This window comes from Carassius auratus, unplaced genomic scaffold, assembly GCF_003368295.1.
Source record: "Carassius auratus strain Wakin unplaced genomic scaffold, ASM336829v1 scaf_tig00005501, whole genome shotgun sequence".
Lineage (NCBI taxonomy): Eukaryota > Metazoa > Chordata > Actinopteri > Cypriniformes > Cyprinidae > Carassius > Carassius auratus.
In genome coordinates, this window is record NW_020523671.1 from 1 (window position 1) to 140,303 (window position 140,303).

The window sequence follows — 140,303 nt, forward strand, 5'->3', positions numbered from 1 at the left end:
AAACATCATAAAATTTGCCAAAAGACTGTATAAACAAGTGTCCAATGCAGTGAGGGATTTGTCCCTAGTCAAAAAATCCTAAAGGAATGCTAATGGAATCGATCAAAATCCTACTGTCAGATACTTATTTGATTCCTTTAGGATTGATACTGAATTATGATTGGTTCAGATTCTAATGAGCCTGATAAAATAATATAATTTTCATACATCAATCCAGATAAACTACAGCTATTGTTTCGTGAAATATCCTTCTAGTGGTTTAAATGTAAATGCATATGTACCTGTAAATGTTGGGGTCAGATGCTGTTGAGTGGATAATCTTGGGACCATTGAGTCGACCTCAGTGCCTGATAGCATCATTGTTCTGTCCGTCACTCGCTGCAGCAGATCGGCTGTGCAATGGAGGCCAAACAACAGGACAATAGAGAGTGACATGCTAATAAAACATATACATAAACCTGGGCCTCACATCCACAGCCGTCTGGAAAGAGTCCACAATGAATTTAACACTTCAATACTCTTAATGTATGAATTTTTGCATTAGATAAGAGAGTGGCAAAGTAAGGGCATGCATTTTACAAGGAGACCTCACAGGCACACTTTTCAGGCAAAAAAAACATTGCATGGGTCAAAATTATAAAAAAATTTTATGCCAAAAATCATTAGGATATATTTAAGTAAAGTAATGTTCCATGAAGATATTTTGTAAATTTCCTACCATAAATATATTAAAACATATTTTGATTAATAATATGCATTGCTAAGAATCATTTGACAACTTCAAAGGTGATTTTCTCAGTATTTAGTTTTTTCTGCACCCTCAGATTCCAGATTTTCAAATAGTTGGATCTCGGCCAAATAAACACACATCGATGGAAAGTGCATTTATTCACCTTTCGATGATATATTAATCAATTTCGGTTTTGGGTCCAGGATTCTTAGCAATGCATATATTAATCAAAAAATAAGTTTTAATATATTTACGGTAGGAAATTTACAAAATATCTTCATGGAACATTACTTTACTTAAATATCCTAATGATTTTTGGCATAAAAAAAATGGTATAATTTTTGACCCATGCAATGTTTTTTTGGCTATTGCTAAAAATATACCCAGCAACTGAAGACTGGTTTTGTGGACCAGGGTCACATATGTCCTAAGATTACCATTATATCGTATATCATTTAAGGTGAACTTTAGCTGACTTTTTTTTTTTCTAGATTACACATTCATATTTAATATCTAACATGCAGAGGCCAGTAATACAGACAGATGTAGGTCACGTGAGCGTTTGGCTTCATTCTGTCAGATTACAAATCCATAAACAGCCCTTAAATGAGTTCAAATCCAGTTCAGCTCTGTTTTTCTTTCTAGATCTGTCTCTATATTTTCTCTCTCTGCTTTTGTCATTCATTATTGATGCTTGTTTTTGTGTGAACAGTGTAGAATGAGTTTTCTCCCAGCGAGAACACAGGGTTAAGTGTCTCAAGCCTGTTGGAGTCACAGATGAGACGGTCGTTTTAGCAGAGAGATGTATTAAGAAGAACACACACATTAACAGACAGGTACAGAAACACCACTCGTGGCAGCTGTGCTGGTTTCACAAAGACACAAGCATTGTAGAGGTCAGAGGTCAACCGACTTAGACTCCCACTCTCTCCATGTCCCCAAAATAACCGAAAGAATCTCTCTCCCATGGATGTATGAAGTCAAATCAGCTCAAGTTCACAGGTGTTCAGTCACAGGTGCAGCTCAGCAGTTCACAGAACAACACTTTTGCCATCCTTTTTTCTTCTTTAAAATAAAGGTCATTTGCTTTCAGGGCGGTGAAATGCTTGTTTTCACTCAATCTCCTGTTAATCTTGAGTACCTATAGAGTAGTACTGCATCCTTCATAACTCCAAAAAGTCTTTAGTTTTATTATATTCATAAGAGAAAGATAGTCTGTACCGATTTTTCCTGGAAAAACACGACCGGCTGGAGGCGTGACGTGTGGGCGGAGCTAAAGAATCACGAGCGCCAGTAGGCTTTTTGCGTTGAGAGCGTTTGGAAGCTGTGACATTACCGTGAGGAATAAAACATCTTCCAATACAAACCATGGCTAACAGTCAGATTCAGCCGTTTATTTATGATCCAGAATCAGATCCAGAGGCTGAAACTGAACGAGAGCAGCAGCAGCAACGACTCGCTCCGAGCGGGGCTCGAACCCAGGTCTACGGCATGGGAGGGGACGCACTAACACGGAGGCAGAGATATTTGAAGCAGTTTTACTCACCGCCCGCGGTTCCAACACACGATCGTGACCCTTTTTCGTTGGGATTGCCTCATCCTTAAGAAATAAACGATATGCAAATCCGTCGTCAAACTGGGCTTTGTTTGTAAAACGAGCATCTTCGAAATGCAGGGAACAAACACTTGCACAACTCCGTTGATGCTCTGTAAAAATAAACTCCATCCACTGGTCCCTTAATGCTGTTTTTTTTTTTTTTGGTAATCTGTGCAGGGTTGTCTTGCCCTGGCAACCAAAAACACACTCCTTTTGTGACATTTCGCGACGCTCTCGCTCTGATCAGTGAATGTCTGTTGTGCTCTCAGTGCTCTGCTATACGGGAGCGCGCGCTCTTCCGGCAGACGTGCCCTCAGGATCCATATAAGGAAATTCCGCTCCATCTAACGTCACACAGAGCCATACTCGAAAAAAACTTTCCGAAACTTGTGACAAACCGGAAGGAGTATTTTGGGAACAAAAATACTCCTTCAAACGTACAACTTAATTTTTGAAACTTTGTCCAAGTTTAGCATGGGAATCCAACTCTTTAACAGTGTAAAAAACTCAGTATGCATAAAATAGCATTTCACCCCCCCCTTTAAGGACTTCCACTGATTTTAGGTGTTATTGAAGTTATTTAAGACCACATTTGAAGCCCATCCAGAACTAGAAGAATTAATGGTAAGTTAAAATCATTAACATTAGTTAATACATTGGATACATACTTGGAATCATTTTTTACAACATTTATTAATCTATTCCTATATTGTTAATTATTAATATAATTATATATATATATATATATTATTTACTATAGTTTTAATTTATAAATTCACAGTTCTGCAATTTTGTGTGTTTGTGTATTTATTGTTATTTTTTAAAATATTGATATTTTAATAAAATATTTAGTTTTATTTATTTACAATAATGTTTAAAATAATAATTAAAATAAGGGTCATTTCTAAATAAACTGTTGTTTATTGCTAATTTAATTCACAGTTGTATTATTTTTATTAATCATATATATTATTATTTATATTTTAATAATAAAATATTATTGTTTTATTATAAGTTATCTATTATTATGATTAGTTCTTAATCTAGATGTGTGTTTATTTCTAAATATATTATATTTTATTAATATTATTTTGATATAATGTTTTTAAGGTGATATTTTATACATTTTTATAATAACATTACACTTTTCAATTTATTGTTTATATTGCGTGTGTATATTAAAAATGTATATTTTAATAAAATATTTTCATTTACAGTAATGTTCATTTATAAATATACTGTTGTTCATTGCTAATGCTAATACAGTTCTAGTATTTTTGTTAGTATATTTTAATAATGATATTTTTATTATTAGTTATTAATCTAGAGTTATGTTAATTTATAAATATATATTTTATTAACTTTCTTTTTTTTGTATTATCAGTTCTTTGAACTAGCAGTAACTGGACCTAGATTAAACAGAGTCCAATTCAGAGTGGAAGCATGTAGAATGAAATGAACTTATTTTAAGTAATTTTGGAAGCATATTGACGCCGGCCCCTGACTGAGAACCACTGATCCATCCCGATACAACACAAGAGTCTCTTCTTCTCTAGCTGAAAGTGAAGTTGTGATCATAACTGTGATGGATCTGCCACTAGAGGGATCTGCAGCATCTGAAGAAACAGCACTGCTGACAGTGAAGGATGTAATAATACAAATGAACTGATAAAATACATCACTCTGATTTCAAAGATTTCCAGCCAGTACGCTGAGGCTCCGCACTGCCCTTCATTCATTCAGTGTGTGAGTGTGTGTTTTTGCTTTGCAGTGATGCCAGCTGTGTGTGAGACTCCAGTGTGAAGGGACATGAGCTCTTCAGTTCTTATCAGGCTTTAGTGAAATTCCTCACTCAGCAAATGTGAATGAGACACTCTCAGTGACGCGTCCTCACAGGAATCTCTCACTCACACACACACACACACACACACACTAACCTACATGGACTGAAGTGTGGAAACACATCACTGATGTTTCACTCACCCACAATCTACAAAGAACAGCATTTGTCCACTTAAAGGTCAGTTATTGTTTGCTACGTTACAGAGGTTATTAAACCACAAGCATCAAAATGCATTTTCTACAAGAAAATAAAAACGGAAAGTCATCAAATGTGAAGTTGTCATGGGGGTGTCTAATGTCTAGGTATGTCAAGTTGTGATGTTATACAATTAATGACAGTTTCCATTAACCAGAATTATGTTTTAATATGTTTGTTCTTGCTTTTACAAATTTCTTTGGATTATAGTTTTGTTTGTTGGTTCATTTGTTATTCATATTTGTTTTACTGTTTAAATTTTGCTAAAATGCATTATAATATAAGCCAGACTTTAAATCAACAGGGGGCCCAGCAATTATGGTTTGATCTCGTTTGTAAGATGAAAATATGCATTAAAGAAAAATACAATATTAAGTTTAGAACTTTAACCAAAATCTATTTTAAACATCAGTGTCCCTTCCATATTAAAATGTATTAAGTAAAACTAAAATGTAATAAATGTTATACATTTAATAAATGTATAACATTAAATGGAATTAAGATGAAATAAATTTAAATATTCATATAAGATTACATGCTAACACATTAAAAAAGCTTACAATTAGAAACATTGCCTTATCAACAAATAATAATAATTTTATGGGAAAAAAGTCAAAATTACCAGAACAAAGTAATAGCAATACAAGAAAAGTTAATAATTTAAGACTTTTTACTTTATTCTCAAAGTATTATAACTAGTTTCACAATGCTATGACTTCTGACATTCTCATAATCTATATTATTTTGTATATGGAATTAAAACTAGTAAAAATGGCTAAAACGTATGTTTAATTTTTATAATTAATAAATAATATGACATAAATACACTAACACTTGTCATCAATACTAATAATACAATACTAATTTTAATTTTTATAATAATAATAATTAACATATATTTTTTAAATGTTCTGTTTCTTTATCCAGCAAGGGATTAAAAAAAAGAAAGAAAGAAAAGTTGAGGACCTCTTATCTGACTTTGAAAAACATCTGTATGTCTGTCTGTCTGTCTCGTGAATGAAAAGCGGTTGTTCCGGATCCAGTTGTCACCGCACTCCACTCCAGGTTTCCGCTCCGTCTTTCCTTAAAAGCATTCGGAGTTTAAAGCTGAGAAAAGCACGCCAGTGAGTGGAAGCGGGATCAGAGCGGCAGAGGCGGATCTCAGTGCGGTTCAGCGGGTGTGTGAGTGTGTGTCCGGCCGAACGGAGGATGGAGGACGAGCCGCGAGAGACCCTGGACTGACGGAGGAGGAGGAGGGGGTCTTGCTTTTTACATGGAACCTGTTTGCGTTTTTCTCCAAAGGTGGATATTATACCTAAACACTACATGACAGAATGCCATTTGCCAAGCGGATCGTGGAGCCCCAGTGGCTGTGCAGACGCACGGACGCGGATGATGAGGGTCTCCTGCTCCAGGACCTGTGCGCCTTCAGTAATGTGGCTCTGTCCCGGACCCTGCGCCAGCTGTCGGATCTGGCCAAACACGCCTGCTCGCTCTTCCAGGAGCTGGAGCACGAGCTGCTCGCCACGAACCGGCGCGTCTGTGCGCTCCGGGAGAAGATGAGCAGGATCCAGGAGAGCACCGGCGCGCTCGACCCCAAACAGGAGGCAGTGCGTGAGTACCCCGCTCCTGGAGTGTCTTGTTTCTCAAGGTTTAGTCATGCTCAATGGTGATCGATTGCACTTGCGATCTTTGGGCCACCAGCCCAGATGTTTTACCAATCGGATACCTCACACAAACAGCCCTTAAAAAGTTATGTAATGCAAGTAGTTGTTTACCTTTGCGCGCTCGTCTCCTCCAGCGCGCGCGACTGAGGGTCTAAAGATGGTTAAAGATCTGGACTTGATTCATGGACTATTCACTTGATCAAAAGTCTCAAAACACGCATGCTAAAGGGAGCATGTGGTTATATATGGTTTCTAGGTAGACCATCTTGATCAAGCTGTTTTCTTAGATCCTTGACCAGCAAACAAGTTGCAAAACACAGCTACTGTAGGGCTGTGAGTCACTGCGGAGAATGTGGTGAAAGTTGGTTTATAGTGAAGGACAGCAGAAGGGGTGTGTGCTCTTCACACCAGATGACACTGGAAAACATGATTCTTGTTACAGAGAACATCATTTCCATGTTGCATAAGAACAGATTCTGTCATTCAAAAGTGAAACAAGCATGATGTCTGTGATCCGTGATGACTCGAGGCAGAGCGTGTGTTTCTGTTGGAAGCTGTGCTTAGTTTGGTGTGATATGATGAGATTAGTAAGGTTAGGATGTTTTGTGTATTTGCTGATTTCAAATGGACCTGCAAAAGTGAAAGAGAAAGTCTTTTTGTTTTGTTTTGTTTTGAGAGTGTTTTAAAATCTCTGGCCTTTTGGATTTATTATAATAATAATATTTATTATTAGTATTAATCATGATAGTGTTTTCATAATATTTAATTATAATAATAATTAATTATTATGTTTTAAGTTTTGTGAAATTTTATTTATATGTAATTATTTCTTATTTATTTATAATAAATAACAATTTAAAAATATTACTACTACTACTACTAATAAGTATGCAATATTTATCATTAAAATATAAAACCAAAAATCTGAAATAATAAAATATTAATGAAATAATAGAAATTCTAAAACAATAAAATTAGATACTACTTATAATTATAATAATAATAATCTTATTATTATTATAATTATATTTTTTGTTTCATATTAATTTTAAATATTTTATATGATAATATATATATTTATATTTTGTATTAATTAATTTATATTTTGCTTAAGTATGTTTTTTTATAATAACAGCAGCAGCAATAACAACAATAATAATAGTAAATATTTTGTAAAATATGAAAACCATATTAAACAAAATATATAAGTAAGATAATGCAAAATATAAACCAAAATAAAATTGATGTTTTTTTTTGTTGTTGTGGTCAAAACATCTGGCACTGTAGAAAAGTCCATAATGTTCTCTTGAAGAGACACCTGATTTTTTTAGTTGACAGGATTGAAAGAAATATTTCAGAAGAACTGAAAGATTCTATCAAATTATTGTTGTTATTGTTATTGTATTATCTGTTTATTTATTTAGTGTTCAAGATAAATGTAATGGTAATGGACATTTGTTACGGATGTTCTGTCTCATGCTGTATGAATCTCCTGATCTTCAGGGTCATTTTCGGGGAATGTGGTGTTTATGGAATAACACCCAACCTGGCGTGTCCTTCCAGACCTCCTTCCTTCCCCGTCCCGTCTTTCTTTAGCCACTAATAGTTTGTTTTGCTCTGGGAGGTCTCATTTAAACACTTTCCTCATGAGATCCGTCTCTGTTTTTGACTCATTCAGGGAAGTCTGGCCCAACTGAGACTCTGAGAGGATACTGAGCAAAGTTCACAACACTTCATCTTGTGTAATCCAGCTCCCTTTAGACAATCCATAAGGCTGGAAACTCGTCTCCAGCAGTCTGCTTAAATAACTGAATAAGTGCCTGTTTTCAGCCTCTCGTTCCTGTTTAACCTGTCATTTGGAGGTCAAAGGTCACTAATGCACATCGTCCAGCACTAGTCTGTGGTACCTGCGGGTCATTAGGGGTCAGAAAGATGGATTCTGTCATTAATCAAATAGATTGGGATCTTTTGTTTGTGTCAGTCTGTTTAAACATGACATCATAATTATGGTTAATCATCAAACCAACCCCATAAAGATTTTTGTCTTGAAAGTAAGCTGTCATTTTTGCCAGCAGTTACAACAGACATGAGCAGAGAGGAGACAGAATCGTGCAAAAGTTTTAGTTGCAATGCCATTTCAAAGAATAAAAAATAATAATAATAATAATCCAGACACATTTGTCATGCATTATCAATCAAAAATGTGCAAAATATGCGATTATCAAACTGAAGTGAATAGTATTCAGTAGGTGCACGTTCAGGCAAAATAAAACCAAAATCACAATATGGTTTGGTGTGATTATCAAATCATATTCAAATTTAGTTAAATAAATATATGGCTACGTGTTTCAGAGTAAAACGTGGCACTGAAGAGAAACTTTAAGGACTTGGCTGCAGTTATTCATCAAAGTAAAAGTTGGATGTTTTGGTTTAACGTTTTTTAAAATAAAAAATGAATTAATAAATAAATAAATAAGACATAAATATTAGTATTGTAATTTTAAAGTTGAAATCAAAATAATAATAATCATTAATATTATTAAATACTTTTTTATTTTACTGAGAAATATAACAATAGTATTCTTATTTTGTTTTATTTAGTATTTTTATATTATTATTATTATTATTTTTTTTTTTTTTTATTTTTTTTTTTTTAGCCATAAGTATTGATACATCATCACAACATTTTAGCCAAATTGTGCAGCCCAACAAACCTGCATTTAAAAAAAACTGCACTTTTTTTTTATTATTCTTATTTGATTTCTTTGTACTTGGTGCACCTTCATGTGTATTTTTTATATTGATTTATCATTGCTCATACTCAAGGTTAGAGCTCTGTTTAAATCCTAAGTATTCAGCTTTAGTGTTTAACTTGAGCCTGTAAGCAGCCGCCTAGATCGTCCTAAAAAACCCTAAATCACTCTGACCTTAGCAACGTCCTGTGATCCATCCAAACAGTATAGCATTGTGGCAATGTTTTATGTTGGCAGTCTCAGCTCATATTTTCTTCAGAAAATGTCAAACTGGTTTCTGAGCTAACAGCTGGTATTGTGAGTATGATGTTGGTTTCTCATATCAGAGGAGCTTTTGAAGTCGGTGTTATTGTTGTGGTAATGATATATTGAATAGATTTATGTACACCCTCTCTCCCAGCACCATAATTACCCTCCATCAACCCTTTCATAGTGATTGTCTCTTGTGTGCTTTAACATCAGAGCAGCTAATATGAATCTGAATCAGTGCAAATGTGAGTGAGTGTGGGTGGAGGGGTGGGGCTTTGGAAGGGCTTGTGCTACTATTGAGAATCAGCATGGCCACATTAGGACCTGTTTACGTTGCTTCTGCTGCACATGCCATGCACACGCACACAAACATGTGTGTGTGTGTGTGTGTTCATCTCTGTGATATCAGGCATGATTCTGACACAATTAGGTCAAACACTGTAAACAGTGTATTGCACATTCTCTCTAAGCGCCATTCCTGTTCAACACACTCTTTCTCAGAAACGTAAACATGCTCTCATGGTTTCCGCTTATATTGTCTAAATGCTAATAATGGTCCAGTATTTGTAAGTGGTTAACATGAAACTTATAAATCAGATAAATCAGAGAGCGTTTTAGTTAAGAAAGAAAATTGTGGGTTTCTGGTCAGAGGAAAACGTCTGTCTGAATTCATTTTCTGATTGTCTTTTTAGCTCCTAAAGCCACAGAGCAAGTGATACACAGTTTTTTGGAGGAATGGCTGTAAAAATGTTTGAAGTGTATGTGTGTGTGTGTGTGTGAGAGAGAGAGAGAGAGACAGAGAGAGAGAATGTCTGTTAGCGTAACAGAAAGACGCATGACTGTGAGGCACTGAAGTGTGTCTGGCTCTTTCAGATTATCATTTCCGTAGTAACCAGACAAAAACTCTGAATGTGGCAGCTCATCCATGACTGTTCACTTCTCAGTTCACTAAAACCTCCTCAGGACAGCTAAAACTCCTAATCAGTTTGATTTCAGGGCTAGCTGTTAATAGGGTGCATGTCTTTAACCTTGATGTGCTGTTTGGGGTCTGACAATGGACCTTGCTGAGAGCCTAGCAGTTCTTCATACTCTTATTTGTAGTATATTTTATAAAATTATCACTTATGTTATTTGTAATATATATATATATATATATATATATATATATATATATATATATATATATATATATATATATATATATATATATGTTATAGTATTTTCAGTACTTTATTTCTTTAATAATATTAATAAACAATGTTTTATTATTATTTTTATTATTAATTCAATGCCTTGATGACATCAGCTGAATAGAAATATCAGAGATGTGAAAATGTTTGACAGATTATAACAAACATCGTTTTTTAGATGTTTCATTTTTTATGTTTTATTTTATTGTGACAAACATTTATTTTTATGTAGGCTAAGTAACTTTTAAGTAAGTAAATGTGGTTGGTTTTGATGTCATGTTGACTTGATTGTGAGGGAAGAACTTTTTCATTATTATTATTATTAATATTATTTAATTTAATACAATTAAATATGAATAATGATTAACTATATCATTAAACAGTAGTAGTAGTATTGGTAGTATTTAAGTATATTTTTTCATATACAGCTTAGGAATCTTTGGGACTTAAATCAGAATGGTGGTTTATTTTGATAGGCTACATATGTCAATAATTCAATTTTTCTTTTTCATGCATAGCCTACACATGCTTTAAGATGCGTCCATTTTCGTTGATTAGAGCAAGGGCTGAAAGTAATGTGTTTCCCTCATAGCTAGAGATAAGAGAACATATAAAGAGAGGAAGAAAGTGAGAAGACAGTATTGCATTCTGCTTTAAAAATAGTAAACAGTATGCAGATACAGTATGTAGTTAGTAAGAAGCAGTGCTTTAAGTGGGCCGGTACGCACCAGTAGCTACTCAGTACCACCACTTCCAAATATAGCTCTTGAGCGTACTGCCACCTCTCCATGTGCCCAGAACATGCTTTTAGCATACAGATATGTTCATTTGGACATCTGTTTTAATAGAGGTTTTAATCCTTTGCCTGCGCTGCCGTTTTTCAGAGCACCCATCACAATATACACGCTTCCTAATTCTTCCTAGTTCGGAGTATGGAGCGTGAATCATTTGAAGCAGTTCGGGAGTTCGGAACAGGATCGCAAATCATTTGAGTCAGTTCGGGAGTTCAGAGCGGGTTCGCGAATCATTGAGTCAATTTGGGGATCGCAAATCATTTGAATCAGTTCGGGAGTTCGGAGCGACTTCGCGGATCATTTGACTCAATTCGAGAGTTCGGGTTCGCGAATCATTTGAGTCAGTTCGGGAGTTCATAGCGGGTTCGCGAATCATTTGAGTCAGTTTGGTGATCACGAATCATTTGAATCAGTTCGGGAGTTCGTAGCGGGTTCGCGAATCATTTGAGTCAATTTGGGGATCGCAAATCATTTGAATCAGTTCGGGAGTTCGGAGCGACTTAGCGGATCATTTGACTCAATTCGAGAGTTCGGGTTCGCGAATCATTTGAGTCAGTTCGGGAGTTCATAGCGGGTTCGCGAATTATTTGAGTCAGTTTGGTGATCACGAATCATTTGAATCAGTTCGGGAGTTCAAAGCGGGTTCGCGAATCATTTGAGTCAGTTTGGGGATCGCAAATCATTTGAATCAGTTCGGGAGTTCATAGCGGGTTCGCGAATCATTTGAGTCAGTTTGGGAGTTCGGAGCGTGATTCATTTGAGTCAGTTCGGGAGTTCGGAGCTGGTTCGCGAATCATTTGAGTCAGTTTGGAAGTTTAAATGCAGTAATGCAGTAGCTCTTTCAAAGGGTATTTTTTCAAAATCCTTTTGCACATTTTATTCATGTTCAGTAGTTCTTTCTAGCTCAAGCAAATCCACAAACTAATAAAAGGATTTATTATTAAGGTCGCCTGTTGACTGCTGTATATAAAAGCCCTTCAATATAGCCTAGTTGTTGTTACCTCAGGGGATGAGGGGAGTCATCAAAAAAAAAAAAAAAACAGGAAAGAATTTTTTTTTTTTTTAGTTTTTTTTGTGGCTATAATAGAGTACCGGCACCTCTTTTGGGCCACTTAAAGCACTGGTAAGAAGCATGCTCGTGTTCCATGCTTCCGAATCTATCCCATGTCTGCTGCTACATCTAAGGTGTAGGCCTGGTCTTTGGCTGCAGTCTGGGAACACACGTGGTTGGCCGTGATCCATGTTCCAGTTCTGCCTGTCATGTTTTTCTATTTCTTTCCAGTGGAGTCTTATGGTTTGGTTTGTGAAGTGTGCGAAGTTCTGAGGAAAACCTGTTTTAGGAAAATAGTATTTTACACTACCACACAGTCTCTGAGGACACTGGCTCCGGCTCGAGCGACTGCGCTGTGGACCTTGATCATTTTCTAGGTGTGTTGATCATGGTAGACTGCAGGGCAGGCAGTCATGCCTTATTACTGGACATTGAGCTCTAGATGCTTCCTTACACACCTCCAGATTCTCCCCCGATCACACACACACCCATTGAACTGTTTTTTTGGGGGGCTGAATCACCTGACAGGGAAGGATGTTAACAAAAACCTTGTTCTCCTTCGTTTGCATCATTCTGTTTTCCTCTCTGCCTCATCCAACTGTTATTGGACCTCGACTCTTTTCAGGAGGTGGAGGGCGGGAGGCAGTATTCGCTGCGTTGTCACGCGTCTCTGGGCTAACAAGCTAAACAAGGAACACAGCTAGCAAATTTGTTATGCAACATTTAGAGTAGGCCAGCGGGCTGCAGGCAACTCTCTCTCTCTCTCTACTGCAGAGTCTGCATAGTAACAGCCCAGAGGTGAATCTTGTCTAACCTTCTCGTTGAGGTCTCAGACTGCAGCTGCACTTGCCTGTTTCTCTTCTCCATCTACAGCAGCTTTCTTCTGCACCTCATCTTCTTCGACCTTTAATCCTCATAAAACATGCAAAAGGAAGTTAAAATGGTCAATATTTACTTAACAAACCCGTATGACTTTCTTTACTCTGTGCTACACAATCTGTGAATTTCTGAAGAATGTTCTGGCAGATCTTGTCAGAATGCTATTAAAAGTAGTCTGTATCACTGTTTCACTATATTCCAACTCTTCTGAAACCATTCAATAGCTTTGTATGACAAACAGACCCAAATTTAAGTGAGTATTCAATAATAATAATAAAAAAAGTCAGATTTGGGTTGGATTTGGTTTTAAAAATGTATCAGTACTGGTCAGATCTGAGTGGGTTAGGTCACAGGGTGTTGTACATGGGCTCATTAATGTGCATAAATATTGTCTCAAGGGTATTTCTGTTGAGGTTGTCAAGACCCCACTGAGCATTTGATGGATAGGAATGATTGAGATCTCTTTTTTAAAAGTCAGGGAGTTGAATTGGGATTTCCAAAGGCACAATGAATTGTAATTTGGTAAATGCAACAGTTCAGTCTCAGGTTTTGGTCACATGACAGAGTGTAACTTTGGCAATGTCCTTGCACCATTCCCATAAAAGTCCATTTGCTGCATTCTTCTAGAATTGAGCTCTACTAAAACAGTCCTGCCAACTACGGTTTGACTTTATCCAGAAGATACAATGTTATCTAGCCTCTTACTTTTAAATATCAACTCAGAACTCTAATGCACATTATCTCAGTGTCTCTTTATCTTTCGGTTAAAAGCCTCATGCAGGTCTGAATGACTGTGAGCTGATAAAATACGGTTGTTAATTATAGCTGGATATCAAAGACTCGTCTCTTTTATGAGTATTGAGTATGTGTCTGCAGACAGGTCTGATGTACCGCTGCTGGTTTTTCCGTTCATGTCTCTCAGGCTTCAGGTCAAACCACTGAGTTTAGGGCCCTGGGGCCTCAGGAGACACCTCCAAGGTTCAGCTAAATGCAGGTGTCAAAAAGACACTTCATGTCTGCTTCAGAAAGACAGGTGGAAATGTGTTTGAAAATGATAAGTACGTCTTGTTTTTCCTTAGTTGGTTTAATTGCACTGAAATTAAGTGGTAAAACAATCCAAAGGTACTTTGGTAAGAGGTGAATCATAGACTGGCGGTTATTGGCTTTGTGTTACACACACGCACTATGGGTGAACCCAGAGCCATAGGCGGTCTCCGGTAGGATGGTTTTGGTCTTTTAAGGGAAGCCACTGTCTGTTTGATGTGGTTTCAGTGGGTTGTTCAGTCATATCCAGCATTTTAAAACCAGCTGACTTACAGGAAACACTTTTTACACCTCGGGGAAGCTGAATTAATTTCCAAATCTAAAGTCATGAGAGGTATGACGGGGAAAGAGGTCGAAGGTTAAAGGCTTTGGGAGTGTTTACACTTTGAGAGTCTTTCGAGCTTGAACAAAGTTTGTGTGTGTGGTATTTTAGAACTACTTAGGGTTTGTACTTTAGGAAACTTCCAAAATATTTCATAGGGTTAGGCAATTTTTGGACATTTTTCAGATATTGGACACTATTTGAACTGCAGTATTGTACTGTAGCTTCCCAGCTTCAGTCTTTCCTTGTGGCAAATAATTTCTTTGACCCATTTCAGTCCAGCTTCCGTTTACAACATTGCCCTTGTAAAGGTAGTAAATGATTTATTACTCTCTTGTGACACCGGCGCTCTGTCTTTACTTGCGTTACTTGACCTCAGCTCTGCCTTTGACACCACCTCTCATGATTTGCTTATCTCTCATCTTTCGGCTGTGGGTATATCTGGTACTGCTCTCTCCTGGCTCTCTTCATACCTTTCGATCCCCTACTGCCCCCCGAAACAATGCGTCCTCCTGGCTTCCGTTGTTTGGCCTTTGTTGTTTACTATTTATATTTTACAATTGGGTCAGATACTACAGTGTCATGGCATTAGCTATACGTCAATACCAAATTGACATAATCTTTGTTTGCGTGCAGGATATAAAAGCTTTGTTTAAATCTAATTTTCTGAAACTTAATATGAAGAAAACTGAGATCATCATTATTGGTACCCCCGTCACTTACCACCAAAGTTCCTGCTGACTTTACTTGCAATATCACTGGCCTCCTAATTGCTCATCTAGTATCATTAGAAAGCTAATTGAGTATACAATATATACAATACAGATTTTCCTTTGCAAAAGTTTTCTTTTTCGATAATGGTTAAGCTGTAATTTAATGTAATTTTATAATAAATTAAGTTGTAGTTTTGAGAATGAAGAAGAAAGATGAGTTGTGAAAGTTGGAGTGTGAAGGGGAGTGAGAGCTTTTAAAAGATGAGACGAGATTTTGGAAAAGGCCACAACCTTTTAGGCTAGTCCATGATTTGTTTAGAGTTGATGTTTGGTTAGATATAGACGTATGTCTGTTTAAAGTAGATGTGTTGAGATCTCATTTTTCCCTCGACAGCAGTGAGATTAAATTGAGAGTCCTGTAGTGTTTCAAAAAAGATTGGCTTTTTTTTTTCATGGAAATTGCCCATGAAATCCCATGACAGAAGCTAACAGCTAGAGTTTGTTTTTATATGTGTATGTTTGTCACATAAGTAATCAGGTTGCCCTCACCCATGATCTGTGTTAATACATTTCACACACACACACACACACGTCCACCCTAATCCCATAATCTCTATAAATGCACATCTCAATAAGTAATAAACACTGAGTCCTCCCTCCTGAGCATGAATGCTCTGTTTTAGAGTGAACCTGCGGATGTACACCCTCTTCCTGTGCGATCCGACACTGCAGGGCAGAAACTCAACACCTGTTTGTTGTCGTAAGGGTGTGTTTCTTAATTCATAGGAGGTCACCCAGGTGCCCGTGCAACCCTTGCCTTTCTCTCCTCATACACACATACAGACTGCTGGTGCTAAAATGTTTTAAATGGACAATGCACCAAAATCTATCATTGTTTACTCACCCTCATGTTATTCCAAACCAATATGACTTTCAAAAGCAGATGTTCTGAGTATTCTTTTCTGTAGTCAAGTCAAGTCAAGTAACCTATAATTATATAGCGCTTTGAACAAAACAGATTTTGTCAAAGCAACTGAACAACATTCATTAGGAAAACAGTGTGTCACTAATACAGAATGACAGTAAAATGCAGTTCATCATTAAATACAGTGATGTCATCATCCAGCTCAATTCTTTACAGACAAAGTAATTGTTGACCAGGACTGTCTGGGTCCAAAAAAAATTAAAATAATAATAAGTAAATTTGTAATATTCCATATATATATATAATAAGTAAAACTAATATTCCATATGAAGCCATATCACATCTTTGTGTGAGGAAAATACTTACATTTTCAAGTAGTTGCTAGCATGCTACTGTACAGTTATGTGGTTGCTTGAAAGTTTTTGAGTGATTGTTAACATATCATTGCATACATTGTGCATCTTGTTAAATTGTTAACTTTTCTTTTTTTGAATGTGCATGTCACTGTACAGTTTTCTAAGTGGTCGTTAACATCTTGCATATAGTTAAGCAATTCCTAGGTTGTCTTTAATAGTTGTTAGCATGTTGCTGTACAGTTATACAGTTTGAGTGTCTGTTGATGAGTTGCATGCTAAAGTTAACACAGGTTTATTTTAATCACTTAAATTAAGTATGACAATGTATAATTGTGAGAGACAGTCACCTCTGTAAGTTTTTGTGTGATTGTTAGGTAACATGATCCATGAGCGTTGCAATCATTCCTCAGTATTTGTATGCATATTTGAGATTTCATGCCACACGCAAGTGTGAAATATCTGTTAATTAGAAGTGACGCTCCAGGCTCTGGAATGCCTTTCATTGCTGTCAGGTATTTTTGTCTCTCTGTCTTCTCACTTTGTGTTGTTTCCGTGTGTGTTTTTGTGATGATGACAGCTCATCTCCTGGCAGTTGAGCGCTCCGGGCTTGTTTTACTGTAGAAAGCTGCCTTCTTGGACCGACTGCATGCTGTTGTTCAGGGCTTGATGTCGATGGAGCCCATGTGTAATTTTCCCTCTGAAAAATGACTGTTATGACTTTGGCCTGCATACTCCATCCATGACATCAAAGACATTCCTCCGTCTTACCGTGCTGTTAGATCTGCCCGCCCAACACACACTTACACACACACATGCTCTTCTCTATGATTAGATTGATGAAAATAAGGGGTGCGTTCGCAGACGTGTCATTATGAACACTGCTGCTCATAACTCCAGACCGGGTCGTGTGTCTCTCTGAGACCTCCAGCAAACCTCTAATTACTCTACATGCGTTTAATGTCTTCACAGCAGGACCCTCTCCTCTCCCCTCAATACAGTTTAGTGGGAATTAAGACTTTTAAAGGGGCCATGTTTCTGGAGATCTACCTACCTGCAGAGTTCAGTTCCAACTCTGCTCCACCACACCTGTGTGTAATTACCAAGCATTACTGAAGATCTTAATGAGCTGGTTCAGCTGTTTTTATTTTGCACGAAGGTAGATCTCCAGATACAGCATTGGGCACGGACAATATTAAGTCCAATTAAAATGTAAGTCAAGGGTTCTAATCTTATCTCGCCTCATCTGATGTCGCATTTCATTTGGTTTCATTTCATTTCATCTCATCTAATTTTATCTAACCGCATTCCAATTTATCTTATTGCAGTGATCTCTCTTCTCTTCTCCTCTCATCTCATCTCTTCTCTTCTCTTCTCTTCTCTTCTCTTCTCTTGCATCATATCTTGTTTCATCTTCTTGCGTCTTGTCTTCTCGTTAAAAGTTACATTCCTAACTTGACGTAAATCTCCTTTAGTTCTCACTGCTAGTGTCTCGTGAACGGCCGGACGGTGTCTCATGCTGTAAGCGATCTCTGTGGTTGTTCTCTTAGTGGAGTCTGTCTCTGCTGAGAAATGTCTAAAGCAGATTATTCCCATAAAAGCCCTCAGACTCTCCTGACCTCCACGCACCCCTGGAGCCGGCCCACCTGCCCTCGTCTCTCTTTCTCACCGTCTCTCTCCTTCTCATCTTCAAAGGACCTTCAAACAGCGCCGTGACTCTGGCCCAGTCCAGATGAGAATCGAACGGCTCCTCCCTAAAGTTTGGCTTTGTCCCCCTCTCACAATCCTCCCATAACTGTGAGAGATGTTATGTAGCCTACAAAAACACAGCTAGTCATAACCCTGCCCTGCTCGCTGGTTATAGACAGAAGTGAAGACACTTTAAAAGCTAAAACGCTCCCATAATGCCACAGTAAAACTTTCCATTTTACATTTCCTCAGAATAAGTGCCGGAGAGCCCAGCCAGAGAGGCCTGTCATCAGGAACGAGAGAGCAGGAAAGAGCGTGGGATGGATTTTAGAGCTGCAAGGAATTCCCATTTCCAGAGTACTTGGGTGAGGGCGATCTGCACTGGCAGACAAGTGTGTGTTAGCAGTGCATCTGATAAAACACACACCCACACTTCCAGCCCATAATATCTCTCTGATGTCATCACTTGATAAATGAGATCTTGAACTGTTGACATGGTAACCCTGTGTTTACTGTGTTCCATGACGGTTTGAATCTAAATAACCTGTTCAGTTCTACAGTAGAGGGAAAACCTTACATAAACAACCTAAGCAGGTTTTTAGGTGAATTTTGAGTGTAATATGTCCCCATTATAGGTCTCAAATCCCACTAAACCAAGTGGGCCCTCACTACCTGTAAACCAGCCAACGGTGCCAGTAAGTGGGTCTCTGGAATAAAGCAAACTCCTTTTTTTTTAAAATAAATCTGAGTTAAAAGCTCATCTTCATAAATCATTTTTATGAGCAAACCAGTGCAGAGATCGAAAAACAACACCTTTGGAAGTGAGGAGAAAAGAAAGGGAGGGAAAGAGACTGAAAAGCCTCATGCCTTTATTATATCTTAGCGAAATTTCAAACATGTTTTTACACCCTATAAATGCCGCGATTATATTAGGATTATAGAGGAATACAGAGCCCCTAAAGTGACTTCTTGCGAAAAAAAAAAAAAAATATATATATATATATATATATATATATATATATATATATATATATATATATAAATACTTATTCGGGATGACTATTCTTTTCTTGTTCCTGTTCTCCAGGTAAAATATAAAAAAATTCCATAAAACAAGATAAATTTCTTGAGAAGCAGCCCTGCATAGGATATTAAGACTTCTTATCAGTCTTATTTCATAGATCGTATCTAGAATATACATATATATTGTCTTACTACACTGATAAATAAAGAGAAGAATCTGACCGTGCACTTTTGGTTTGCAAGTCGTTTTTTTTCTATTTTTAATTTTTTTATCTTTCAATATTGAATGCAAACAAAACAAAAAAATAAAGGGGAAAAAAGATCAGAAACATTTTAGACAGAGTACATTTACATCAAGGTCAAATGTTTACTGATTATTTGAAAATGTAAAATTCCTCATAGATTTGTGGTATGCCTCAAACCCCAGCAGATCAGCGACTGGACAGTCTGCGGTCAGTCACGGCTTTGACAGGCAGTGTGAATTTTTGACCGTGGTGTCTCAGACGGCTGGAGACTGAACGCCTGCTCTCAGGAATCAGTTCATATGAATAAACGCTGGCTGCCTGCTAGTCTGAGCCACAATAACATTCCTGTTTTTTCTCTTTCGGTCTTTCCTATGTAGTCTGATTATCTGCAGCGCTGTTTGTTCAGCCTGTTTGATCTGACACGCTTTCTTTCACCTCTTGACCCCGTGTGTTGAGTGAACATGTGTCTGCAATGCCCATTTTTGACCCACGTTCCTGTCTGGGGTGAATTGAACTCTTTTCTGATGGACTCTGGGACTCTGGGCGTTTTGCTCTTGTTGGTTTTGGGTTTGTAGTCGGCCCGAAGGCTAAATGTGTGTCTCAAAAGCTCCTGTGCAGGATGTCTGAGATCCTTCCAGACGATTCCACCACTGTGAGATTCAAACTGCCTTGTTTCCACTCAAACAGATGCCAGACCACACGAGTGGATTCGCCTTTCCATAAACACATATGCACTTAGATTACTTTACCCTGTTACAGTCTCATATGTTACAACAAATATAAAAAAATGAAGCCTCTATTTTAAAGTTATTAAAAAATTTTGTAGTGTGACATTTTCATGACATTTTGAACCAGGTAGCTGGAATAGTCTGCACACTGGAAATATGAAATCAGACAATATATCTTTTATTTTTCTTAACTATTTTTTCAAATATACTATTTTCCATGACACAACTCCTGTAAGATATTAAGATTTATTTGTGCATTCTCAGAAACATTTGCTCTCTCTTTAGCTGTACATTCAGTGCTCCGTTTCTCTTTTTCCAAATCTGTCATTCCAGGGCAACCCCTCATTATAAACCTATTAGCCTCTGTCTGTGTGTCCACTTGTGCCACTTTTGCATTTCAGCAATGTGCGAGTTGAAATCATGCACATGCACCGTTTCAGTTGAATCCTTTGATCCATGCAGTGATATGGTGATATGATTTTTGGATATGAAACTAGAGAACGTTCATGCAATGCTTCTCAGATGCTTATACACATACATATGTAATTATATAGGAACTTCCAGAGATATCCGGGACACACAATAATGTCACGGATCATCCGTGAAAACTAAACTGAGGATTTCAGTCTCTCTCTCTCTCTGTCAGTCTGTCTGGCTCATTCACTTTCACACCCTCCTGGAGCTGTTGGGGAATTTATTCTGTAATGATGGATCGCTCTCACACATAAACATACACACAGTCTTATTTTGTTTCTTGTTGCTTTATTTGTTCTCATGTTGGCCGATGTGATGACGTGCTGTAACTAACCAAAGTTTCCCTCAAGGCCTCTGAGTTTCCCACAACACCCACTGACTGCAAAGTTCATTTCCTCATTGTTTAATCTTCAGTTAAATTTGGAATTGAAGGAACAGATAAACCCCAAAAAAGAATTCTGTCATCAACTTCAGCCACTCGTGTCTTTTCAGAACTTTCTTTTGTAGAACACAAAAAAGAAATCATTTGAAGCATGTTCAAGCTGCTCTTTTTTTGTCTTGTTTTTCAGTGAAATATCTAAACTTCCATGAATCAAGATGCAATTACTTGAGAAGCAAACTTACATAAGATAACATCTCCGGAACAATCTCCTCGGTTCTCTAATCTGACGGTTCTCGGTTCAGTGTACTGCTGATCTGAAAACGGGTTCTTGACTTGAGAACGAGTCAATCTTTTGTTCGTTTTCTGGCTCGGCTCGGTGTTCATCTTCAGTTCTCTCTTCACAGCAGTTCAGTCAGTGTACTGTTTGAGTCAATGAATTACTCCGGGATATTGGTTTGTTTGAACTCAGAGGGAGTGTCAGCCACATTAAAAAAGTTTACAGCTTAAGTCATTTTTCGATAACTGCTTATTGGAGACGCAAAACGTTTCAAATGATTCAGTTCGATTTGGTGAACTGGTTCAATCTGTTCACTAAGAAGATCCGGTTACATCGAGTGATTTGTCCTTGAACTGGACATCACTACACTGCAGTGTTGTGAACACGCTCACAACAGACCCGGAAGAGAAGACAATGCTGAATAAAGTCGTAGTTTTTGCTATTTTTGGACTAAAATGTATTTTCGATGCTTCAACAAATTCTACCTGATGTCACATGGACTACTTTGATGATGTTTTTCTTACCTTTCTGGACATGGACAGTATACCGTACATACATTTTCAATGGAGGGACAGAAATGTCTCGGACTAAATCTAAAATATCTTAAACTGTGTTCCGAAGATAAACGGAGGTCTTACATGTTTGAAACAACATTAATCATTAATTACATAATTTTCATTTTTCATTCAAGTTAATTTCTCTTACCCCAGTGGCAGATGTTTTTCCTCATTTTAAGCACTTTATGTTGATCAGTTTTTCATAAAATAAGTCTAATCTCTCTGATTTCATCACTTGATAAATGAGTTATTGAACTGTTGACATGGTAACCCTGTGTTAACTGTCATAATTTAAGAATGTTTAAATATTTATACTGAAAAAAAAGCCAACATACTAAGGGAGAAACTATTTTAAAACATTATAAAATGGTCATAAATTACTTAAAATGACAATTCATTCTAAATCCTCTGTAGCTATATGATAGCGTTGTGTAAAGTACAGTAAATTATGATTTTTTTTGAGTGAACAAAACTTTATCTCACTATTTCTACAGAACATGATTAACAAAACTGGGGTTTTGGAAATTTATTTCCTTGGAATTCATATGAATTCCACTTAAGGAAGCTTTGCGTTATAAATGCTAGAATATGTATAAATTCGAACTATACATTTTAGCTTTTCTTTAAAAAAATTTGTGTTTGTTGCTGAGTATCCCAGGTCTTGGAAAGCAAACCCTCAGGACTCTGGCAGTATTGAGTCGACTCTTTTTCCACTATTAGGAAAAGATCACAGGAAGAGGAGAAGAGGAGAAGAGGGGAGGGAAAACAAAATGACTCCAGCCACCATGTAGTCCTTTTTATTCCAGACCATTAATACTCTATTAGAGTCATCAAATGTGGTTGTACAGCACCCCAGGGAGTTTGTCCACAAAACATGATGTTAACGGGAATTTTGTTCCTTCTCTTTTTCTCTCTCATTTTCCTGGTTTCTCAAACTTAGGCGCACACAGTTTGGAATGTAACTTGGATATGTTTCTTGAAACCAAAATCTGAGTTCTACATAAAGGACAGTGTGTGTGTGTGTGTGTGTGTGTGTGTGTGTGTGTGTGTGTGTGTGTGTGTGTGTGTGTGTGTGTTAATAGTGAGAGAGGGACAGAAACAGACCACTGTCATAATCCAAGATGAAGGAAGATGCAGAGTTTCGTTTAATTTGATTGGGCAGACATGTGGATTCTATTTTATCTGAGCGGAGGAGGACAGCTGGATATCAGTTTTTAATATATAGAGAATGCTTTGAAATGTGTTAGATCATCCATGTTTATTAATCTAGTTAATTTGCTTTGGTTCCTCTTGTAGGACAGGAGGAAGCTGTTATGGATGGTGTACCTCAAAAAATTTCCCAGAGTCAAAGCTTATATAATCTCTAGCATTTAACAAATTGAACTGCGTGTATCTTAAAGGCTGAAATAATCTCAATTCGCAATGCATAATGCGACTTAAGGTGTCACATTCTCAGGTTTGCTGAACAAAAGTGGGCATTAATGTAAACTATCAGTTTTGTCTTTCAAGTCACCCATTGTCATGATGAAGCAACAGTATAAAGATCTTAAATGCTAAAATATCTGGCTTAAAAGAATAGCTCACCAAAAAAATGAAAATCGGCTGAAAATCGTCAGGATGTACAGGCCAGATGTAGAGGAGCTTTTTCTTCATCGGAACAGATTTAGCATCATTTGCTCACCAATGGATCCTTTGCAGTGAATGGGTGCCATCAGAATGACAGTCCAAACAGCCGGTAAAGACATCACAATAATCCACATGACTCCAGTACATCAGTTAATGTCTTGAGAAGTGAAAAGCTGCATGTTTGTAAAATATAAATCTAACATTAAGATGTTTTTAACTTCAAACCACTGCTTCTGGCTGTAATAAGAGTTCTCTATCTGTAATATTGCTTAGTGAATAAGTCTTGTCTTGTCTCCGGAGAGAAATATTCACAGAAAAGCAACATTAATAGTCAAAAACTGTTCTAAACAAATATGTCAGTGGGTTTTGATATGACAGAACAACAGAGGATGGGTGTAATTTTGGTTTATGGACTCATCTTTGGAAAAGATTCCAAAGCCATTTGAGCATCTTTCTAGATAAAAAATAAAAATAAAAAATCATACCATAAAACTCAATGAGGTCCAATGTCTCTTTTTGTGTTCCACAGAAGAAAGAAAGTCATACAGGTTAGGAACGACGTGAGTAAATAATGACAGCATTCATTTATTGGGTGAACTATCCCGTGCATTAAGTGTGCACAAAATTACATTAAATACTAATTCTTCAAAAGCAGCTCAGAGGCAGAGAAATCTTTAGCTTTTCCCACATTGTTGGAAATGACTTCCCAGAGCCAGTTTGGCATGAGAAACAAGACTTTGGGCTCCACTGAGGATCAGAGCATGTGGTTCTCCCCCCCCCCCCCCTCTCTCTCTCTCTCTCTCTTTCACACACACACACACATGCACAATACAGTTATAAATACATACTGCAAGTCTTGGTTTTGGCTCGGCTGAGCCAGTGTTCATTCTCAGTATATCCTTGCCTATGGATTTACATCTTGTCTGGAGAGCGATTACAAGACTGAATGAAACCTTGAAGCATTTTTTGCCCTTCCTAGTAGCTTGTGCTCGCCAGTAAGCAGATAATGAAAGTGTTTTTAGACTCTTTCTAATGAGACAAACACCTTGAGGCTCGGCCAATTCAATTCAATGACATTCAGTTCAATTCTGAATTTAAAACAACCATTAGAAAATAGATTTTAAAATTTGAATTTAAGATCTTTTAAATGACACATTGTTTGTTGACTTCCTTTGTTAGTGCTTAATGGTAAGCACATTTTTTATTTGTATAAACTGAGGCATGTCAAATAATTTTCTTGGAATATTCAGCGGCTTATGGTGTATTTAACCCAGGACCGTTCCTGGCAAATATTTTCAGAAGGCAGCTATGAAGGATGTGACAGGACACGAGTGGCGTGACATGCATTGTTGGTGTTTAGCTTAATGATAATAACTTCTATAGACAGAGGCAAACCTGTCAGAGGAGAATGACGTTACGCTTACAGCTGCTGCTATTCATGTGCACGGCCACAAAAGAGATGGAAATGAAAGAGAACTTCACCTCTAGTCATGCGAGGGTATGGAGCTCATGGGTTGGTTATGTAAGGATGAATAGTGTAGACACAATGATGTCTAGGCAGCCATTAACATACAGTGATGCATTGACATGCACTAACAGTAATGTTATTTTCCTTCTGGATTGCAGCATACTGATGGCTCTTGGCTAAGATAAACGCAGTCACCACAGTCAGATAAACAGATGAACGTACATATGCGTCTGCGAGAGACAGCCGGCAGTGATAGCATCCCAGTTGAATGTGTCTTGGCTGCTCATCAGAAAGAAATCTCAATTTCTGCTGGAAAGTTGAATAAAAACATGGCCACAGTACATCCAGACGTATCACCAAAACTTCTCTGTTTCCTGTACATAAGTGCACTAGGCACACTGTTACGTCCGGTTTGAGCTGCTGGTGACCTGACTCTGTTTTGTGGCTTCTCCTGCCTTTGTTTTCGGGGCTCTGATATTGTTCTTGGAAACAGTGAAACCCTGCTGACTCATTTTCGGGAAAATGTGCGAGAGTGTGTGTATGCTTTTGTCTGTGTGTGCGCATGTTATGTCACAGGCCAGAGTCATTGTTGCTAGCAGACTCAACATCACATGTATTCAGTGAATATGTGTTTGTGCTGAAAGGGGGTTATGTTGTCTGTTTTAGATTAGGAACAGTTGGTGATATGCACTGTTGGGTGACTTTACCTTTAAAATAAAATTTTACAAATACTTGAAGCATTGTAAGTAATTGGTGAGATTTTAAATGGGGAATTATCAATGAATCAAATTTTAAAATATGTGTACATGCACTTACTATGTAGCACTAAAACTAGCGACTAACAGTAAGTTGAGTTATCTTGAGTAAATCTAAAAAGTAAGTGACGTTATTGTTACATCAATTGTTAATCAATTTAAAAAACTTTTTCTGGGAAGTAATGCATAACTAGTGATATTATGTAACTGAAGTAGTGTGGTGTAAATGTAAAAAGTAGCAAAGTTACATTTCTTGTTATTTCTATTAAAAGTAACTAATTTTATTTTATTTTTCTTAGGAAGTAACATTGCATTCTCTGGTGTTATGGCGTAAATACAGAAATAGATGTTGCAATTCTGCTACTTGTAAGGGAAAGTAATGCATTTTGTTTCATTTATGCTTTTGTATACAAATAATGGCAAGTAAAAAATGGTATAGTGTAAATTCAAAAAGAAACTAATTATGTTATAGTTACTCCTGTGAAAAAGTAACTGCATTTTTGCCATTGATATTTCATTGCTTTCTCAGGCGTTGAAGTATAAATACTAAAAATGCTTTATTACTGTTACATCTAATGAAAAGTAAAGTTAGTTTCATTCTTGTATAAAAACAATGGGTAACTAAAGTGGTATATTTTGAATATGCAAAGTTACAAGTTACATTATTATGACTCCTATTAAACTAAATGTGTTCCATTGTTGAAGTTTTCAGGAGCTAACATGTTACATGTGTAAATACTGACAATAACAATAATAAATGTGGCATTACAGGTTTTTTTTTTACTCCTGTTAAAAAGTAACAATATTTTGCCTTTGCTAGTTTTTTCATGAAGTAACATGTTACATTCTCAGGTGTTATGTGTAAATACAAACAATAACATGTGACATTAATATAACTTCTAATGAAAAGGAACACATTTAATTTTAATTGTTGCTCTTTTATAGAATGTAACACGTTACTGTAGATACTCTGGAATTATGGTGTAAATTCTAAAAGTAAATGAGTACTTACAGTAAATGAAAACGAGATGTTTAACATCTGGGAATAATATTGACCCCAAATTACTGCTAAATAAACCCACAGACTCACTCCTCAGCAAACTCTCACACTTTTCTGAACATGTTTCCAGCACTAGCCAGACGGCAGGAAAACCCCTCGACTGTCAGCGCCACAGACGGCTCGTGCTGTTGTGAGAGACAGAATCGCAGGAATGAGAGAGACAGAAAGTGGGAGTGAGAGTTTAGAAGGAGAGTTGGCAGGACAGGCATCCTTAAACAAAAGAGAGGAGCTCGTGGTTATGCAAGTTTAATTCAAAGCAGGTTTTGCACGGCTGATGTTGCAACCGGCCGCATGCGGCCTCTCCTTCTGTGTCCGGCTTCTCTTTCTCTTTTGTGGTGGCGAGAGGTCGAGCAGCTGGTAGCCCGAGGAGAAGGACGTGTGAGTGTGACGGTGAAGTTTGGGCTGTCTCAGGGGATTTCAGCTGTTTATTCCCAGGGCTGAAAGGTGTAATTATATACCAAAGGAACACATTCATTAATCCAGTGTAAGGGATTTATCAAGATTAGAAACCACCGTTTTTTTTTTGTTTTTTTTTTTACAAACCAGAACTCATGCAATTTGTTTGATTGCTTAGCTGATGGAACATTTAAAAAATATTTTTAAGAAAACATGCCAGATCTACATTAAAATCCCTTTGGAAATGTTGGCCAGTTCATCGGAAGTATAATTCCAAGGCTCCAACTGTTGCTCGACCATGACCAGTTGACCTGAGAGTGAAGATTCGGTAATAATAGAAAATAAAACATAAATATAACTCATAAAATAACATTTAAATCATTAAATATAAGACAAAATACTAAGGGTGTCCCGGACTAAGGATTTTCATAGTCGAATCTGAATTTTCGAATCTTGCTGATATTCGACTGATAGTCGAATCATATGTTTGGGGGCGGGGAAAAATACATTGAGTCAAGTCAGACATCCAACTAACATAATTACTGATGTTAACACACAGGGGAAAATGTGTAATGAACACCTTGCAGATATAAACAGGGTAAATAATGGAACACTTAACGTCGGCGAAACCATAACAATTAAAAATATATATATTTTTATTTTTTTTACAATAGTGCTCTCATTATACCGTTAGCATAAACGTTAGCAGTTAATGTTCTGCATTTCTCTTTTGAGCTGCGCGCGCTGGAGATGACAGTAGAGTGACACATTTGATAGCAAGTTTTTAATCAATGGGATTCAACTCATAATTTAATGTAGAATACGCTTCGTTATTAATACAACATACAGTTAATATTAAGACTTCTAGGCTATTTGCAAAAAAAAGGCCCTGAATGCACATGAACATATCTGTGGGGCTCTGAATGTGAACTCCTTTTGTGGACGCGTTATTCACGAAAACAATGTGGAGAAACATGGCAGCTAAACTCTAAAAATTCATAGCATTTTAGTATAATGGTCTTCTCATTACAATAGTATGTATTTATTATCTATCACTTAATCTAATCAATCTAACGATTCTGATTTTTAGTTCAAGCAGAGCGTAAGTCAGTTTGCAATTTGATAAGTATTAAAGTGAAACGACTCTTTTGTTCATAGCTACCGATTTTGCCTCCTTTTCCAATAAACCTCGTTTCATCTCATCTCATGTTTCTGTCTTCCTAGAACTGCCGTCCTTTCAGAACAGAGAGTGTGTGAGTGGAAGTGTGGGAGAATGCAAGTGAAAGTAGCCTCGGGCTAAAGGAAGGCGTGGGGTCCCATCTGTCCCGCACAGATGGCCGAGGTGTTGGGCTAGCAGAGCAGTTCAACCTGCCTGTCTCTGGGTCGTCTATCATGTCTGATCTAAACTGGGTCTGGTCTGGAATCTAAGGGTTTAATCTGATCTATGAAGGCCTGAATGATGCCAGTCTAAAAAGCATCTGATCTTTTACACATTGTGCATACAATGTTTGCCCTTTTAGCAAATCAGTCTTACTAAATGCACTAATGTTCAAATTTTGGGTTGAGTATTTTTTTTTTCTTTTTTTTTTAAGTATACTTTTATTAGTATTAGTTAATCAAAAGAGACATTAAAGACTACAAAAATATTAAGCTGCACAGTGCTTTTCAACATCGATAATGTTTCTTGAGCAGCAAATCAGCATATTACAATGATTTCTGGAGGATCATGTGACACTGAAGACTGGAGTAATGATGCTGAAAATGCAACTTTGCATCACAGGAATAAATAACATTTGAAAATATATTCAAATATAATAACATTGGACAATATTACTGATTTTACCATATTTTTTATCAGCCTTAGAGAGCATAAACTAAATTTTTTCCAAACATCTTTGAGAGGTAATTGTTGACAACTAGTAATTTGATTCGAGAAAGTGTAGCACAAGTTTGACATAATCCCATGACCTCACTACTTGTTTATTTGTACGTTCATTTACTTTGTTTGCATGTTTCCACTGAATGAGCGAAACAAGTCACATCACGTCGATAACTCAAAATGCTGTTTGACTGAGGAGCGAAACAAATTTCACCGCCTGTCAGGAGCTTCCTTGATGCTGCTGTTGATGTTGGGGCCCGGCCAGAACAATGACTGAACGGCACAATCCTTGACACCAAAACACAAAGACAGGCTGAGGAATGAACTGCAAGTAAAACAGATAAACAGATAAAGGGTGGGGATTCTTGCCCCCACGAAAAAATGATGTGCCTGAGCCCATTGCTCCAGATAACCTCCTCTCGGCCCCCTGAGCAGGCGGATTACGGTAATAAGTACCTTACAGTTTGATGAGGGTTTGAACGAATGACCTCATTCAATCACAATAGACACCATTATGATAGAGCAGAATTCAAATTGGGGCAACAAGGAGTTTGTGCATGTGTGTGTGTGTGTGTGTGTGTGTTTATAATGTATAGAAAAGGGAAAGTTCACCCCCCAATAATTTCACCAAACTGTTGATGGTAGCAATTAACTTCTATAGAATGAAAAAAATATATATAAATACTATGGAAGTCAATGTATATCAACAGATATTTGATCAAAATATCAAATATTATCAGCAATATTCTTAAAAATATCTTCTTTTGTGTTAAACAAAACGAGGAAGCTTGGATAAAATAAAGAGAACCATATAAAGAGAAAGAGGATAAAGAGAAAAAATAAATATTTAATATTTAAATGAAGATAATACATATATATACACTTCACAATATCATTTTCAATGTTTTTTTGATATACGAATAAATTAGAATTAATATGTATCAATAGAAAATAAACATTTAATGAATTGAAGGTAAATGTTTGCCAGGTATTATGGAATATGCATTTTTCGGATTTAGTGCAGTGATATAATATTAAATATATTATATTTAAAATAAAATAAATAAAATATAATATTATCTTACGTTTTATAGATTAAATATTTAAGTACTGATGTTTAGTTAATTAAAATATATATTAAATTATACATAAGTAAAAAATATTAGTTTAGTATAAAATATAGGTTATAAAAATACATTTGAATTATGCTAGATAAATATTTGATCAATTCAAAGTAAACAAGAAACAACAACAACAACAACAACAATAATAATAATAATGATAATGTTTTTTTTTTTTTTTTTTTTTTTTTTTATAAAGGCACATTCCCAAGCTCAAGTTTGCTCATATTACAATATATTATATACTATTTTCCGGATGATAATATTAAACACATTTCAATCATTTAATGATTTGGATTTTGTGCAATGATAGTATAAAACCCAATTATTTATTATTGTTTTGTATTTATGTTTTATGCTTGCCTTGCTTTGTAACCCCACATGCTTTTTTCATTTCCCTGATTCAGCAAGTGCTATTGCACATTGAAACTATGGTGCACAGGTGGATGATGCAGGTTCAGGTCCAGGTTTTGATATGTCCTGATCCCGTTACCATTTCTGTCCCAGTAATTTCCTGCAGGGGAATCACATTGTCAATGGTTAACAGCTGCAGAACTATTTGTCGACTTCTTCTATTGAGTTTATGCTTGAAGGAAGCAGTCAATCAGCCGTTTCTGTCTTTAATGGGCTCTGCATTATACAGGTATGGGCGGCCAGGTAGTGGTGACATTTTAGCCAGACCTTTACTTAATAAGCTAAATAATACCTTCTGGGAAATATTGATGTAAGTTAATGATTCCTGGACTCTCTGAGAAGTGAGGGTCCCTGCCGTCAAGTTGTCTTGAACATGGATTTCAAGGTATCTGTGACAGAGCGTGACATACAATAAGAGATCTCTTCCTGATTATGCCTTTCTCCTGAAATCGCTTCCTTATCAAGCACTTGGATGTAATTCAACAAGTGCTGAAGGAATCGCCTGACTGGCTCCGAACAGTGGCCTTGGAGGCTCGGGTTTCACTTTACACAGAGTCACCTGATCGGCTGAGAACAATCTGTGTGGTAAAACTACTGTGATTTACTGTCCCGGCCAAACTCTGTGTGTGTGTGAATCAACAATCTCTGCTGGGTTTGAAATCAAAACTCCATTGCATTGTTTGGCAACCAACAGGGTATTTTGTTATGCACTTGTCTTGTCAGAATGTTTTGGAAACTCAGAGTGCAGTAGAACTGATTTTGATTAGTCATTTTGGCTTTTTAATTCCCTAAACAATGTTTTCTCGCTGGATCGTCTTAGTGTTGCTTGTGTCCTGATCCTTTAATGACATAAAGCATCACTGATGGACAGATCATTTTCTCGTCCGTTGAGTCTAACTATTGATATTAGTGAGCTTTATCTGTTCAGACTGGGTCTGTTTGGTGTAAACAGACATTTTGGAAATGTTAGAATGTTTTTTTACCATTTAAAGAAACTTTTTAAAGTGCAGTTTGTAAAATGTTGTTAACCCAACCTAACTTCAACCAAAGTGCAACATTTTCACATGCCCCTGCAAGCAATGGATCATTAATATTATGGTCCATTGGAGGAACAACAAAGACTGTTTTAAATGCATGTGTATTTTAAAAGTTAATTTGGTCAACATTTAGGAGTACTTAAGCAAATAAGTAATGTCAAAATCAAAGAAAATGCACTAAAAGCTATGAAAACTTGATTTCATGGCATAACAGGGTTAAAAAATTAAGGAAAAACTTTGTGTCTTGCTCAGTGTGACTTGAATTTGTGTGAATCTGTATCATTTTGGCCAAAACAAGAGAGGCTTTAGACTTGCCGTCTTGACATCACCATCAATAAATCCCATTATTGACAACTACACACACACACACACACACATATCATGCTGTTGCTTGTTTCTACTTAGTTTTGAGCCACATTCCCATGATACTGTTGCATTCTGTGTATTGATGCATGCATTGTATTCATGATCCTCCCTTAAGGCGCATACAGTAACTGACTCTAGTGTGGCCTATCATTTGGGCGTTATCAAATCTGATGCTCCAAATGTCACAATAGCTGTAACAACACAACCATATAGTGCACTAAGAGTGTTTGTGTTGAAACAGAACTTGTCTTACAGAAACTGAGTGACGGCATATGTCGATTCGAACTTATTTATTTGTTTGCACATGTTTGAATAGTTTAAAGCTTAAATTGTTGTTTTTAGCAGGTGCTGTTATTCATGTTACTCTCCACAAGCAAGTGTTTGTTCAGCTTTGAATACTTCCATCTAAATAAACTAGCCTGTTTTTACTACTCCACACCGTTTGTGTGAAAAGTGCGGCACTCGGCAAACTGTGTATGCACAAAGAATATGGGTTTACTCATAAATTAATAATTATGTACATTTTTTTTTTTTGGTCTTCAGCGAGCTGAGAGAGCTTCTCTATGGACTTCAACTGAACTGCTAATTAATTATCCATATGGCAACACATGCTAAGTAGAGCATTAACAAGAACTATGAGAACAGAAGTTCATTCATCATCATTGTTTATTTATTATCTTTTCTGTTGACATCTGCATAAATAAAAGACTGATGTCAGCACCTGAGAATTGCATACAACATCCCAGACGTTTCCTAATGTCTCACGTCCACTCACATTCCTCTTCCATGCCTGCAAGTGCGTATCATTCCCTGAACCATCATTTACTAAAGCCCTAAACCAGTTAAAAGTGCTTTAGACACAGCTTACACTCTTCATTACTTCCACACATCACTGACCTGATTGTGTTTATGTCTGTTCATTAGATTAGCATTAGTGTGCTGCATTAGCGAGGTGTGGGGCTGGTTTTGAGGTGTGTTTATAACCTTCTTCCAGAGAGGTTACTCGTCAGCTAACTGGCCTAATGACTTTATTGGTGGTCTTTACAGCACTGATGGCTTACCCAGCATATGCTAGAGAAGGAGAGAGATAGAAGAACTTTAATGTGCAAACTACATGTTAAATCAATCAGGGAGGAGTTTGAAATGAGGCAGTCAACTAGAGTCAAATGTGAAAATATTTTGTGATTAGTCTTGCTTATTTGCCTAAAAATGGTCAAACAACTGTAAAATCATCAGCTAAGTCAATTTTAGGTTCAGTTACAGTTTATGGGTTTACTTTAACTGTGTCCTAGAGTTTTACATTGTCTCAAATTGTGATGTTTCTTTTACATTTTTTTATTTTTCATCAAACAAATACTAAAATAAGAACATCTGAATTTTGATAGGGTTACATTTTGATCCTTTTTTATTTACTTTTTTAAGATACATTTTTGGGGTAGGAGTTTAGTCTTTTAATTAAATAAATGTTTTCACATATTTTCTGTACTTTACCTTAATTACAATTTCTCTGTATATTAAACATCTCTTAGAGATATACTTATGGTATGTTATTTTTCACATGCAATCAGATTTTGCACATCAGTGGACTAGAATACCAAAGAAACCTGTTTTACTGCATTCGGTTAGTATACCGGTTTATGGTGCATTCAAGTTAGTTCATGGGAAGTTCGTACTGATAATTTGGGAAGTCATAATGATGTCAGGTGTGTTTAAATAACTTTAGTCGGAGGAAGATAGCGATAAAATTGTGTATAAAACTCAACAATGCTTAAAAAATCTGCATCAGGTGTATTTAAGCTTTTTTTGTTGTTATGCAGTGTATGACGATATTAATTGAATAATATATTCTATCCAAATTGTAAAATATTATGGTAATTGTTAATGCAATTTGGTTTCATTGTAAAAAAAAAAAAAAAACATTAATTTGAACAAATGTACTATTAATACAGAGACTGTGTAGTGAATGTTACAGACATAATTCACCATTGTTAAGTGTAGTTCTGTACACTGTGTTCTGATGTTATGTTATGATGACGTAACACGCCGGTCAGCGCCATTATTCTTTTATTCTGTTTTTGCTTAGAAATAAACGACACACGCATTCGTGTGCTCAAAGTGAGAAGTTGTCTCTTGCAAATTACTGCAATTTCCACAACTGCATCATTGCATCCTGACATGCCCCGAACTTTCCCCATGTTTTCCTCAACTTTCCTACTCATAACTGCATCTTAGTGGTGATGTTTATTAACTCGTGAATATAATCTTAATCTACAATTAATAAGCACCCAGAATTGCTGCGATCTGTGAGTTTTGCATAGACAAACACCACCCGGAAAACCTGTGAAAACATGCTGTCTTGAGGATTGTCTCTGCGCGTCTCTGAATTGGACGATGGGTGGAGTTCAACTGCCCAAAATGATGTTTTGTTGTTGTTACATGCACAATGTTTTGCCTGGATATACTCTGAAATCAGTGGATGTCGTAATATTTCTGTGGAGTCTGACAGCGAGCTCACAAAGCGGCATCCCACATGTTCACCACTGACAGCCAAAACATTGCCTTTGTCTTGATCTCACATGTTAGTGTGGCTTAACATAATCGCGGATGCTTAGAGGGGAAATTGTGCTGTTCGGAGCGAGACACTACACTGCGTGTAATATTGCTGATGGCAGATTTTGGGAGAGTTTCTCCCCCTCACTTTCCACATGTTCCCCCATTGGAGGTCCTGACTTTCCCTGCTCTGTCTCCATGGGAACTCATGACTCCTCCCCTCATGTGGCTGCATGAGCTCTTGTTTGTGCGCGTGGCTCTCCGTGCTGAGCTGTAATCTCTGCCTCCTGCCGCGAGCATCTCTCGATGAGACGCTTTGAGCCTGACAACAAGCAGACGGGATGCTTTTACACCACATACATGGAGAATGAGGTGAACGGTTTGCGGAAACTTTCTATGCATTTTGTAACTTGCAAAACCAGCCAGAGGTCAAATGTCATAGCTCAGAATCAGGGTTATTAAAGTTAACTAAAACTAAAACCATAGAAGGAAAAAAAAAAACGGTCATCCCATTCTCTCTGTAATCTCTTTTTGGGGGTCACCATCTCTTTGTGTCACATCCTTGTAATCTGCTCTGGTTTTCTTTGCTTATCCGGACAAACATGTCTCATTAACACACACACACACACACACACACACACACACACTTAGCTTTGGGTCACAATGGCCTTTGCTGTATTTTGGGGCACAACATGTGACTAAGCATCTTTAAACAGTCAATCTCATGAATATGTCCAGGTCATATTTCACCCTAAAATCAAATCAAATCAAATTTTAGATCTCAAATCCACAGAAAGAGTTAGATTAAATTCGATGTGAAAATCCTACCCGAGTCATTTAAGTCAATCCCTGAAATGTGAAGTTAATTTAATCATACATGACATCAGGGGCTGTCGAATCTGTGTACGGTTCATCCTGTTTGGCTGAACTTTCTTGCAGATCTTCTCTGAGAAAGTAAGTCAAAATCCGTGACTCGCTGTTATACATTCATGCTCGGGGAAATTTCATTTCAATGTCTTAAGCCTCTTAACGTCGAAGGGTTTGAAAAAATAAGAGATGGAGTGAAAAGAATAAGAATGGAACTTTTATAGATCAGTACCATCATAACTTATGCACTTCAGCAAAACTTCTTAGATGAGGTCAGTCCTTTTGCTTTTTTTTTACTGAGCTGAACATAATACTCTCATTCAGTGCACTCCACCAAAGCTGAACTTCTTGAGATGTATCAGAAAATCCTCTCAGGAAAGACTTTGAAAGACTTCAGTTTATTTCAGGTCTGATGACACATTCTGATGACACTCGTCTTCATTTTTTGGCAGTGGACGTCGCGGCCCACATGAATATGAACAGTGAATCTCACAGAACATCTCTGATCCTTTGTTTGCCCCCCCCCCCAAAAAAAAAGAAAATATCCTTTGCTTAAAGTTTTTTTTTTTTAAGTCCTTCATTATTATTATTATTATTTATTTTATTTTTTTTTACATTATTTTCATGGCAGTTACATACTTTCTCTCCATATTCCAGTACCATTATTGTCATGCAAAACAAACACCACATATATATATATATATATATATATATATATATATATATATATATATATATATATATATATATATATATATATATATATATATATATATATATATATACAGGATTTCACAGTATTGGGGAAGGAAATCATGAAGATGAATATGAAAATAGTGTTACAATGTAAAACATTTTCTTTATAATAATATAATTGATTTATTACTTGTTATTTTGATGTTTTGTTTACCTACTTGGATGCTGATCGGGCCCCAGGGGTCGTGCTGATTATTCAGTCCAATCAGATTTCCATTAGAGTTCAGTGGGACGTGATTGATGAGGGGCTCGTTGTGATGTCATCGGCCTTGCTACATGCTAATGAGATTAGCATTGCTTACATCACTTTCAGTGCTGTCATACATGCTTTCTTTTCTCTTTCTACACAACAGTCAACTCTAAAAATTCCTCAAAACCATCATCTCCTTTGTTGTGCCTCTTTTTTCTCTCCTGCATTTTCCATTTTTGGCATAATCTTTTATCTCTCGCAACACTCACTTTCAATGTAACTCACATGACTGAAGTGTTCTGCAGTAAACCTCTCTGTCTCTTTCTCTCTCTCTCTCTCTATATAAATATATATATATATATATATATATATATATATATATATATATATATATACAGATATATCTGTCTTTCTCTGTCTCTGGATCTCTTATTTCTGATCTCGTAGCCCGTGGAGTTGTATTACCCACAGAACTCAGTTCCAACAGTGAAAGAAAACAAAACAAGCTGCATTTCTGCTGTATGCAGAATCTAATTTAGCATGACCGAAGCTCATTCATTTGAGGCCTAGAATCTCTCCGGCGCTCTCTAGCCAGCACTTACGTGGAACTTGGCCATGATGCTTGTTTTGCCAGAAATAGGGGGACTTTTCTTTACTTGAATTCTTTACTTGGAATTAAATTTTTAAACTTTGCCCAGCCTGACCGTGCCACTTTTAATATATTAATATCTTCCCAGCTCACTCTAGAAGAGACCCACACACACAGATCACTCACAAACGTGCATCCTCCTCACTCTCTCTCCGTTTAAAAGCATTTCTGGCTGTGCCATTTTTGCTGAGAACTCATGGTGGCCCACACAAGAAGTCTGTTCCCGTAGAGAAGGAAGTAACAAGCAGGCATTCAATATTTACCCTTCTCTGAATTCTCCTCGAGCGGAGCGCTGTGGCTGTGAGAGGTGGTTTGCTGTGTGCATGTTTGCAAGGAACAGTTCGTTCAAAATCATTCACTCACCGTCATGATATGAACCTGTATGATTTGTGATTCTTTTGCGAAACACAAAAGCAGAGTTTTGGGTGAACCAACAATACTTCCTTGGTAACTAGCTTGACTATTAACAGCATGACTATGCAGATACTGCAAAATAATGTTACATGTGGCATCCCATACTTAGATTTTGTTCTCTGCATTTATCCCACCTAAGTACACACTGGAGCAGTGGGCAGCCATTTTTGCTGCAGCACACTGTATGTACATACTTTTTGGAGCAAATATTATTTTATTTAATTTGAGCAACTTGAGAAAAAAGTACATAATTGTATATATATAATCATGTTTATATATATATATATATATATATATATATATATATATATATATATTATAGCATGTGACATGAGGCGATTTTAAGACCTGCAAACTTTCTTTTGTGTTCTGATAGTAGTGTGTATTTAGGACAAATGCATGTTTGGAAGTATTTTTAGTGTGTTGGTGCATAAAAATAATGAGTGGATTTCCTTCACACAATCTCTTATTCTCTCCCGCTCTTTTTGTCTGTCACAGTTTCATCTGTAATCCTCTTTCTTGGCAGATATGCTCCTGAGCGCTCACTGAAGCCAGATATTTGACTTCCATTAGCCTCCAGTGAAAGCTAGAGCACACGTTTACTACTGAAACCACCCACCTTCCAGCTCTAGTTCTCTCTATCTGAATCTAAATCGGTGAGTCTGCTGAATTATCTTAGGCCCAAAGATAATTTAGCAAACCTGAGACTTTTAAACTAATCTAGACTTATCAGATAACTTCTTAAGGAACAGTAGATCCCCACAGCTGGCCTTTCAATGCTTTTAAGTCATTCAAGTCAGTTATAATCACACTATTGTGCGTCAGCCGGCGTCTGCATCCGAGGACTTTGTTCGTCAAGTTTCCTTATGCTAAATTGTCCGTTTGCAGATCATTGTGCCAGATTACACTAAAACCAGACTGAGATTCAAAATTCCTTCAAACGTCTCTGTTTTGATAATAAATCAACATTTTTTGTTTGGATGAAAAAAGATTTGGAAAGTTATGAGGGAGAAAAGCAGACCTATAAACCGCCTGGGTGCAGGCAAATAAAGTGAAATCAGATAATTGGACTAAACCTCAAAATGTATTTTTTAAAGGTCTGGACAGTTGTTTGTTGATGGTCGTTTGAAGGTAGGAGGCTCTTCCAAATTATAAGTGCCCTTGTTAAAACAGCTCATTTTCAGATGAAGGTGGTAGGCCGCTGGCTACCTTGTCTCAACCTGTCACAGTTTAGTCTGGTAGCTTCACACTGTTGCCGAGTCAGACGGTCTGCCACGAGCCAAGCAGGACGCAAACTACGTGCGGGGATGCCAGAGCGGATTCGCTGTCTACTGTGTTGCCAGGCAAGATGTGCCTGGGCTGCCAAGTCCCATTTTGCCCATTTCATAGTGGCGAGAGAGAGTGAGAGAGATTTTTATCACAAAACACACTAGCATTTAATACTGAAATATGCCAGGGATATAGAAATCTAATCATCTTTTGAAAAAAGCATCACCCAGTTTTTCAGTATCTGATGAATGTAGTAACAACTGATCCTTTAATACTTCTCCTGCTTGACATCTTTAACCTTGTAAGGAAATGTGCTCTATTTATAGGCTGTATATGTAAAATATAATTATTCATTTTGTAAAATGAGATGAAGAAGTGAAATATGGAATTATATTGCCTTGGTAAATGGAGATTATTTAAGTTTTTAGATTCTGATATTATTTTTATGTCACGTTTTATCCCAAATTCTCATCACTGTTATATATCTGGACATTTGACATTTGATGATGATTCTGATTATATTGTAGTTGCTGTTGTTTAATAAATTATAATTAATGGAATAATCTTATAAATATTATTGAAATTATAAAAATTATTTTTTTTATTCATTTTTATTTAGATTACATTTTCATTACTGTATACTTAATCTTATATATGTATTTTTATACATATATAAGAAATCTCATTGTGTGTGTGTGAGGGTTAATAGGCAGAGTGGCTGGGACTAAACATTTAAATCTTTTTGCTCGGAAGGTTCCACCAGAATGTTCCAGACCCAGTCCATTCAGAACTCTCTTGTCCTCTTTAAAAAAGAGAAAGAGTCGGTCAGATGCAGAACACAGTGAAACACTGGCAGTGAGAGTTGGTTTGGAATTGAGAGAGATGTCCCTGACAGACTTTGTGTGTCTGTTAACAGAAGGTTTGGAATAATCTGAGCTCTGATAAACAATGCAAAATCAGGCCATTGGCTGGCAGCACATGCTTCCCCGTCCAATCACAGCCTGTTTTGATTTGAATTACAATGCACATGCTCCATCTGCGTAATCCTCCTTTTGTGTTGTTTTGATTCGACTGGGTTGTCTTGCATCTGTTTGAACGTCTGTGTTATAAAACCTAATTTATATTACAAGATTCTTTGTTAAGTTCTAAATTGTTAAAGTCAACATGATCCGCTTTTAAAAATTCATTTTAATTCCATTATGTGCCATTTTGAGTGAACTGTCCCTTTAAGAAAGTAAATGGTTCTGAAGTCATGTTGACCTTAAAGAGTCAGTTGTGCTGTTTTATTTACAGATGTTTCTCTGGTCGTCATCTTTTACCTCATTTTTCCTTCACGTCCATTCGTAAAATCCAAGAACTGAGCAAAGCTGTAATGGTATCAGTGACTCACAAATTAATTCTCTTTTCAGAAGACTTTTCTGTATATGCACTACTTTTCAAAGGTTTGAGGTTTGGTGAGATTTTTGAATGTGTTTGAAAATCTCTTTGGCTCACCAAAGCTTCATTTATTTGATCAAAATACAGTGAAATTTTATTACAATTTAAATACAGTGAAATATTACAGTTTAAGCAAACTGCATTCTTCTTCAATCTATTTTAAAATGTAATTTATTTCTGTGAACAAAGCTAAATTTTCAGCAATAATACTCCAGTCTTCAGTGTCACATGATCCATCAGAAATCATTCTAATATACTACTCTTCTGGAAACATGTATTATTATTATTAACAGTGTTGAAAACAGTTGTGCTGCTTTAGTTTTACTGAAAACATGACCGCATTTACATGAAAAGGAAATATTTTGTTGCATAAAAATAACTTTTAACAATAGTGAAACTCTTTTTATGTCAGCCTTTACAATCTTTTATTCTCTCAGAACTCTTTGTCGTCTCTGTTTTTCTCCCATTAAGCCATTAAGATCACAGGAATTTCTTATTAAGCTATTAAACACTTGGCAGACCTTGGGGTCCCTGAAGTATGTCAGACCTGTTTATTCAGAGCGTGTAATAATAATCACATTTGCAGTTTTTAAGGCAGTGTTAATGAACAGAAGCCAGGCCTAGAGACTTGGGAGAGCTTATTTCTGAAATGATAATCATATGTCATCTGTCTCACACACATCAATAAAAAATTATGAATGTTTTCATCAAATGATAGCTGGAAATATTATTAAAACATTATGTCTTAGTTTACAGTTCTGTATGATCTCCAAGTTAAACAAAACATGAGAGGTTTCTTTTTTATATTGATAAAAATCATATCAAATGCATATCCAAGCAGTATTGATAAAGCATGATATATAAAACAATTGCATTTTATATGTTTACTGTTGCATTCAAATGTAAACCAATGTCTGTTCTCATCTGACTTTGATTGCACATTGTCAGATTGTCGAGATAGGCTTTCACAGACACATGTAGCACACGTGTTACGCTCATGCTCATCTGGTTTTAATTTGGTTTAATGGATTGGGGCGAAGGACATCTGTAATTTTAGCACATTCATCTCCTACTAGAGACATATTAGCCAAACCAGAAATTCATTGATGATTGTCACAGTCTCAGTTTGAGTTTGTCATTTTCTGAAATTGGACAAATTATCAGTGCCATTTCTTCAAAAGTTATTCCAAAGGAAAAATGTGTGTGTGAATATGAGGGCCGTTCATATTGAGCATGGTGTCAAAGCTTGCGTAACACTACATTTATAGTGTTTTTTCCTCTTTCTTCTTCCATTACCAACCTCACAACCAGCTCTTTTGACAAAACTTAATGTAGCTCACAGGTGCAACTGATATCACTGGTAAATAAGGGTGTTTCAGCATGTTTACTGAAATGCTGCACCGTTTCTGGGATCTCTCAACCGTAGTTGTGCACACTGCAGCATTGTTCGTTTCTCTGTTGGGTCCTTGGTATGTAAATCCTTTTTTCACTGCCACATAGTTTCCATGATAATTCCTCAAGCTCAGCTCTTGTCTAAGGTGCAGAGCTGAGCAGAAAGACCTTTAAGAGGGTCTAAAGCCAGGCAGGTGTGCATTTAGTGTTTTATTGAACACTCTTCAAAGATTTTGTTGAGACAGTATGAGAAAAACAGTCTGTTCATGTGAATGCATCATTTTGTGTGGGAAATTATAAATTATAGAGTACTGAGACATATTCTCAAATGCAAATACAGTATGTACTGTATGTAGAAATAAAAAAATTCACTCTTGTGTTCTCTAAAGAAAGAAAGGATCTCAGACCTTTTTGAATGAACCAAAAAGTAAAAAATAAAAAATTTGTATTTTGCATTCACACTGGCAATGGCCTTGAAAGTGGATTTAGATCAAATTTTGCACCACTTTTGTTTCAATAGGGTGTCATTATGCTTTTATTTCAAGTCAAGTCACCTTTATATATAGCGCTTTATACTGATTGTGTCAAAGCAGCTCTACAGTGTCAAACAGGAGAATGGTGTGTCAATAATGCAAAAGGACACAGGTCAGATTGTGCAGAGGACTCATCTGGTTCTTGTGGTCTTGTGCTGATTGTCATCAATTCCATACTGTTTTTTTCAATTATGCAATGAAATTGAATATGAACTGCTTTGAACAATGAACATTGTAAGCAACAGCACAATAGAATTATTATTATAATAATTTTTTTTTACTTCAAATACACTTGTGTTTTGTTTTAGAGAAATTTGATTCGCTGGATTATTCCCTATATCGGTTGGGTTTCATTATGCTTTTAATTCACGTTTTTTGAAAGTATACAATGAAAATTAAGTGAATATGCATTCTTAATGAAAGTTATAAGTGAATTGCACAGCGAATCTGAAGCAAACTCTGCTCGGAGCACACTTTTGTTTCGTTATAGAGCAGTATGATTTGCTTAAGATTCGTTTTGAGCTAAAATTCGTATAGTGTGAAATGGACTAAGCGTGAAAACACCTTTAAAACTTCCAAATTCCACAGTCTGGGAGATGCTGTTGTAACACCCTGGGAAACTCATAGAAGCTCCTTAGCAAACACTGCCATGGTAACAGCCTGCTTTGTATATTTAAAATCCCAGACGACTTTGCACTTTGACTTTGAGAGGGTCATTGAGGACTAAAGAGTGTTTAGCACTGAACCAAGCAAAGGTGGGGTTACTTATAACAAGGTGGGCGAGATTTAACAGCCCTCGCTGCTTCACCTTGTATGGTAAAATGAAAGTGACGTGAGGTTTTATCTATGGCTTCCCCCTTTGCAAGCATCAAAGAAAACAAGTAAACAAACCGTGGCCGATCTCGACATCTTACATGCTGAAGAAGAATGATGAGAGGGTTAGTGAGCTTACATAAACACTGGGAGACAAATTCACCATAACTAACTATAGCCCTGTCACATTTTATTTAAAGACCTTTACCTATCTGGTGTGCAGCTACTCTTTAAGTCTTTTGCAAATATATATGAAAAAATTATGTTTATATCCCTGACTGATTTTTTACAGCTGTCTGCCTGCTGGAAGGATTTACTGAGGTTTTGTCCAACATTTTGCCCAACTGTAGGGAATGAATCGGAGTGGTTGAGAGAGAAAGCGGTAATCTATATAAGGTAAAAAGGATTGTTGTGATTCGAAGATAAAAGTAGAGAAATATGAAAGACAAACACAAGTGAAGTATATAGGCTGAGCTTTGATGTTCAAACCTGCAGGCCATTTCTTTTACTTTAGTGTGGACTTTAGAAAAATAAATACATTATGTTTAAGCTGAGCCATGGGAAACAAAACAAAGAAATAAATGGGAAGCCTTGTTTCTTTTATTGCATGCATTTTGTCTCAAAGAGGACCGTTATGAGCTTTTTGCAGTTTGCAATTGAAGGGTTAAGAGAATATTTTGACAATACAAATATGACAATAAAATGTATAATAAAAAATGTATTAATTAAATACATTTTTATTCACAGATGAAGTGAACAGTACCAATGGCCCCCCATCGACATGAAGACAAAAGCATTAAAAAAATATCACTCTTAAGCTCATTGTTGAATGGAATCAGTCCAAAGACTCATCATATGGAATGTTTCCTTAATTTTTAGAGATTCGTTTGACTCGTTTAGCGAGATTTTGGACTAATCTAAATCAAAACACAGGGAAACACAACATATAATTTTTTATTCACACAGGAAATTAAATGAAATCTCATCTGGCCCCAATCGTTGATAGGACAAAAGACTCAAAATAAGTCCAAAAATTTACTAACTGATTCACATGGAATGATTCCTGAAGGTTTAGTGATTCGGGAATCATTCCATATGATTCATTAAGCAGGTTTTTGTACTGAATCCAAAATATATTGCATCTTTACTTTTTATGTCTAACTTGAAATGAAATGAGAACTGTGACTGCATTATGTCACTCACTAGTTTAACTATATGTAATTGAGAAAACAAATTTTGAACTAATAGCTAATGTCAAATACTTTGTTTATTATGCCAACTGTTCTTCCAATAACTCATCTGGTACTAACATAATTATAAATAGAACTGAAACCTTAACCATTTCAGTGTTATTCAGTTCCCAACCAATGCATAAGCTGATAATATGTGTACATTAAATGCAATGTAATTTTCTGTGGATAAGCATCTGCCAAATGCATAAATGTAAATGTTCAATTCCACATGACTACCATCCCTATTTAGAAGTACAGTATGTTTTTCTGTGGTCTTCTGCTGAGAAGGGACGAGATGAGAAACTTTCATGTGCATCCTCATTGGTTAATGTGGGATTTGCTTAGCCTATCAAATCAGAGGCCTGCCTCACATCTCTGTAAGATAACAACAATTGTCTCCATGACGATACTGTATTTTTCCTGGGGGCTAGACGAGACTGTTCACATCCTGTATATAATAATGATTTCTCATCAAAATGTGTTGTTTATAGCAATTCAGCAGTCTATAAAAAGCCAAAGATTTGCCTTTGTTTTTATGCCATTTGTTGAAGCTTACATTTTGTTTCTCTGTGGTGAGGGGGCTTTTAACTGGGTCGGTGTGTGTGTGATGTCTGTGGAGACTCACGGATGTAGAAATGATTCCCAGGAGCCTCTGCGCTGGTGTGCGGCCCATGGTGTGACAAATGATGTCATCCTTACTGTGAGAGAAATGTCATTTGCTCTGTTGATCATGAAAAAAGATATTCTGAAGAATGTTGGTAACCAAACAGTTGACGGTAGCCATTGACTGAATATATATATATATATATATATATATATATATATATATATATATATATATATATATATATATATATATATATATATATATATATATATATATATATATATATATATATATATATATATATATATATATCTGTTATAATAGTTTGTGCAAACACTTCGTATTATCATTGTGAATTAAATGTGCTATATTCTGTATATACTGTATACTTGCCCTTCCTTGCAAATATGTCTTTATGTACCATATCTTATTATGTACACTGAATACATATTATTTTTAAGAGCTATGGCAGAGCAAAAATAAATTACATGAAGGTATAGTTAGTTTATTTGTGATCTATACCTCTAAATATAATGTGCAAGCCATATGGGATACTTTTACTGTGTTTTCATGGTGCATATGTTTATTTTATTCACTTTAACTCTATCTAACTCTATCTATTTTTAGCACATATAAAATGTAAAACAGACATAGCCATTTTAAACTTAAATGTGCAAGATGCTGTCAGTCGTTGCAATTTTGTTAGCTGTACAAAAATATCCCATTATGCTTTTGATATTGAAAATGATATTTGTATTTTACAAGAAAAATGCACATACACATTTCTCTGCTGATAAATTAGGTGGATAGAACAAAGCGGGGTTTGATATTACATCAGGGTGAATGAATGATGACGGACTTGTAATTATTTTGGGTGTACTTTCCCTTTAAATAAAAATCCCCCCATTAGATGAGTACCAGTGTTTTACCAGTGTGCCAAAACCTCATCCAAAGTCCTTGACAAACCCCTCCACAGACCCCAGAAATGCTAGTGGCGGCAGATGTATTTAGTTACTCGTTTCCGTCCTCGTGTTTTAGCAATATTCAACATTAGGGCTCGCAAAAATACCTCCATCCCTTTTAGATGAACACGGTTCCTTTTAGCTGTTGTCCAAATGCCAGACTGTAACTGGAGCACGTGTAGATCCACAAGCACCAGACTCACCCTAATTCCCTCCGTGTGCAGCGACTGTACTTCCCCGGCGCTGTGCTTTTCTACGGAATACACATAATGTGGTCAATTTCTTAGACCATCAGGATCACAACGTATTGTAGGAAAGAGGGAAGTCTAATTGAAAGCAGATTACGGATATATGTTTCCTCGTCCAAAAGTGTCGCCCAATATCTTTGAGATCTGAGTTATGAATCGAAGCGCTTACCTCACCAGGGCGGCAAGGCAGGTGCTTGTTTTTAAGAAGTCTTCTGGGACGTCGGTTTAAACTGTAATCGGACGATATTCATGGTACGTCCAGCAAAAAAAAAAAAAACATTAAACATATGGGAACAATCAGGATGTTTATTTGCTAAGTACACGTGTGTTTTTAAGAATGCAGTTAAATGGGGTACGCCTGATAAAATGCCAATAAAACACACACGTTTACTGACACACCCTCACCCAGAGTCAATCCAGCACGCTCCGAATGTTTTCTTAGCTGGGAAAGAAAGGATCTTCAGGGTGGACTGATGAGGTTTGGAATGAGGGGGTTGTACACCATCTTTTCCACCCACGATTTACAGGCAAAAGGCGATCTGACCTTGAGGGAGGGTCACTCAAAGGCCACAGGTCTCGGCATGCAGATGTAGCCACTTGCATTCTTGTGTTCAGGGGTCAGGGAACTATTGGGAACTAATGGAGAGCAGATTTAGTGGCTTGCTGTGTTTTTATTGTCCCACAGGTGCCTCTTGGAGAACTCGACTCGTGGACCTGTCAAGCATCCAAACCTGAACTTCCTGAAAATGACTCGTTTTTTTGTTTGCTCTCTAGCTCCAAAGCTGATGTAAAACCTCAAGGAAGCGTTTGTTGGAAACTTTGTTTCTGTAGAATGCGCTCAGGGACATTTCGAATTGGTAATGAGGTCTTGCGCCCCTCAAACAGTGGTTTTTAATCTGTGCTGTGGTTTAGAGCACTGGATGCATTTCAAAGAAGAGCAGGAGACCTTGGATGGATAAAGATGGATGGAATGATTGATCTCACTATGCATTGGTTCTGTTTTCTCTTTAAAAATTACTGCTACATTAATTTAAATTTTAATGTACTTACTTACACTGAAAACTTTTTCTGTCCTGCATAAACTACCCCTTTAAAAATATTGTTCATCTCATAGTCAGGGCTTAACTTTCTGTTGAATATCACATAAACAGCCCTGATATAAAAATGTGGGGGGAATTCTTCTGATATTGGGATTGAGAAATGTGATATCGTCATGGTGGTCCGGTATGATCCTGACTCTGTGTGTGTGGGCGGGCGGGGTCACTGATGATGTGCAGGACTGTTAGCATATCTCTTCAGGTCTGTAATGACTGCATGCAGAAGAGGGCTGTGTTATGTTGACCTGCTTCCACTAAAAACACAACGTTCACATTTTCATGATTTTCCTAAAATAAAATAAAAAAAGAGGTAAAAGGATGGAGTAGGGAAACTGATGAGATGCTATATTTCATCTGTATTTAAGAGTCAGATGTTTAGTAGTTTAGTGCTAAAAACATTGCACATCTGAAATCCGTCATATTATGAACATGCATGTATTTAATCACGCATATGACTAGGACTCATAAAATGTGTCGATCTTAAATAGGCAGTACATTTGCATAAGGTGATTAAAAGATATTTTGGTGTCATGTTCTCACATTCTCGAGCCGTTTCTTGCAGGTGGATTGTTTAGGATTACTTTCTTCCCTGTGGCTACAAATCAATACCGTGAGAATCAAGTCATCGACATCTCACACCTTTCTCTGTTTTGTTTTTCTCACCATTCTGTTATGCTTGTTACTGTCATGTCAACATTCCCAATGAAGGAATTCTAGTTAGGTGGTAATACTCGCTCTAGTCGGTTTCAAGTGGCTTTCATCTAAACTAATTTATGATAAAGCTTAAGGGGGAACTCCGGGTATTAAGACTTGTATTGTGTAATATAGTGGAAATAATATATCTTAATTAGTTTTATTCATTGAATAACACTTCATAAAAACCTGTGTCTTTGTTCTCTCCACTTTAGCCTTAATGACTTTGAGGCTTTTAGTAGACCACAGCTACTCACAGGTAGTGATGGATGTAAGAGTAGGCTTAAACCAAATGCTGTACCATCAGTTTTTCCCCACAAGGAGTCTAAACACCCCAGGATATCGAGTGAGATCCGCAGAGTAACTCCTTCAGGGGCTGCAGTGTCATGACAAGCGTCGGCATCCAGCCAGGATGGCATCTAGCGTTTTTTGTTGCTGTTTGTAACCTCTTTCAGTAGCTGTGGTCTACTACAAGCCTCAGAGGCATCAGGGCTAAAGTGAGCTTCTCTTGTTGCCCTTTGACTGAAAACTATACAATGTGGCATCATATCAGTATTTTATGGATTTCCTTTTGTGGATCTTGAATTTCCATGTTTCCCATTGACTTTTGCTGTGTAGAAAGAGCAGCTTGAACATTCTTCAAAACATCTTCTTTTGAGCTCCACAATAGAAAGAAAGTCATGTTTTGAATGGCATGAGGGTTAATAAGCAGACACAATTTTTTATTTTGGGATGAACTATCCCTGTAAAATAATCCTCAGCCGCTCATTGTAATGCTACACATGCTGGTTGAACACTGTAGTGTGTCTCTAACAGAGAAAATATCTTTCTTTATTACCAAGAGGAAAACAAAATGACCTATATTCTCATAGGCTTAGAGTAGCATGAGGTTGGTCAGTGTGTGTGTGTGTGTGTGTGTGTGTGTGTGAATAACGGGCCGTCCCATTGGTTGTTCCTGCTAATTCTATCCAACAGCATGACAAGACGGAGATTGATGGAGACAGAGAAACAGAAATGGAGCAGTGAATGAGTGTTTTGCTGAAGACAGGGAGGATGAATGTTTTTCGTGTTTGCCTGCAAAGAGAAAAAAAGTGTGTGTGAGTGTGTCATCCACCGTGTGCCAGTCTGCATTGTTGCTACCCATCCATTTCCTCTAGGCCAATCAGAGCCTGTGAATCCTGGGCGAGTAATGATGCTGCTTACGAACGAGTGTGTTTGACTGTGTGTGTGTGTGTGTGTGAGAGAGAGAGAGAGAAAGAGACAGTCTTCATACTCTCAGCACATCAGATAATTTTTTAATGAAGGGTCTCAGAGGGTCTCAGGAGACTTAATGGAGCTCTTAGTCGTGTTGCATTTAGGTATTAGACGACTTTATGTTTGTCTTCTCGTGTTGCATTTAGGTAATATCAGATGTTTCTCTTGAAACTACTTAGGTGAAATAAAAACAGACAGTTGGTAATATAAGAGCTTAGATCAGTTGTGTGTATGTGTGTGTGTGTGTACTGGTATATATGGTTTATGACGACACTTCCTGTGTCCCTAAGGCCTAAAAAAAAAAAGCAAAACAGTGTTTTATGAAGCTCAAAAATTGGCAATAGTTTTTCTGTAAGGGTTGAGGTGTATGGCGATAGAAAATTCAGTTTGTACAGTATAAAAACCATTACGCCTATGGAGAGTCCCTGTAAACCACATATGTAAGTGTGTGTGTGTGTGTGTGAATCAAGTTTGAAAGAACCCAAATCAAACTTTGATACTCTCGCAGCAAGGCTGTTTTATAAAACCCCTGTGCACACTTTAGTATCTTATAAAAAATATGAGCACATATTGAGTTTCTCACATAAATTCTGTCACACGCAGTGAAGTGCAGTTGACCTGAAATGAATAACCTCACATTAGAGACTCCAGCGGAGGGTATCCCTTTATGGGCTACAAAATGGCAACTTTGTCCTCATGCATTGTCAGGACATAAAGACGCTGAGGGCAATACTATAGTGCACTGCTCGCATAAATTGTGCATAAGTGCATGTTTCATTCGCCTGGAGCAGCTTTTTTAGAGGTTACTTAAACTGAATGCATTTGAGGAATTTTTTTTTATGTCCATACCACAGTGATGGTTAAATAATTTAAAGTGCACAATTTGATTTTTGCTACAAAAAATAAGATTAATGTAAAAAGATTTCTAATGCTTACCAAGGCTGCGTTGATTTGATCAAACAGTAATAATGTTATTACAATATAAAATATTATTACAATCTATTTTCTATTTTAATATATTTGAAATTACATCACTTCAGTTTTCAGTGTCACACGATCCTTCAGAAATTATTTCAGAAATGATTTCTTATTATTATCATATTGTTTTTTTTTTGTTTTGTTTTTTTTATGGAAACAGTGACACTTTTTTTAATAGAACGGATGAATATAAAGTTAAAAAACAGCATTTATTTAAGTTAGAAATATTTTGTAACATCACACCTGTCTTTACTAGTACTTTTAATCAATTAACTGCTTCCTCACCGAATAAAAGTATTAATTTCTTTAAAAAAAAAATCTTAAATCTTAAATTTCAGTAGTAATGTACAGTGTATACACACACGTTCATGCTCATTGACTAACTTTCTGTCTCTTTTTCTCTTCCATGTTGTCTCTCCATCAATCCTGTCTTGTCATCTTCTCTAGGTAAGTAATCATTTTTATGATTCAAATCTTATTTTATTTTTGTGTCTAAAGTGAAAAATACAAGTGATTTTTGCTTATAGTACACAGTGTTTTGCGCCACAATGTTGGTCATGGTCCTTCAGCTGCTCATACACAGGGAAACTTTTGCACTTTCGTACCAATTCCTGCAAAACCTGGCTCAAAATACTCTGCAAAGAACCATGATGAATATTATATCTTCAGGTTTTTTAAATACACAGTTTTGAATACAGACCTGTACAGATGTGGCCTGAAATCAGACACTCTTTACACACTCCCATGCAAGTTGGCAGGAGTGTGCGGGTCTTCCCGTATGTGGCAGTTTCCATGGAGACAACGAGTTAAAAATAACGGCAGAGACGGCTTTCCCGTGCCATTTGCTGGCAGCGTTCCCACAGAATGTTATGAAGCGCTCGGAGGACGTAACACACACACGCTGTGACGTAGTGTGGGGTGATGAACACAGGAGGGTTCAGTGAGTGTATTTTTAAACCCAGCTGTCTGCGAAAATGTCTGACCACATTTTCTGATTTAGGACTGTGGAGAACCACTCGAAACGTACATTCCACACAGACATCACGGCTTGAACTCTTTTCAGTTTCCGGAGAGAAAATGAAGAATTGTTGAAGTTGTGTGGCTTTTAGATTTTAGAGTGTATAATCATATATATTATGTATGTAGAGAGCGGAGAGCACTGTGTAGGGACCATGTCAATCAGGACACAGTTAATGCATGCAAACCTGAGCTGGTTCTCTGAATCAGGTTCATTTTAAATAAAAGAGGCACGCAAAATATGTATGGAATGTAGCATATGAATGGAAATGAGAACCACTGGTCTAGACTATTTCACATTATTTGGTTTGGATTGTGTAACATTTGTTGCAACTGATTTGTTGTTCTGAGCACTTCTCCACGCTTGGCTCATTTCTCGGACTGCCAGACGATGGCTTGAGCATGTGTTGTGCCTCCTCTGACTTTGTGCCGTTGGTGAGAGTCAGGAATACTGACATGTCCTCAGACGTAGACGGGAATGTCTGGATTGTGTCGATACAGAAGTATGATGAATATGATGAAACAGAGATGTAAAAGCCCACTGTAGTGTCTTAATTGAGTTTCTTTCCCCTCACATCCTCATATCTCAACTGCTTTTCACCTTCCCTCAAACCTTGTACCTGCGCGAGCCCCGTGTTTGTGGGCGTGCAGAGAGCTGTTGAGTGACAGCTGTGGGAAGTGTTGAAACTGGACGCACTTCTCTGTATGTGTGTGTGTGTGTGTGTGTGTGTGTGTGTTTACACAGGGCTCGTATGATCGCACTAGTGAGATGGTTACGTAACAGGCACCTTCATGCGAGCTGATTTTGGCCGTCGCTCTGCTGTCTGAAGAGCCTGAATGAACATCACGTGTTTCTCACACGACCCACGCCGAAAGCTGTTCTTTTCTTCTGTCAACTCGGCTGCTTTTAATGCAGTTAACTAAAGTTACGTCTGAACGCTGTGGTGTGTACATAAACTCTTTCGTGCTGAATGATTTGTGGGTTGTAGAATGAGGCTCGTAAAGGGGAGAGAGTGCTCAGTTTGCCTGCGCTAGTTTTGGAGGGAGAATCACAGGCCGTGTTTTCCAGGCGACCCGTGCTGCACGTGGAGAACACAAGATGACGCCGTATGAGGGAGATGAATGATTTTGTGAGCTCAGAGGGGAGTATTGATACATTTTTGGAAGAAGGAACTGTTAGAAGTGAAACGTGACCTTATTAGATGCTTTGCCGAACCTCAATAATTGTCTGTTTATTGATACGATCAGTTCATTTTAATGCTGATCTGTTGACTGGAGAGCATTCGTTTGGCTAGATGAGAAAAAAAGAGAGAACATTGTACATTCACAGCTAAATGGGAATATGTGATGATCACACTAAAGCTAAACTCGTGAACTGTAAGTGTAGATGCTTTATTTATTTATTAATATTGCTTGCAAATAAGAAAATTATATTATTATTATTACAATATAATGTTGACCCTATTTAATAATATTTATTGTAATTAATTTATTTATATATTTGTTTTTGTCCACATTTAATAAAATTGCTCGTGAAAAATAAATATCTAAATAATGATTATTTATTTATGTATTTATTTTGCCTATATTTAGCAATACATATTATATATAACGTTGCTATAATGTAATTTTGTCTTTTTTTAATAATATTGCTTGTAATATATTAACCTCAATTAAAATATTTATTTATGTAATTGTTTTTCCTTTTTTGGTTAATATTTATGTAAGTATATTTTGTTTATTGACCATGTTAAATATGAATATTAGTAGTATTGCTAGATATAAATAAATAAATAAATAAGCAAACTGGCCATTATTTATTTGTGCTTTTGTCCCTGTTAAATAATATTGCATTCATTTATGTTTTTGTCCCTATTAAATAACATTGCTTGTAAATAATTAACTAAATTATGCAACTATTTATTAATTGTTTGTTTGCATTTAATAATATTGCTTGCAGATTTATTTATTCATTTATTTATTACTGACGTTTAGCTGGTAAGCAAACTCCTCTGGTCTGCATTGGTGAAAAAAGTTCAAAATTATTTACATAATATTCATTTTAATGATCAGAATGAACAGATCTTCCACAAAGTTGTCATATGTTGCTTATATTGCTGTTCACAGTTGCTAAGTGATATAGCAATATGGTCTATTAATACAGAATGTGCAAAGCAAATTTATTTGCATTTACAGCCGTTTGAACGCAGCTCATCCGATCTGAACTTACAGTAAGAACTATAACCTAGCACATTTTTTCAGTCATGCAGGTTGTTCTTTCATTAAACTCTGGCATGAAGCACATCTTTCCGATAAATCATCACAGATGACATCAGAGAACAGAACAGGCTTTGTGAGGTGGGCTAGTTTGGCACTCGAAGCGTCTGATGAAAGATTCATACTATTATTCTCCTCCTTGTTTTAGTTGGCAGGTCGCTCGTGAGAGTGAACCTTCTCCTCTTTCCTCCTCCCTGTTTCCAGGATGAGCATGTTTGATCTGCTCTGAGACCAGTGATTTTGTTCCTGTTGTGGTCAGTGTGAGGGTCTCAGGTTGGGTTTGTTCAGTCGAGCAGAAACTTTCCCAGCTCGGGATGGGGAAGTCTCAATCGTGATGTTGTTTCTGGGATCTCTCTTATTCTCTTTGTAACAGCAGTGTCTTTGTTTGACCGTGAATTTTCAGGGATGAGAAACTCCCAACTGCGTGAGACGGGGACTCCCCAAATTCACAACCCCCCTCTCAAATTTAGAGTAATATACTGCTCCTCTGGCTCACCATCATGGAGGTAAAGTACCATAGTTCTACCATGTTTATTACCTTATCTTCTCATGGTAATAACAAATGTTGTTATTATATCTATAATGCATAAAAAAAGCAAACCAAATAGTATTAAACTTAATTTTCAATTATTAAAATATTTAAAAAATTATGAAAAACATTTTTTTTTGTGTGACTAGCTGAAATTAATTTAAGTTGAAGTACTAAAATTACTAAAACTAAAACTTAAAAAAATAAATAATACTAATAATAAAACTATAATATTTAAACTATACTATTAAATATAATAATAAAATTAAAAATTAAAATACAAAAAAGTTATATATAAAATAAAATATTAATAAACATTATAATAGTATATAAATATTACTAAAATAACACTGTTAATACCATAGTAAAACCTTGGAATAACATGTAAATTCATAGGGTACAAACTTTCTGTATAATTCATGTCCCATGATGATATTTATTGGTATTGGTATGATATTTATTGGTATGACCAATTATACCATGGTACTTTTTAAAATGAAATAAAATGTATTAAAACTATATATTTAATAATATAATAATAATTAAATGACATAACACTATTAAAACTAAAATCAATATGTAATAAAAGAAAAAGTCATTCAAAATATTAAAAGAAAATGTAAACGTATAATATAATAATTTTAAAATAATGTTAATAATGTGGGATTCTTGAAAGTACCTTGGAATGCCATAATTCGTGTTCCATGGTATTTATTTATCCATGGTACCAATTATACTATGGTACTTTTTGTGGCGTGTCTAAAAAAAACATGGCATTACCATGATAGCATATCCAAAAAACATGATATCAGTATGAAAATACTCTGCCGCATCACTGTTTTCGGGTATCTTTCATGTCCGTAGCACATGCTAGCAGGATAGCCAACTTGCTAAAGTTTAATATTTAGTGTTTTTAGCCAATAGCCAGCATTGCTAATTACTCTGACATAATTCAGCACTACTTGCGTAGCCCACCAAATTTTCTGTAATGTCTTGTTGACTTTCTTTTTTACGTTTTTTGATGATTCATTAATGCGTTTCTGCGTTCAGAACAGAATGTTTGTGTTGTTTCAAGCCAAAGCTAATGCTTTATTCATTCACGAGGGCTGAATTAGTTTTTCATGTCCATTGTGTTGGTACGACTACACTGAGATTAGCAAGTTGTTCTTGGAGCTTGTAAGACCAAATGGGTTCCTTTCTCATGGCCTGTTCAACATTTCATGGGTCATAAAAATCATTTTTAAAATGAACTTTTTTTTGCAGAGAACACACACTAAGAAAAAATTCGCTCTGATCTAAAAGGCCCATGATCCCGCCAAACCTGCATCGCTCACAAAACACAGCAGTTACAGGATTGGCAGACAGTCTGCATGAATGAATGTGAAGCAATGACGGAGGTCTGCTCTCAATAACATCTCTCTCTCTCTCCAAAACAACTCCACCAGACCTCCAGCCAAATGGATCTCCGTCAGCGTCTCTAACTTCTGCTACTTTGACTCAAAGGCCTCTCAAAATCCAGATCCGGGTCGTTTTTCTGAATCTGAACTGTAAGAAAACACAGTTAGATAACTATATTCTGCAACATTTTGTTGAGTTAAGTTGTGATAAGTCTAGCAGCGTGATATTTAATAACGTATTCTTTTAAGTAATGTGCTGAACATTTTGTTTTCACATCCTTTTTGGGTAGTTAGACCCCCAAACCCCCAGTCATCTGCACCCTGGTCTGGCTGAATGAGGTATTCAGATGGTGACGAGCTTAATGGTGATTGGATGAAACTCGACCTCTGCTTAGCTGAATTCAAAAGGGGGTCTCCAGCATTGAGCCTAATTACAGAAAAATCAGCATGGCCAGTCGCTGACCTTTCCCCCCAGGTCAGTCTGCCTCAGATCAGAGAGCTATGCCTCTGTTAGGAGTGCTGTAATGAGGTGGCTGGGGGTCAAAGGTCGAGTCTGTGACTGTAGAGAAGTGAAGTGACGTGTGGCCAAGTGTGGTGACCCATACTCGGAATTCGTGCTCTGCATTTAACCCATCCAAATATATATATTCCCCCCATACACTTCAAAAATGGACACTAAATAAATTAATAAAAATGGTTAAAGTCAACATTATCTATTTTTCTAAAATCTAAATAATAATAAAAAATACAAATAAAGAATTTTTTTTTTTTTTTCATGTCAGCAAAATAATTAAACTAAACACCACGCAACCAGCATAATGTGACGTTATTATATTTTTCTGTGGTGGACTTTTTGTACATTGTATGTGTCCTCTCATTTTTACAGTAACCTGTTGTGGTAACACTTTAGTTTAGGGACCAGATCTCACTGTTAGCTAGTTGCCTGTAAGTATGCATATTATTAGCATATTGGCTGTTTATTCGTTTTTTTTTTAAGCATATATTAATACCTTATTCTGCATGGCCATATTTTAGATCCCTTAGACTTAAACAACCTTACTAACTATTAGTGAACAAATTAGAAGTTTACCGAGGCAAAAGTCATAGTTAACAGTTAGTTAATAGTGAGAATTTGTCCCCAGTCTAAAGTGTGACCACGATTGTAAATTAGATGTTAATTGTTCATTGTTGAATTGTCAAGGTTTGTTGATGTGAAATGTACCCAGTTATAGAATGAGGCATATATATTTATTTTCAGATATACAGTAGTCTGAGATATTGTTCTTAACCTGGCTGTGGAGATTCTATGAAGTTTATTTACCTGTAAAATAGGTATTAATCTATACAAGACTAGAGGGCATTATATCTCATGAGAGATCAAACCGTATGATACATGTTACATGCCTAAGTTTAATTCGTGTTAGGGGTTTGATCACATCACTAACTGTAAGTGTGAGCAATAGTACCAGCAAACTCTGGTCATGAACGCTGAAGATGGAAAATATTCATGAGTAAACCGCAGCATGGAGCAATACATCACAGCTGGATAAACAAGAGTTCTGCGTCTGAACTTTAGCGAACGCTGCTCGTTCGACTCCTTCTGTCAGCCTTTGAAGAGTGTTTTTCTCAGGGACTCTGGGGTTTGGGTTCACTTCTGAAACTAGACAGCTGCTCTGAGGGTCTGCACCACTTTCTGCTGATTTTTGGCCTTTTTAAAGAAAAAAACTATTGGTTTTTTTGTTGTTGTTGTTTTTTGTTTTTTTTGAGAATGTGAAAGTGTCCAGCAGACCTGTTCTTTTCAGGGGGTCTGGTGAGTTTTGAAGACTGTGAATGGATCTCTGAGTTTTGTAAAGTTTCCTCAGGGGCTGAGTTTGAGTTTGTGTTCTTCAGATCCGGCTCTGCTGTGTGTGTGTGAGAGAGTGTGTGTGTGTGTGTGTGTGAGAGAGAGAGAGAAAGAGAGCAACTTTAAAATGGCCATCTGCCAGGCTTTTACGGTTACGGATACCAGACCCTGTCAAATGATCAGACTGAATTTTGCCTGTCAGACAAAAGAAAGGGTGGAGAAAATGTTATGAAATTACATTATAGGTGGGGCCTGAGCCACATGTAGAGATCAAAATATCACAGAGATTTGATGGTTGCAAGTAAGCAACCACCTAACAACCACCCAGACCACCTTAGCAACCACATAACAACACTCTGGTACAGGGTTATTATACACTTCACTCAGAAAATGCTCGTAAATTTCACAAATAAATACACAGAAATGACTAGTAACATTGAATTTAACATTACGTTTTGAAGTACATTGAAAATGTATTTTTTCCAATAATCTTATTTTATACGTGTTTTTTATTTTTGTATTATTATTATTTTTTTGCAGTGCAGTTTGCTAAAACTTCAACTAAAGCCATTAAAAATACTTTTCTTGAAATAAAATAACTAGTAGTAAAGGCATCATTTCTATTTTTTTTTTAAATTCTCATTCATTTTCATTTGGTTTAACTTGATGTTGTAAAATATTAAAACTAATACAAAAAAAAAAACTAATAATAGTAATTAAAAAAAATTACTATCTCAGCAATTCTAAAATAACTGTGGTGGTAAAAGCAAAATTCTTTACACACTTTTGTAAAATACCAAATTCGTATACTTTTCATGGTGGCAAAGCACACACATTTTAAAGCAAGTTGATGCTAATGCACTTTGACCCTTCTGACCGAAACGTCTAATGAAGTTAATTTCTGCCAGAGTTCGGTTTGCAGTCTTACAGGCTCTGGTTTGGAGAGTAAATGTCTTGTGAACCACATCACTTGGTTTTTAATGATTCGGTATGGGCGTCCCGCTAATGTAAACAAGACGTTGTGGATATACTGTATAGTTTAATCCAGTCAGTGCTACGCATAGTTTTGGTCTAATTCATTCCTACGGAGCACACAAATACCATCCATGTGTGCTCTTGGCTTTAGCTAAACCACTGCAATTCAGCGCTGGATAGGAGAACCAGGTCCGCCGATCCAGTGTTAGTTTAAGACAGTGGAGAAAAGACATCCTGTGCTTCCCCTTTGGGAGATTTCAATCACAGATGGGAAATTTAATCAACTTTGCTTCAGTAATATTTTGAAAAGAATCTTCCATAAAATACTTTTTTAAACTTTTATGCATTGTAGTATTCATGGCATGCATTATATTGTATGGTACAAATATATATATATTTTTTTTATATATATAATTTTCATGGACGCAGCTGACAGACTCAGGCTTTATAAAACCTACAATCACATTCCAGGATGATCTTTGAGCTCCACCTACTTGGACCAGATCAAAGAGCTTCATCACAGAGGAAGGAGCAAAAGATCAGGAGAAAGACAGAGGGAATTACAGGGGAAGCTTTTCTTCCTGTGCTGAGATCATGGTGGAGATATTCAATAAAAGAGATAGAAACTATGGCTATATAATGCAAGTGCTTAAATTTAAAGTACAGGTGTGCATTAACAAACCTCAGTACTTAATTTAAGAATGAAGATAACTCAGCAAAATTTTAGCTGACTCATTAGATGTGTTATTTTTGGACGTCTGCCTGCTGTCTGAGACTAAAACTCCTCCCTTTCCTCCTTCTCATTCATTCAGTCTTACTTTTTTCTTCATTGTGTCCGTGTATGTGGTTTAGAGGAATCATTTATGGCCATCCTGGAAAGGAAAACTACATTTAGTAACCAGCTAACACAACTATATTGTAATACAAATTTTGTGCAAAAACTTTTATTCTGCATACTTAATTTGACAGAGGTATGTAACAATGGTACATTGTTTTGACATTGTTAGCAAATCCCTATAATAATTTATAAACAATATTATACTTCAAACCAGGTCATATATTCACCATCAACAACATTTGCTTTTCTTTTTAACTTTGAACTTTCTTTTGAAAGAAAAAATATATATAATGGTTTCCACACAAAAATTAAGCAGCATGACTGGTTAACATGATTGGGTAACATTGATATTATTAAGAAATGTTTCTTAAGCAGCAAATCAGCATATTAGAAAGTTGTCTGAAGGATCGTGTGTCAGTGAAGACTGGAGTAATAGAATTATTTTAGAAAGTTATTTTAAATATGTTTTACAATGTTATTTTACTTTGGGATTAGGGTTTGGTTTAGGGTTAGTTGTGAATAATCAATTGTTATTATAATAGTAAGTACATGTAACGTGTAACAAGGCCACCTTAAAAATTGTTACAAATTTTTTTATTTCTCTGCATTGTACAATCGTTGCTGATGCAAGGAACTTTGGACTTCTAAACACACATGCATCCACTTCCTTCTTTACAAATACCGCCTCTTTGGTCCCAGGTGTAAACTGCTCTGTAAGGTCTTTGTGAGTTTAAACACTGTTCTTGTGGTCTTACTCCAGCGTTTGGTCATGATGGCGCCAAGGTCGGCAAAGGCTGAGAGTGAGTCGGATTAGAGGAGATTAAGACGAAGGCTTGTATTTCTATCTCTCTGTCGCTCTCTTTCTCTATAATTGTGTGTGTCGTCAGCACAGAATAAGTGTCCTTTTTGAGAAACGTATCAATGCCTTCTATATGAAGTCTCCTCTCATTTAGTCAGCAATACTTTTGCAATTGAGACCCTCCGGAGGAAAATCTCATTGCACTTTTATAGCTCAGGAGAAATGTATTAACTTGGTTTTTAGATGTTTCTTCAGAAATGTTATGTGTTAGTAATCATAAAATGAATGTGGATTGCACAGTTTAGATTTTTGTATTTTTTATGTGAAAAAAAATCATATTGAAATATTTTTAAAGTATATTTGAATTCATATTGAAATCTTCAACTTTTGATTGCAGATTTTGGTGTCTTGACAAACCTAAATACAGTTTGAGATCTAGAAGGCCCTCAACTTTCACACATTATTGATCTCTTCTGAAACACACATGTAAGATTACTGGGGTCTTTTGCTCAAGGAAACCAGAAGTGTCCATTTGATCTTGAATTAATCTTACTGCTATCTAGGAGAAAGGAGGAGACACTAAGGTGATGTTATTTATATTTGTTCTGTCATATGTTCTAGATTAAAGATCTGGTTTGTAGCAGTTTACCATCTGCCTCCTCGCTGAATCTTCTACACCACCATCACAAACCAGTGATTGGTGTACCAGCTTACATAACACACAGGCCGTATATGAGTCTGTTTATACACTAGCCACAATTAGTAAATACCACCCATTTACAATAGTAACAGCGATTTCCAGCTTGATTTTTGTCTGAAAACAATAGGTTGTAAATTGCATACTGGTTCCTTCAAACCATTAAGAAGATTGAGTCCTTGTTTTATGGGTCGTTTCACAGGTGGCTCTTTAAAGTATTGTCAGTAGACAGGATACAGTTTCTTTAGTCTGGTGCCCAGGAAAATGTCACAAAGATGCAATTGCTTTGTTTAGGGAAAATTTTGTGAATGGGGGTATCCTGATGAAAAGACTATATCCCGAACACCTCTGTCCACAATAATTTGGACAAACAGGTAGTCTTGCCTTTTAACTTGGACCACTGGTTAAGCAATAAGTTGAAATGTTACATTGTACAATCAAACAGAGAGTTTTAAAAGAGCCCCAGTGCTTGCAAGCATTGGAATGTCAACTTGGTAATCATTTCTCTGCGTATTACATTTCTTTTATATTGATTCGTAGTTGCTTTGGGTTGCCATTAATTGTGAACCAAACACGCATACATAAGCCTGTGCAACTAACAGCATTAACTGTCCAGCGTCCCACTGGCAGCAATGTGGATTAATGACCTTGTGCTTCCTCCCTTTGGATCGCTCCAGTGAAGCATAAAGGGATTATAGCAGCCCAAGTTGTGGCTGGACTGAACCATGTGCACTGTCTATGGGGGGTAAAGGACATAACAAGGTGGAGACTGAGGGGGGTGGGGTGTTGCAGATGTTGCAGCAAAGTTAAGCTGAAAGTAGCCTGAGGTCACAGTCAGTCAGTCAGTCAGAGAGAAAGAGAGAGAGAGAGAGTGCTGTGATTCCATGGGGGTGATGAACAAGCCTCAGGGGGCTGAAGAAAGTCAAATGAAAACACAAGAAAAAAATGAGAGGAAAGATAGAGACATGCTCATCCCTTGCTGACCAGCTTGGTTGAGACGCTGTATTATAGTCATGGCTCTTGGATGCTGTATGCCATTGAGGTCTAAAGGTACAGTAGATGTTTCCTGTCATAGTGACCTCTTAAATTGCTCTTTGTAGCTTCTTATGTTTTAGAGTTAATCCATAACTGTCAAACCTTGTTTTGCAATCTTTTGCCTGGACGTAGTTTGATTTATAGCCTAGAAACTATGACTTAGGTGAATTCATGTCCTTTGAATGTTGCAAAATATACTTTTGCATCATATTTACTACGTAAAATAAGCATTACTTTTCATCTTTGGGGGCTCAATGAACTTATTAACTGCAATGTATGGTTGTGATGATGTGTACCTTGAAGATTTGCTGAATTGGCACTCTTTAGTTCTTAATGCACTTCTGCAAGTAAACCCAAACATTGATTAGTGGTTATACAAAATGTGCTCTGACCCAAGAGGAGGGGCGGGAAGGTGGTCTTCAGCAAGGTGTGGTGTCATTGAAATTAATGGCTAACATTTGGAGGGCTAGACTTTCCCACGTAAGAAGGTGTAGGTGTTTGGATTGGGGAATGTCAGCGGTCTGGGCTTGGCTCGGGGTTCATGTCTCAACCAGTGGATGATGATTAGAGGATGACTGTAGGCTGGTTAAAATCACTGCCAGTGACCAAATTGCTATATATTTGGTTGCAAGTAGGCTGTAATAAGGATGCGTGATATATTGGTTTGGGTGAAATTGGATAATTAATTGTGCATCAACCATTTAATATCATCCATTATTGAATTTCATTATTTTTTTTTTATTTATTCATCAAAAAATGTGAGTGTGTGTAATAAAAAGATTTTTTCAGCACAAAACATGCACAATTTCAAATTAATGAATATATATATATTCTTTTTTTCATCAGATTTATTTTATTTATTTTTAAATAATTATTGCACAATTAAAAATATAAGTGCATCCCTACTGTGTCAGCTTTGCTGATTTTCAACAAGCTTTGTATGTCCCATTTTATTTATCAACAAAATAATTGATTTGGTTAAAGGTTATAAAGGTTAGATTCTGCACCCTTGATATTTACAGGAAAGGAGCTGAGATTAAGATGTTGCTGAGAACGCTATGAAATCCAACGTTGTAATTATATAAAATGTTCAGAAAAATGTTCTGTTGTAGTTGAAGTATATATTAAATTTCCAATATGAAAATCAGTTGATGTTTTGGAATGTCTGGCATGAGTCTATGCCAATGCCTCCAACTTCTACTTAGCTTTCCATCTGTGGTGTTAAAAATTGACGTTTTGCATGTTCAATCTATGGATAACATGATGGAAGAATAGCACTGAATTTGTAAAGATAGCAGAGAAAACAGGGAAAAGGATCAGGAAAGGAAAAGGTTTAGTGATTAAGCCTGTTCTGTTTACCATATCCACTTTTCATGCCAAAATAAGCCTGTTGGCTTATCTCAGATGATACCATCAGTAGACAAGTGGTCTCCATGAACCATTTCTATTGTTTTTAGGAGCTGTTTACTGATGTCTTTAGAGAGCAGATAGAGGCATTGTAGATGGCCTGTATTGGTCACCTTTGAGATTTCTCGTGATTTGTGTTGACAAGGGGGAATTCAAAAGAATTAATTTTGTTTGTTGATAGCAATGCTTTTTTGTATGTTATCTTTGTTGTTAAATGATTGGTTCTCTAAAAAAATAATGGATTTATGGCCATTTCTAAAGCTCAATATCTAATATGTAATTATAATTCTATGAAAAACTGCTGCCATGATCACCTGGAAAAAGTGCAACCCTTTTTGTACTGAAATGCTGTGTTCCCAAGTAGTAATATGTACCCCTCTTGTTTCTTTTTCTCAGTTTAGAATGGAAACACTTTTGGTGTTTATCAATTAGGTGCAACAGCTGCTGAAAAGACCCACATGGGCAAACGCCTGCATGAGGTGCTTGAGCTGTGGAGGGACAAAAAGACAGATCTGTTATTCTAGTTACAGATCACTGCTGGGTTACTCTTTACCCCATGCTGCTAAACAACTAACAACCAAACAGCTCTATTAAGAAGAGAGCTCCCAGCCCCCTTTTCCAGCACATCTACCCCATCCTAGATTAGCTGACTGACTGAACTTGAGAAATTCTGCATGATCTAACATTGCTTGGCAGAAAAATTCAATTTATATGATATATTTTCAGTGTAATACACAAAAGAATGAAACTGAAAAAATTCTGCAAGTAGGACCTATACATCTCAACATGAGAATCGATACGAAACGAATATCGGATGCAATGACACGCTGGAATAAAACAATACAATTCTATGGATGCTTTCAAAATAGACGCAAACATTCGCACACCGAAACATAATGTTTTTTTGTTTTTGTTTTTTGCACCAATCCAAATCCTTTCAGTTTCGCAAATCAAAAACACGGGCCATCCAATAAGATTTGAGCTAGGATCACATGACCGGAGCAGCTGATGTTGCTTAAAAGGGTGCGAGTGGTGGCGCTGTTTTGAAAACCAGTGTAAACAAACATGGAAGAAGAGTATCCAGGATAAGAGAAGAGTGGATGCTGACATCTTGATATCGCCGCCTGTTATCTTTATACAGAATAACATTTTGAATATTTCTCCACTGAATTATGTAGTCACAGCAGAGCACCTGTTATGAGTCAGAACGCGTTAACTCTTTTTCTACACTTGAAATATAAAAGAAAATAGACATGATTATAATGACATATTTTCAGAATGTGTTTTGTATGCAGCTTGTGGTATTTTTTATAGCAGTAAAGGATGTTTATGACAAATATTAGCATTGTAGCTTTATTAAACATGCAAATAGTGCATGTGTCTGATTATTATAAATTCAAAATCGGAAGTTATATCATGCACTCAGTGAAGGTTTAAAGTGGGTAAGCAAATATATTTTCACGTATAGCTTGATGCTAATTGTACTACTATTTATATTTTAAGATGTAGCCTATTCTTGTAAGCTTCATAGATAGTTTGTGTTTCTGGTGTAGAGCCTTATATGTTAAATCCATATACGAGATACATATCTGTGGAATAATACATTCTTGGTTGGCGCCACCTAGCGTGCAGGCATGAATTAGCAGAAGGTGAACAATCGTTTTGCACTCGGTGTGAATGCACCGTTCGTCAGCGATTCACCTCGCTTTTTCACATCGCGCTCAGTGTGGAAAGGGCTTACAGTAATAAAAATCTTTATCAGGGATAAAAGATTTTCTCAGACACTGATGAAAATTTGGCATTGCATGGTGTTTAGTTGCATGGTATGATTTTTTTGGTACGGTCTAGGACATCAATGGTGGTTTTCTTGTTGATGGTGAGTTGAAGAGCTGCAGGGGCTTAAGAGCTGAGATACTGAGATGCTACCATGATCACCATGGTTGACTGGAGCCATGTCTGTCTGGATGAAGGGCATTAGTTCAGTTCTCAGTGGGGGATCTCACCTCGGGGAGCATACTTGAAACCCCATGTTTTCCATCACACTGAGTGCCCAGTTTCCATCCCTTCAACCTACTTACCATTCAGAGTCTTCACAGAGTCAGCTCGGACAAATAGATGGGAGCATTTCATCCCAAGATTAGAAGGGCGCCACTGTAAATAAACATCAAACTAGGGTGAATTCCAGTAAAACAAGCTACAATTTTGACCTCATCTACACTGGCAAGTAGAGTTAAACACTGGAAACTGACATGCTCTTGGAGTATTGTCAGATTAGTCCCTCAAAAAGTGGTCACTTAAGCATCTTTTCAAGGTCACTGAGGATGTTTGGCATAATGAAGCTTGAGATCAGAGGTTAAATCTTTTGACATGACTTGTGATCCCTCAGAGACTAGTCGAGTTTGATTCATTTCATGGTGAACGAGATTGTGACAGATTTGGAAGAAATGTAGAGTATACACAGAATATACTAATGTGCAGTCAGTCTGTGGGATCAGTAAGATCTATTATTTTTTTTGTTTTTGTTTTTTGTTTAATAAATTACTGCTTTGATTTAGCAATGAAATTGATCAAAAGTGTCAGCAAACATGGTTATAATGTTTCAAAAGATTTCTGTTTCCACTAAATGCTGCTCGTTTAAACTTTCTATTCATCAAAGTGTCCTGTAAACAAAATGCATCGTGGTTTTCGCAAGAATATGAAGCAGTGAACACTTTTCAACACTGATAATAATAATAAATGTGTCGCAAATCAGCATTTTAGAATGATTCTTGAAGGATTACGAGACACTGAAGACTGGAGTAATGATGCTGAAAATTCAGCTTTGCATCACAGAAATTAATTACATTTTAACGTATTTTCACATAGAAAACAATGCTTTTAAATTATAATAATAATTTACAATATTACTGTTTTTACTGTATTTTTAATGCCATAACTGCAGCTTGGGTGAGCCGAAAAGATTTTCAAAAACATAAAAAACTCTTACCAACCCATGGACTTTAACATCCATGGAAACTTTCCATTCCACAAAAGGTTCTTTATACTGGGGAAAGGTTTTTCAAATTATTAAGGTTCTTCAGATTATTAAATCTGCTTCACAATGAGGTAAAAAAAAAAAATGGTTCTTTTAAGAACTGATCACTGAAAGGATCTTTGGAGAGACCAAAAATAGTTCCTTTATAGTTTTGCTTAGAAAACCCCCATTTGAAACCTTTATATTTAATTCTTTAGTTGCTATATGGAGGAAGGTTCTTGATGTTATGTTCTTCATATAGCTGTATTGGTTCTAGAGGACTAGTCTGGCCCACCCGGGTTCCTGGAAGCAGGTTTTTCTCTGAACCAGGTTCTCCTATGACATGTGAACTAGTTTCTGGAAGCTTTATGTTTCTCAGTTAAAGGCAGCGAATACATCTGAGAGATGGTTCATCTTCACAGTTAGGCGCCTTTGATCAAGACCCAGAGCTGGTCCAGGACTCCAGTCCAGCTCGCTTCCAGATAGATATTCCCCTTAAATGAAACCTTTGAATCTAGTCCCAGATGGGTGAAATCCTCACATGGCAAAAATGAGAGGAATAATCTGGCAAAGTTACAAAGGAAAGCAGGGTTGGTGTGCAGAAGAGGCTGAATGAATCCAGGACGACACAGAGCAGGTACCGGAGGAAATGCTTAGCAGACGCCACTCGTCTGCTGTAAACAAGGTCCATGATGCATTATCTCAGAAGAGGTCTGTCAAATAGGTTTTGTTAGGGTGATGTCATGATTTTGAGGTGAGGAGAAGAGCGGTCTGCAGTCAATGGATCATCTTTAAATGTGATGGTTGTGGTTTTTGGGATAATAAGTAATTCATTTGGTCACAAAATTTTTAAATACTGAAAAACAAAATGTATTGTAGTTTGGAGTCAGTAAGATTTATTTAGTAATTTTTTATGTTTTAAAAGAAGACTTTCCTGCTCACCAAGACTGCATTTATTTGAAATTATTATTAAAAAAATATAGCAAAACATTAATATTGTGAAATATTGTAAAATAACTGTTTTCTATTTTATTCCTGTGATGCTAAGATGAATTTTCAGCATCATTCCTCCAGTCTTCAGTGTCACACCATCCTTCAGAAATGATTTTAATGTGCATATTTGCTGCTCAAGACACATTTCTGTTTATTATCAATGTTGACAACAATTGTGTGTGTTTTTTCCAGGATTGTTTAATGAATAGAAATTAAAAATATAAACAGCATTTATTTGAAATATAAATATTTTGTAACATTACAAATGTCCCTACAATCAATTTTGATTAATTGAACATGTCCTTGATTAATACAAGAATTCATTTATTTAAAAATATACACCAAACTTTTAAAATTGTTCGTGAATTATTAAGCTAAAATGCAGTTCAATTACTTTTGGATGAAAGCATTGGATATTTACATCTAAATGTAAATTCTCACATTGGCAAATTGTTTTACTTTATTGAACATTTATAGACTTCATAGAAAACATTTCTTTATTATTTGCATCATAAAAGATTACTTTGCTGTAAAGTGTGCAAAATATTGAAGTGTGTGTGTGTGTGTGTGTGTGTGTGTGTGTGTGTGTGTGTGTGTGTGTGTGTGTGTTAGTCTTAGAGGGGCACACACAGAGATAACACGGACACAGAGTTGTGCTCTATTGAGTTTGTGACCTAGATTGCTCTTCATTAAACCTGTGTGTGCTAATGACGGCAAGGGAAGAGAAGCTATAAGTCTATTGACTCGCATTCACATAGTAAAAAGTGCCTGCAGCATCCCAGCTAGACACACAGATACTCTATATCTATTCATAACTGAGAAATGAATGAGTGTGTGTGTGTGTGCGTGTCTGCAAAATGTTTAATCACAAAGCACATGCATTTACTTTTCAACCACGAGCACATTACACCTCTCTTTAGGGCTTCATAATAAAAGTATATTGGGTATGTACCAAAAAAATATAAAATAATAAATTACTACTTTGTATAGATAGATAGATGGATGGATGGATGGATAGATGGATGGATGGATGGATATTTTTTATTTTATTGACTGACTCCCTCAGTGACTGTGCTGGGGTGTAGAAGTGTTTGGTTTAGGCTCATGAATCAGGTGTTTGGCTCCATTAACACCTTTTGTCTCTCACACAGTGATGCATTAGCTGCTGACAGATAGCAGCATTGTTTTGCGAATGTTGGACTACTGGATCATCCACCGAGTTGATTTGCTTTTCACACCAGTTGCAGCTTCTCTGAGCATTTGAGGAAGTCATTAGAGCACGTTTAGTTTTTGGCTACTGGGTTTAGGTTAAAGGTCTCATTCTGAGAGACTTGGTCCACATTCTTAACCAGAGAATATTGTTTCGCAGATTATCTTGGTAAAGCTTATACAACCAAGAGGAGGTGTGATGAAACATATATCTAACAAAATTTAGTGAGGTTTGTACTAAAATATGTTTTCTGGACTAAGAATGTAGGTTTAATTTTTTTTCTGGAAAACAGTTTGTGTCTTAAAGATGTCAACATAAGTGATAAAATATATAGATACTGATTAACACATTATGTTTTTGTATTTTATCTGCAGCGTTATCTAATCTGGACATTGAGAGCAAGCTGAGTGGACATTATCAGGCTCCATGGCACCTGCAGAGGAATGTGTTCCTGCCGTCCACTCGGCCCGCGTGCGTGGAAGAGCTGCATCGAAACGCCAAACAGAGCCTGCGGGCGCTGTACAGAGGTTAGACACGTGTACACATCAAAACTGATCAGTTATCAATCAGTGAACGAACTCCTTCTGTGGTCATCACAGTAAAGTTGTTCGCGCGAGCCAAGATCCTCCATTCATTGGCAGTGAACACTGCCCTCTAGAGGAGGAAGATGGAAACATCAAATCTAAATAATCTGATTTGTTCTAAACTAAAAGACCAGTGTTATTTTAGTATTATTTACATACTGTTATAGTATTTCTTAAAAAAAAAAAAAAAAAGTTACGTTTGCTTTTTTTTCTGTTTTAGTTGTAGTAATTTAGTACTTATATATATTTTATTTCAATAAGCTGCCAAGGAAAAAATACTATTTTTTTAATCAGATATTTATTTTTATTTTAACTTAATTTAATTTCAATGTTTTCATTTCAGGGAAGTATTTTTTATTAGTTTTAATTTGTTAACAATGACAACACTGTAAATGACAGGTAAGTGCTTTGTTTTTCATTTTTATTAGTGTAGTTTTTTAATAGTTATACATGGCTTTAGTTTATTTTTATTTCCGTTTTAATGTTAGTAATTTCAGTGCTTAATCGTATTTTATTTCAGTTGTTTACTACAGCAATATTTCAATTTGTTTTATATTTTAAGATATCTTTTATCTTTTAACCTTTAAGATTAAGTTTGTTTCTTTAATCTAATATTTATATTTTATTTAATTTCATCTTTATTTAAAAAAATATCTATTTTTTTACAGTTTTAGTCAACAATAACAACACTATAACTGACAGGGTATTATGTTCATATAATTATATATATAATTATAATATTATATAGAATTTTACTTTTGTAATTTTAAGTGTTTTTTATCACAATTTTATATATATATATATATATATATATATATATATATATATATATATATATATATATATATATATTATTTACAATTATAGTTTTGATAAAAATTTTATATATTTTCCTTTCATTTCATTTTTCTATTTTATGTAAGTTATATAATAGTTTTAGATTTCATTTTAATTTAACACTGTCAATGACAGGATATAACTATTAAAACTATAATAATAATAATAATAATATGAAAATGTAAATTCTTAAAACAGAATGTATGTGTAATGCACATAAGCAAAGTGAGAAAAACAGCAAAAGAATGTCAAATGACAAAAAAAATTCCACAAGCTATGATACATTAAATAATTCAGTCTTTAAATCTCCACTTTACACATCAATTAAAAATATCAAAATGTAAAAACCAAAAAGAACCAAAAGTAAACCAAATGAAAAAAGGACAAAGATAAACATCATTATTATGATTTATTATGATGATGATTTCATATAACTCACAATATGCTATTTCTAAATGCTAGTGGTGCTTGCAGGCATCACTGTTATTATATTGCTCTCAGTTAAGGTTAGTGATTTGAACTAACCCCAACTGAAAGTATGCAACGTCAGTGTAACTCGTCCAGCTCCAGACATGATTTATTCCTAAAACCTGTGTCTAACCGATAGACAGAACTGACGGATTTCTCTACTCATCAGACCAGCAGCAGAGGCAGGAGGTCAGCGAGAGAGAGCGCAGGGTGACCATTTCCATCTCCATGGCTCCGCCCATGCCCACCTACCCATCGCCCAGCATGCACTGCAGACGCCAGCAGAGAGAGAGACACCTCAGCACGGTAAACATCCTATGTGTATTACTGGAGCTCTGATCTAGAGACTTTTCCTGTAGACACTACAGATGTAGTGTTGTGACAGAGTGTGTCTATGTGTTTAGGAAAGGACAGAGAGAGACATAGAAACTCAGACAACACAAGCACAGGTAAACACACGTCCGTGTGTCAAACTAAACCTCGTCTGACCCGCTGCACTGCATGGACATCTTTGACTTTAGCTGAATGAATCCATCCTTGTTTTCCTTTATTTTTATAGTTTTGTCTTGTGAAAAAGTAGTACACTTAGCATGCTTTTCAAGAGGTACTTATTACACAAATAATATTCGTTAAAAGCATATAATTGAATGCAAACTGAATGTAATGTTTTAGACACTTACATATATATAAATACATATTTGTAACACTGGACCACAAAACCATGAAAATTCAGATTTTGAAGTTGAGATATCATAAACAAGCTTTCCATTTATGTATGGTATATTAGGATAGGACAATATTTGGCTGAGATACAACTATGAAAATCTGGATAAATCTAAATACTGAAAAAATTGCCTTTAAAGTTGACCAAATTAAGTTCTTAGCAATGCATATTAGTAATCAGATATTACGTTTTGATATACAGTCTTGTTCAAAATAATAGCAGTACAATGTGACTAACCAGAATAATCAAGGTTTTTCGTATATTCTTTTATTGCTACGTGGCAAACAAGTTACCAGTAGGTTCAGTAGATTCTCAGAAAACAAACAAGACCCAGCATTCATGATATGCACGCTCTTAAGGCTGTGCAATTGGGCAATTAGTTGAATTAGTTGAAAGGGGTGTGTTCAAAAAAATAGCAGTGTGGCATTCAATCACTGAGGTCATCAATTTTGTGAAGAAACAGGTGTGAATCAGGTGGCCCCTATTTAAGGATGAAGCCAACACTTGTTGAACATGCATTTGAAAGCTGAGGAAAATGGGTCGTTCAAGACATTGTTCAGAAGAACAGCGTACTTTGATTAAAAAGTTGATTAGAGAGGGGAAAACCTATAAAGAGGTGCAAAAAATGATAGGCTGTTCAGCTAAAATGATCTCCAATGCCTTAAAATGGAGAGCAAAACCAGAGAGACGTGGAAGAAAACGGAAGACAACCATCAAAATGGATAGAAGAATAACCAGAATGGCAAAGGCTCAGCCAATGATCACCTCCAGGATGATCAAAGACAGTCTGGAGTTACCTGTAAGTACTGTGACAGTTAGAAGACGTCTGTGTGAAGCTAATCTATTTTCAAGAATCCCCCGCAAAGTCCCTCTTTTAAAAAAAAGGCATGTGCAGAAGAGGTTACAATTTGCCAAAGAACACATCAACTGGCCTAAAGAGAAATGGAGGAACATTTTGTGGACTGATGAGAGTAAAATTGTTCTTTTTGGGTCCAAGGGCCACAGGCAGTTTGTGAGATGACCCCCAAACTCTGAATTCAAGCCACAGTACACAGTGAAGACAGTGAAGCATGGAGGTGCAAGCATCATGATATGGGCATGTTTCTCCTACTATGGTGTTGGGCCTATTTATCGCATACCAGGGATCATGGATCAGTTTGCATATGTTAAAATACTTGAAGAGGTCATGTTGCCCTATGCTGAAGAGGACATGCCCTTGAAATGGTTGTTTCAACAAGACAATGACCCAAAACACACTAGTAAAAGGGCAAAGTCTTGGTTCCAAACCAACAAAATTAATGTTATGGAGTGGCCAGCCCAATCTCCAGACCTTAATCCAATTGAGAACTTGTGGGGTGATATCAAAAATGCTGTTTCTGAAGCAAAACCAAGAAATGTGAATGAATTGTGGAATGTTGTTAAAGAATCATGGAGTGGAATGTCAGCTGAGAGGTGCCACAAGTTGGTTGACTCCATGCCACACAGATGTCAAGCAGTTTTAAAAAACTGTGGTCATACAACTAAATATTAGTTTAGTGATTCACAGGATTGCTAAATCCCAGAAAAAAAAAATGTTTGTACAAAATAGTTTTGAGTTTGTACAGTCAAAGGTAGACACTGCTATTTTTTTGAACACACCCCTTTCAACTAATTGCCCAATTGCACAGCCTTAAGAGCGTGCATATCATGAATGCTGGGTCTTGTTTGTTTTCTGACAATCTACTGAACCTACTGGTAACTTGTTTGCCACGTAGCAATAAAAAATATACTAAAAACCTTGATTATTCTGGTTAGTCACATTGTACTGCTATTATTTTGAACAAGACTGTATTTACAGCAGGAAATTTCCTAAATATCTTCATGGAACATGATCTTTACTTAATATCCTAATGATTTTTGGTATAAAAGAAAAATCGATAATATTGACACATACAATGTTTTCTTGGCTATTGCTAAAAATATACCCCAGCGACTTAAGTCTGTTTTATGATCCATGGTCACATTTGTAATGATGAAATTGCAATTTAGTACATTTAATTTGAATTATTATATAAACCTCCTAAGAGTCACCCCCCTTTCTGAACATAGACATGAAAATGCACAAACTTAAATGGTTGTAATTCATAAATGCTTTGGAAGACAGACCTAAGGTTGGCATTTCAAAAAAATGAAAGTGTAAAATAAATGTAAGTTTACTGTAAAGAAAATGTACTGTACTAAAAATGTTTATTTTTTTTTTATAAAATAAATATTTAACAAAATATTTTTAAAAAATCAAAGGCAGAAGTTCTAATTAATTTATGTTCCAAATTTGAAGTTGATCTCTCCAAAATTGAGGGTCCTTTGAGATTTTGTTTAGGCACTATACCAAAAATAGTCACCAGGTGGCACCCAAACTAAACTAAACTTTTAAAATGCATTTTACTGTCACAAACCTTACTTTTTTACATTTCTGTCCCAATATTATTTTGTTTTGTTTATAAAATACTCCAGTAAATATTGTAATACTTGACACTACCCACTAGGGGGAGGGGCCTACTAAAATATTCTAATGTACTATTTTGAAGTGTTTTTCACATGATGAATTTTGAGTGTTTAAGATTTGAATGGTAACTAATTTAGAATGATTACTAAAATATGTGATAGGAATAAAAGGTAATAAAAAAGACAGACAGTTAACAGATTAAATGTAATACTGAATAACAAACTACAGTTAAAATTATAATAAAGTACATTACCTGTGCTTTACTACGTTAGTCAACACATTAAAATGTGCACTTCATAAATGCACAATAAAAAGGGTCCCACTTTATTTTAAGGTCCAGTTCTCACTATTAATTAACTATTAACTACAACTTTTGCCTCAATAAAGTCCTTATTACTGCTTATAGTTAAATAGTTCATAAGGTAGTTGTTAGGCTTAGGTATTGGGTAGGATTAGGGATGCAAAAAAGCTGCCAATATACTAGTATATTGCATGCTAATAAGCAACTAGATAGTAATGCAAATTGGTCCCTAATCAGTGTTACCATAAAAAGATTATTAAAACATGAAGATTTAAAAAGTACTTTTAATTAAATATTTTCACTTGCTATTAGAAGGTTCCCTTTTTAAAAGTACTCAAGTGTTATAAGAAATATATGAAAGTGTAGTCTTTAAGTAAACTTATTATAAGTACACTTTTACTTCATTAATATTATATTTTCTGCAAGTACGGCTGCTTAGAAATATACTTTTAGGATTTTACACTACAAGTGCACATTCAATACAATTAAGCACACTTCTTTGCTTCCTTGCAAAACATGTTATCAACATGCATGTACTTAACAGTAATTTAGAGATGATTTTTACTTTTCTTTGCACTGATGTTCATAAAATCATGATGTTTTAGATTGAGATTTATTCACTTTCAGTCTCATAGTCTGTGAATATGATTCATTGTGAATAAAGTAGATGCAGGTAAACAACTATATTAGCCAAGTTACCAGTTTCTCTCTCTTTTTTTATTTGCTTTACCCTTGCAAAAGTAATCATTTCAGTCAAATGATTATTTAATGATTATTTTGATCCAGCTGATCTAAAAGAAAACGGGGAGTGTCTCTCTAGATGTCTTCCTTTAAGGACATTAAGCATTTATTTGTGCCAGGCCAGTCATTATGAAAATAACTCCTCTTTTGCAGCCAACCATGCAGCCATGTGGACAAACAACCTTCATTTTTTTGTTAAACCTCCTATAATAACATGATTTATTTCAGGATGTTCATGGGATGCTGACAAGAGTTCATTCAGTTGCATTGGATTCTAAATCTTTACAGTACACCGTGACTTAAAGGAACAGTTCAGCCAAAAATGAACATTTGCTGGAAGTGTACTCACCCCCAGGTCGTCCAAGATGTAGATGAGTTTTTTTTTTCTTCATTAGGAGACTGAAATTTAGCATTACATAACTTGCTCACCATTTGGAGAGTCCAAACAGCTGTTAAAAACATCCACACCACTCCAGTCTGTCAGTTAACATCTTTAGAAAAACTGTTTATTTTTAAGAAAAAAAATCCTACATTAAAGCATTCTATCTTGAAATTGTCACTTCTGGTCAAACTGTCAGTTCAGAATACATAATAATAACTCTGTATGTGAATTGGGTGTTGTAAATGTTTCTGCCATGCAGAATTGAGGTCAACTTCTTGATTATATATAATCACCTAAATCTATGCTCTAAGTCTATGTAATAAATGAATCACGTCTGTTCTTTAAGCAAGCAGATGCACCCTCATTGTGTTCATAGCTGTGTTCATATTCATCCTCATATTCATATGTCCATCCTTGTGTTTGTATGTGTTGTAGTTCCAAAGCACCCGGTCCTCCTCCCCTACCGAGTGTTGTCATTTTTCCCCGTGGAGCAGAAAGGTATTTTACCCCCCAAACATCTCCTAAATCCTACATTCACGCTGATTTGGAAACAGTTTTACATCTCTAATCAAATCGTAATCATGGGATGAGGCCAAAAGGGTTTCCAGATCAGTGCATTATCAAAAGCCTTTCATAAATCAGATTTGGTTTGGTAGAATCTTCAAGACATGACAGTGTTAAAGTTGTTTTATTATAAATGTTTAATCAGATTCTGAAAGTAAACCAAATCTTAACAGGGCTCTTTTGTGTTTGTCTAACATCTAGAATTCTTTGAAACTTTTCTTCTGATGCTATAAGCTTCTAACATCTACAGAACTTTCATCTGGATATACCAACATCAAAATGTGCAAATCTGAATGATGGAAAATGTGTGTGAACTGATTTTCAGGGGCATTTCTGACCTTTAGCATACACTAACATTCAAAACCACTGTTTTTATTGACTATCCTTCTATTCATAATAGAATCCTGAAAAACTTTGCATCGAAAGAATAAATTGCTGTTTAATTAATATTTTAAAATGTATTCAAATAGAAAACAGATATTTTAAGTTGTTATAATATTTCATGATATTGTTCTTACTTTATTTTTGGTCAAATAAATGTCACATTGGTGAACATAAGAGACTTCTTTTAGAAACATAAAAAAAAAAAATATGCAGATAAAAGCATGCAGCCTGTCATCCATATATGTCAAATAAAATGTCTAAATTTGATCTATTTTGTTAATAACATATATAAAGTTGTTTCCATGATTTAGCAAATCCAAGTAAGTTTGAGTTCTCTTCATTATCTTTTGCCTCGTTTCTGACACCGGTAATGCTGTAAAAATCAGCACTTGGACAATCTAATAAAACACTGCCCTTCTCATAGCTTCTCCAGAATTAAACTCCTCAAAGACTATGTGAGGAATGTCTACGGGAAACTTACACTCACGGAAGTGCGCAAGGCTGAGGTTTCCTAATGACAGGGTTTCCAGGGTAGAGCTGCTGTCTGACTGTGTGTGTGTGTGTGTGTGTGTGTGTGTGTGTCAGAAAAAAAGAATTGACCATCAACTCCTGGCACTGGCTTACTCACAAACCCCTCCCTGAGTGCCTGGCTCCACGATAGATGCTTTAGAGAGTGAACATACGGACAGAGACACTCTGTAGTCAAAATATTCTCTCAAACTCACACTTGCTGTTATCTGTCTTCTCTGATTCATTTTAGGGCATATACAAGGCCCACAATTAGTGTAAAACAAAAATTAGCTTTGTTTCTTTAAAAGTTACCAGCTGTTGTGCATACACTTTTGTCATCAGATGCTTTATTTTCTTCCAGAAATTAATTTAATGACACATTATAATTGAATAGATTGGATATTCCTCACATTAAGCCATAGAAATGAAAATATGAGGAACAAAATCATATTTTTGTGCAATTTTATGATAAATATTGTCTTGTCCCGTATAATTGTAATATATATATATATATATATATATATATATATATATAGCATTTGTTAATCTTTTATAAATATATTATTTGTATTATGTTATCATAGTTCATAGTACATTAATGTCCATGTTAAATTAAGTGATGTTAACAAATTAAATCTTAATATATGAAGTGCTATTATTATTATTATATTTTATAATTATTTATTTATTTGTATTTTTTTTATTGGCTATTGCAAGATTGCCAAAAGTTCTGTTTTGGACCGTAGACACAGGTCTTGTAGACATACTATAAGTTTCACTTGCTCTGGTTTCCTCGTGCTCCTTTACACTCTACGTTTCTCTCTTTCTGGTGTAGAACTTCATGAATGGCATTCTTTCCTTCCTCTGATGTCTGTGTCTTTGCTAATCAAAATAGTTTTTGAACATGAGCCAGAGGGAGAAATCAAACCGTCACATTTGGCTCTGTCCCAGCCCCCTCCTCTCCTGCTCATTTTTGCCCCATACACTCCTTTTTTTCTTTTCTTTTTTCTGCTTTGATCCTGTGTTTTCCAAAACTCCACTTCACCCCTTGCCCCTCATTTCAGCGCGGGCAAACAAAACGGTCATAAACTCCCTTTGATTCTGTCCGTCTGTTTTTGTGGTGCTTCAGTCTTTCCTTTCGTCCTCCTGGTTTTTAGAGAAGTTTCCGTGGTAACAATTTTTTTTTTTTGGCTGCTGTTTTTGTGGGATCCTCATTGGCTGACTGGTAAAGGGACACACAAAGACTCAATATCACAGCTCGCTTTAACACTGTGCATGTTCATATATGTCTGGGTGACAGCCACTAAACACTCCAAACCTCTTTAGTTAACACTCTTTAAACTCCATAAGGTAAGTTAACTGATTAGATTAACTGCTAACTATCTGACAGGATTTCGCAAGTGTAACAAACTGGTGCAGTGGATGGCAGCTGAAAAGTAGGAATTGAACTTGCATTGTGTTGTTTGCGTCATGTAGATATGCTATTGTTTCATTTCTAACTTTTTTCGTGAAACTGTACATTAATGCATCTCCATTGGCATTTGCTTCGCATGTTTCAATGCTTCTTTATGCATGTGCATGTAGCTTTCACAACTAAAAAATGAATTATGTTATTCCAGTATTTCCACAGACCAGGTTTTATTCTATATCTCTTAACACTGAAGTCATCAACAGTATAATGTATGCAAGCACAATGCTAAAAGCTTAATTTAAGTATTCATATGCGTTGAAAATTTAGTCTTCTTTTTCAGGATAAAATGTGCCAAAAGCAATATTGACATTCTCAAATTTTAGTCCATTTTCTGTAACCACTGAAGTCAAATCATGACTGTGACTATTTATACAAAAAAAGGCCCAACTTCCTGTTTCAATTGTAAATAAATAAACTTAGAAGCAATTATCAAGTGAATTCATAGAGTTTTAAAGATTAAAGCAAGTGAAACCATCATTGATTTGTTAGATACATCTATAAGAGTTTTCCCAACCTCACTAACCTCATATTCTTCACCGTAATCATGTTCTTCTAGGTTGTTCCTCCAGTAGATTCAGATTCAGAGGTGGTGGCTCTGGGCCACTGGCCGAAGTGCCCAATCCCAAACGTGCCCTCAACGCTGGACAAACAGACCAACTGGGCTGGAATCTTACCACTGCCCACGCCAGAAGAGAAGATGAAGACGGACTCTCAAGTCATCACCTCATGCATCGTTCCCATTAACGTAACAGGTAAAAGCCCCCTAGTGTTTGCTGTTGATAATGCATGCTGAGTCAGTACTATGACACTTAAATGGTAGTTCATAGCACCATATCATTTTAGATTACATGCATTAGATTAGCAAGCACATTATCTCATATTTCTAGCTATGTTAATAAATATTAACTTATGACACGTTAAGCATTCTATAATGTTTGTTAAGGATTTATTAATGAAAGTTATTATAAAATGTTACCGAACAGTCTATGTTGTATGTTGCATACCATGCAAATCTAACTGAGAGCATCAGCATCTTGACCAAAATTCTCCTCTGGCATCAGTGAACAGAGAGATTACCTTGTGAGAATGCTGAATTTTGCGTGTATTGTTTTCAGAGGAGGGCGCCAATGCTACTTCCCCCTCAGCGATATCAGCTTTCCTAAGTGAGAGATCTTTTTACATGTCCATTAAGTTTTCCCCTTCAGTATCAGTGCCACTTCATTCCTAACCATCTCCATCTAGAACAATGTGTGGAGAGAGAGAGAGAGAGAGAGAGAGAAGGGGTTGCCATCTCAGCCATATTAACTCTTTTATTTTGGCTTTTGTAGCTTTCTAATTTAATGAAAAAAGCAGTTTTGATATTCACATTACTAGCCCATGCTACTATAAGTTAGCACTAAGTGGTTACAAACTTAAAAAATGAACAGTTAGTAATCCTGAAACATATGAGGCTAAAGTAAATGTTTGTTTTTTGTTTTTTTGTAAGTATTTAAAAAAATAGTAAGTAGTAAGTAGTTTTAAAAGGCAAATTATAATTGCGATTTTAGACTTTTAGACCTTTCTCTAATTTCCACAAAACATGTCAGCAAACTGCTTGAAAGACAAAGCGTTTCAAGGCAATAAAAAAAGAGCATGGGCTGCTCCACTGTTTATTGCTGTTAGTTGAAGGTTGAATAAGGCCATGATCAGATCCTCTTTATTCCATGACATGTGATTAATGTTTGAACATAGATGAAACATGAATCACACACACAAGAATCAGCCATTAGAATAATAACAGCATTAGAAACACTGGAAAGTAGGTTAAATCCTCAAGTCATGAAATTTGAAACAAAAAAGCTCTTAGTTGTCGTGGGAACTTACTTTGTGCCAAGAAATGCAAAGAGTCAAGAAAGCGTTTTGTGCATGCTAATCAGTTGCATTAGAATTACAAAGAGGCCAACTATATCTACTCCAGGCTTGACTGGAACAGGATTTTTGAGGTGGGTGTCAGCAAGGATTGAGTCAAAGACAGTGTTGACTGGAAATTGCACATCATGGGCACAGTGGTATAATTGGTGCTCAAAGGGCCAAGCCTGCAATCACATGAGAGTCATGATGCATGACACTGGACAAACATCAAAACAACTAGAGCAGACTGCAGTATAGCGAGTGAGGCTGGGGTCGGGTAGGATAGTTATACTCCCATTTTCAACCCTGTTTTTATCTGTTCTGATGTCCTGAATCTGTTGCTCCTTTCACCTTGCATGAAATTGCATACTGTCTGATGTATTTTTGTGTCTGTTTAAATATTTTACCATGACTGGAAACCATCTTTTTGTGTTGCATTTATTATTTTTTAATGCTCTTTTTTTTTTCTTCTGAGATGTGTTGTTAACCTTGTATAATGATGCATAACTTGTGTAAAAAGTCAGACTTTTTTTTATATGTGATGCAGTATGTGAAAGTACTGTTATACATTATAAGATATTATAGTAAATATATAACATTTTAAATAGTTTTAAATACTATATATATAATATTGTTAAATAATATTAAAACACATTTTATTTCATTAAAAGAGCTTATAATTATTATGACTAAAATATCATATTTAGCATGAAAATATCAGTGGTTTATGAGTGAGAAACGGGAGGGATAAGTAGAAAAAAGTGGCTTGCACCCAACAGCCTCTCACATGTCTGGTGCTCTTTGCAGGGGTTGGGTTCGACAGAGAGGCCAGTGTGCGCTGCTCATTAGTCCATTCGCAATCAGTGCTACAACGGCGAAGGAAGCTAAGGAGACGGAAAACGATCACTGGCATTCCCAGACGAGTGCAGCAGGATTTTGGTGTGTGAAGCTGTAACATTCTCCTATTACACTTTAGGTTTTCATTACTTGTTTATTTACAGTATAGAACAATGCATATAATAAGAGTAAATGGTATGTAGAAAACATAAATTTATTACTGAAAAAAAATCTTTCATCACTTTTTAGATTCTGATGAGTCTCCAGTGGCCAGAGAACGTACCTTGATAGTCCACACCAGCCCTGAAATTTTCCAAGAGGATCTCACGCTTTCTCGACTCACCAAGGACTCTGGTTGCCAGACAGAAGAATTCCTGACTGTTGGGGCTGCACCCTCATGTAGACGGATCAGAGCACAAAGGGGACAGGGCGTGACTGTGTCACTGTCCCATTCCACGGGCAACATATCTTCTCTGCCTGACAACTCTGACACAATGTTCACCGCTTCAGTAGGCTCCCGTCTGCGTTCCCGAAGTCTCCCGCGTGAGGGAGGGCGACTGTTGGATGAAGGTCATGATCTCAGTGATGAGGATGATGAGGAGGAGGACGAGGAAGAACTTTCCCCGTTTGAGTCAGAGGACTTCCTTCCAGTCCCAGGGGAACATATTCTAAAAGATGATGAAGAAAGCACTGATGACCAGGCAATCCCAGAGGGTCAGCATAACAGTTTGAAATTCAAGCAGCATGCTAGAAATACAGAGCATGACTGGATGGAGAGGGGTCAATCCCATCTGCCTCGGAAAGCTGACATGGGTAGCTGTGAGATTTCTTCCAGTTCTGATACATTCAGTAGCCCCATTCACTCCGTTTCAAATGCTGGCATGCTGACTAGTCAGATGGACCACAAAGAGGATCACCAGTCGTCAAGTGGCAATTGGAGTGGCAGTAGTTCTACATGTCCCTCCCAGACATCAGAGACCATTCCACCTGCAGCCTCACCCCCCCTCACCGGATCATCCCACTGTGATTCAGAACTATCATTGAATGCAGCTACCAATACTAATGATGATTCTACAGGCTTCATTATTGATCCATATCCTGGAGACCGATCACAAGGCCTCCATAGCCATAGGACAGGTTCATTCACTTCCACTGCTAGTGAGGGTGAGTGGAGCTATCCACAATACAGGCACAACATGCCTTGCCGCCCTGACTTCAGTCCTGAGCACTCTAGGGCAGATAATATCCTAGAATGTCCCAGTTTTGCCAGCATAGCCACTTTTGAAAGTTTAATAGATAGGCCACCTTCTGAAAAGGCTGACACCACCTCACACTTTTCTGTAGATGCCGAGGGCTACTTTACCTCCATGCACTTTGACTGTGGTCTTAAAGGTAGCAAAAGCTTCACATATAACTATGCATCTGTAGACCAGCAGCAGGCAGAATATGGATATCAAACAAACACACTTGGGAGACGCAGTCTCTCTCTAAGGAAACCAAAGGTGAAGCCATTCCCACCAAAACGTAACTCATCCTTGAAGAAAATAAGCAGCCATGTTGGACCTGCATCTGACAAGAATGAACCAAAGATTACTGGTCGTCTGAACAAATCTATGTCTTCCGGTGATAGAACGCAGCATGTGGGGTTAGATGGAGGCTCCTCGAGTCAGCTGGAGAGTGAGGATCCACTGGGTGCTTGGGGTGTTAACAGTTCTACAAAGATACCAGAAGTTGTTTTGTTTGGCTCCACAGAAACACATTCCTTCAAGGAAGAGGGAGCTGTCCAGTCAGACTATGCAGATCTCTGGCTTCTTAATGACTTGAAATCCAATGATCCTTACAGATCATTGTCAAATTCCAGCACAGCTACGGGTACCACTGTCATCGAATGCATCAAGTCACATGAGAGCTCTGAATCCCAGACTTCCCAGTCAGGATCTAGGGCCACCACTCCTTCACTACCATCAATGGAAAGTGAATTTAGATTGCCTTCACCAGAAAAGCTGGTAGGTCTAGCATCACCTTCCAGTGGCTACTCAAGCCAGTCAGAGACACCAACATCTTCTCTTCCACTGGCTTTCTTCCCAAACACTCACCCAAAGTCACCTAATGTTGGGAAAAGGAAACCCAAAGTCCCAGAGAGGAAGTCCTCACTTGCTTCTTTACAGCAAAACTCATCCAAAAGGGACTTGGAATTACCTATCACACCCCCCTCCCACCTTGACCTAAGTGCCCTTTCCAATGTCAGCAAGCCTTCAATTCACAATAAACATATGCACATCCTCCAGCAGAGCAAAAAAGCAGAAACCAAGAGTGAGAATCTGGCAACTTCGGTTTCAAGTGATGAGCTGGCAGTCACTGGTCCATTGGCCATCACTCCTACGGTGCTTCGTTCAGTTCAGCTACGTTCAGTTGTCAAATCTGGAGAAGGGAGCCACGATCAACCTATAACTGATATTTCCACTAGACCTAAGTGTCCCACTGTGACTATCATTACCCCACCTACTCAGAATAAACCCAATGAAACTAGGAAGCCTCCACCCTATAGACCCCTTCTCACAGAAACCTCCTCTCAGGATGATTGTGAATCACTGTTTACCCCAGTAGATGGACTAGCAAGCCATTTTGGTGCAAGAAATAGATATGACCGATTAGCCCCATCACCTCTTTGGAGCATGACTGCTTTTAAGGCCCAATCTGAGCAGTTGAATATGGATGAAGGGACATTTGAGAATTGTCGAGAAGTTGAGGAAAAGGGGAGCACCTCAAATAATTTTTTTGCCCAGAGTGTTCTGGAAGTGGAGCAAATTCGCCCATTGAAATCTCAGCCAAATGAGGGAAGCCCTGGTCAAAATGGTCTAGCAAAAAGGTCAGAGAGTCTTGACCAAGTGCCTGATATTGTCAAGCAAAGATCAGAGACATTGCAAGCTTATCCAATCAGTGGTGCTGGAGAAGAATCTGTAACATCAGATGTTCCAACCAGAAGTGCCTCACAGGAATATGCAGAGGAAGGGTCAACACCAGACACGGAGGACTATTTTAGCAGAGGTATATTTGTGTAATATTTCTTTTACTATGTAAACTAGCTTCCATGTTGTGTAATGATTTAGAAATGTTGAATTAGAATGAGTTCCAAAGTTTCTATTTCAGAGTCCACACCAAGCGATCCGACTCTGTCCCCGCTAACAGATGAATCCAAAACCGAGGATGATAGCGTTTTTCTTTCACCAAGTAAAAGTCGCACAACAGAGGATCTCTTTGCCATGATTCACAGGTGTGTTTCAAGTTTATCTGGTATATTTTTTATTATTATGGTATGTATATGGTATATATATTTTGATATATTGATCATCTGAAAAAGTACTGAAAATCACAAAATGCTTATTGTCTCTTGTTTTGTGTTTTGCAATCTCAGGTCAAAACGAAAAATGCTGGGCAGGAAAGATTCTGGAGAAATGTCAGTGCGGAACCGTTCAGCCATTGTTTCTGGGAATGGCTCTGCTACTAATCCTGCAACCTCGCCAAGCACCCCAAACATGCCTGTAAGTCCATCTACTCATACTGTGGCCCAGAGAACCCCAGGTCCAATTTATAGGAGTGCCAAAAAGTCCAGTACCTCGAATGAAGAGTTCAAATTGCTGCTGCTGAAAAAGGGAAGTCGCTCCGACTCCAGTTATCGCATGTCAGCTATAGAGATCTTAAAGAGTCCCATTGCAACCAAAAGCCCCGGTGAGCTCCTGATGGAGGGTTCTAGACCATTTGAGGAGCCACTCTCTCCTTTACAACAGCAACTTCCAGAAGGAACTCCCGAGCAAATTCCCAGCCCCTTTCCAAAATCTTATGCTGAGGGCTTTTCCACAAAAGCTTTTCCCACATCTGCCTCAACTAGACAAGGCCGGTCAAGGATGCCACCAGCTGCAAATAGCAGCCGCTACAGTACACGCAGTCGGCTGTACAATGCCCCCATGCAGGCTATATCAGAAGGGGAAACAGAAAACTCTGATGGAAGCCCACATGATGACCGTTCCTCCTGAAAAATGAATCTTTGACTTTTAGCATCAGTCTATACACATTCTTGACATTAAGTCAATAATTTTGGGCACTTGGCATACTCAATTCTGTTCTTAAGACTGTAAACAAACTACGTAGTGTCTCTACTCTTTTGTATCAAGAAGAACAAAACATTCTGATAATTTTCAGTAGTGGTGTTCCAATAACGTCCATGAGCATATTTATTTTATTTGAACACTTTGTGTATCATTTTCATTTTAGAATGAGAGTGGAGAAAACTACATAAAAAAACCATCACTTTGTAATTATTCACAGTGAATCAATTGCAGATGTTGTTTGTCACACACATTTAGCATTGTCTAGAAAGATAAAAACAGTACTGTACTACAGTAAATGTGAAAATGGGTCCAGATGGTTTTAAAAGAAGGGAAAATCTTTATTGTACCTTAAACACAAACTTTTCATGGCAGACAGCTTGGGACAATCAAAGAGTGGCCTTTTGTATAGTTAGCTGTAGCATAAATGGGCTAAGAACTTTTGAGTTAGCCTGTAACTGGATCTTACTGGGCAAGAAATGTAGCTTTGTTGGAATATTCTGATGGCCAACCACTATTTTGCACTCCTTTTGGTAAAATGTCAGACATTTTAAAGAATTCGTACATAAATGCCACAAAAGAAAAAGTGACGTGAAAAAAAATATCTATATATAGACTATTATTTAAAAAGAAAATGTATTTTTAATGAGAATAAAGTAATAGACTCCGGCAAATTGTGTCCTTCTTTGGAATTTTTAAGATATTGAGCTTTTTAATGCAACGTCTAATAATCGTAAAGCAATGCTGCAATTCATCACAGCCCTTTCATTCAATAATTAGCTTTTTTAAATCACATTTCTTAAAAAAAAAAATCAACCCATTGTTTCTATATCAAAATATTCAGAAAAACAACAACAGCTATGACACGTGCACTAAATGTATTCTGTGAATACTGTACCAGTAATTTCTGATATATTAATGATTCTGCTCATTTGTGAAGTGATTTTTTGTTATTGATCACTGACTCACACAGCAGGTTTAATAACTTTGCAGCCAACTTGAAATTATCCTCTACCGCAGTAGTTGTAGCTTTTATATAATTCACTGTAATAGATCAAATGAACTGCATGCAATAAAAGTTTAGAGAGGAGCCAATATTGGTACACCATTTTCAAAATCTGATTAAAACACTCTTGACAAACTTTTTCAAAACATGTATATTTAGTAAACAGACTATGGCAGAATAATATTGTAGAAGGATAAGTAGAAGTTTTTAGAAAGGTGTCGTGGAAGTGTTTTGGTCAGGAGGCTTTTGCAGTTTGTGTTGCTTTGGGTTTGAATTTGTGATGTTGATAGGGCAATGAGGAAAGTTTTGAGAAGGACTTAAAGTTGGGTATAGTCCTTGAAACTTATGGAGAACATATTTTTTTCTCAATGCTGTTGCTGTTTGTTGCACAGACAGTACAATATCCAAAGAAAGACTACAGAGGTGTAGAGTCACGTCAGATTGAGAGACAGAGCAAGTCTGAAGTAAGAGGGTTTACGTCATGATAGATATATAAAGATTTTCTTTTGCTGGAGTAACAAATACATCTGTGTGTGCGAGGATGTGCTGAAACGGATGCAAATCAAAGAAAAGAGGTTGTAGAAAAGGTTGCAAAGGACAGATGAAAAAACAAGGACTTGCACTACTCCTTTGGTTATCGTTTTTCTCAGCTTCTTTTTTAAAATGTGTTTCCAAGAGCCACCTCATGTTTTTCATTTTGGTACTAAAGCGAAAATAATTATTAGTATCTTGCTGGCTTTTATGAAATATTGGGCTTTGATAAATTAATGACTGCAGATTTATTTATGGACTTATGTTTTTTTCTTTTCAGAGGTAAAGCTTTAGCGGGAAAACACTGGTTTTAAAAGACAGATGAATTTAATGCAGAAAATAAAACCACTTATAAATAATATAACATACATTAATTGCATAAGCTACTCTGTTAACAATCCCTTGAAACCTAATGGTGTCCAGTGACGTATTTGGCATTTTTCTCCTTTTTTACCATTGACCTTCTGGTGTATTTGCAATTTACCTTGCTTGGTGAGATTTAGTCTTTGGATTATTTACTAGACCAGGTATTTGAGCTGTCCTAACAACTAACTAGCTTTGTTCGACAAAGGGGAAAACACACATTTACAAACCTGTGCGATCTTAATTTGTTGCGAATCTAAAAGGAGGTGAAGACTTTCACTATCCATCTCCAAGACAGAGGTAAATGATTTTCTAAGCTACCATTCTAACATTGTAAAGTCTAACCTTAAAAGTTGCACTGATGTTTAGTATGTTGTGAAGGGTTTCACATTGTCTTTCAAAGGATTTCAGAGTTGGACAAACACTTGCTGTACTGAACACACACAGTTACGTGACGTCTCTTCTGGTACTAGACTGAAGACTTCAAGCAACTAAAATGATTTGAGTTTTTCATTGTTTTTTTGTACAAATGTGTAAATAGAATACCTTTTAAAATCGTTTCCAGGGTGTTTCTTATGTAAAATGTTTTCAAAGTTTACATTAAGCTTTTGTATATTTTTGATCTGTTCAACACTTTGAGTCTTGTATTTATTTTTTAGTAAATTTTGTGGAAAGTCCCATTGTAAAATGTCTCTGAAACCGTTTGCCAGTTTAGTAAATGTGCATAGAAGAGGCCAATAAATGTGACTGCTTTAAACACATAAACATCTCTGTGTGTGTGTGTAAATGTTCATTTATAAAGATAGGTGATAATGCTGAACTTGGTGAAGTGCCATATCTTAAGTCATAACATTGTATGAAATATAAAGCTCAAGGATGCAATGGTTTTAGTAGAGTTTGAGATGTTGCAGTGGAATATGTGTAATGTGTAAACTAGAATATGAACACAGCAAGTACCTGCTCCACTTTGACAGATCCTTTCATAGTTTTTAGGTTTGAAACTAAACGTTGTGGTTATTTGGTTATTTAGAAAACTGAGAGCCACCAATGTTTTTTTTGATTATTGATTTATATGAACATTTATTGATTGGCATAGATCTACAAGCACATGCAAATTGGGATAAGTACCTTGAAAAGCATCACACGTGTACTGCGTATCACTCAAACATTACACAACATTTTGACTCAGTCATTGCATAGGAATGTCTTACCCATAGTCAATGGTTTTGTATTTTGTAATATGAGGTTCTTCAGCACACGGGGCAGTGGGTTCTGGAACTTGATTTTGACTTTCAGATCTCTGCCCAGCACAGCACAGCATCACATACAGGCTGAGAGAGAAAATAACACACAGCAGGTAGAGTCTCGATATATAGCGATGATGATGATGATGATGATGATGAGGTCTGGTGTGTGCAGTCTGAAGCTGTTTGTTAAGTTGCAGTGACCCGTCCAGAGAGAGTGAGCATCAGTGCCACAAAACCCAGCAGATGTCCTCATATACTGCAGGGTCCACTCCAGAGACTGGACTATAGAACAAGTGTCATCTCTGTTATTGAATTGGATTAAATTAAAATATAAATAAATTGGTCTTATTTTCTAAGTTTTTTTAATTATTTTTCTCTCTCTCTCTCCACATCCCCCCTCTACAGTACAGACCAAAGGTTTGGAAACATTACTATTTTTAATGTTTTTGAAAGACGTTTCTTCTGCTCATCAAGCCTGCATTTATTTGATCAAAAATACAGAAAAAATGTAATATTGTGATATATTATTACAATTTAAAATAATTGATTTAAATTTATTATACTTTAAATTATCATTTATTTCTGTGATGCAAAGCTGAATTTTTAGGATCATTATCACATGATCCTTTAGAAATCATTCTAATATGATGATTCATTATCAAAGTTGGAAACAGTTCTACTGCTTAATATTTTTTCAGAACATGTGATACTTTTTTAGGATACTTTGATGAATAAAAAGTAAAACAATAAAAACAAAAAGCTGTTTTTAAAATATAAATATTTTGTAATAATACACTACTGGTCAGTAATTTGGGGTCAGTAATTTTTTTTGTTCTTTTTTTTTAAATAAAATCAATATTTCTATTCAGCAAGGATGTGTTAAAATGATAAAAAGTGATATTAAAGAAAATCTATTATTTGAATATATATTATTATTAAAAAATATATTTTGAATAAATGCAGTTCTTTTGAACCTTTTATTGATCAAATATATTAGCCAGCAGAACTGCAACACTCATAATAAATCAGAATATTAGAATGATTTCTAAATGATCATGTGATCGACTGGATGTTACATGTGACACTGAAGGCTGGAGTAATGATGCTGAAAATTCAGCTTTGCATCACAGGAATAAATTATTTTTTTAAAGTATATTAAAATAGAAAACTATTATTTTAAGTTGTAATAATATATCACAACATTACTGTTTTTTCTGCAGCAAGGTGAAGTGCTCTGTACCTGTTCTCAAGAAGCCTTGCAGCTGTGTGACATGCTGTGGTCATGAGGCTGTTGTCATCCAGGATGACTAGATACAGCGGAGCGTGTGGAAAGAAGTTGTACGGCTGCATCAAGCCGGTTTGTCAGCACAACCCTTGCAGAAACCTGACATCATGCCATGGTCATGCAGTCAAGACCGTCATGCAGGATTACTGTGGATCCTGGAGATGTTGTGGAGATGAAGAGTTTGTCTCATTCCCTGTCAATAAGTGGAAGTGTGTGTGCTGCACACCGGGCTGTGATCAACAGCCATTACAACTGACTGACAGAAAGATGTGATTATGCTGGACTGTGAGTTAGAGTCCTCAAGGTTCTTCTGTTTTTGTTGACTTTGACCATTTAATGAAGCTGGAAACTGAAACTAGAAGTATTAAGAAATCTCAAATAGAAAAGAACAGCATTAAAAAGAAAAACATGACTGAAAGATTTATTTCTGCAGAAAGATGAAAGACTTCTCTGAAAGTGTGGTACTCCGAATAGCACTAGTCTGGACAAAAATGCACAAATAAGTTTGTCCATATCTGTATAATATTCTACAAAAGCTCCAAGGAAAAGGTAGGTTCAAACTCAAAATGAATCTTCAAGAGATAATCAACCAGACAAATATATTTTACCCCAATATATGTCAAAGTATGGAAACATATTTCCATCATGAAAAAAAAAGGAAAATTGTAGTGCAACTTTCTCACAATTCTGATTTTGGAATTCTCAGTTTACATTTCACCAATAAGAATTATTTTCTCTCAGAATGATACAAATTCTAATGGATTTCTTCAATTGATTTTTCCACCACAGAAAGGTAAATGCAGCTTTTTTTCCTTTTTCCTTTTTTTTTTTTTACAATTAATACAATTTTTTTCAGTTATAAGTTTAGATCTTTTTTTCTCAGAATTGCAAAATCAAAAGTTAGAAAAGTAAGATATTTTCCATCAATTCGTTTTTCCCATATGAAACGGACCTGAACTTGTATCAAGATAAAAATCTGACCAGAAAGAGCAAAACATTCCACTTCAGTTATTCTGATGCATTTTATTTTGTCAAACTAAGTGGAAAACAGTGCGTTGCATAAAATTACTTATTTATAAAAGGAGATAAAAAGGTCAACCAACCTGTCAAAATGACCCCAGATTAAACACCAAACAGGCTCTTGTATCACTCTGACCTCAAGCCTTGCAATAAGCAGGACAATGACGATTGTCAAATAAATAAACAGACATAAAATAATGATTTATGTGAAGGTTATTTCATTATCCGAGACAACCGCAGAGTGCAGTAAATGTGAAACTAGAGCAGCGGTGTAAAAATATGAATTAATCGCTTTGGAAAAAGAATTCATAAATAAAAAGTCCATTAAAACATTGGTTGTTAAAAATAAAAAAGGTATCTGACTCCATAACGCAGAGGCTGACTGCCTCATTTTAATGGCAGTTTCTCAGCTGGCCAGAAAGGATGTTTTTAACCAACCAGCTGAGTCATAAATTCCATGTGACCAATGACACAGCAGTCATAGGGAAATGATGTCATGACAAAGCTAGTGGCACCACAACAACATACAAACACTTAAACCCTTCACAAACAATTATTCTGAGCTCTGAAGCCAAAAGCAGCAGAAAATACAATTCCAATTCAGGTCCCCATACGGGTAAATCATCTACTGATATGATTAAATTAGTGAATTATGTCATAAAGTATCAGAATATATAGCTACTTTGGATGCCATCAAGGCAAGAACATGCTTTGCATCCTAAACAACCATTTGACTGGCTGACTGATTGATTGTGCAGCAAATCAGCTGCCTTTAATTTCAGACAACTAACATTCTCCAAATTAATTATGCAGGATATATGATCAAGCATCACAGGCAAAGAAAATAAACCTTGTATATTAAAACAAAATAGAATGCCCTTGCCATGACTTTCACACTGTGTGCGTGTTTTGGATGACAAATAATTTTCTCAAATTAAATTCAGATAAGACAGAGATATTAATTATTGGACCAAAAAAACACTACAAAGAATCTTGTAGATTACAATTTGCAACTAGACGGATGTACTATTACTTCTTCTACAGTCAGAAATCTGGGTGTCATATTAGACAGCAAATTGTCTTTTGAAAATCACATTTCCAATGTTACAAAAACTGCATTCTTCCATCTTAGAAACATTGCCAAGCTACGAAACTGTTTCTGTTATCTGTTTCTGATGCAGAAAAGCTAGTTCATGCATTCATGACCTCTAGACTGGACTATTGTAACGCACTTCTAGGTGGTTGTCCTGCTTCGTCAATAAACAAGCTACAGGTCGTCCAAAATGCAGCAGCTAGAGTCCTTACCAGGTCAAGAAAATATGATCATATTACCCCAATTTTACAGTCTCTGCACTGGCTACCTATTAAGTTCCGTATCAGTTACAAACTATCATTACTTACCTATAAGGCACTAAATGGTTTAGCTCCAGCGTACCTAACTAGCCTTCTACCACGCAACAACCCATCACGCACCCTAAGGTCACAAAACGCTGGACTTTTGGTCGTTCCTAGGATAGCAAAGTCCACTAAAGGAGGTAGCGCTTTCTCACATTTGGCTCCCAAACTCTGGAATAGCCTTCCTGATAATGTTCGGGGTTCAGACACACTCTCTCTGTTTAAATCTAGATTAAAAACACATCTCTTTCACCAAGCATTCGAATAACGTATCTCTTAAATTGTGAGTGTAGTTGCATCTGCTCAAATGTGCACTTTTATTCATTAGCTTGGGTTAAACTAATTTTAGTTTGTTGGATCAGCAGCTATGCTAAAGATGTATCTATTTTGTTTCTATGTTTTAACTAGGATGTACACAAGCTCCAGTCTGGATCCAGAACCCCTGAGAAGAGATGATGCTGACCCTCAGAGGACCCAGTCCCCAGATGATGCTAACCCTGAATCAACAAACAGAACTAACAATTATTGCTACAAGTGTGACTGCATCATATAACAATTATTAATTAATAATATTAATAGTGTTCATCGTCTGGCTGACTACGTCTTGTATTAATTTTTTCTAAAAATCCTGTCAAACGTGCACAAACTGACAGTCACCACCATAAGCTACTACTAAATATTGTAGAAACAATTTTCTGTAAAGTTGCTTTGTAACGATTCGTATTGTAAAAAGCGCTATACAAATAAACTTGAATTGAACTGTGTTTTATGTTAGCAAAAAGTAACAAATGCTTACTGTATTTGTGCTTCAGCAGTGTGCTTTATTGAGCAGATTTTTTATTTTATTTTAGATAGCAATCGTGTGGCACTATCGAGGCATAGCACGAATTTGGAAGGGTTCAGGAGCAGAAGCAATGGCAACTGTCCTTTTGAGACTCAGGGTTTCTCCCTCAGGTGGCAGGAATGTAAAATGCTGCATCAGAGAGATAAAGAAGAGGAAGAGCTCCATGCAAGCGAGCTGCTCACCTGGACACATCCTCTTACCTGGAAATCAGGGTCTGCATCAGTAAACCTGTTCTCTACTTGATTGATTAGGTATACAGTGTATGCTAAAATTAGACTAAGTCGTATAGACACACTACTATTCAAAAGTTTGGGTTGATTAATATATTATTGAAATAACACTTCCATTAATCAAGAATGCATGAAATTGATCAAAAATGATAGTAAAAACAACTATAAATGTGACAAGAGGTCTTATTCAAATAAATGCTGTTCGATACCAAAGAAGGAAAAAATTTTTTATCAGTTTCCACAAAAATATTAAGTAGCACAACTATTGATAATAATAATAAAGGTATTTTAAGCAGCAAATCAGCATGTTAGAATGATTTCTGAAGGATCATGGGACACTGAAGACTGGAGGAAAGATGCAGAAAATGTATTCAAATAAAAAACCCCAGCTATTTTAAATTGTAACAATATTTCACAATATAACTGTGAAATAAATGCAGTCTTAGTGGAGCATAAGAGACCTAATGGGAAACAATTACCAAACAAAACCTTTTGTGTAGTGTTTGTGTGAATATATTTGTTTTAGTTCCTCATCATTACCTACCTACACTCTAAAAACGGCTGGGTTATTTTTTAACCCAAAATGCTGGGTTGAGTCTGTTGGGTCATTTTGTTGGGTTATTTAATTTCTTTTTAAACACTTTTGGGTAGTTTCAGTTTACCAGGTGTTGGGTTAAACCTGCTGGGTTGCGTCGCTGGGTTGTTTCAGGCCAGCGCTGGGTTATTTAACGCGCCTTGAAGATGTTTAAATCGCTCCCCAACTGTCATTTTGGAAGAACAACGGGGCAAAGCCACGGCTTTCAACTGTTTTAAGGTAAGTTTATTTAATGTTTTCAATAATAATTATTTTAAATTGGCAGAATTATAACTTTTTTTTGCAGCAACAATACTGTTAAACGTCTACAGGCCAACATTATTTACGTTAAATGATGAACTGTTAACCTCAAACGGCCAACCTACGTTACGTGACTCGCATAATCGTGTTAAGGTATCTGAGACGACAGATTAATAAAGTTTTATTAAGTTTCAGACAGTGACTGATGGCTGAAATATGCGAATACCTGTGAAAATAGAGGAAAAAGTATAGTTTCTGACACTGAAAAGCGAATTTGATATTTAAGTGAGTCAAGTGAGTTCAAAAAGTGAATACGACTTTCTGCTCTAATGTAAACGCCTGCAGTTGTCCATATCGACATTTAAATCATACAAATTACGTACAATATAGTCGGACCGCAGGTCTAAAAGAACCGACGACCCAGTTCAAGTAAACCGGTTCAGTAATTCTCGAACAAAGTGATTCCCGGAAAAGAATCGACGTCTCAGGGCATTTCAAAGTGCGCGTACGCACAGCGAGTGACGCTGGCCGCGTTAGTGAAGTGATTTGATGCTTTTGTGGTTTATAAAGTCTTTTTACATACAAATTATAATTCAAAATGTGTTTTTTTTTCCTGTCAGAAAAGCGCATGGAAACATTTGTGGGAGAAAAAATCGTCGAGTGCAGTCTTATTGAGGCGTCTAACGGTAAGTTCGTGTTTATTATACATTTTACATAATTGTTTGTCTGTGATAATCAACTAACGTTAACCCTCACGTAACTTAAACGCACATATATTTGTATTCGTGCTATAGTTAAAGCTGCACCAGAATGTACCTAATTTATGAGCGTAAACATCATATATTAATTTTCCAGATCGTGTTTTTGACTTGTCCTTATCACTTTGGTACATCTATTAGTTTTTATATATGGACTGTTTTACCTACGTGACTTATCATAGAAATGTCTGTGTGCGCATGCAGTGTGATCTCCCTTATCTGTGCCAGTGACTGACTGTGTGTGTTTGATATAGCCAGCATATTAACATAAAACTGTGATTTATAATGACTGGAACATCCCATTGATTAGACAGTTTGAAAGCACACCTTTCAGCCAATCACTAGAGCAAATTCTGCTTCTGTAGACCAACTCATAGGTGAATTTAACTCATAATCATGATGGGTTAATTTCATGATTAACTTCACACAGTTAATTGAACTGAATCACTGTTATTAAAACAATTTGTATTTTTTCTTTTTTTAAACTTTATTTTAAAGGTTGGAACAAACATGGAATTCCTTAACTGAGCAGAGTCCACAAAACCCCATCCAATTGTCGTGGCGATTTAAAAATGCCAGCAGATCTCTCAGGCATTGATCGTAATCAATGGACAGGTAAGGATATTCTGCACTATTTTCAAAAGGAATTGCAAATTGTATATTTAATTGTATTTTTCCACATGTGGACATATACATTGTGAAATAGTCCAAACTCAATTGAAAAGCATTTGTATTTCAGATGCCTTACACAGAAAGCTGTCAATTTGTGTCAAGGGTGGGACTATACTATGGGGCGTGTTTGTATTGGGAGATATTTTGTAGTTTTTACCCCAAATCTCTCACTGTTTGCACTCTGATGCACGTCAGCAAACAACATTGCAGTTCTACTCTTATTTACCTAGCTGCATCTTACCCTATATTTTATACCTCAGGTGAAAAGCATTTGGTTAATGGTGAATATTGACCAATAGTACCATGTGGCTCTAACGGTTAGCAGGGGATAGTAGCTGCATTTGGGGTAAAGATGACAGAATTATTTATTGTGTGAGGTGCCAAGAATATAGGGAGATCCGGGTTGCACTGTCTGTTCTTTATCACACATCTCTCGGAGTGGCAGCTGCCTTTAGTAGTGCCTTAACCTCCATTGTTCAAAGCATTTTGCACAGTTGTCTTTGAGTGACGTCACCTCCCAATACAAACACTCTCCATAGTATGGTCCCACCTCTGACAAAAATTGACAGTTTTCAATGTGAGGCATTGGAAATTCAGATGCTAAAGATTCCATTTGAGTTTTGGCAGGTAACGTGCGACACAGTGAAAAAACAGACATGGTAATTCATAAAACCTCATGTACTTGTTCTTATGTTGCATCTATGCTAATATTAGTCTGTTTCTCTCTTATTCCGAGGTCACCGTAACCACCAGATCCAGTCTGTGTCCAGATCAGAGGGTCACTGCAGTCGCCCGGATCCAGTACGTATCCAGACCAGATGGAGATCATCATCTAGAAAGGACCTCTACATCCCTGAAAGACAGTGGAGACCAGGACAACTAGAGCCCCAGATACAGATCCCCTGTAAAGACCTTGTCTCAGAGGAGCACCAGGACAAGACCACAGGAAACAGATGATTCTTCTGCACAATCTGACTTTGCTGCAGTCTGGAATTGAACTACTGGTTTCGTCTGGTCAGAGGAGAACTGCCCCCCCAACTGAGCCTGGTTTCTCCCAAGGATTTTTCTCCATTCTGTCACCGATGGAGTTTTGGTTCCTTGTTTTTCTTTAGTTGGGGACAATTAATATCAAGCGATATCTTCCACTTGATTGCACAGAGGGACGATACATCACTGAATCAATGACAAATTGACTTTAACTGAAAACTGAGTGTTTACTTTTGTCCCTTTGCATTATTACACACTATTTTCCTTTTTAATACTGTAAAGCTGCTATGATGCAGTATTTGATCAATATGACAGGCTTATTACTCATAATACATGGAAAATACAGCTACAAACTGACTTTGTTTTTCCATTTGAAATTTGGCAGTCTCTGTGCATTCATGAAAACTGAAACCGTAATTTTTGTTCAGTGTTTTTGAAACAGTGTTTTTGTTCAAGATTTGCAATTGTGTTTGGATTGTCACAATTTGTCACATGTGGAAAACGCAATTGAAAATATGATTAGCAATTCCTTTTGAAAATTGTCCTTCCATAGACAGGCTCTATAACGGAGTACATTGCTCTCAGGTGTAGATCTTTGCTTCAGAGCTTAAGTGTTTGACAATAGTTCACCCAAAACTGAAAATTGTCACTAATTATTCACCCTGGTCTGAAAGCTCTCGAATATCAATGAAAATATCTTAACTTGTGTTCTGAAGATGAACGAAGGGCTTACGGGTTTGTAACGACATGAAGTTGAGTAATAAATGACAGAATTTTCATTTTTGGGTGAACTATATGTTGAACTACCCTAAGTAGTGCACATCTACCTACGTAGTAGTCTTTATATACTTGATATAAATTTAAGGACATCTTTAAATGATTTTACATTTAAATTTAAAGAATGTTAATTGTCAATGTCATTTCACTGTGTATTTAAATAGCTAAAAATCTCAAAATGTAATAGTTAAACAGCTAGACACAGGTCATTCAGAAATAATTTTCTTATTTATTGCAACTTTTATTTATTTATTTTGCATTTGCTGGAAACAAAAAAGGGAAAATTCCATGTTGTTTGTCATTGGTACAAATTTTTGAATGTCAGATGGCATTAAAAATATTTTTTAACAGTCTAAATAACCTGTATTCTTCATTATTTATTAATCCATGATTGCTTTGTTAAGCAAAAGTGAAATTATGAGAATAACCCAGCAAGAATAACCCAGAATCATAAAAATGCAAACCCACAAATGGTAAAAATGACTCTATCTTGGGTTTTCTCAATAACCCAGCATGCTGGGTTAAAATGTGTAAACCAGCATGCTGGGTTACTTTAACCCAGCATGTGTTCTGTCCAATATTTACCCAGTGCTGGGTTGCCAATTGGGTTATTTTTAACCCAGCCATTTTTAGAGTGTATTGAAAAGGGAATGAAATTTTCTCTCTTCAAAAATTTGCCATTTTCATCCAGAAAGTGAGCAGGATTGAATTCATATGGAGTGCAATATTCATTCTTGTCCTCCAGGATTGGCTTCAGCATTGGCAGCACCATCACACCCTGTCATAGGACAAAACATAAGAATTAAAAGGTTGGTTTACAGAAAGATAGATATATCTATTTATCTATTAGTGGTGGGGCGTTAACGCGAGACTCTTATCGGGCGAAAAAAAAAAAAAATATCGCCGTTAATCTATTCTCAACATTGGGTTGGGAGCTGGGTCAAGCTATGATGACTTTCACCTTGATATTTTATATAACCGACTGGTTGAGGCCAGCCTAACGGACAGCGACACTGAACCAGCACCATTGAGTTACATTCAAACCGCTGTCCTAAAATAACTCGATTTGAAGCTGATCAGTCAAACGGGACTCGTTTTTATGTTATGTATAATTAAGTAATGTTTACTTCAGATGTTATCTGCAGTGTTTACGGTCTTTTGGGACAGGATAAGCGACATATGTAAATCGTGTAGGTGGGTGTGTCTGCTGCGCGCTGATGACACAGGTAACGTTAACTGATCAAACACAAAAATGGCTTATTTCTTAATGAACAAAGTTATTCAGGAATTATTAAACGAACGTATTCGTATCAGAAATGGATTTTAATATATTACAATAAATTATACAATTATGTTGTTGATATTTCTCTATAATGAAAAAATTTAAATTTAATTTACTATCTGGGAAATAAAGCTTTGTATTTATTTCTTAAATCCGTACTGTATATAGTCAGTTATTTCTCTGAATAAATTCAGATTTCAGAACGAACACTTTGTAGTTTGTTATATGTGTTGAGGTCGTGTCCGTCTGATGTTTATCATGTTCATGATGCTCACTACTGTAATGAACATAGTTTTTAATAATTAGGGGAAATTCCCGACATTTAAAAAATTACCGTTTACATGCCTAGGGTGTTCGCATTGTAATAACGTACAGTGATACTTCATATTTATAAACACTGACTTGTTAGGTGATGTTTTCTCATTAAAATCATACAAATTCCTATTAATTCAATGGAACGTTTTCGCACACTAGGGATTACCAATATGGCGGCGCGGCGGCTTCACTTTAATGACGTCATGAGCAATCCAGTTCTATATTATAGATCAGTGCTCGAGACGCTAAAAATAAGCGTTTTCAAGTTTTTTGATCAAAACGCTTGAACATCGAATTTGGTTATTTTTGCTCTTGTGCCGACAAATACATACGAAACATGTCAAAATATCCACCTTGGAAATTATGCTCGAAAAAACTGTCTGTTATTTCTTAAGTGAAAGTAAACAGTTGAGGGAAAAATGGAATGGATGTGTATTATACTGGATGCATTCATGGTCTCTTAAAGGAACCGCGCCTAATTTAGCTACTGGCTGCTGTAATGTTAATCCAAGAAAATGAAAATCACTCACTGTTCTTGACTACTTTGTAGTTTTAACAGTCAAACCAAAAATTATTCAGACACCATTTTTATATATATATATATATATATATATATATATATATATATATATATATATATATATATATATATATATATATATATATATATATATATATATATATAGAAAAACTGTAATGTGAGAAATGTTGAAGGTGTCTGAATAAATGTAGGTTTGATTGTATATTTCATTTTTACATTGAATACCATACCATCCAGTGCTTTTTTACATTTAATTATTTCGTTTCTGTACCTTGACGCCTACAAACTTGAAAAAAAAAACTTAAACATTGTGTAAATAGCACAAATAAATAAAAATAAACATACAAATTAGACAATTTCAAACAGGGCCCACTGGTACAACCTTCACCGGGTCCCCGCTGACCCCAGCTACGCCGGTTTCACACATAATCCGTCTGCAGTGTGTATGCAGTCCATATTCTGAATGCCGACGGCAGAATTCGAATGAGCCATTTTAATCTAGATTAATTTCAAGATCACAGTGAGATTAATCTAGATTAAAAAAAATGTATCTATGCCCACCTCTAATATCTCTCTCTCTCTATATATATATCTATATATACACACACACACAAAACCACACGAACACTACTTACCTTTGGTATGAGACATCCTGCTACTGTGGTGTCTTTGCTGGCAACTCTTGGTGGAATAAAAGCAAGAACATTTGCGAACCTCTGAATCTCATGGATCACTGCGTAGGTGTACGGCAGATGTGCCCTGTCTTCCATCAATGGCTGACGAGTCCGTCCAATCACCTGATCAATCTCAGACTGGACTCTCTCTATGTAAAGGAAATGTGCAGAGTAGGTGGACATGCATATACACATTTGCCTAACAAGCAGACAGTAATAGGAGTGGAGCGGTCCACCTTGCACTTCTGGATACTTGGCCATGTAGAGCACAGCCCAGCAAAGAGATTTAGCAGTACTTTCTGTTCCTGCTCCAAACAGATCCAACACACAGTGTATCAGATTTTCTTCTGTGAATTCAGCCTCACTGTCCTTACACTGCGAACAATGGAAAGATGAGCAAGAGGATGCAACCGTTGACAGAAACAAGGGTTAAACAAGGATTCCTACAGTAGAGCGTGCTGCAAATCATGTGTAAAAAAAAAAAAAAAAGGCTTAAAATGTTCGCATTATCATTATGCAAGGATCTGCTCAAATCAAATACCTTTTCAATTTCATCCAGATAACAGTCAATGTAGTCTCTAGGATTGGATGGGTTTCTGTCCTCTTTGTGCTTGCTGACTTCCTCCTTAAAAAAGAGCTTAAGCTTGGACAGGTTGGCAAATGCAGTCTGGTGCTTTCCTGGCAGCAGGGACATCAGAGCGGGAAAGGAGTTATAGAACTGTTTAGGGACAAACAAACAAGATATGCCTTTGCAAATTGCATTTTTTTTTTTGCATTCACATTTTCTCAACACCAACAGAAAAAAAAAAAAAAAAAAACACCAACTGTGTTTCTATGTCTTAACCAAATTGTCAAGAAAAAAAATGTCAAGAGATCGATTACTTTGGTCAGAAGTGAGAAAGACGTCAAATTTGTCGTTGCTTCTTCAGTTGTATTATGAACACGAACAGGAAGTTATGAAATACAGTGTTATTTTAGTTTAAATAAATTCTTCTGTTAAATAAATTAGATATTTTTAAAAAGTGTGCAACCAAACAGTTGTTGGTCCAATTGAGATCCATAGTTTGGAAAAATTAAATCCTATGGAAGTCACTGGGGCCCAGAAACAGTTTGGTTACCCACATTCTTCAAAATATCCTGTGTTCAAGAGAAGAAAGAAACTTGAGGTTAAGTAAATATCAAAATTTTCATTTTCTTGGGTCAACGATCCCTTCAATAACTGTGCGAATGCATTATCATTACAGTGAAAATGGATAGTTACAGTAAATTTGGTCCCATACCCGACCCCAGATATTGACGGGCAGCTTAAAGATTTCATCTGAATATTGCAACAGCTCATGAAAATGAAGGTTGTTATACTCAAACTTGTAGCCAAAAACCAGGCTGCATATTATATTACCCACTGCGTAGGTCAAGAGGTAATGAGGGTTGAATGGCAAACCTTGGAAAGCAAATGAGAGAAAGAATAGTTAAGGCTGCAATCTACTTTGAACTACTTTCAAATCATTGCCTGTAGAGCGCATTATGAACTCGAAGCCTGCTGAGATGGATGAAGTGAAGCAGAATTGGTGCTCACTAACCTTGCTTGGTTTGCAAAGCACTACAGACAAAGCCACACTCTTGCAGGATGGAATATTCTAGAGTTTTCTTGCCAACACCAAAGTACTTAAGTGTTGCCAGAGCAAAACGCCTCTGATGATGCCACATGTGTCCACTAGAGAAGATCAAACCTACATATAAAAGGATAAAATATATATATATATATATATATATATATATATATATATATATATATATATATATATATATATATATACACAGTATATATAAACAGAAACATAGGCCTACTGTGATAATTACACTAATGCCTTAGTGTTTAAAAAAAATCCCAGTGTTTCCTTTCATCTTAGTGTAATGAAGTAACAACATTTATTTTGCATGGGTAGAAAATAAGTGGGTAATACTTTAATTTTCAGGTTTAATATGTTCAAATAGCTACAGTAAATGTACTGAAACTGGCAGCAATTTCAGATTAAAATGCATGATTAAAAATTTGAATTAAATTATTTGTACAGGCTTTATTTTTTATTTATTTTCAACAAATCACTTTTTGAAGACACTCTTAAAGTAAATGTGTAATATTGCCAAAACATTGTGACCATTTGAAACTGTTTTTTTTTCTGTAATCATCTTATCCACTAGGTGGTGTTACTAGCTCAACAGATGTTTTTGTTTAGTCCACTGAAAGGGAAAGTCCACCCAAAAATCAAAAATCTGTCATAATTTATTCACCCATGCTGTTCCAAATTTGTAAGACTTTTTTCTGATCTTTGGGGATCTACAACACCCCCAAAAGCTTGTTCTCCATCATTGCATACTCATGGATGAGACATGCAGATAACTATATAGTTAAAAGTTAAATCAACCTTCACTGTTATTATGTTTTATTATATTATCCACTGATTTTATATAATCAATGAATTCTGAAAAACAGTGAATGAAAAAAGTAACCTAGATATTTTCTTGTAAATTAAAAAGTAATGCGTTACTTTAACTTGAAAAAAGTACGGTATTCTGATTACGTAATTTGCGTGACTTGTAATGCGTTACCCCCAACACTGTAAATAAGTCTTCTGATGCTCATTAACCTTATTCAGTCTGTAGAGAGTCACAGAGAAAGCAACTACTTCAGGATGAAGTTTTCCAGAGTTTTATTCCCAAAACTAAAGTAGTTGACAGAGCACAACATCTCTGTTGATGTGGCCACTGCACAAGGTCAGATTTTATGATCAAAAACAAATTTGATGATATATTAAGAACTATAAGCAATACATGCCATCAACATAATTAAGCCACATTTAAGCATATTGGATAATTTTATATTAGCAACACTGGAATACTTATTGAAAACAAAATAGACCATTACATTAGAAATGTGCACCATCAGTTCTTAAAGGAATAGTTCAACCAAAATTTTTAATTTGCTCAATATTAACTCGCCATCAGGTACCGAAATATGTTTGGAGAAATTTAGCATTGCATCTCTTGCTCACCAATGGATACTAGTGAATGGGTGCCATCAGAATGAGAGTCCAAACAGCTGTTAAATACAACACAAAAATCTAAAAGTAATTCACACAATTCCAGTCCATCAATTAATGTCTTGTGAAATGTATTGATCCTGAAAAGCTTCGTTTATAACAAATGCATCTTCTCTATCCATAATATAGCTTTCTCCAGTGAAAAAGTCTTCTCATGTGAATAAGGAGAAAAATATGCACACATCATCACCATTTACTTTGACCAGAAGTGACATCTTAAAGTTATAATTTCTTGATAATGGATTTGTTTCTTACAAACATGCGTGTTTTTTTGTTTTTTTTGCTTCATGAGACATTAAATGATGGACTGGAGTGCTGTGGATTACTTGTGGATTAATGTGATGCTTTTATCAGCTGTTTGGACTCTCACTCTGACGGCACCCATTCACTGCAGAGGATCCATTGGTGAGCAAGTGATGTAATGCTAATTTTCTCCAAATCTGTTCTCATGAATAACCAAACTCATCTGCATCTATGGCCTGAAGCGGAGTGAATTCTTAACAAATTGTATTTTTTATTGCTTTAAACTCAAAGCCAATTTCACATTTTCAGAGATCGTGCACCATGTCAGAAAATACATTGAGGTCTCACTGTGGGGTCTGTGTCTGAAAAAGCCATTAGCACCAAGAAGTGAAATTACACCCTTCACCTCGTTCTGTCAGTGATGAATTTTTATGCCCAAGTGTTTGTTCATCACCAGAGACACATGCAGAGGTAATGGCCTAGATCGCTGCCAATGTTTACTTGACTTTCAATGGTTTGTTGGTTTTGTCAAAAGTCACAGAGTGGTAATCAGACAATTACTTGTGAACTGATCTTATTTAATGATCATGGGCCTTTCCTAGAACGTCATGTAACCTAGTTAATATTCATGAGCCACAGAACTGCAGTATTATCATCCTGTGAAGATACTTATGAGTTGTGTGGGCCTGTAAACGTACTGTCAGTTTAGTAATATTATAGAATAAAGACAATATACCTACTCAAAAAAGGGATGCTGTACTCTGCTGTAAAAAACACTCAAGGATTGTGGTCAGTTAATCGAATGGCCACTACTAAAAAAACAACAAAAAAAACTTCAAAATGCAAAATTGCCAAAATCAAGCTCAACGCTTAGTAGATTCTCTTTGATGGTAATTAAACTTCTTTGAGAAAAGACTGGATGTTCAATGTCTCTTTCATCATCCTTCAACTCTCTAACCATTGGGCCACCACTGTCCCCTAATTAGGTCACAACTGCCCCCTAACAAGGCTACGATTGCGCCCTATTAGGCCACGACTGGCCCCTAACAGAGTCTGAAAATTTGGGGCTGTCAAAACATTCATCAACAGAGCCATTGCATTATCAAATGCCTGCTGACAATCCCTTGATCCAAATGACTACTCCAGTCAGAACTTACAATATCGTCCAGATATGCTTCTTAGTCATGTCTATTGAATGTAATTAATATTTTATTCATTAAAAAATCTGAGATATGTTACAAACCCTTTTTAGTCTAGAGGAAATAAGGCGTGCAACACTAAAACATTGAACACGTACTGGAACACCTGACCTCACACACACACACACACACACACACACACACACACAAACAAATCTAGTTTAAAAAAGATGATAGTTTATTACAATGAGAATCAATATGACAACGACACCTCAAAGTAATTATATACACCATTTTTGCAAACCAAAGAAAAAGGTTCACAAAAGAAACAAGGGTAAAGAGAAAAGAACTAGACCGTGCCAAATCAAAGAAAGAAGTAAAACCAAAAACCAATCTTCCTAGAAAAAATCTGAACAATATATATACTGACTAAATTTACAAAAGAGACAAAAAACAAAAGATCTTCAGCGTCCAAGACGCCCCCAATAAACTACTCTTACTAACAAAACGAAAAATACAAACAGTGGCACAGGTGACTAAACTAGTGTTCTAGACACAATTGATAACTCAGTGTAGCACATGTATATCACGTGATATCTCAGCTGTTCTGTTCTCTTCCCCGTCTAATACCAGACCAAACCAGCAGAACAAAATAAAAAAAATAACATGGGACGTAACAGATATATATTTATTAAGTATTGTTATGTTGTCTTTGAGTTGATATTCATAGTGTTCCTGTAGCTCAATTGGTAGAGCATTGCACTATCAAGCCCAAGATTGGGGGTTTGATTCCCAGGGAACACATGATAGGTAAAAATTGATAGCCTGAATACACTGTAAGTTGCTTCGGATAAAAGCATCTGCTAAATGCATAAATTTAATATTGATTAAATTTAGAATGTTTTTACTTAAAATCCAAAGACTGTACAAAATAGAATTAAGATAAATGTCAATTTCCTTAATCATAATCTCTAAGAACCTTTGAGTTTAGAGGATCAGTGATCGATATGCAAAAGATTTAGTTTGTCTGCAAAACATTTTGATTAATTAAAATCCTAAATTGTTAGGAGTGGCTCTAAATGACATTGTCAAATTTCCTGCAAAAATTCTGTAAGAGGAAAGAATCTTTTGGGGGGGGTGGGTTATTTTATTCAAAGTGACTGTAAAGCTATATAATGAACACTGGTGTTTGAACATGATTCTGGAGCAGAGCTAAATTTTGAGTGATTAGAATCTACACTGTCGAGGCACAGCACGTATCTGGAAGGGTTCAGGACAAGCCAAGACGCCTATAGTTCCTTTCAGACTCAACATTCGTCCTTCAAGAGGCAGGAAGGTGAAACACTGCATCAGAGACGTGAAGAAGAGGAAGAGCTCCATACGAGCGAGCTGCTCACCTGGACACATCCTCTTACCTGGAAATCAGGGTCTGCATCAGTAAACTCAGAGTAAACTCACCGTACTACAGCTGTATGGACATGACCTACCTATTGAAAAAGGGATGAAACTGTCTTTCTTCAAAAATTTGCCATTTTCATCCAGAAAGTGAGCAGGATTGAATTCATAGGGGGTGCTGTACTCATTCTTATCCTGCAGGATCGACTTAAGCAACGGCAACACTAACACACCCTGTAACAATCAAAAAGAAGTTATAGATTCATTCACGTAAATGCTGTATGGTACATAATACAAAAATAAAAAGACCTTCGGGATGAAACGTCCTCCTACTGTTGTGTCCTTGTTGGCCACTCTGGGAGGCGTAAAGGTAACAATGTTAGCGAACCTCTGAATTTCATGGATCACTGCGTAGGTGTACGGTAGATTCGTCCGGTCATCCATCATTGGTTGGCGTGTCTTTCCAATCACCTGATCAATCTCAGACTGGACTTTCTCTGACAGAAAATATCCAACAAGAACATGCTGACAGCAATTTTTTAAAGACAACCAACAGAAGTGACATGTTTGATTGACTGACATTCCCACCTTGTACTTCTGGGTACTTGACCATGAAGAGTAAAGCCCATCGGAGTGTGTTAGCGGTGGTTTCTGTTCCTGCTCCAAACAGATCCACCACACAAAACATCAGGTTTTCCTCAGTGAACTCCGCCTCAATGTCCTTACACTGGAATGGATGAAATACAGAAAACAATTCACATACAGAAAAAAACGTAATTTTCAGATATATCTGAACATTTCAAAATATAAAGAAATATATATATATATACATAGATGCAAACTTTTCACCTTTCTTTAAAAATGAACTTTTTTTAGATCAAAATAGGTCACCTACGACTCGATCTGCAAATATCTGACGAGAAAGTGTTTTGAGTGGATTTTTGGGGTTACAAAAAACACAGCTAAACGTAAATGGTGATCTTACAAGGGTAAATAACGAACTAGTTTTTTCAATAAGTACAGCGTTTTCTGTTTAATGCATATTAAAGGGATAGTTCACCCCAAAATTCTGTCGTTAATTACTCACCCTCATGTTGTTTCAAACTAGGATTGCAAAAAGGTGGAAAATATCCAGTAAATTTAGGAAATATTCCAGAAATTTTGGACTTTCCAGGATTTTTTGGTATATTCTAGAAATTTCGGTCAAAATCTTCAGACATGTTTATGAAGATTGTTTTATGTACAGTCGGCTCCTGTGTTGGCAGCTACACACGCGCATGTAATGTTACTCTCGTAAACGAGTGGTGATGTTTTAAAGGGATACTCCACCCCAAAATGAAAAATTTGTCATTAATCACTTACTCCCATGTCGTTCTAAAACCGTAAAAGTAGGGGTACACAAGATATATTGGCCAATGATTAATGCGCAAGCTACGTAAAAGCTTTGTTTGCCTTCGGAACACAATTTAAGATTTTTGGGATGAAAACCGGGAGGCTTTTTACTGTCCCATAGACTGCCAAGTAAGTTACACGGTCAAAGTCCAGAAAAGTATGGAAGACGTCGTCAGAATAGTCCATCTGCCATCAGTGTTCAACCGTAACATTATGAAATGATGAGAATACGTTTTGTACACAAAGAAACGACTTTATTCAACAATCCGTCTCCTCTGTTTCTCTCCACATCTCTTTAAAAAGCATCCTGGTTTTCATCCAAAATATCTCAAATTGTGTTTCGAAGATGAAAAAAAAGCAGAATTTGGAAATAGTGACCAAACTAGGTTTCTGCTAGTTATGTTCCACTAAGCCACATATGAATGCTGTAACTACACCATTACGGGGGGAAAAAAGCATCTTTCTCTCTAGGACAGACATGAATATTTACATGGGATATGCTAACGCATGTCCCAAATCCCGACTAGACTACCAATAATGGGTATATTCTTAAAGAAATATAAGTACACAAGGGCATCTTAGGACAACGCTACCTTCTCAATCTCCTCCAGATAACAGTCGATGTAGTCTCTGGGGTTGGACGGGTCTCTATCTTCCTTGTGTTTTCTGATTTCCTCCTGCAGGAAGGGCTGAAGCTTAGGTATGCTGGCGAATGCCGTCTGATGTTTTCCTGGCAGCATCGACATGAGGGTGGGAAACTGATTATACAACTGGAAAGAGACAAATAAAGGACAAACATATGTTCAAACAATGCAGTGCTTTTAATAACTATAGTTACATGAATGAAACTGATGTTTTATCAAAGCACTGGTCAATAAAGCCAAATTCATTCATTTCAGCTTAACTAGTTTCATTTAACTTTTTAGTTAGTTTTTTTTTATTAGTCTTGTGATAGCAGGCTGATTTCGTACCCGACCCCAGTTTGAGATGGGAAGCTGTAATAAGTCATCTAAATACTTCTGCATCAGATGAAATTTATGGTCATCATACTCAAACCTGTGACCAAACACCAACCCACAGATTATATTAGCCACTGCATCGGTCACAAAATGCTGAGGGTCAAAGGGCAAACCTAGAAAAACAAGAAAAAAAATAAAAAATAAAAACGATGTTAAGACGGAAATATGCTTTTATTCAAATGCTGCCATATATTTGCTCAAAAAATTATTGCAGATTTGTGTACACTTATTTTTCACTACTAAATTGTTTATATATTTTCTTTATTTATTAAAACATTTTCATATATTTGTTATTATTTAATTATTGTTTATTCATTAATTAGATGATTACATTTTAATTTTTATTTACTACTAATAAATTACTTATTTATTAATTTACTTATAATTACATTTAGTTTTTTGTTAATTTATTATTCTTAAATTATTACTTATTAATTTATTTAAGATTAAGTTTTTATTTTAATAATTATTATTACATTATTGTGTTTTTATTCATTTTATGATCACTACACTTTTTGTTTATTTATCATTATTCAAACATTAAAATACTGAAATGTTCTGTTTATTTAAAGGTACAAAAAAAAATACTGGATTTTCAGTGTGGTCTCAGACTTTTGGATCTCACAATATTTTTTTAAATAAATAAAAAAATGCATAAAAATTTAATTAGGAAAGATGAGCTCTGGTGTGGTTTCCTAGATGTACAGTATGACCTTCAAAAGACACTTGCACTTGCAGACGGTGGCCTGTAGACGACAGTACAAACATTCATCCCTTCAAGATATGAAAAGATTATGAAAACTGTATTCTGGTTTTGACACATTTCATTGTCATTTTATTTAGATTTTCTGGAGTTTTGGTAAAAGAATGACAACAAATCTTGTTTGAGAAGGAGAAGAAAGGATGTTTGGCGCTAAAATGTTGCTCTCTGACCTCGTTCAGTCTGTATAGAGTCACAGAGAAAGCGACACTCCTGCAGGATGAAGTTTTCTAGAGTTTTCTTCCCCACACCAAAGTATTTGAGTGTTGCCAGAGCAAAACGCCTCTGATGACGCCACATGTGCCCACTGGACATAAACAGACCTACATGAGCAGAATGAAGTGGGCAAAAGATCAATTTACAATGAAAATGACATGTTATGTTTATGATTTTGCCAGTATTGAATCTGATTGCTGCAATATAGCTCTTTCTGCATCTGTACCTTTCCCTTTACTTATCCTGTCATTCACAGGGAAGTACGGCCGGTCTGGGAAAATGTCCGCCTGCTCCACAAACGCCTCTTTGAAACTCTCGTATCCAGTGAGCAGGATGCACGGTTTGTTTCCCAGATACAATGTGCTCACATCTCCATACCTCTCAGCAATCTAAACATGATCCGTACACATTATACATTCACACAAAATCATTTGACATATTTGTTTTTTGCCATACAGGATGTGAATTACCCTCTGAAAGGAGCCCATTGGATCACTAAATCCTACATTCAGTAAATTTCCAATCAAAGGCAGAGGGAAAGGACCTGGCGGCATGTTGTTTGTAAGAACATCTCGCAGGTGTTTCACCAGCAGAAGCACACACAGAAATATCAGGAGACCCTGAACATCCATCCACTGCCCCATCAGCTGTGACAGCACTGACGCCATGCTTACTGAGACAAGACACAGGTTTTTTCACAGCTTAAAAAGACAGCACACATATAAAGCAGCTCAAATGTTTTCAATGTTGATAGTAATAAGAAATGTTTCTTGAGCAAATCATCATATTAGAATGATTTCGGAAGGATCATGTGACACTGAAGACTCGAGGAATGATGATGAAAATTCAGATTTGTATCACAGGAATAAATTACATTTTAAAATCTATGCCAATACAAAACATTATTATTATTGTTATTTGAAATTGTAATAGTGTTTCACTTTATTACTGTATTTTTCAGAAATATATGCAGCATTAGTGAGCAGAACACAGTTTTTTTAAAAACCTTAATACAGACATCTTACCAACCCCAAACAGTACGTGTACACTTATATAGTTTCATTTATTAAAACTATCAATAAATATTTATAAACAACTAAAAAAGGGAGGCAATTAATAGTAAAACAGTTACTAAAACTTACTAAAATACTAAAACGAAAATGACAATGAAAAAGGAAAAATATTAATTAAAACGAATTTATATATATATATATATATATATATATATAAAAGGGCTGTCAAGTGATACATTTTTTTTTATCTAATTAATTAGATAATGTTGCAATGAATCACAATTTATTCATCAAATGTAGCTGAGAAATCACCCCCAAACAATAATTAATGTGCATTATTGTATTAAATTAGACAAATATCAAATAAACATTACAAAAAGCTTTTTTTTTTTTGGGTGAACTATCACTTTAATTAGTTTTTTATTCATATGGATTACTTAATTTTATTATCAAGTTTAATTTTTTATTAATATGGAAATTCATTCATCAAAATTGTGTGTTGCTTGGAGTGCTGCTTTAATATCTGCATTGGAACAAGACAGACATGCTTCTAAAATATATAACACATTAAAGTTATTTTATTTATTAAACTGTTATATTAAACCATTGACTTCCATAGTAGTTCGGATACTAACATTTTTTTCAAAAATTCTTCTTTTGTGTTTCACAGAAGAAAGAAAGAAACTCTTACATGTTTGGGACAAGTGGAAGGTGAGTAAATGATAACAGAATATTCATTCTGGAACTTATTCTTTAATAACTTTTATCATTATCAGCGGGTAAAAGTGACTTTTGCCTCCGGTGTTCTGACAAATAATAATACTGATCTACCAACAATGTATTTATCCTACTGTAAGGCTAGGTTTAGTGTTGGGTAGGTCTACGTCAATAAAGCCTCACACCGTATTAATATCATGCTGAAAGCTAAACCTGATAGTTAATTTAGCACTTTTCATTATCGAATTATGCTTCCATCTGTTTTAATGGGAGGTAACGTTAGTAAAGTCTGACAGGGAATCTGACAAAATACAACTTAAGTTGATGTTAAGTAAAAGTCGGACTCTCCGGAGTTACTAAACAAACACAACTAACAGGAGCAGCATCATTAATGGCAAACGATCGCTACAGTGCATAGATGTCGGTCAAGATAAAAATACTTACGAGAACGCCGTTTATTGATCAAACAATGAACTGTCGTGGAAATATAAATGTACGGCTGCTCATACAAAAACGGCAGGCGTCGGAATGCTGTTATGAAACGTGGTGTTATGAAAAAGTGTTGTGATGACGTCACGGGGTGTCCGGTTACGGCCCGTCCAGAAAAAACTTTTTTATATATATATTTATATATATAATTTAGTTCTTAAATTGTCCTGGTCCTAATAAACTACTGACTGATTTATCATGCTTGAAAGAATTATTGACTGCTACACATGGTTCTTTGATAACTTTTGTCATGAAAGTCTCTAGATCAGTGGTTCCCAACCTTTTTCAACTCGCGGCCCACACAACGAAACACATATGTTTGCGCGGCCCACTTCAAAAAATTAACTGACCCCGCTATTGTTGGGTTAATAACTTAGTACTCAGAAGCTAGATTTTAAACTATATTTATTGAATAAACTAGGGCTGTGCGATATGGAAAAAAAATTTTTTTTTGATCAATTTTGCAATTGTGCTTTTACAGTCAGAAATGCATTCAGGATTAATTTGAAACATATTTCCAAAAGAAAACCAATCAGAGCTTTATCAAAAAGTTGTAACATCTCTAGAACAGACATAAGTCAAAATTATCACTATAGTGAAGATGTAAAAAAATGTATAGACTTGTGGCAAAAAAAATAAATAAAATAAAAATCCTGTATACATTTTCTTTTTTGTCATGCATTCTTCATAAAGCTCATTAATTGTAGCGGTGCCTCAGGTGTTTGCAGTGTGTATACAGTATGTGTATGCGGTCAGCAGTGAGAGCTCATAAATATAACGCGAAAGCACATTAAAATAATGCACGAGTGCGAATCTCTCTGTTCGCAGCAGATTTCCTTTGCTCTGTCACAAAACTGGTCGTGCTTGCTCAGATACACGCTGCTTTGCGAGGAGAAAGTGTGCACACTTAAAACGTGTCTCCTCTCACTTAAACTGCATCCTGTTCACTAACAAATTCACTCTATGCTCATGTGTTAGACATGAATTATTTTCGCACGTTTTATTTCTAGCCTTTTACCGCAGTGAGAACGCTCTGATCCGTCAACATTGGCTCAGAAAAAAGGCGCATCACAGACAGTGTGTGAACCTGGAGTTAGGCATATGCGCACGCTCAAATCGTGATTTTAGGACGTTTTCTTTTAATCGCACAGCCCTAGAATGGACTGGAAATGAACAGAAAATAATTGGCGGCCCACCTGCAATACCACCGCGGCCCACTAGGGCCACTGCTCTAGATAATGCATTGCAAATCTGAGCAATGTTAAGTAAATAATTTTAAGTTAATGCTTTATTCAGCAAGGACACAATAAATTGAGTCGCAGTAAAACCATACTGTTACGGAACTCCAAGGAAGACGAAGACAAAAATAATCCAAAGTATAATCTTTAACTTTAATCGACATGAATCGCAATAACGCAGGATAGCAGCCTGACGTGTAAAAAATCAATAACTGACAGTATACTGAACAGAAATGAGGCTTTAAATAGGGCAGCTGACGAGGGCCAAAAAGGTGATGGGAGTTACCTAATGATGACTAACGAGCAAACTAACTAATGACCTAAAACAGAACAGCTACAAAACCATATAAGGAAAATCAGGAACAGGCAGACGTAACAGAAAAAGACAATACTAAATTTCATAATTCTAACACATGCATAATGTTTATCAAAAAATTCAGTTGAAAAAAAAAATCAAGTTGTTACATCCTACACACATCTATGGGTTTCAAGTGGACGCAACAATATTAAGGATTAAAAAGAGCACTTGTCTGAGCCCTACCACAAACAAGAAAATCAAGATGTATTAAATATTTGTAAACGATAATAACAACTTAAATGGGAAGCATTGGCATGAGGAGGGGGAAGAGCCAAAGGAGAACAAAAGACAGGGAAAAACAACAGGGAAGGTGCAACACTGAATCAGAGATGTGAAGAAGAGGAAGAGCTCCATACGAGCGAGCTGCTCACCTGGACACATCCTCTTACCTGGAAATCAGGGTCTGCATCGGTAAACTCAAGAGTAAATAATGTCTAGTTGTTCCAAAAGCCTTGCTTTTGATTAAACTTTTGTGTGATCTTTCTTTGAAACCATTAAATTCCAACAACAGTTATATATACTGTGACTAAAGAGCTTATTAATACTGGTGGATAAGCCATTACAGAAACATAAAAAATGTTTTTGGTAACCAATACAGTTAGTTTAGGGTAGCTGTGGCATAAACCTCACACTGGGACTTGTGTCTCATCTGAAGAAACAGTGAGTTTCTGGCTAATATTCCTGAACTTTCAAACGCTGCCTGCAGAACTTAGACACGGAGTATGAAACATGTCAGAAACAAAATAATGCTACTTATCACACAGATCCCATCGAGGAACTCAGATATGAGAAATCAGTTCACACAAGCAAGTATATAATACTGTTGACCTTTCAAAAACAACTGCTGTCAGTTATGAATTTTTATGATATACTTCTGTTGCACCTGATATGTATGATGTGGCAATGAAGGCCTAGTTTTTTACTAATGTTTACCATATTATTGTTGGCAGTTTTAAGATAAATTTCCCTTTTAATATTCTTCATCCTTATGTAAAATACAAAAACATTTTAACTACTTTATAAAGCCAAATCATCAAGTACAAACAGAACCCATATCTGAAGATATCTATATTTATGAGAATGCTGTTTATTAATCAAACAATGAACTGTCAAAAATATAAAACAATTAGTGTGTATATATATATATACAGAACAGAATAATAAAAATTGTATTAAAATACTCAAACTTATTCTGTGCTAAAACTGAAAAAGGTGAATGAATATATATATATATATATATATATATATATATATATATATATATATATATATATATATATATATATTTTTTTTTTTTTTTTTACAAAGTAACAGAAACAAATAAATGTTTACAACAATAAATGTTAAAATGAATGTCAAGTAAGTTGTTTTAGACAAATTTGACAATGTCACACACATTCAAAGGTGACTTTTGTGACATCTGTGTAAAATGCAGGACTTGACATGACAAAAACATGTTTTCTGTGTTTTTCTAAAACTTAACATATTTTGATTATTGTTACATTGCATGACTGGACATGGATTACAACAATTTGTTTGTGTTGTTTTTTTGTAAAATGTGACATCTGACATAAATACACTTTGGCAGCAACAGACAAAACAAGCTGTTGATATGGCAAAAGTAACCAGGTAAAATAGAGTTTTTGTTTGTTTTTCACATTTATTGTTAAAAATGTAGGACAGCAGAAATGGAAGAAACCTTTAATCTGACATCTCAATCTTATTTCTGAAACATTTTTCTCTTTTTCCAGTTTGAGACAATTGTGAGGGATAAATTTAGCCAATTATTTATTTTTGTTTGTAAATACTGACTTTAAAAATCTATTTAAAATGTGATGAGCTGTCCTCAAGCTTTGTTATGACGACTATCTGAATCCTGAAATTATAGCCCTTAGTTGTGAAGTACATAGATATTAATCTTTTTAGATAATCGCCCAACATATAAATCAAATATATTATCAAAAGTCTATTAACTGCTGTTTTCTATCATTTAAATATATATTTTCAGCGAGAAGTTCAGTGTATTTCTCCATTATAAAACATATTTTTGGTAACACTGCCTTAGATGAAAATAAAACACATTGGTAGTTTTGTTTAGCCATTGTGGATTAAATACTGATATTTGTTTTCATCAAGGGCTGTATATTCAAACCATCTTCATTACTTGACTTTTCAAGTAACCTGTAGGGAGAAGATCTCTGTTTTCAAGCAGCATAGTTGAATGCAGAAAACCTGATAGTGAGCAAAATATGAGTATTTGCAAATACTTTAAATACTCACCCATAAATATTTGCAAAAAGTGGGAAAATAAAACCATAGCAGCTTGTAGGTAGCAGAGGAAATGTATAACAGCAGAACACTATTCTAGATTAACAGTGGATGACGCCACAAAACAAAACAAAATAAACCAAAATATTGTGTGATAAGACTGATGTGAATGATAAAGGAGTGTCTTTCCTCTTTCTCTATTCGATTTGAAAATATAAAATGTCTCACAGCAATCCAATACGGAACATTTAATTTACTTTAGTGATTCCTGTCCTTCTAAAGTCTCCCAGACTCTTCAGTTTTCCTCATCCTAGGACAAGACTTCTGCCATGTGACTTCTAAGTGCCAGCTTTCAACATCACAGATGCAAACATGCTTTTCTCCTCATAATAAAGGGTGTATCAAATGGAGGTGGTTTGTTCTCAGTTAGGTCCCACTGGAAGCTTCACAAGGCAGCTGCGAGGTCTCATCGATGGTGACCACCAGTTCTTCAGGCTTAATGGCGCTTTGGCAGTCGGAGTGATTGTACGCAATGCAGCGCATGTCCACTGGATGTGAGAGTTCCCTCATTTCATTCATGCTGCTGCTGATGCAGTTCACCTCACTCTTGCTCCTTCGGTTGTCTGAACGGGGCCCAAACACCCACTCTGATGAGAGACACAGATTACAGATGATTATCAGTCACACTGAGACTCACATGGATCCAGATGGAACATTCACTTTGAGACAGGCAATATGGGTCCACATAAAAATTGATAGGTATTATTCTGGATGCTCATTGGCCAATAACGCATTCCAGTCATTCTGAAAGTCATACCTGTACAGTAACAGCTCTGATGTAAAACACTTGTTCCCTTTCAGTCAGTCACTTTGACGTTGTGTTGAATTTATGCCACTAGGGGTTCCACTTGGGAGCCCAGACACCTCTGACATAATTGAAAAAAAGGCCAATGAATTTGGCCAGCAAATTTAGCATAGTTCTTTTTTATAAAAAGAATGAGACTGCTTCCCGTCCTGGCGCTTCTGAAGGATCAAATGACACTGAAGACTGGTGCAATGATACTGCAAAATTGAACTTTCTCAGTTGATTCACAGGAATAAATTATGTTTATATTAACTTGTTATAATATTTCACAACACTTCTTTTAATCGGAAGTGTGTACATATGCTAAAATAATGTTTCAATAACACTTTTTGTCCTTAAAATCTTAACTTGCAGTGTACAACAAACCAAAAGCCGTTTTTTTCTTCTTCCATAACACTAAATGGCAAAACTTAACCACCACATATGCTCACATTTGGGAAAAGTCTTCTCGGATTTTAAAGGATGTTAATAGTGCTTCTCAAACTAATGGTTCCTTATCCTCTCCACGTTTTGACATCATTGCAGCAGAAGCACAAGACAACATATAACAGCCTGTACAGAATTAGTTTTGGACAATGAAGATCCTTGGAGTTAGATCTATGAACTACTGCACTGATTCGTACACATGCACATTTCATATTTTTAAATTCAAGGCTTTCTCAGTCTCAATTTTTGATAAAAATAACTTTTTATGAAGAAATTTCATTAAAAAAATAGTAATGAAAACATGATAGGAAGCACAAAACAATAAATGGCAGTAAACAGCCTCTGGCAGCAGAAGTGAGAGGGTAAACCATAGTAATCTGTATTGAAAGTGGTGAAGAAATCACACAAGTTTGAGATAAACATTCATACTGCAATGCACTCAAGCACACATTTTATTTACTGATGACAGTAATGTACCAAGACTTTTGTGAGCCATGCACACTTTCAGAAACGCATTATTAAACATCACACATTATTATTCAAGGACAGTCCAAGACTTGATTAACAGGTGTGATTAAAAAAAATTATGATAAAATCAATAAAACTAAAATAATATGCAGCACTTCTTTATGAAACAAGCTGGCTGAATCTCACTAAAACTGTCAACTATATGTCCAGGTCATACATCACAATTCAAAAAAAACAAACAAATCTGATATTCCAATTAGGAAGCAACAACAGCATCTTTCTGTAATGCTATACACACTACACATTATCCATGAGCCCCAGGTTGCTGTCTGACCACATTAATTAAACACTTTGCAGTTCACCTATTGCGAATTAAAGTGCAACTTGATTAATGATTCAAACAACTCTAATGTGCGTCATCCAGTCTAAATGCTCCATCAAATTGAACACTAACTGAAACCACCAGCCTATATACACAGACTGTATATTAAACGCATTTGTCCTTCGACTTAGAAAAGCACCCTGGAATTAAGATGAATAAATACAGCAGCAGAAGTCTGAAGTGTGTGAGTAAACATAAGTGGCTGATAAGCAGAGCCAGAGCCATGTGATGGCATGACAATTGCCCAACATACGAATGTATACCAGTTAGGCTTAACTGTTTCAGATGGACAGGAAAATTAGAATTGTTTATTTATTTATTTATTTTTAGCTTTCATTTAAATGCAAAAAAATAAAAAAATTAATAAAAAACATGATTTTCTATTAGACCAATGCACTTTAAGTGCACAGTAGTTTCACTTTTTTTAATGAATACAAAAGTAAACGCCACTATTCTAGGGTGTTCTGAGTGGATGCTAGGTGGATTCCAGGGACTTCTGGGTCATTGCTAGATGGGTTCTAGGGTGTCATTGTGGTTTCATTTAATCTCAACCCTTTAAATTGTTCACCAAGATAAATGCAACTCCTGTCGCTTATAAAATAAATGAATCAAAAGTCAGTTTTGAAGAAAACTCCAAATGCCTGATCATAACAGACAAGCAGACAAAACGGAAACTAAAGAGGACATCTGACTTGTAAATCAAAATGGTATTTTACTAAAATGGTAAAAGTGAGCTTTCTCCTTGTCTGACCCTGTAGAGAGAAATACTACAGTGAGAATCTCACCAAACAAGTGATCTGTACATTTACACCTCTCAGGACCAACATAAATGCACAGAGCACCATCTACAGTACAGTACTTGGTGTAACCAGGGCTTTCGGAGTAATCTCTCAGGTATTGTTGAGTGCTCCCCTCTCTGCTTCTCTGTGTGTGTGCGTGTGTGTGCGCGCGTGTGTGTGTGTGACCTTCCTGCTTCATCGCTTCAGGTAAACGTCAAGATCTTTGAAAAACAGAAGTGAGGGTCTCTGAAGGAATTTCATGTATTTCTTTCCATTCATTCACTTCTGGATACTCAACTCTGAGCTTTAAGAGAATTGGTTGCGATGCTTGTGGAGGTGAATGTGAATGTACATTGTGACTGTCAACACAGGTGCATTTCAGAGATGCATGTTGGAACTGACGCAAAACTTGTGTACTCCATCAAGATCCTTAAAAACAGAATATTATGAGTCCCTCACACTTACATGCATATGCGTAGATATTAAACATATGAAGAATCCTCCAAAAACACACTTGACCCAAACTAATCTCTTATGAATATGAATGCTTAAACACACAAAAAATGCACAAAACACACAAACAGAAAAACATTTCACATTAAAATTATTATATACTGTTAAAGTGTAGCTTAATGGCTGCAATGAATGAATTAAAAAGCTCTGCATGATCTGCTGAAAAACAATAAATGCTTAAAACAACCTTAGATCATCCAGCATGGTCAGGTTGATCTGTTGGCTGGTTTTAGAGGGGCTTTAAGCACTCTGCATTAGAAAACAGCCTGCACCAGATCAGACTGTTTATTTTATTTTTTAATGATTGCAATGTACAAAACTGATGCAGACTAAGATGCATTTCTGTATTTCATCTCACTGTAATAAATACTAAAACTCACAAATATATACTTACAAGATTTTTTTTTCCACAAAAAAAGACCATTGTATTGTTATTCTGTTTGTTAATGACTGCAATTAATGAATGATTGAATGAGCTGTAAATGACTATGACCTGTTAAAGAAAAAGCTTAAACTTAGGTGGTCTTAACTGGTCTAGCATGCTCAGGCTTATCTGTTAGCTGGTTTTAGAGGGGTTTTAAGCAATTTTAAGCTGGAAAAAAAGTCTAAACGTTAAGACCTTCGGCTGATTTTTTTTATTTTATTTTTTTATGCAATGTGCAAAGCTGATGCAGACAGAGTTGCATTCTGTATTTCATCTCGCTGTTGTTACTGCATAGCCAAAACACCCAAATACACACTTACAGAAAACTATTCCACAATAAAAAGGACCATACAGTGTGTGTTAATGGATGCAATGAATTAATGAATAAATGAGCAGGTAAGCATTACATGCTGAAAAATAGCAGCTTTAAGTAATAAATGGTATTGTCAGGCTGATCTTGCTTGTTATGGTGGGGGTCACTTTTTGTTGGTTGACCAGTTTTTTTTAAAAACGAATCATTTGTATTTCATTATAATTGCACATTGCCAAAATACATTCACAGTGATTTGTCAGTGATGTTTAATTGATCAAATGCACATTATATTTCGAAAATACACTTACCCGCGAACTCATGCACGAGATCCTTCAACAGGTGCCCCACTATAGCGTAAGCCACAGCCACCACCACAAGCGCCGCCATGACCAGGTACAGCACCGCCTTGGGCAGCAGTATCGAGTCCCTCGGCGGCGTCTTGTCGTCCGTGTACTCCTGGTCGCTCTCGGAGTACGAGTACTGAAAGACGTGCTCCAAACCGGACGTGTGGTTGGAGTTGAGCGGCGGGTGACTGGCGCTCATGCCGCTCAGGTCAGGCTCCAGAGCCGTCACCATGGTGCTCGTCACCGCCTCCACCCGATCCATACTCTGATGAACAAATCCCGCCGATTTATTCACAAGAGGTAAGATTTGAGAAAGGAAATAGCTCCAGTCCTTGATGGCTGTGGTGTTGCATAAAAACATAATGCCTTTGGATGTTAGCCTATCACTTCTGGTGGACGTGACCTCCGGCATCACCAGTGGATGTAGTTGCGCTGAACAAGTCTCGTTCAGTTTATCCAAATGCGGATATCGGTTTCCTCAGAAATGAATTTCCTGGTTCAATAAGGTGCAACTTGCAAACGTTAAAATGATTTGGAAATTAAGCTGCAGCTTTAGAATGATACATTTCAGAACATTATTCTCAAATTTAGGACATGAACACAATATTTATCTTGTTTAATGAGAAAAATTAGAAATGAGAAAATACACACAAACGTTCTTTAAATTAAAAATGTTGCAGTGTGATTTCTGAGTAGCTAACTATAATTAATAAACATACCTGCGTTTAAATTAGCAGCTATTAAGAACATTCCCAAATGCATATCCTTCCCAAAAAAAAAACAACATCAACAACAACAAAAAAGTAGACCATTTCCACGTAAACTAGCTTCAATAAAACGTAGTTAAGAGTAATTAAAAAAAAATCCATCAGTAAACTACTGTCGTAACCTACAGCAAATTCACGTCGGTCTCCAAAAGCGTTTGTACAACCAAGACATTTGAGTCCATAAAAAAGTCCTTATATCCCTCAGCGGTCTACACTTCAAAAGCGCTGACAAACTGATCAAACGTAGGCTACCGTCAACGCGTCGGTATTTTCCTCACAAGCTCCAAACAAGCGCGTCAATTTTGTATCCTGTGGGTGGAGTGTTCAAAGCGAGCGCGTTCAAGAGGGTTGTTTTCAGCGAATCTAACCCCCTTTTGACCTGTAAACGGGTTTCGTAGGGTTTTCGCATCCTTTTCTCAAGGTAGCACAAGGACGCCACGACACTCGCTCGCGCTTCCCGCCTCTGATGAGAGCGCGCGCAGACTATTCCTGAAGCGAGCGCGGTGATAGAATCCTTATTGTAAGCTACTCGAAGGTTTAACTTTCATAAAACACTTCAAACATTAGCTTTAAGGTGTCATGGATGAAATGTTCAAGAGGAAAAGACAATTCCTTTGCAGACTAATAGGTTTGACTCTTTTTAGCCATTAACCATTTATTCGTTGAAGGACAAGGTTGAAGGAGACTATGCAAAGTGAAAGCAATAATCACATTTAAACCATCGCCAGCACCAGCAGGGTAATAATGGTGGTCCAGGACCTCAAACCCCCAGGATAAACCACTGTCATTATATCATCCGAACTACCCTCATCTCTAACCAGCCGTGCGCGCCAAAAGTCACGTTCCTTTTTCTGATCACGTCGTGAGCTTTTGCGGATAAGAGATGAGGAGACTGAGCGAAAACATCAATCGTGTGTTGACCTGTGCCTTACGACTCCAAGAGCTGGAGAGACAGAGATAAATAGGCAACATCATAAGTTTGCATGCGAGTTGTGAGCTAGAGTATCTGAATTTATTCCCATATAGGCTACTGTATATAATATATCTAAATTAACTGGTATTTACTCAAAATATTATGCAATATCATTGAATAAACCTAAATAAATTAAAGGGACAGTTCACCCAAAAATAAAAAATTGTCATCATTTACTCACCTTAAAGTTGTTTCAAACCTGTGTAAATTTCTTTCTTCTTTGGCACACACACACACACAAACTATATTTTGATGAATGTAGGTAACCAAACAGAGTTAATACAACTCAAAACTCCCCACATTAGTGATGTCACCTGAAATAGCCAATGCTACAATATAAATTGGATTAATTAGCCTTAATGGCCATTTGTACATTGATTTTTTTCCCCAAGACAAATAAGACATCACTAAATGCTCACACCTTTTACTTCCCAAAATAAATTTTGTAATGGATAGAGATTTATAGCACATTTTAGAAACAACCCAGTTCATGAAAGAGCATTATTTTTAAGAGTAATGCATGAATGAAGAGGTAGAGCTATGCCCTTGCTGCATGACTGCATTGTCCTATTTTAGTATGAAATCCTTCAACCGTTTGGTCAAAAGTCAAATGGCATATTTATTTGACCAAAACACCATTATGCAGTAATGGTTTTGTATTTAGGTCAAGACCTAGGTTTAAAGTTTAGGTTAAAGTCATACATTCTATTTCAGTATTTGTATTTTTATTTTTCAGAAAAATACACTTAATATCCTTAAGTAATTTTACCAGTCCAGTAAATATATCTTAATTTATGAATGTTTAGACATTCGTACTGGAGCATAAATTTACTTTAATATATTATTAAATCACATGTCTCTTACATCTAAACTAAGGTTAATAGTTTTTCTAACTCTATTTTAGCACAGCAGAAAATCTGTATTGACCAGTCAGGAATGGAAACATCCCATTTTAAAACTTTAAAACTTGTGACTGATGTTGGACACCATCCACCATTAGCTAAAGAGTTCAACGCCACTGACCCTCACAAGTCCTTGTTCAAATACATCTGTAACCCTTTTACTTTTTTTTGAACCGCAGGCGGCCATCCTGTCTGCGTTTGTCAATTTTGCAGACCTTTGTGTCTGCTGGCCTTGTCGTATTACTCTCTCTACTGGACTGGAGTCAATTAAGAGCATATCAGAGGTTTCAACGAGAAGAAGAAGAGGAAGTGACAGGAGTCAGTGACCTCACAGTAAAGGACAGAATCAGGTAGAGGGTTTTGACGTGGTGGAGGTGTGTGCGACTGAAGTCTGAGCAAGACGTGATGAATTTCCTGGTTGTGGGTTTGATGATAAATATCAAAAAAACATTTATTAGCTTGGCTGAATGGAGCAGTGCAGTCTTCTTGTCTTCAGGTGAGATTAAAATCCTGCAGTGAAGAAAAAAACATGTTTTATTACATTTTTCTGCATATTTAGTTGGGTTTTTTAACCACACCAATTGATTTTCTTATCATCATCAAGATATGTCTTATAAATGAATTACTTTTATTATTACTTTCCATTATTTCAGTATGTAAAGTTGATTGCATGCCACAACAAGTTTACAACGAACACTAGAGCTAACCAGTTACCACTTCAGAGAATATGGTGTTGAAAAGAGAGGATTTTTTTACTCTTTGATTTACTAAAAGTAAAGGTAAAATCTAGTGAGATGTCTTGCTGTATAGAATGATGCCTTTACATGAAGGCAGCATCCTAACAGAAAGAACCTCAGTTTTTGGACACTACTGTACATATGCAGCACTTCAATTAGTGTTGAGCTTTATCATAACTCAACATTCCAATTTACATAAAGCTTGTGTTCTGTGTTTAAACATAAAGTTGTAATGTTTTAATACAGTGGTCTGTAACACTGAAATCTCTCCATTGACACAATATATTCACATTAATCTGTCAGATGGAAACCACTGCATTGTAAGAATGAAACACTCTCTATCTTTGCTATCATGCAGTGAGCTACCTCAGGGTAGATTAAAGGTTTCTCATCTTCTCAAAGCAATCATTTTAAAGTCATGCACAGGAAATTTAGATATTCCGGGTGGATAATCAATAAAGTTGAATGGCTTATTCAAAAAACATTCTAATCCTCTTAAAAAGTGTGCTAATTTCAAGCGCTGCCATGACATTTGATGTGCAGTTCTCCAGATGTGCAAACTAATAAAACATAACACTAATATAATACTGGTTCTGCATGTGCAGATTTGGTGCCTGGACATGACCTACTAAAATAATACAAATCTGAAATTGGGTGACTATCAATAGTGCAACAAATATCTCAAATCTAATGAAATATCTATCTATTAGATTTAGTATACTAAAATTTAAATCCATGATTTTCTGAGGAACACAAAATCTTAGTATCGTATAGCATAGTTTCAGAGCTGTAATTTTATTATCCTACCTGCATGACTGATCTACACGTCAATTAAAGAACATAGAGGAAAAAGGCAAACCCTTAAATCTTAATTGCAATTTAATCACATAAGACCTCTAGAGTTTTACCTTCATCCAACAGTTTCCAAGTCTGGTTCTTTGAAAGAGTTTGTTCCAGACAGCTGTTCTTTTAGCTCTTATCATGTTTCATTCATAACCTTTTTGTCCCAGCCTGGAATGGCACATCTGGGTGTTTTGTAGATCTAGGCCAGACATTTCATCATCCAAGTCCTCAGAGGAGATGATTGTCACAGTCCCATAAGGACAGGAGTGCAGCTTTGCTGTTTTTCAGCTCTGAGCCTGTAGAATCCAGATAGAAGACAAGACAAAAGGTCTTGAGGTCACAAAGAGGTAAATATCAAATTACATTAGTGCATGTCCTAAAACCTCCATAAAAAGATCTGATGATGCAAATTTACAGAGCATGTAAAAACTCAAACCAATGTTCACACTGCAAAAAAAGGTTTTTCTTTCTCAGTATTTCTGGCTTGTTTTTGAGTACAAATACCTTAACATTCTAAATAAAAAAAATCTGCCAGTTGGGTAAGTAAGTAACATCATTTCAATGGAAAACATTTATTATTCTTCCCCATCGGCAGACATATTTTCTTGTTTTAAATGCAGTCACTTAATTTTCAAGCATTTATCAGAAAAAAAGAGACTTGTGTCATTCTGATACAATGTTCAGATATTGATACTACAGAACTAACTAGACATACAGAACTAACAAATGTTGCTACAAGTGTCACTGCATCATATAATAATTGCAGTTAATAATGTTCATCGTCTGGCTGACTACGTCTTGTATTAATTTTTCTGAAAAATCCTGTCATGTGCACATAAACTGACAGTCACCACTTATAAGCTACTACTAAATATTGTAGAAAAGTACGGTAATTTTCTGTAAAGTTGCTTTGTAATGATTTGTATCGTAAAAAGCGCTACACAAATAAACTTGAACTGAATTTAACTGAATTGATACTGGAAGACGATAAACTGAGGATGATCTTTCAACATTTCTCCTTGTCTAACACAATGTTGAGTAAATTATGGAATAATTTTCATTTTTGCATGATCTAAGCCCTTACACAACTGTATATTTATACAGCGTGCTGTAATATCCAGGTGTGAGTGTATCAACTGTGCTGTAGGTTTGAATTTGGCATGAGGTGGATTGTGCGATTCATTAAAGGTATAAGTGAAGCATTTGATAGGTGCTTGGAATTCTCCAATCAGAGCTAATCAGTGCAGATTCATATGAGGGTGGTCCTCACGAGCGACACACACAATAAACAGTCACAGTTGTGCGGAGCTGCTTATCTCAGATCAAAATGCTCTAATGAAAATTGCTCCACACTCACTACAGTCCTTTAAATCAGGTATGACCTCGGATGGAGTAGCACATGGCATATTGTGTGAGCACATGTGTGTTTCTCTCTTTCTCTCCATGTCCTTTTTATCTCTTCCTGTGTGTGTGTGTGTGTGCATCCAGTGGTCTAAATTAATTCCATATTTCATTAAAGTGCTTCCAAGCTATGTTCTTCAAACATTCTGGTTAGGGCTTTTTCTAAATCTCTACACTGTACGTTTGTTTCTTCTTGGGAAGAGATTTGGAGAATTTTCAGCAACACATAACTTGGTCACCAATGGATCATCTGTCGTGAATGGGTGCCGTCAGAATGAGAGTTCAAACAGCTGATAAAAACATCACAAAAATCCACAAGTAGCTAATTCACACCACTCCAGTCCATCTGTTAACATCTTGTGAAGTGAAAGGCTAAATGTTTGTATTAAACAAAACCATCAAGACAGTTTAAATTTCAAGAGTTTCTTCTCGCCATAATCCATAATAGAGCTTCTCCCAATAAAATAAAAAAGACCATTTTCTGTTGTCCTCTCAACATCAAAATCCACTGACATATTTGTTTTGAACTGTTTTCACTTCTAAACGGTACTTGATCTAGCAGAACAACTAGTGAGCAAAGTTGTCTAATACCAAAAACATTAGTCTTGTCTGATACCCAAAACTGTCTCAACAGAAGAGCAGATCCAGTAGACAAAATAATTATGGCAAAAAAGAGAGAAAAGATAGTTTTAGTTGTTCCAATGCTTAGACTTCATCTGATCAGCACAAATCCAACATGTGTTATTATCAGAATCAGAATCAGAAACAGCTTTATTGCCAAGTATGGCAGCTTCCAGTGCACAGAAATTACAACAACAACAAAAAAAGCCTATAGGCCTACCACAAGCCATGGAAAACGACTGACCTGTGATGTTAAAAACCTTGAAATGAAGATATTCTCTTATCTCTTACTCACAAACGCAAATATCCCTCAAAACCACAAATCATAAGACTAAATAACAATATGAAATTATTTAAACATTTATAACATAAACTACTTATCACTGAATAAATCAATGAAATGAGTAAAGAAATGCTTAAAATTATTTTTAGAAATGTTATATGTTTAAATGGAATAATACAATTACTAAATGATAAATGATTATAAGTGGATGAATGAATGAATAAATAAATGCATAAAAGAAAGAAAGTAAAACACAACTCAAATGTATGGTTGCTCTCTTGAAGCAAAACACAAAGATTTCTTAGAGCCTTGAGACAAAATGACTTTTTTTTTCACCAGATGTTAATTGATGGACTGGAGTAATATGGATTGATTGTGGAATATCATGATGTTCAATCATCTGTTTGGACTCTCATTCTGATGGCACCCATTCACTGCAAAGGATCCATTGGTGGGTATGTGATTTAATGTGTTCAAGTGTGGCATTTCATTTATGGTGAACCTAAACCTAAAGCCTAAACTCAGCTAAAACTTAAATGTTATTGAGCTCCTGCCTTTGCAAGCACTGTTATTGCTTTTCTGAAATGCAAATCTGTTTGCATTTTTCCATGTCTCCATCTGCAATAGCTGAAAGTGAGCTCATTGCTGTGCAGTGTAAACACAGTCAGACGGAGAGCTTGTTTTTCCTCTCGTGTAATGTCTCTGTTTAATTCTGTGAGTCCTCAGGTGAGCTCAGCATTAAAGCAGATTCAATTTCAGCGCCGCTGTCTCACCGCATCTCCATTAGACACCATTTATGACGTTCATTTGACGATGACCCAGAGGGCTCTAAAAATAGCATTAATGTCTGATGGGGATTAAGTCTCTGGGAACATGCTGAAGTGGTGTCATTTAGCCCTGAAGACTTTAACTCATCTGTTTGGTGTGGAAGGACAGGAAGTAAACAGGGCTCCGGACTAACATCTGAGAGCAGTTCTACAGATGGTGGCACCAGGAGGAGATTTGGTTGCGCTGGGGTGGTGGTGTGTGGGCATATTAAAAAGAACGATAATTTAATCATAAAATTATTAATGTTTTGCTTTAATACGTGTAGTTTCTAATAATATTACACGTTTATTTATTGGTAATACACATTTGACAGTAAAGCACTCTGCTTGTGTTGGGAAGCTTACAAAAATTTACTTTTATTAACAACAGTTATGTGAAATAATATATTCAATGTACCATTATTGTTCTTTAGCATTATACAGAACTGGCTGATAACTTAAGTGATTAGAAAAGGAACACTCTTTGTGATTCAGTTTTTTTTTTTTCAAGGCACTTTGTGACTTTTCTTACTTTATATACAATAAAGTGCAAAAGGTTTACAAAATTAGATTTCTTGATGATTTGATTTGGTTATTTTATAATTTCAAAATATAAAGCAAAAAGTAGAAATGAATATATATATATATATATATATATATATATATATATATATATATATATATATATATATATATATATATATATATATATATACATATATATATATACATATATATATATATATATAAGCCAAAATCTTTGTTTTCCACAAAGTATATTTTGGTCATTTCATTAAAATAACATTTAAAGTGGATATTTTTTGTTTTGTTTTTTGCTTTAAAGTTCTGAAAATAGTTGTGTGAAAACCTTGAATATCATGAAAGTGCTTGCATTACCCTCCTTTGTACAAACCCTGAAATGAATAATTTAATAACATTAGACCATTTCTGCCACAAAACAATGGTTATAGTTAGTGCTACTATTTTTGTTTTTCTATGTCAACGCTGTTTGATCTCAGAGAATTCTGAAAATAATTCAAACGCTTCTCACTGGATCTCGCAACGTTGTGCTGTAATGCACCGCGAGATCAACACTGTTTCCTGAGTAAACCTGTTCTGAGCTCAGACCAGTTTGTTTGCGCTTCACTCAATTATTAGTCTGATAGACGATGGTTTCGTTTGCTATCTGATGCTTGATGTTTTGGACTACGCAGTGGTTGCTAGAGGCCGCTTACAAAATTTAGTCGCACTGGCAGAAAAAAAAAAAGGTCACAGTCTGGAGCCCTATTGAGAGGAAACATATTCAGGTTTCTTTTATGTTCAAGTGCACTAGAACCAACTATCAACATCTAGTGATTCGGTTGCTTGAGTGATTGCTTATTAAAAAGACAACTTAAACTATGATAATCAAAGAAGAAAATTGACATTCAAAACATTCAAGTCTAATTATGTCACGATGATCAGAGCTTTTATTTGTTAACAGCCATCGTGATTCACCACTAATTGATTCACCACTTACAACATTCACATTTCAAAGCACCTTCATTTCACAGAGAATAAATAGTTTTTACTGTTGTATAATTACTAAACCATCAACCTTGATTGCAAAAGACAACTGGCTTCAACACAGAACATCAAAGGTCTAAGGAGCTATATAGGCTACATTATTAATATAGCCTATGCACTTCTAAAACATTTCTATTTCAATATCAAAGCGTTTGAGAAACACCCCAATTGAATTAAAACAGGTTCGTCTCTTCAATAAAAGCACTTTTCTGACCAAATGTGTGCATTAATTAAGCATTCCTAAAGCAAAATGAATGAAATCAAAACAAACAATAATGTTGTAACATTATTCACCTTACAACCTCACTACTTTTTTGTTTTACTGTATTATAGTAAAATAGATTAATAATACTATTTTATTAATTTAATAATTAATTGATAAATTAAAGGTGGTGCAATAAATACTACCATAAACATTTATTATTATACAATTATATAATTAATATTATATAAATAATACAGAATATGTGAAATATTAATATGGGAGAAAATCTGCTTAACTGTCATGAAAATAATATCACCAAAAAAAAAAAAAAACGATGTAAAATTTGTATAAAACAGATATTTTTTTAAAAGGTTTGTGTACTATTTACATATGTAAGATTTAAGTATTATGTAGTATTGTATTATCATAAAATAGCATTCTAATGCAATATTTGTGCAAACTATGGTATCTCTAAAATGTACATTGTTTTATAACCTTATGAGGAACAAAAGAACTCAAGCTGCATTTAGATTTTCTATTCATCTTCTATTCTGGGACAGAGATCAGTTTAAGGAAAAAAACACAAGTGATCTGCTCTATTCACATCTATTTATCAGTTTTGCTCTGCCATCAATACCGCTGTCTTTTAATTGCTCAATTTATTGCTGCTGTATTGTACAGCCTGTCGCCGCTCTGGCCGCTGTTCCTCTCAAGGTTATGTGCAATGTAAGTTTCAGATCCATCACAGCAGCTGTCAGAAATGGTAAGGGATCTCCTAAACTTTATTTAAGACTTCCTTTCTAAACAAGGCCAGCATCTTGTCCTTCAGGGATGACAGCTGTGGATTCTCTTCATACTGTAACAGATCTGTGTTACTGTATTTACTATTTATTCTATTAAAGTTAGAGGTAAACTAAGGTGTAAGAAAAAGTGATGAGGATGTTGAAGATCTTGATGAAGGTGTTTATTGCAGCATAGCAGTGACAAAGTACATGTAGTAGCTTGAGTTCAATGGAGTGGGAATGAACCCAGAACATTCTAAGTTCAAACATTTCATACATTTTCAGTTTACTACCCTTCATGTAAATGAAGTTCTCCTGTTGTAACAGCTGTAGTCTCTATAGCCCCTTTCACACTGCCATTCCGGCAAATACACAGGTAAAGTGTTCCTGCAATTGTTCCCGGGTCGCTAGATTTTGCACTTTCACTCTGCCAGTGATGACCCGGGATATGTGCGTGCTTTCACACACAACCCTTGAAGATCCCGTTTTCGACACCTTATACAGATATTGTTGTTATTACAAAACTTCCACAAGCAGTTTCCTCCATCTTCACTTTCCAATGTGTCTTCACTATCCGTATACCAGCTTGTGTTACTAATAATAAACTTTATTTTCTATAGCGCCCTGGCAACCATTTAGAACACTCCACAGTCAACACCTTTGAATAATGTAGAAACCATATGAATTCCCTGGTAACCACTCAGCACACCCTAGCAACTACTGTACATATAGAAAGCTTATCAAACATGCAATGGGAACCACATTTAGAATATGATACCAACATCAGAACAATAACCTGGCAGCCAAACAGAACACCCTAGTAACAACCATTAAATCCCCTGGCAATCCCCATGAGGGAAGAGACAGTAGATAGGAAAATGTTGGAATAATAAAAAAAAAAATAATTATTATATAAATATAATATATTTAAGGGAAATGTTCATTTGTAAAAATCCCCTAGCAACCATTCAAATGATGGCAACCACATAGCAACACCCTGGCAACCACTCACATTAAATCTATTTGTTTTGTGCATTGTCATAAAAAAATATGTCTATGTTTCATGTTTACTTGTGTCATAAAGTAAGCAACGTGAATTCTGATGTGAAGGAGGTTGACATCCTCCCCTCATAAGCTATTATTTGGAGGTTTAAAGAAGACTACTGTGTTTTTTATTTATTTGATTTTTTGTCTCTTTGGGGTGAAATGAAACTGACCTCACACAGTAACACAAGCACTCTCTCTTCAATCAGCTTCTGCTCCTCTTCACTCCATTCTGTCCCGCTTCATTTGGATGGGGTGAAATTCTGCAGAAATCCTTCACCTTCAGCAAAGATGCACTTCCTATTCCACGCAGTTCAGTAATGGCTTCTGCCACACTGACAGAGCTCCTGAATACAGTATTGTTCAAAATAATAGCAGTACAATGTGACTAACCAGAATAATCAAGGTTTTTCGTATATTTTTTTATTGCTACGTGGCAAACAAGTTACCAGTAGGTTCAGTAGATTCTCAGAAAACAAATGAGACCCAGCATTCATGATATGAACGCTCTTAAGGCTGTGCAATTGGGCAATTAGTTGAATTAGTTGAAAGGGGTGTGTTCAAAAAAATAGCAGTGTGGCATTCAATCACTGAGGTCATCAATTTTGTGAAGAAACAGGTGTGAATCAGGTGGCCCCTATTTAAGGATGAAGCCAACACTTGTTGAACATGCATTTGAAAGCTGAGGAAAATGGGTCGTTCAAGACATTGTTCAGAAGAACAGCATACTTTGATTAAAAAGTTGATTAGAGGGGAAAACCTATAAAGAGGTGCAAAAAATGATAGGCTGTTCAGCTAAAATGATCTCCAATGCCTTAAAATGGAGAGCAAAACCAGAGAGACGTGGAAGAAAACGGAAGACAACCATCAAAACGGATAGAAGAATAACCAGAATGGCAAAGGCTCAGCCAATGATCACCTCCAGGATGATCAAAGACAGTCTGGAGTTACCTGTAAGTACTGTGACAGTTAGAAGACGTCTGTGTGAAGCTAATCTATTTTCAAGAATCCCCCGCAAAGTCCCTCTGTTAAAAAAAGGCATGTGCAGAAGAGGTTAAAATTTACCAAAGAACACATCAACTGGCCTAAAGAGAAATGGAGGAACATTTTGTGGACTGATGAGAGTAAAATTGTTCTTTTTGGGTCCAAGGGCCACAGCCAGTTTGTGAGACGACCCCCAAACTCTGAATTCAAGCCACAGTACACAGTGAAGACAGTGAAGCATGGAGGTGCAAGCATCATGATATGGGCATGTTTCTCCTACTATGGTGTTGGGCCTATTTATCGCATACCAGGGATCATGGATCAGTTTGCATATGTTAAAATACTTGAAGAGGTCATGTTGCCCTATGCTGAAGAGGACATGCCCTTGAAATGGTTGTTTCAACAAGACAATGACCCAAAACACACTAGTAAACGGGCAAAGTCTTGGTTCCAAACCAACAAAATTAATGTTATGGAGTGGCCAGCCCAATCTCCAGACCTTAATCCAATTGAGAACTTGTGGGGTGATATCAAAAATGCTGTTTCTGAAGCAAAACCAAGAAATGTGAATGAATTGTGGAATGTTGTTAAAGAATCATGGAGTGGAATAACAGCTGAGAGGTGCCACAAGTTGGTTGACTCCATGCCACACAGATGTCAAGCAGTTTTAAAAAACTGTGGTCATACAACTAAATATTAGTTTAGTGATTCACAGGATTGCTAAATCCCAGAAAAAAAAAAATGTTTGTACAAAATAGTTTTGAGTTTGTACAGTCAAAGGTAGACACTGCTATTTTTTTGAACACACCCCTTTCAACTAATTGCCCAATTGCACAGCCTTAAGAGCGTGCATATCATGAATGCTGGGTCTTGTTTGTTTTCTGACAATCTACTAAACCTACTGGTAACTTGTTTGCCACGTAGCAATAAAAAATATACTAAAAACCTTGATTATTCTGGTTAGTCACATTGTACTGCTATTATTTTGAACAATACTGTACATGAGAGTCCAGATCAGTGCAGCTGATCTCTTCCAGACAGGTTTATTGTTTTAAAAAAAAACTCACTGAATTCGACTTATAAACATGAAAAGTTGTTCACAACACATTTTACTTCTGTAATCTGATGTATTTCAGAGTGACACCAGACACTGAATGATTAAAATCGGGAATTGTAAGGATCATAAAAAATGATCCAATTGATGTGTGTGGTGAAAGGGGAGGAGTTGAAAATAAAAAGGATTTGTGGCAGAATTTAAAAAAGAAAGTCGTTTCAGAAATGGAAAGTTATTACATGTTGAAAAAAAGATTACAAAAACAAATATGGAGTAATATATAAACAAATGTAGTTTTTATAATCTTTAAAGTTAATGACACACACACACAAATAAATATTTATATGATTTAAAAATCAAATTAGTCTGTCTTGTCCATAACAGTCAGAATCAACCGTAGCCACAATGTGAGGCTCAATACAGACTAGTGAAGGTGAAACAAGTGATTAATAAGATATTTGGGAAATAAAGTAATGGTGAAAAAATGAGCAGTCGACAGTGAACTGCCTCGCTAACTATAGAAATTGAAAGCTGTAAATTGGTAGCAGTTTTCATCAGCACCTCCTCTGGGTTTAGCAGGAGGTCCTGACAGACCCCTTGAGTTTACAGTGGAACAGAAGGTGAACTGCATCTGTTATATATTTAGGATATGCATCTTATGGGACATGGCTGTAAATCCTAAAGTTTCTGTGGTGCTGGATTAGTGTTAACTACTGAGGGAGTGAAGTTTGGAAGGGCAGACCACTACAGGGATTAACTCATTAGCAGTTTGTTTTTTATGGCACTATGAATCATGGGATTGAAGGCGGTGGTAAGCTTAAGGAAGCAGAAAGTCACTGCAGGAATAATTGTAAAACTCACCATTAAAGTTTTCTTTCCTCCTTGCATCAGCAGAAGGTGCATTATATTTCACCATATCAAAAGCTATTTTAATTCCATTTTAAAGACCATTAAAATGTTTTGCACTGTGATATTATTTTCATGGCCATTTGCTCAGAAAAATCTCTCATTCTCATAAATAAATATTTAAAATAATACAGTGTTTTGGTATATACATGGGTCATTATTGTTCACCTTTTGACCAATGAATTTCCATGACTTGTCAGTGTTTTTTCTTTTTTTCTTTTTTGATAGAAAAGTATTTTTTATAATATTATTTTATACATTTAAAAAATAATAATAATAATATATATGGATAATATTGCCTGGACATTTCTTTTAATGAAATTCACCCGACACAGTCACGCTATACATGAATATACATGAACAAACAGACCTAACTTGGTGGTCAGTATTGTTATTTCTACATCTGTTAATAATAAACTTTTGATCTGAACTCTGTGAATTAAGCTCAGTTTAATATCCTCACCATAGAAATTAAAACAGACTGTGATGGAGTTCATTTTTAGTCATTAAAACTGTGAAGGTAGAGCTGATTAGAACAAGACATCACAGTCTCTTTAGGTCAAAGATAGAACACACACAGATTTAAACAGACACACACACACACACGCTTTGAGAAACTGTCTCTGTATGAGAGCATGAGTGGTTATCATTATCCTCTTCACTAATGAGCAGACACTAGAGCCTCATCTCTATATAGTAAAGCATATCAAATCAGAGAGCCTCGTTTTAAGAAGATTAATTAGAAAACGGGAGAGAGGTCTTACGTCATACAACCAAAAGTTGTTTAAAGGGGGGGTGAAATGCTATTTCATGCATACTGAGTTTTTTACACTGTTAAAGAGTTGGATTCCCATGCTAAACATGGACAAAGTTTCAAAAATGAAGTTGTACGTTTGAAGGAGTATTTCTGTTCCAAAAAAACCTCTTCCGGTTTGTCACAAGTTTCGGAAAGTTTTTTTCGAGTATGGGTCTGTGTGACGTTAGATGGAGCGGAATTTCCTTATATGGGTCCTGAGGCACTTCTGCCGGAAGAGCGCGCGCTCCCGTACAGCGAGGCTGAGCAGCACAGACATTCACTGATCAGAGCGAGAGCGTCGCGAAAAGTCACAAAAGAAATGTGCTTTTGGTTGCCAGGGCAAGACAACCCTGCACAGATTACCAAAAGAGAAACAGCATTAAGGGACCAGTGGATGGAGTTTATTTTTACAGAGCATCAACGGAGTTGTGCAAGTGTTTGTGTTTGTTCCCTGCATTTCGAAGATGCTTGTTTTACAAACAAGGTCCAGTTTGACGTCGGATTTGCGTATCGTTTATTTCTTAAGGATGATGCAATCCCAACGAAAAAGGGTCACGATCGTGTGTTGGAACCGCATGCGGTGAGTAAAACTGCTTCAAATATCTCTGTGGTGTTAACTTAGCTATCGGCGCGTAAGCACATCAAGTAAACAACATGCGATGTTGTCATCAAACTGCACTTTCCACATGTACAGCTTAAAAAAAAAAAAAAAAAAAAAAGACGACAAAGTGGAACTTAGTCATTTTCCAAAACCGCTAAGCAAATATATACAGTTTCAGTACATACCACATAGAGACGTTGTTGCTGATGCTGCTCTTGTTAAATTTCAGCCTCTGGATCTGATTCTGGATCATAAATAAACGGCTGAATCTGACTGTTAGCCATGGTTTGTTTTGGTTGGTTTTGTCCTCACGGTAATGTCACAGCTTCCAAACGCTCTCAACTCAAAAGCCTACTAGCCCTCGTGATTCTTTAGCTCCGCCCACACGTCACGCCTCCAGACACTCGTGTTTTTTCTCTTATTAATATAATATAACTAAAGACTTTTTGGAGTTATGAAGGATGCAGTACTACTCTATAGGTACTCAAGATTAACAGGATATTGCGTGAAAACGAGCATTTCACCCCCCCCCCCCCTTTAAACTCATCCTGCTAAAATTACCACACCGCAAGAAACATCCATTGCTGATTAACAGGGTCTTATTCTGATGTAAAATGCTTTTTATAGTTACTACATGATAATAAAATAAAGATCATGACGCATGCTATCATTTTAAAACAATATCTATGGAATTAAAAAACCTTGAACTGCCAAACAAGTAAAACTGTTAAATCAAAATTGGCCCTATCTACTTCACTAATATACATTACTGATCTTATTGTGGCTGATTTTACAATGTCTTATGTATCAGTTTCTCAAATTTGCACCTAGAAATCACCTGCTCCTATGCTGAATTGTTTTGCTCAGAAATAAGCTACAGAAGTAAATTCACTTGAGTGCTGTTCTAAAACCGTCCTGAGCTTTAACTGCTACACCACAGCACAAAATTAAAGATCAAATGTCATGTAGTTATAATTCAGCAGTCTTCAATGCAATCTAAGGGTCAGTTGGCCAACCTTAAACAGTGGTCCAGATTCACTTATGGTATGTGCATGAGATGTTTTATTCATGCTTCTGCACTGAGACATTCAAAGTCCAAAAATACAACGCATTATAAAATGCTCTTACACTGAAAGCTGTGAAGAGAGAAACACACAACTCATATCATGTCAACATGATATCAGTCAATCCCAATACTAGAGACAAGGTGTTTACATGCAAAATCTGTTAATGGAAACACTAATTGATAAAGTTATAGGCTATTTTGCTAAACCATCTCTAGGCTATTTTCTCTAAACAATCCAAAGAAAACATATTTAAAACTGCTGCTGTGATGTTGTTGGTTTCATATAATCAAAATTGTGTCATTTTTGTCTGATGAATATGCTAACAAAAAAAGCTCTCTTTATGAATATTGAGTAGGCCTATGTTAGCTACCATATAGCTATGAATAAAGACTTTAGATGACATGAAACCATGGTCAAAAGTCTATCATAAAAAGCAAAAAGGTTGGGGTAGTTGGATGGAGAGAAGGGGGGATGTCTGCTGTTATCCCACCTATGTCAAAATCAAACCTAGGTCATAGATAGAATTAGAACAATTATTAACTTATACAACTTTATAGATATATCCTTGCAAGTCCAACAACGTGAGAATGAAGATACTGTTATGTTTGTTCTGCGAATTATCTTGGGAGAAATACTGTGGTTAAAAAAAAAGGAATTCATGCGAGGGAATTAAGATTTGGTATCGTTCAGTTGGTCCTGCAAATTTGACATGTTTACCAAAAGTTGTGAGTTTGAAAAAGACAGTTTACAACAGGCAGTTGTAAATTTTGTTCAATCATTTTACGGAAACCTTTGAGATTACACCCATCAACAATTTGTTGCAGAGGAAACAGGTGACCTCTAGGATACAAACCAGTGGACAGGTGGTTTAGGTAACCTCCTGTGTTCACCTGTAGTGACATCTCCTCTGTCCTCTTTGGATAAACAACCCACGACTGAAACGGGAGTCTGGTGGCCCGCTGACTCATTCGGTGGTCCTGCTGTCTCCGCGTGCTGCTCTTGACTCATTCCAACATTGTTGGCCGGAGGATTGTTCATTAGGAGCCCATCTGTTGCTGAAGGGATGCAGCCTCGAGTCCGCTGCACATTTTCTTTCACACATTTTAGTCGGCTTCTCTCATCCCCTTCTGTCACTCGCTCTCTCGGGGAAAAGAAAGAGAGGAAAGTGCTATCACAAGCCCTGATGACAGGAGAGTCCGGCCAGACGCCTTGGAGGGAATTTTCCCCTGTTCTACAGGTCTCAGACTCCCACTGGTCATCATTAAAACACACACACACTTACACACACACAACACACACACACACACACACAACTCTTACATTCATTGCCCCTAGAATCTCAAATTAGTTTTTTTTTTTATATCCAAATAAAAATGACATTATCAGAAATATTACTTTTTTATATTTTAATATACTTTTGAAATCTGTGATGTCAATAAATGTGAGTTTTCAGAAATCATTCTAATGTGCTAATTTGGTTTAAAATATTAATGTTGAAAAACACATTTTAATTCTTTTTTTTCAGAATTCTTTGATGAATAGAAAACAAAATGTATTTAAAATAAAAATCTTATAAATATGTTGACTGTCACTTTTAATATTTAATTTGATCTTGGTTTTAGCATTCCAGTTTAAAATAAATTCACATTGCAAGCAATAAAGTCAAAATCTTTGAAATATACACTCAGAATTAGCTTTTTTTTTTCACCTCAGGTGGAAGAATCAGACTTCCATTATTAGAAGACAAGTGAATGAAGGCAGGGGTTTTCCTTGAATTTCCTAAAATTTACATTAGCAAAGTTCAGGTTAGATTACTTCTTATTGCTAATGCCAATTTCTTTTTTTTTTTTTTTACTTCCTTAATTTTTTCTTACATTCAGCATATATAACTTGGGATGCTGATGTCAAATATATGTGCAATACCCTTCAGGCCACATGATCACAGCATCAAAAAAAAAATTGTTGTCAGAGCTTAGCATCCGTGGGGCTGCATGTAGTTGTATGGCTAGCGTAAATTTTCCTGGGTGTGAATAGTCACTCTGAAATATTTGATTGTGTTATGCACGCTATGTTTATATATTTATATATAAAGGAAAGAGAGATTAAATATTTGCTTGGCTGTAACATCAGAGAGCAAACATTTACCTTTTTGATGTATCGGCCTCGCGTGAAATGCGTCTCACCAAGACATTCAATCAATCAGACAAATGCGGTGTTCCTCAGAGAGAAAAGCAGGATGGAAGAAATGTCAAGTCAAGTCACCTTTATTTATATAGCACTATATACAATACAAATTGTGTAAAATAGCAGCTTTACAGTCTTAAGCAGGAAAGACGTGTGCTGATAATGCAAGAAGGTCAACAGAAAACAGTCAGTTTATCAGTCAGTTTCATTGTTGATTCAGTGATGTCATCTTCCAGCTCAGTTCAGTTCTCTTCCAATAGTGTTTTGTGCAGTCAAGTCAACAGTGTTGCCAGATATTGTGTCCCCAACTAAAACAAGCCAAAGGTGATAGTGGCAAGGAACCAAAACTCCATCTGTGACAGAAATGGAGAAAAAAAAAAACCTTGGGAGAAACCAGGCTCAGTCGAGGGAACAGTTCTCCTCTGGACAGACGAAACCGGAATGGTGTGGTTTAATTCCAGACTGAGCAGAGGACTCGTCTGGTTCTTGTGGTCATGTGCCATAACTACGATGTGTGTCCAGTCAGCAAACACCAGTGTGACAAGAAAATAACAATAAAACCTATCACAAACAAGGCATTTGTTGCATCCAGTGGGAACATAATTTAAAGTGAAAAAGTGAAGTGACATTCAGCCAAGTATGGTGACCCGCATACTCAGAATTTGTGCTCTGCATTTAACCCATCCGAAATGCACACACACAGAGCAGTGAACACACACACACACACTGTGAGCACACACCCGGAGCAGTGGGCAGCCATATCTATGCTGCGGCGGCCCGGGGAGCATTGGGGGTTTCAATGCCTCGCTCAATGGCCAACCTAAGTCCGTGGGTATTTGAAGGTGGAGAGAGAGCTGTTCTATTAGCCACTATCCCCCACCCACAATTCCGTCCGGGCCTGAGACTAGAACCCACAACCCTTCGATTGGGAGTCCAACCCTCTAACCATTAATGGCCCGACTTCTATTCGACTTCACACGTACTTCAATTTCGGATTTATAATGGCTTGTACTGGTGTTTTTTCACGTTGTGTTGCATTGCCCCGCATAACATAAAATCATTTCTGCATTTGTGATCGGAGTATAACAAACAACAATTGCTACTCTACACCAGCGGTCCTCAATTCTAGTCCTTGTGCCCCCTAGCTCTGCGTATTTTGCATGGCTCTCTTTGTTAACACACCTGATTCAGATAATCAGCTCGTTAGAAGTGAGCTTCGTGATGTACTGTTCACATTGACATGGTCCCTACACGGTGTTCATTGCTACCTACTCCCTGAGCAGGAGAAATCTGTTGAAGTTTACTTCACTTCAGAACATTCATTTACGGATTTTGCTGCTGCGCAACTTCTTCACACACACAGACAAGTGTGGCATCATATACCTCGGTTAATAATACAAGTTCAATTCACGTCTCGCACACTTCAATGCACTTTGAATGGAACATATACTGTATGTTCACTTCAAACTGGAATCATGGCGGAATATCCTGTGATGTCCACTAACTGTGGCACTTACCTTTGAATAGAACAAATGTCTGAAGCCATAAGAGAAAATACAAATGGTGCAGAGCAGTGGGATGTCTTCTGTGAGTTCATGTTGAAGAAATCCTGTGTCTCCTTGCTCCTAGAGTGACAGGCGAAAATTGAGAAATTAAGAACTGAAATTGAGAACCACTTTTCAAAAACTTGCATTTGAATCATCAGTTTTCAAATCCTTTACATATGTAAACATACTTACAGACATACAGAGGTCAGAACAGCCAGCATTGTAGTAGTCTTCTCTCCCAGGAACAGCAAACAGTCCTCCATAAAATGTGGTGCACACATCTGAATATTTGGGTTAAACTGTTCTGGAACAGTGTTGTAAATACAACTTAACCACTGATTTATAGTTTGTATCCTTTTTGGAAGGCCAAACAAAGTATTTTCACTTTCACAATAAAACAGCATTCTCAACAATCAAGGCGCCGCGGCCGGCAACAGTGAGAACAAAGTCACGCGCTTCTTTCTATTGGGCTGATATAATCTTTTACATTTTGAGGGCTGTAGTGATGTGTGAGATGGTGTCTTAACTTTTATAAAGAATATCTCTTTGGGTTTGAGACTTTAGTCTTGTCAGATATGGATTTCATGCGGGCCAGATGTGGGCCGGATCTGGGCCAACACTATGTTGCTGGGATTTCTCTGATGAGAGCAGTCTCTGCACTATAATACAGAATAAATCATCACTAGAAATCCTAAAATACCATTTTTCTTTAGAAAGAACATAGTTGTTGAACATAACTAATTATTAATATACATTAACTAATTCTCCAGGATCAAGTTAATGAGAGACTTAAACAGCCAGTTTTAAGGTTTCTGAGAGACATATCCTAATGACATATCCTAATGATATTCAGAAGAGGATCTATGACTTCTGGAAGCACCTATTTAGTAGCTTATTATGAGGTATAGAATCTAACACACATGGTACTGGTTTAGATCAGGGGTGTCAAACTCATTGCTGGAGGTCCTGAGCCCTGCAGAGAGTTTAGATTCAACCCTTATTAAACACACCTTATCCAACTAATCAAGTCCTTCAGGCTTATTTGAAAGCTTACATGGTTGCTGCATCCAATGTGCCTATGTACACTACACCTTAAAGTATGTACTTTTTTTGGTGAAGAATATATACACCACTTTTGAGTGTGTAGTAGAAGAGTAGGCAAGCTTTGGGACATACTATTATGGAATACAGTCTTTAATGGACCACTCTGTCACATTGTAAACTGGCCTGTCAATCATCTTGTCACATTTATATCCTTCACATTTCATTTCATTTCATTTAACTTCCTACCATATCGGAGAGAAATGAAGTAGCACATTAATCTGCAATCCGTGGGACTTCATGTGTGAGAACTCTGCTCATATTTTTTGTATACATGATGCATTTAAAAGTTAACGAACAAACAGATGTTTATAGAAGTTTACATTGTTCCTGTATATGAAACATAACACAGATAACATTAAATAAATATTTTTTACCTGGTTAAATGAAGATTAATTATAATCAAACCCATGCTGCATTCACGCCATATGGTAATTACCATTATTTTGAGA

The 140,303-nt window shown here is 36.2% G+C and overlaps 4 protein-coding genes across 7 annotated transcripts; 1 reads left to right on the forward strand and 3 right to left on the reverse strand.

Moving 5' to 3' along the window:
* The first annotated feature begins 5,346 nt into the window (after positions 1 to 5,346).
* Positions 5,347 to 86,722, forward strand: LOC113070965 (Nance-Horan syndrome protein-like). Of its 4 annotated transcripts, none has more exons than XM_026244311.1 (10): positions 5,347 to 5,979; positions 68,148 to 68,300; positions 69,832 to 69,968; positions 70,067 to 70,111; positions 74,731 to 74,793; positions 77,781 to 77,976; positions 79,922 to 80,053; positions 80,201 to 82,999; positions 83,102 to 83,225; positions 83,367 to 86,722. In XM_026244311.1, exons 1-10 carry the CDS (start codon positions 5,700 to 5,702, stop codon positions 83,983 to 83,985), a joined length of 4,548 nt encoding a protein of 1,515 aa, XP_026100096.1. In that variant the 5' UTR covers positions 5,347 to 5,699; the 3' UTR covers positions 83,986 to 86,722. The 4 variants fall into 4 exon arrangements, with proteins under 4 accessions (XP_026100096.1, XP_026100098.1, XP_026100097.1 ...); XM_026244314.1 differs by lacking the exon at positions 5,347 to 5,979 and adding an exon at positions 60,722 to 61,165; XM_026244313.1 differs by lacking the exon at positions 74,731 to 74,793.
* A 5,050-nt stretch (positions 86,723 to 91,772) lies between these two features.
* On the reverse strand, positions 91,773 to 100,543 carry LOC113070967 (cytochrome P450 2J3-like). Its single transcript, XM_026244317.1, has 7 exons — positions 100,400 to 100,543; positions 100,100 to 100,260; positions 99,361 to 99,537; positions 99,056 to 99,194; positions 98,781 to 98,968; positions 96,627 to 96,785; positions 91,773 to 91,877 (listed from the first exon to the last, which is right to left on the reverse strand). Exons 1-7 carry the CDS (start codon positions 100,524 to 100,526, stop codon positions 91,773 to 91,775), a joined length of 1,056 nt encoding a protein of 351 aa, XP_026100102.1. The 5' UTR covers positions 100,527 to 100,543.
* A 2,974-nt stretch (positions 100,544 to 103,517) lies between these two features.
* On the reverse strand, positions 103,518 to 110,376 carry LOC113070966 (cytochrome P450 2J6-like). Its single transcript, XM_026244316.1, has 10 exons — positions 110,259 to 110,376; positions 108,555 to 108,757; positions 108,311 to 108,473; positions 108,042 to 108,191; positions 107,061 to 107,221; positions 106,683 to 106,859; positions 105,286 to 105,424; positions 105,007 to 105,194; positions 104,790 to 104,931; positions 103,518 to 104,717 (listed from the first exon to the last, which is right to left on the reverse strand). Exons 2-10 carry the CDS (start codon positions 108,750 to 108,752, stop codon positions 104,530 to 104,532), a joined length of 1,506 nt encoding a protein of 501 aa, XP_026100101.1. The 5' UTR covers positions 108,753 to 108,757; positions 110,259 to 110,376; the 3' UTR covers positions 103,518 to 104,529.
* A 3,404-nt stretch (positions 110,377 to 113,780) lies between these two features.
* LOC113070963 (uncharacterized) lies at positions 113,781 to 119,449 on the reverse strand. The gene is made up of 3 exons (XM_026244310.1): positions 119,401 to 119,449; positions 118,646 to 119,174; positions 113,781 to 114,814 (listed from the first exon to the last, which is right to left on the reverse strand). The coding sequence occupies exons 2-3, from the start codon at positions 119,091 to 119,093 to the stop codon at positions 114,594 to 114,596; spliced, it is 669 nt and encodes a 222-aa protein (XP_026100095.1). The 5' UTR covers positions 119,094 to 119,174; positions 119,401 to 119,449; the 3' UTR covers positions 113,781 to 114,593.
* Positions 119,450 to 140,303: the final 20,854 nt, after the last annotated feature.

Bases quoted from the DNA above. Each gene is read 5' to 3' on its own strand.
- LOC113070965 (XM_026244311.1), top strand. From the start codon at position 5,700: ATGCCATTTGCCAAGCGGATCGTGGAGCCCCAGTGGCTGTGCAGACGC. The intron at 69,969-70,066 runs GTAAACATCCTA...CTATGTGTTTAG, and splicing joins GAGAGAGACACCTCAGCACG to GAAAGGACAGAGAGAGACAT. The intron at 83,226-83,366 runs GTGTGTTTCAAG...TTGCAATCTCAG, and splicing joins CTCTTTGCCATGATTCACAG to GTCAAAACGAAAAATGCTGG.
- LOC113070967 (XM_026244317.1), bottom strand. From the start codon at position 100,526: ATGTGGCATCATCAGAGGCGTTTTGCTCTGGCAACACTTAAGTACTTT. The intron at 99,538-100,099 runs GTATGGGACCAA...GTCCCTAAACAG, and splicing joins CCGTCAATATCTGGGGTCGG to TTCTATAACTCCTTTCCCGC. The intron at 99,195-99,360 runs GTATTTGATTTG...CATTGTTCGCAG, and splicing joins ATCTGGATGAAATTGAAAAG to TGTAAGGACAGTGAGGCTGA.
- LOC113070966 (XM_026244316.1), bottom strand. From the start codon at position 108,752: ATGGCGTCAGTGCTGTCACAGCTGATGGGGCAGTGGATGGATGTTCAG. The intron at 108,474-108,554 runs GTAATTCACATC...GATCATGTTTAG, and splicing joins CAATGGGCTCCTTTCAGAGG to ATTGCTGAGAGGTATGGAGA. The intron at 106,860-107,060 runs GTACGAAATCAG...GTCTCTTTCCAG, and splicing joins CCATCTCAAACTGGGGTCGG to TTGTATAATCAGTTTCCCAC.
- LOC113070963 (XM_026244310.1), bottom strand. From the start codon at position 119,093: ATGCCGGAGGTCACGTCCACCAGAAGTGATAGGCTAACATCCAAAGGC. The intron at 114,815-118,645 runs GTAAGTGTATTT...GTCTCTCATCAG, and splicing joins TCTCGTGCATGAGTTCGCGG to AGTGGGTGTTTGGGCCCCGT.